The 144,179-nt window shown below is 48.7% G+C and overlaps 1 protein-coding gene across 1 annotated transcript; it reads right to left on the reverse strand.

The window, feature by feature from the left end:
* Window positions 1-112,719: 112,719 nt before the first annotated feature.
* MEX3B (mex-3 RNA binding family member B) lies at window positions 112,720-115,829 on the reverse strand. Its single transcript, XM_046009022.1, has 2 exons — window positions 115,160-115,829; window positions 112,720-114,329 (listed from the first exon to the last, which is right to left on the reverse strand). The coding sequence occupies exons 1-2, from the start codon at window positions 115,431-115,433 to the stop codon at window positions 112,876-112,878; spliced, it is 1,728 nt and encodes a 575-aa protein (XP_045864978.1). The 5' UTR covers window positions 115,434-115,829; the 3' UTR covers window positions 112,720-112,875.
* Window positions 115,830-144,179: the final 28,350 nt, after the last annotated feature.

The following is a 144,179-nucleotide window of genomic DNA, read 5'->3' on the forward strand; positions in this document are numbered from 1 at the left end:
CATTTCCTATTGCTGAAGATACTCCAGGTCCTGTACATTTGGAATATTCCCATCTGGGGCTGTTACGAATAATCCCGTAACAAACATTCAAACCCACAAGCTTTTTAAAATTTTCAGAGAGGGGTTCCATCCCACTTGTCTTCCCAGTTCATTTGTCACTTAAAAATCGCTTTAGAGACCTTTACGTATCAGCACGCACAGGTTGCTGGGAAGAAAAATCAGTGCACTGTAAACTGGTAAATGCAATGAAGAGGTGGGGTTCGTGTTGGGTGAGAAGCCAACTCTTACTTTTAACGAGAGAGATTTATAAAAGAAACAGCTGGGGCAGCTGGGTGGCTCAGTTGGTTAAGCATCTGCTTTCAGTTCAGATCATGATCCCAGAGTCCCGGTTTCGAGCCCCACATCTGGGTCCTGGCTCACTGGGGAGCCTGCTTCTCCCTCGCCTGCTCCTCCTGCTTGTGCTCTTTGTCTCTCCCTGTCAAATACATAAATAAAGTCTTAAAAAAAAACAAAGAAAAAGAGAAAGAGAGGAAGGGAGGAAGGAGAGAGAGAGAGAAAGAAAAGGAAAGGAAAGGGAAGGAAAGGAAAGGAAAGGAAAAGAAAGAAAAAAGAAAACCCACTGAGAAGGAATGATTTTGCCAGCAACCAGGAAAAGTACATACGGGTAAGGCTAAATGCTATCATCACGTACTTTTGCAAATACGGCAGCTTCTCTTGATATCCCTGGCCTCATTTCTTAACCAAAGAATAAACAAACAAAACAAAAAATAAAATAAAACAAAGCAAACATGAAACAAAACAAACAAAAAGCCACGAACCATCGGTGATTGTCAGATGACGTGCAATTGACAGGAGCACCCACAAGCCTCTGGCCACCCAGTCCAACAAGCCCGTGGCACAGCCATTAGAGCAGGCAGCCGTCCCTGTCCCTGCCTGCCAGGCACCCACCCCCATCACCCTCTGCCATCCTCTGCTCTCGCCACCCCCATCTCTCCCAGCCGGGTCCTCCATCCGTTCCCCCGCATCTCACGTGCCCAGAGCTCGGGTACGGCCCGTTTCTTTCATGGACGGGACCGCAGAGGTACCCCAGTGTGCTGCTCCTTCGCCATGGTGCAGCCTGGGACGCTGAGCGAGGTGTCAGGTTGAGGAGGGGGGATAAGAAGTGGGAGGGGATCCCCACATCCCCCCGTGTTATCTGTTAGGAAGGTAACTGACAGGGCAGCCTGCCCACCCTCGGGCAAACCTCATGCAAGACAGCGCCGGCGCCTCTTCCTGCAACTTTGGCACCCATCGCTTTGTTTTCCCAAGTTGGAATCGGTTGCTGTATTTGTAGGAATTCATTACTGAACTATTCCACCTGGCGACCCAATCAGACCGGCGGCAGAGGAAGGCTGATTATACAAAAACCCATCTGTCCTCATTAATCTGGGTAATGATGTGCAGAGCCCCAGCCCGTTACCCTGGAAGGCAGCGTGAGGGTCCCTGTGCAGGTGACGGCAGCGGGTGATGTGACTGCACAGTGCCGCCCTCTTTGATCCGCAGGAGCCAGCAGAGACGATGACAGCCCGGGGTCCAAACGCAGCCAAGCAGACAAATCATTAGCTGGTGTCACAGCGGACGAGACAAGTTCCCGTCGGAATTCAAGTTCGCCCCCATCTCCAAACACACGGGGACTGAAGCGCTCTTTCCCCCTCCACCATTACCACCTACCACCCTCTCCTAGACTTGAAAAAAAAATCAGGTAGCTTTTTTAAAAAGGCTGTTTCAGAACATCACGGGTGTTTGGAAATAAAAAGTGCGGATGCAGACCTTGTCATCCCTCACTGACCGGCCCCTATCCAGAATCTAAATCCCGAAAGTGTCCCCTGGGCCGACACGGCTCAGGTCTAGCGGGCACGCACACCCGCCGTGTGCTCGCTCGTCCTCCCAACGCCCAAGATGTTCCCAGCACAGCTCTCCGGCACCACCTGATCTGAGACCCCGTCCACCACCAGCCCAGACCTGGTACGGAGAGGGGCAAACCCAGATGGTTTCGACGGGGGCAGCCGTTCATCTGGAATAAGGATTCATGCTAACGTCTGAGGGTCCGGATGCCCGATGCATTCTCCACTTGGAGGTCCCATGGGTCACTGACTCCATTTGTCTAGAACTGAACTCATTCCTTCCCTCCCATCATCCGAATGAAGTTCTCCTCCCTTTACATTCTGGCACCGCTCTCCGCTCAGCTCATTTTCTCAGAAGTGGGGAATCCCACTCCCTTTCTCCCTTTCCTGTAAAAGAAGCCATTGGAGGAGCTCCCAAGCTGTGACAGTCATCTGGCAACTTCCTCCCCTGTATCAATCCCTACCAAGTCCCGCCCTTCATCTATCAAATTAGGCCACACACTTTTTTTCTCTTGCACACACGATTAATTACTGCTCTCTCCAGCCTCCAGTACAATAAACCAAAACAAATAAAATAAGAAATAAGATATTAAAATACATTAATATTGGAAAGGAAGAGAAAGAAGTCGTGGTTCCCATATGACGGGATTGCTTTCACTAAACCAAAGCCAGCCTGAGCCATTACACTAGTAAGAGGGCTCAGTAATACACCAGACACAGGACAAAGAAACAAAAAAATTCCCTATCTGTCCCACAAACAGGCAATAATCAAGTAGAAGACTGAACAAAGACCATGCCTCCCCAAAAGCAGCAAAAATATAAATATTTAGCAATTAACATCAAACAAGAAAAACACAAGACTCAGATGAGAACAGCAACACTTTGAAGAAACAAAGAATGCTACATTGTTCTTAGGTAGGAGGAAGTGGTGTAAACATGATCATTTATTCCCTAAATGAATCCACGAGTTCTATTTAATCCCAATAAAAATCACCACCAAAATTTATTACAGAATTGGGTTATTTGACAATTGTGCAAAAGGCCGTATAAATCTAAAATTCATAGTGAAGAACAAATATGTATGAATAATGAAGAAAGTCCTGAAAAGAAGAACAATTTGGCAGCTGTAATTCTATTAGAATTTGAAACACTTTGTAAAGTTAGAGTAATGTGTGTCATTTGGTGTCAGCAGCAAAAGACAAAGAGATTAGCGGAATGAAATGATGACTCCAGGGACGCAACAATATAGGAACTAAGTTTATGACATGTACTGGAGAATGAAGAGGTTAGAGATGGTAGATGAAATCATCGATGCCATATGGAAAAGCATACGGATTCAACCTTACCTCATACTACACATAAGACTAAAGATAGAGCAAAAATCAAGGCTCTAAAAGAAAAGATACAAGAATATTTGTGTACTCTTAGGATGGGGAAAGCCTTCTTCAGAAGACAAAGAACTCCATAAGCCATAACATGTAAGACGAATTTAGCCACTGTAAAAATTAAAACTTCATATAAAAATACAGCTAGCAAAGTTACAAGATAATTTACATACCGAAAGAAGAAAGGTTGCAACAGCAGAATGTAGGGGGCATGGTATGAGCTGAACTGAGGCAGACCATGGAGGTCCTCAAAGGCCATGTTGTGGAATTTTCACCAAGGAGCATTGGAGGACCAATTCAACTGGACACAAAGGGTTTCATGCCAGATGGTGACAGCTTGGGATTTGCATTCAGAAAGATCATTCTGCTGCAGGATGGAGAGGGGTTGGGAGTTCAGCTGCAGTGGATGTGGGCAGATCAATTACCCGGCAGTCCCGGCGCGAGGTGATGACCAGGGTTGGCATGGAAGTGGACAGGAGGCGATCCGCTGGAGAAGCATTCAAGAGCCAGGGGACTGCCTCATGGAAATGGACTGCCATGGGCTCGGAGGCGATGAGACAAGAGTGTCAGGAATTACGGGTAGGTGTTGAGCTTGTGTAACTGAATGGTGGTGGGTCCTACAGGGAGACAGGAGACAAGAAGATGCCTGGAAGGAAAGCCAGAGGTTCAGTTTTGGATGAGTTAGATGAGGATAGGTTTGAGACCTCAGTGCCGAGCATCTGTATCCCACAGGTTCCGGTTCCCAGGGCAACAGTATGGAGATGAGAAGATGCGGATTCCGGGGGCGGGTGGGGGCGGGGGGGGGCGGTGGATGCTAACACCAGGAGTGGGGCACTCTTGTTCCCCCACATGGAGATACTTGGTATCATTCTGACTGAATCCCTGGAGAGAGTCTCAGGACCTAGGGGAGTCTGGGGTCAGGACAGGCTACCCAGACCCCAGGTGATGTCAGCATGGAAACCATGACAGTGGGATTCCTGGTAAACGATTCATTCTTCCTCCTGCTCACAACTCCCAGATTTTGTCTAATACACTTGTATTATTTCATCAGGATAGGTTAATTTTTTTAAGAATATGCCTTTCAGAGAAAGAAAAATGGGAAAGTGACGATGGTAGATGATTATTTTTCTTTTTGATTCTCTTTAACGCTTACAATTTTTTTTAATTTAATTTAATTTTTTCAGTGCCCCAAGATTCCTTGTTTCTGCACCACCCCCAGTGCTCCATGCAGTCCGTGCCCTCCTTAGTACCACCACCAGGCTCCCCCGGCCCTCCTTCCCCAACCCCTCCAAACCCCTCAGTGTGTTTCTCAGAGCCCATGGTCAATGTTTTGAAGAATGGTAACCTTTAAGAGGAAACGGAGTGGAGGCCACCAGAGCCTTGGGGCATGGGGCCTGGGTGATTCTGCAGGGACAGGAGAGGGGGAGGGAGAAAGAGCCCTAGCAGGGACAGGACCGAAAAAACCCACTAACACACACTTTTAAAACTAGTGACAAACTATAGGGGGTTTCTCACCTCAAAGTAAGTGAGAATGCCATTTCCTAACAAAAATATCTTCCAAAAAAAAAATTGTCATGTTGCTCCTGTTCTGGTTACCAGAATCACCAGTGCAGTTTCCAGCTTGGAGCCTTTCATGGTTAAACTTAACAAAGTCATTGAGATTAAGTAAAATTCTTCCTTTCCACTGCCAACTTTTTTTTTTTTTATCAGTACCTAGTAATATAAATGCTCAAAAAATACTTGTTACTGGCTGACTAACTCTGATTTTGTAGGCGCTGGAGGATTGGAACAGAAATGCTCCAATACTTCCTCGAGTGTACCCAGGGTGACTGGGCTGGTGAAGGCCACTCCAGGTCAGTTCTGCCGAGGGCCAGATTCCCTCCAGGTAGAGATTTGTGCCTTTTGAGCCTTTCCAACCCTTCCTTGTGCCTCTGAAATCCCTCTGGCTGGTGCTCTGAGCTTCACTGCCGGGTGTGAGCGAGCAGATTCTCTGACATCTGCTTCCTGAGTGTGAGTCTGGTGCCTCATTTCCATCTCCAGCAGTCTAAAATTAGATGACATCACTGGGAAGGAATTCATCCCAAGAAAAACCAGCCAGCCAGCAACACGGACTCAACTCCAGCTACCATTCTTGGAGACAGCATCCGACCTGGATGGAAGGAGGGGAGGGGCGGGACTCGCCCTGGGAGCTGGAGAACGTAGGTGGTTGAGGGTACCACCTTACTTGGGAAGAAGGCAGCTCGGGACCTTTGTCATGAGGAAGTTCCCTTCCACCTCCGCAGAGCCCGAGTCCTGTTCAAATTTGGGTGTAGAGACCCTAATGTTCACAACAGAGCAAAATACAAAATCTGAAACTGTGTTCGTACCTTCTCTCTAATTAGAAATTGCAAGAAAGCAGCCCATTATGACACCATCAGAAACATCCTTTCTCTGACCCACATAAACAATACGTACAGATATGTGTCTATATATTCATGTGCAGGTCTAGCCATGGATATAAACATATATCAACAGACTAAAGAAACCGGTCTCATTCGCTTTTTTCTCTCTAATCAAGATGCATTTTTGGAGCCTGCATTCAATTCCAATTAAGGGATGCTTTTAGACCTTTTATAGAGGAACAACTATATTTAACACCACCATTCCCTCTAAATAGTAATTGGATTTTACAAGGTATGAAGCTTTTAAAGGTACCTTGAGTCTCAAAACCTTTCTCTCTGCCATTTCTGAGCCAAGTTGGCTGGGCTCGAAGTACAAATTCCCCAGCAAGAGCTTCCCAGGAACCAAAGAACCTGCATTCCACCTCAGAAGGTAGAAAGCAGAACCATGCACAGAGGCTTCTGACTCATTTTCACCTCCAAGGGAGAAAGCAATGCCTCTTGAAAAAAAAAAGTAATTTGAGGTAATTGGCTCACTGACTTTTTTAAGAATTCAGAATTAGGTTTTAAACATGATGACTGTAAAAAAGAGGGAGGAAAAATATGCATTCAGAAACATGTTTTATATATATATATATTCTGTTGGAAAAAAACATCAGCTAGAAAAAAAGGACTTTTGCAGTATCCATTGGGATTAAGCCTGTTTTTTCATCTCAGTCTGCTTTTAGGGAAACAAATCAAAATTTCCCAATGCCACAAAACAATGATGCAAACCTCAAATAAGTCAGAATGAAACACTCATGTGTCAACAGGATGTCTTGAAAGAAATAATAATAACCCTCCAGACGTCGTCTTCTCTGGGAATGAAAGAGCCTGCCTGTATCACAGCCTAGAAACCGGCTGGCACCCTTGTCCTTTTCCTCCACGTGCTATTCAAAACTGATGGACAAAAATGCATCAAAACTGGTTTCCTGCAGCCTCAGAAGATAGCAGGGGAAGAAGCAGCAGGAATCTGTCTCTCCACCTAGACAACTGCACAGGCAGATTCTGTCTGCACTATTTTGGAACTCTGGAATTTAATGATGTCTTGCAACTTCCAGAGGAAGGTTTAGACAGTAATATGTGGTTAATTTCTGCCAATTTCAGCTCTCCGTTCACGAGCAGTTACTCGGGCCCACTGCAGCCCCATGGTGAGCAGCTATGCACCTGTTCCTGGAGCAGTTGGCACAAAGTGTGTGTGTGAGCCAGAGTGGACAATAATGACCTTGTCCTCTAAAAATCAGGTATCTGTGTTCTGATCACTGATTGCTACTTCTGATCATGGAGGTGCAGACACAGAAGCAGATTGCCATTTTTATACTCCCCCTACCCAAACCAATCATTGTGGCAAGCTCCCCCCCACCACCCCCAGCCCCGCAGCTGAAGTCACTTCCAGGGGATTTAAAAGGCTGGCATACTTTTTCCACATTCAGTTTTCTTTTTTCCCCCTTTAGGGAAAGCAACTGCATATATAGAGGAAACACACTGTGCATGACCAGGGAGAGGTTTAGGCTAGAAAAGACCCAAGAAGGTCTTGGGTTTATACATCGGGCTGATCCTTAGCACAAAGCTCACAACAATAAAAAAAATAAACTTAAATTAAAAAGACCAAAAAACTCCAGCAAATTCTGGGGAAGAGAAGGTAATTAATTGACTTCCAGACTTAACACATTATTAGATTCAAATGTCCAGTTTTCTACAAAAAAATCAAAAGGCATGCCCCCCCCAAAAGAGGAAATTATGGTCCATTCTAAGGAAAAAAATAAACCATCAGAAACTGTTTCACAGAGAGGTGTGTGGTGGCTCAGTTGGTTAAGCATCAGACTCTTGGTTTCAGCTCAGGTCATGATCTCGGGGTCATGAGATCAAGGCCTGCTTGAGGCTCTGCACTCAGTGCAAAGCCTCCTTGAGATTCTCTCTCCTTTTCCCACCCCACCACTTATGCATGTGTGCACATGCTCTCTCTCTCTCTCTCTCTCTCTCGAATAAATAAAACCTAAGGAAAAAAAAAAAGGAAACCGTTTCAGAGAAAGACCAGATGACTCACAAAACAGACAAAGATTTTAAACAACTGTCTTAGAGAATTACAGGAAAATGTAAAGAAAATGATGTGTGAACAAAATGCAAATATTAATAGAAATAGAAAATCTACAAAGAAATGAAAAGAAATTCTAGAAAGTCTAGAGCTGAAAAGTACAATAGCTGAAATGAAAGACTCACTAGAGGGACTCAAAAGAATCAGTGAACTTAAAACAGAACAATTGAAATTATTGAGTCTGAGGAACAGAAAGAGAAAGGATTGGCAAAAAGTAAACAGAACCCAAGGGACCTGTGGGACACAATCAAGTCGACCAACATATTCATTGCAGGAGTCCCAGAAGAAGATTAGAGAGAAAAGGGTAGAAATATCATTTAAAATAATGACTAACTATGACTTTAACACCATTAACTTCCCAAGTTTCATTAAAAACATGAATACAAAATCAAGAACTCAGTAAACTCCAAGTAGGCTGAATCAAAGAGACCCACATTGAGACATATTATAATCAACATATCAAAAGATAAAAACAAATGAAAATCTTGAAAGCACCAAGACAGAAGCAACTCATCACATACAAAGGATACTGAACAAGATTATGAGCAGATTTCTCATCAGAAATTTTGGAGGTAGAAGGCAGTGGGCCAATGTTTTCCAAGTGTTAAAAGGGAAAAAAAAAACCAAAAATGGAACCTGTCAAACAGGAATCTTATCTGGCAGAACTTTCCTTCAAAAGTGAGGGAGAAATTAAGACATTCATACCTAACTCCCAAACACAGAAAGAGTTTGGTACCACTAGGTCTGTCCTGCAAGAAATACTAAAGGTAATTCAGCCGGTTGAAATCAAAGGACATTAGGCAGTAACTCAAAGTCAGATGAAGAAATAAAGATTTTAACAGAGGTAACTACATGGGAAATGACAAAAACTAGTATTGTTGTAACAATGAATTGTAACTTCAGTTTTTGTTTTCTACATGATTTAAAACATTAACATATTAAACATATTATTAGTTTGTGTTTTGGAGCACAAAATATAGAGATGTAACTTTATGACAACAATAATTCAAAGGGGTTGGAACGGATCTTAGAGGAACAGAGCTTTTGTATGTTATTGAAGTTAAGCTGGTATAAATTCAAATTATAGTGCTATAACTTTAGGATATTAACTATACTCTCCACTGTAACCACAAAGAACATAGTTATAGAACATATACAAAAGGAAATGATAAGATAATTAAAATGTTTTCTCTATAAAAAATCAACTATGCGCAAAAGAAGACAAAGATGCAGGGGAAAAAGGATAAAAAAGTGATAAGACATACCAGAACACAAATAGAAAAATGACAAAAGTCTCTCCTTATTAGTAATTACTTTAAATGTAAATGGGTAAAACTCTTTAATCAAAAGGCAGAGATTGGCAGAATGAATGAAAAACAGCAAGATCCAATATATGCTATCTATAAGAGACTCATTTTAGGTCTAAAGACACAAACAGGTTGAAACTGGAAGGATGGAAAAAGCTATTTCATGCAGGTCATAACCTAAAGAGAGCAGAGATAGCTGGTCTCATGACACATAATAGACTTTAAGTCAAAAAAGCTGACAAAAACAATGAAAGACATTATATATCCATAGAAGTTTCAATACAGTGAACTAATGAAACAGTTATTTACACACCTAATACACACCTATTACACACCTAATAACAGACCATCAAAATATTTAAAGAAAAAACTGACAGAATCAAAGGGAGAAACAGACAATTTTACAGTGACAGTTGGAGACTTCAACACCCCACTCACACTAATGGACAGAACCACCAGACAGAAGTAAGGACACAGAGGACTTACACAATGCAGTAAACCACCTATCTAACAGACATGTACACTCCATCCAAGAGCAACACATACACTCTTTTCAGGTGCACATGGGACATTCTCTAGGATAGATCATATGTTAAGCCACCAAATAAGTTTCAATAGGGTTAAAGAGGGAGACATTAGACAAAGTATTTTTTCCAACCACAATAAGATGAACTTAAAAATCAATAACAGAAAGGAAACTGGAAAATTAAGAAATTCATGCAAATTAAACAACACATTCTTTTTTCTTTTTTAAGATTTTATTTATTTATTTGACAGAGAGACAGATCACAAATAGGCAGAGAGGCAGGCAGAGAGAGAGAGAGGGAAGCAGGCTCCCTGCTGAGCAGAGAGCCCAATGCGGGGCTCAATCCCAGGACCCTGGGATCATGACCTGAGCCGAAGGCAGAGGCTTTAACCCACTGAGCCACCCAGGCATCCCTAAACAACACATTCTTAAACAACAAATGGATCAAAGAAGAAATCACAAGGGAGGATAGGAACCTCACAGGGTTAGAAATAGAATTACCATATGGTGCAGAAATTCCACTTCTGGATGGACACCCAAAAGAACTGAAAGCAGGGTCTCAAAGAGTTGTTTGCACACCCATGTTCCTAGCAGCACTTTTCACAAGAGCCAAAAGATGGCAGCCACTCAAGTATTCACCAACAGATGAGTGATAAACAAAACATGATGCATACATGCAATGGAGTATTTTCAACCTTAAGCAGGAAGGGAATGCAGGCACATACGACAACGTGGATGAACCTTGAGGACATTGTGCTAAGTGAAGTAAGTCAGTCACACAAAAAACAAATACTGTGTGACCCCATTTACCAGAAATACATAGAGTCATCGAATGCACACAGACAGAAAGTAGGATGGTGATTCCCTGGGGGTGGGGAGCGGGGAGTTACTGTTTAATGGGTGTAGCGTTTCAGTTGGTTGCATGGTAATCTGAATGCACTTAATTCCACTGAATTGCACGTTTAAAAACAGGTAACATGGTAAAATTCTTGTTACATGTACTTTACCACAATAAAAAAAAAAATGGTGTCAGTCAAACTCATGGAGCTTATGAACCTAAAGCCATATTCTCCCACAATGTCATTTTCTCCTTATCTATGTTTAGTCTTCTGCTGGATTTCACTACGTAAAGGTATTACACCTGAAAGACATTTCCCCCCATTTTACCAAGGTCCGTTCTCTGTGGAATGTGTTGTTCAGGAACTGAGAGAACTGGATCTTGGAGCTGGGTTGCCTTGGTTTGAATCCCAGCTCTACAACTCACTAGCTGGGTGATGTTAAGTAACTTATTTGTCCTCTCTGTGCCAACAGTCTTCCCATTTGTAAAACAGAGATGATAACGGTCCTTGTCTAAGAGAATAGTTGTGGGATTACACGTTCAACTGTATGTACAGAGCTGACCAGAATTCCCAGCCCACGTTAGGTGTTTCATTACTCTTGTGACCATCATTCCACTAAATGAGCATTTTCTAGGAAATCAATCAGACTCCATGGATTCTATATTCCCTTGTTTTCCACTGTATTCACCTTTGTCTCGTAGTCTTTTAAGTGGCCTCCCTTCTCCAGTCTTGGATCCTTCCAACCCATTTTCCACCCCCAAGCTAAGAAAATCTTTCTGAAAGACCCACCTGACCATGCCTCTCCCTTGCCTAAAGATCTAGCCCCTGCCAGCTCCCTGAACACGCTGGCTGTTTTGCAAGTCTTCCCGATTGCACTGGACTGCTTGTGGTTCCCTGAGTTTGCTTCTGTTATTTCATCCTGTGGTGTTTTGTCCACATACCTCCCCCTCCTGGAAAGTCCTTTCACGCTTGGTCCACCTGGCACACCCGCTCATCTTTTCAAGCACAGCTTCACAGTCACTTCGCCATGAAGTGTTTCCCGCCACCTTGGCACTGGATCACAGCAGCCGTACCACTGTGAGTGCACTGACTGTGTCCATCTGGCCGGAGCTGGTGCTCATTCACTTCGTGTTCCCAGCACCCAGCATGATCCTGGCTCAGAATAGACAAATATAGAATGAATGGACCTACTGTGCACCAGCAGGCAAGGAGACGTAAATCACGGTATGTCTGTTCTCAAGGAACCTGGAGTTATTAAGGTCAGAGGGAACACCACCAATAGTTTGGGATGGACTCCAGCCAACATGCAGCTGAATGTCTCCTAAGGGGTGCAGACACAGCCTCACCCTCCCAGTGAGGTCATCCTTGGGGAGATTTTAGAAACATTAGAAGAACTGCCAGTATCTACCGGGCACCCCTATTGCCTGTCAAGGACCATGATAATTGTGTTAAAGGTGTTATGTCATTTAAGCCTCATTAATTGATTAAAGCATCAGTTTAAGCAGGTAGAAATCAGATGCGTACATTGCACATAACTGAGCTTACACCAGAAAGTTTCCTGTTACTCCACTCATTTTCTGCTCATGTACGTATGTGTCAATTTGTATTTATTGACTCTGTCACAGAAGGAATGCAGAGGGAAGGGGGGAGAGTTAAAAGAGTCTTTGATCCCTCAACAAGACAATGGCTTCAAACACCAAGCTTTAAATAAATAAAATATGAGGGTGGGGCATCCTGGGTGCCTCTGCCTTCGGCTCAGGTCATGATCTCAGGGTCCTGGGATCGAGCCCCGCATCAGGCTCTCTGCTCAGCGGGGAGCCTGCTTCCCCCTCTCTCTCTGCCTGCCTCTCTGCCTACTTGTGATCTCCGTCTGTCAAATACATAAATAAAATCTTAAAAAAAAAAGAAACTCAATTCCAAACACATATTCACCTATCTGAGGCAAGAGCAGCCAACTTACATACCACAGCGTTTTACCATAAACCACAGAATGCAGATACGAAGTCGGACAAGTCTCTGCGACAAGGAAAGAGATGAATTCCAATCCAGCCCTTCTCATCCATGGAATGTGGGAAGGAGAGAGATGGGTCAAGAGGGGAGTCATGGATGCTGGCGAACTCGCCAACTTCCAGGATGAAACACGGAGGTAGAGGGCCAAAGTCTTCAGATGGGTTTGAAAGAATTCAAGAATACTGTACCTAGAGGTCCATTTCCCTAAACATAGCTTGAGGAAAGTTGCAGCATTTAGCCAGACAACACACCTTAAACGGCATAGACTGGGAAGACAGCTCTAAGCAGGGCAGCCGACAAGCCCTCTAATTTCTCAACCATGAAGGGGATCTGAAAGTTCCATGTGCCTCAGAGATGTTCCCAGAGGGATCTAGGACAGAAAGACTGCAGAAGATGAGCCTTGGGGTCAAAGAAAAATGGCCCAGACTATAGTCTTCAGCACTGGGTACTCATGCAAGTTTTCAGAGTTCCACAGGACCGACCCAGCACATCTGAGTGGACACCACACAGTGATCCAGATAGAGGACAAGGCCCGCCAACCACCAGAGAAATCAGTCAGGACACAAGGGTCAGCAAAATGTCCTGCCCTCACATAGACATAAAATGAGCCCTCACGTCCCCAGGGCCATCAGAGTTGCAACATCCTCACTGGAGGGCGGGACAAATCTTTTGGGGGATGAGTAATGGGAGAGAGAAAATTCTGAATGACTGCACACTTTTGAAACGGGATTAATCCATTCATTCTACAAATACTAAGTTCCTACCCCATCTAAATCAGTGCCATAGACACTGGAAATACAGGAGAGAAAAACCACATAAGCAAAATTCTTGCACTCACAGATCTTACATCCTGTTAGATAAGACATACACATCATGGGGCGCCTGAGTGGCTCGATCAGTTCAGCACGCAACTCTTGATTTCAGTTCAGGTCATGATCTCAGGGTGGTGAGAAGGAGTCCCACTTCGGGCTCCATGGAACCTGCTTAAAATTCTCTCTCTCCTCTCCTTTGGACCCTCCCCTCCCAACTCATTCTTTCTCTTTCTCTCAATCTCTCTCTCTCAAAACAAAAATACAAATTAACAGGAGGATATGTCCTGTAACAGAGGGGCACGCTGAACTCCAGTTGCTAAGGAGGAGCATGGGGAGGTATGGGGTTGCGGTTTCGTGTAGGGTGATCAAGAAAGACCTCAGTGGGAAGGTGGAAAATGAGGAGAGAGCTGATATTGTAAGAAGTGAGCCACAGAATGCCTGAGAGAAGAAGGCTCCGGATAGAGGGGAGAGCGGGTGCAAAGATCTTGCAGTAGGAATATGTTATGGGTGTTTGAAAAAAATCGAGGAGGCCAGTGGTGTCTAGAACAAACAGGGCACGAAAGACAGTGGTCAGAAAAGAGCAAGGGGTCAACTAATAGAGGCCTTATGAGCTTTAATAAGAACTTTGGCTTTGATTCTGAGAGAAAAGGGAAGCAGATGACAGGTTTCAAGCGGAGGAATGACATGATCTGACTTGTATCGTGAATGGATCACCTCTTGGCTAAAGAACAAAGAGGTTATAACTTCCTAACCAACGGAAGGGAAGGAATGGGGGGAAATCACAGTTAAAGAAAGACACACGGTAAATATATAATAAAGTGATTGTTATGATTAAACGCACACTTCAGTAATCACAAACAGTTTAAGTGGACTAAACTCAGGAAGGAAGGATAAAAAAAATTTCAGCCGCACACTGTTTAAAAGACATATGTCTTGAATATGAGGACACAGAAAATTTGAAAATTAAAAGATGAAAAAAAGGCAAAAAAGGAAAATGTTAACCAAAAAGACTGATGAAACTGACTTCAAAACAAAAGGGCACAAAGATTAAGAAAAGCGTAGATGATTGAAGGTTCTGTTGACCAGTGAGACACTCAAACTCTGGCGCCCTCGGGGTTTCGCAGATGCACGGAAGCCCCTAGAGGAGCGAGCGTCCATGCGAAGTCTCAGGGAGGCCCACCAGTGACACTGCAAGGGAGATGACCCATGCAGTCCAAGACAACCAGCAACATAAGGAAAGGGACAAAGTCTGTTGATTAAAAACATCCAACTATCATGGCTCATCATAGGCGATGTCCCAAACTCAAGATAGAGTAAGAATGAAGGTAAAAAGATGCCACTTACAATAGCAGCTAAAAACGTAAGAGCACAGGAACAATTTCAGCAAAAGATGGGCAAGCTCTGGATGGGATCAAGTGCAAGGCTTTAGTGGAAGGGCTTTTTTCCCCCCCTAAACCTTAATGATTACAGAAATACACCATATTCTTGAATAGGAAGACAGTATTTGAATTTTTTTAAAGATTTTATTTATTTATTTGACAGAGAGAGAGATCACAAGTAGGCAGAGAGGCAGGCAGAGAGAGAGAGAGGAGGAAGCAGGCTCCCCGCTGAGCAGAGAGCCTGATGCAGGGCTCGATCCCAGGACCCTGGGACCATGACTTGAGCTGAAGACAGAGGCTTAACCCAATGAGCCACCCAGGCGCCCGGAAGACAGTATTTTAAACACCAGTTCTCCCCCAAATTATCTATAAAGTCAATGTTATCCACAAGATCTTTCAAGAAGTCGACAGCTGATTCTAAAACTTACATGGAAAAGCTAAAGATAAAAGAAGAGGCAAAACCCAACAGAAGAAGAAGCTGAAGCCAAGAGGCTTGTGTCAAGATGTGTTATTGACCTGAGTAACCAAAACAGTAGGGAACCAGAGTCTTCAAGTGAATGAATAGAAGATCCCTGAGAGTCTAGAGACAGCCACATCCATGTGAAACCTCCTATGAGACCAAGTTGGCATCGCTTTTCAAAGAACAGCGCAGAGACAAGTGGTATCCGTTATGGGGAAAAAATCACATTGGATATTCACACCATGTCATTCATAAAAATCAACTCCAAGTGGACCAAAAAAAAAAAAAAAATCTAGGTGATAATGAAAGGAAGATTATAAAACGTTCAGAAGACAGCATATATGAATATTTCTGTGGCTTGAGGACAAATAAGGGTTTCTTAAAACATAAACCTCACAAATAGATGCATAAAATATTTAAAATTCAGCTCCATTAAAATTAAGGACTTCTGAGTGCCTGGGTGGCTCAGTGGGTTAAGCCTCTGCCTTCGGCTCAGGTCATGATCTCAGGGTCCTGGGATCGAGCCCCGCATCAGGCTCTCTTCTCAGCGGGGAGCCTGCTTCCTCCTCTCCCTGCCTGCCTCTCTGCCTACTTGTGATCTCTCTCTCTGTCAAATAAATAAATAAATCTTTAAAAAAAAATTTTAGGACTTCTATTTTTTATGTGACTGAAATTTTCTAAAACAAAACATTTTTAATGTAAGAACTTCTACGAATCAAAAAACACAATACAGACAGCCCCCAAATGCCACCAATTAAATGAAATATTTAATTTAGTTAAATTATAAAGGATTACTATACAAAATACACAAAGAGCTTTCCTGAACCAATTAATAAAAACACAAACAATTGAAGAGATAACGCGTAAAAAGAGCGATGTCAAGGAAAACGCTAGCGGACCGCGAGCATATGTTCCATTCCATCAGTTTCATTAGGCATTTGGGAAATGATTATTAAAACCACAATGAGAAAACTCTTCATGGCCATCCAGCTGGCGAAAATGGAGAAGTTGAACCACATCGACTGTTGGCGGGATACGACATAACTGACCCACTCTATATCCACTCTTGGTAGAAGAGAAAATTACGGCAAGCACTTTGGTGAACAGTTTGGCATCCTCTAGTGAAGCTGAACATGTACGTATACTATGACCCACACTTTCACCTGCCAGGACCATGTCCTGAGCAATCCTTACATTTGTGCATCAGATCATTCTCAACAGCAACTGTTTACAGCAGGGGGTCGGCAAACTTTTTCTGTAAAGGGCCAAATGGCAAGTGTTTTATTCTTTGCAGTGTATCCAGCCACCATTCGACCCTGCTGGAGTAGCAGGAAAGCAGTCATTGGACAACATTTAAACAAATGAACATGGCTACATTCCAATCAAATGTTTCTGATGGATACTGGTTTTTTTTTTAAGATTTTGTTTATTTATTTGAGAGAGAGTGCATGAGAGAGAGCACAAGTGGGGTGAAGGGCAGAGGGAGAAGCAGACTCCCTGCTGAGCAGGGAGCCCCATGTGGGACTCCATCCTGGGACTCTCGGATCGTGACCTGAGCTGAAGGCAGATGCTTAACTGACTGAGCCACCCAGGCGCCCGACACTATATTTTTAATTTCATATAATCATGTGCCATGAAATATTATACTTCTTTTGATTTTTCTTGCTATTTAAAAATAATAAACCCTTTTTATGTTGAAGACCCTACAGAATCAGGTGGATTTGACCCACAGGATAAATTTTTCCCTGCTTTTGGTTTATAATGTAAAAAAAAGAAAGAAAGAAAGAAAAAGAGACAATCCAGTTGTCCATCAGCAGACAAATAGCAGGATACATTACAACATATACACAACAGACGGGAAATGCGTCTGTGAAAGGACGGAGAGGGGAACTGGGAGAAGTCGGGAAGAGCCATCAGACTACAGCGAGGGAGTGGGTGGGAAGGTTGGATGGAGGCATCCCAGACTGCCATGCAGTCGTGAAGAAGAGCTTCAGGGAGTCCTTGAGCCAGAGTTGACCCACAAAGGACCTGTCTCCCAGAACAGGTCTACCTTGGTACCCTTACCTGAGGTCTATCCTTAGTATGGGCAGTGAGTCATTGCTGGTGAGCAGCACGGGAAGTGATCTTGGCACGGACACTCTTGAGTTTCAGACCCCACCAGAGAAACCTTTGATCAGTTATGTTCCCTGTGGAAAAACACCCAAGGCCCACTGTCGTGGCCGCTATTATCACACAAAACGCATATCCCACTTACGTGAAGGTCTAAAACAGCTGAAACTAACACTTGGACTTATCGCTTTACATGTAGGGGTTGAAACATGAAGATAGACCAAAGAATGATGAACGTAAACTCAGGATGGTGACTGACCCCCACTCCAGGCAAGGGTATGGAATGTAAGTTGGGAATTACTCAGCATTGGACTGGATGGGGGGGGGGGGCGTGCATGGGGATACATTTTATTATTAGTCACTACCTGCACATAGATGTTTTATTTATTCTTTTGTATATATGACATGTTGCCCAATAATTTTTATCGGAAAATATAGTTCATGTATCAAGAGATTTTTTATTTATTTATTTGACAGAGAGAGATCACAAGTAGGCAGAGAGTCAGGCAGAGAGAGAGAGAGGGAAGCAGGCTCCCCGCTGAGCAGAGAGCCCGATGCGGGACTCGATCCCAGGACCCTGAGATCATGACCTGAGCCGAAGGCAGTGGCTTAACCCACTGAGCCACCCAGGCACCCTAGTTCATGTATCAAAATGGTGCGTGTAAATATTCAACCACGCTCTCCACTTGGCCGCTGTCAGCTTTAGAGATCGTGAATGTGAATCCACCTAGCTCAGTAACTCGGAGCTCTGTCCCTCCCTGTCCTCCTGGAAGTCTTCAGTGCCAGTCTGTATCTGGCCAAGTTCTTCTAGAAGACGGTTCCTCTGTTTCTACCAAAGTCAGCCAAAGGAATCCCATCACACTGTTCAAAGGGGTCTGGAAGAACAGTCTGCCCTACTTTGTCCTTCCTCTCGTGCCTGTCCATTCCTTTCTGGCCCCTTCCTGATCAGTACTCACAGGCGAGAGGGAACCCGTCAGCCATAGTCGAGCCTCTACTGGTCAAATGCTCCGTGTCACTAAGATTCAGAAGTGTATCCCGTGTTCACACCACACACCAGCATGGTTCACTGTAGTCATCCCCGAGTGGCTCTGCGTTGGAGTCACAGTTAAGACTCTTGGCTTGAAAGAGGAATTGAGAGAGAAACTTGATCATGTCGAGGAGGAATTTTCCATTCCTATTTCATTATTGTTCTTCAGTAACTAAATTTAAATTTTAACAAACGCCATTCTGGCGACTACTGAGACTTTTCTTTGGACCTATGGATATATATTATCATAAAATTTTTCTAACACCAAATCATTATTGCATTCCAAGAATATTGTTAATCGGGTCTTGAATTCATCTTAACAGAATGCTGGTCTCAGTTTGCTAGTGTTGCATTCAGGACTTCTTGCCTATTTTCGTAACTCAAATTGAACTATAATTTTTTGTGTGTAGAGGGAGTGGGTCATGTCCATTCTGTTACCAGAGTTATTAACAAATGAGTAAGGGAAATTTCTGTGTATTTCCTTTCTCTGTTTCTTATACATGCGAACAAGTCTAACCAATAAAACCATCTACCAAAGTGCCCACGTCTTTTTTAAGTGTAAATTTTGGCATCTCTAGAAATCAGTCCTCAGTTATTATATCTTTCAAAGTTTCCTACTTATAAATTTTTATGGCTATATTTTCCTTAAAATTAGTCTGTATTTTAAGATGTTCACATTTATTTCCTTCATTACACAGAGGAAAAAACTCCATTCTTATATTTCTCCCTTCATCAAACAAAAAATTAAAGAGAAACTAGATCTCCCCCTGCCCTCCGTGTTATTTCTTATGCTACAATCACTAAAGAGTGGAAGGAGCCGAGATGCCCTTCCACAGACGAATGGATAAAGAAGATGTGGTTCATATACATAATGGAATATTATTCCTTCATCAGAAAGGATGAATACCCAACTTTGTATCAGCATGGACGGGACTGGAGGAGATTATGCTGAGTGAAATAAGTCAGGCAGAGAAAGTCAATTATCATACGGTTTCACTTACTTGTGGAGCATAAGGAATAACACGCAGGACATTAGAAGAGGAGAAGGGATTTGGGGGAAATTGGAGGGGAAGATGAACCATGAGAGACTGTGGACTCTGAGAAACAAACTGAGGGTTTTGGAGGGGAGGTTGGTGGGGGGTTGGGTGAGCCTGGGGGTGGGTATTAAGAAGGGCACGGACTGCATGGAGCACTGGGTGTGGTGCATAAACAATGAATCTTGGAAAACTGAAAAAAAATTAAAAATAAAAATAAAATAATAAAATAAAATAAAATAAAGAATTCTGTCTTGGCAAAAGAGAGAGAGAGAGAGAGAAATTAGATCAATTTCTTTATAACTTCCATTGTTGATTGCCTTTTAATTGTTAATTTGGGGCTAATATATTTCTTTCTTCCTGCTTCCACGAGATTTAATCTGCCTTTCCTCTCCTGACCTGGATTCCATCTCTGACAGACTCCCTCAGCCTCAAACCCAGCAGTTACTCTGGTTTTGAGCCATTGTTCCCCCCCGCCCCGAGGACTCTCCCGGTGCCTCTACGACAGAGACGAGGGATTCTCGTTTTCACTGTTTTCTAGGATGTTTGAAATCACAAATTTAGGTTCAGTACTTTTTAGGGGCTTTCAATTATTTCCCACGTGATTGAAGTTTGTGATCACAGAAAATGGACTCTATAATTTCTCTCCTTTGAAATGCATTAGGACTTTCCTTGTGATCTAATTGTGTTTTATAGTTGTTCAATGCACTCTTACCAGAGGGCACTCAACTATGAGTAAGGTACAAATTTCAATTTGGTGTGCTTGATTAAACTTAGTTATCCAGATTGTCTGTATGCTCACCTAGCTCGAGCTGCTCGATCTTAGAGAGGTATAAGGAGCTGGGCTAACATCTTTCTCCTTTGCTGGTCTCGCAGGTTTTCTTCTTGGGTACCTTATACATAAATATCTTGTTGTGTATGTCAGTGACATGCTACTCATCACAGATACATTCTGACCGGTACGTCCACAGGGTGCCCTGCGCTTTTTGTCAAAATAAAATCATGTCCATCAATTTCAATGCTTTTATACTTCTAATTCTTAATTACATAGTACTAATATAGTACTAATAGAGGAGGCTTTTATTCAAGATTTTTGCTTTATGGCTTGTTTACCCGCACATATTAGCTCAAGATTTGTCTTGTCATCTTCCCGTTTTTCTTTTTTTTTCTTTTTTCCTTTCTTTTGATCATCTTTTACGAATGACGTTTAATAAGATTTTGTTGGCTATCTTTTTATCGCAGACGAAAATTAATTTTCTGTTTGACTATTTTAATGTTCTTATGTGTGCGGTCATGAATAATATGTTTAGTCTTTTTTTTTTTTAAGATTTTATTTATTTATTTGACAGGCAGAGATCACAAGCAGGCAGAGAGGCAGGCAGAGAGAGAGGAGAAAGCAGGCTCCCTGCTGAGCAGAGAGCCTGATGCGGGGCTCGATCCCAGGACCCTGGGATCAGACCTGAGCCGAAGGCAGAGGCTTTAACCCACTGAGCCACCCACGTGCCCCAATATGTTTAGTCTTAATTATGTTTATCTTGTTTCAGGCTTTGGGGGTTTGAGAGAATTTTTTATTGTTTTTTTTTAATTATGCTTTCTTATACTTTCACACTAGGTTTCAATTATTTTTGTCTTCTGCGGTGATATTAAAATTAGTCCTTTTTAAAACGTAAACTAGTGATTACCCTGAAGTCTTATAAGTCGCCCTTGAAAATACATTTCTCTCACGATCAAAATCAAAAAATACAATCTCTTTGTGCCGCTCTTGTGTGCAGTGGCACACCCAGGGCCCGCTTCTGTGTCCCGCTGCCTGGCTCTTCCGGTTTGTTCCTCCTACTTGGGACTTTCAGAAACATGTCATAATTAAATCCTAACTTTGACATCACATTCGCTCTGTTGTCCTGCACTTGGCTTACAGAGTATACATAAGACAAAAACAATTCCATTCTTCTCCTTTAGTGCTCCAAGTTGGTCCTTCCGTACTGGAACGACCCCACTTTTACTCATTTTGATTCATTTCTTGCCTTAACTGCTTGGTGGAGTCATAGTCCTCAAAAAGAATGTGTAGGTATTTTATCTTATGGCGCCTTCATCTCCCTCCCCAGTCCCCAAAAAAGAGTAAAGATAAGGTCTCACAGATGCCCTTCCCCTGTGAAAACTTTTGCTGATACAACGTAGGGAGGCTACAAGGTTTTTCTTTCAAAACACTGATTCGGAAGACTACGGCAACCCTGAACACAAACAGAGTCAACTTCTACCCATGTTCCGTTCCCTCCCTAGACGACTGTAGGGATGTATAAAGGTGCTCCACACGTGGCGGGCCGGTCTGTCCTTTAATCATACCCCATGTGGGCTTCTTGGGGTTCGGATGTTCCCTCCCGGGGAACGGGCTTTTCCGCGGGGACCCCGTTACCCACCTGTGCCCCGCAACCCCCATTGTGCTCCAGCCCTCCTCCTCCCTCTCTTTCCTTCTTTGTTCCTCTTTTCCGAACTCGGAGCGCCTTTCTCCATCCCACCCAGCATCGCTTGCCAAATGGTCCTCGCCGTGGAAAACAATTGCAAATAAAATTTCAGATGTCCAACTTATAAAGAATGATTTTAAAGAAAAAAAAAAGAATCAAAATTAGCTGCTCTGGTTGGTGGGAGCCTAGAGGCCCTGAGCCCCGCGCCTTATAACCGGGTGCCCCCCCCAACCTTGCCAGCAGCTGGGCCACTCCCCGGTGGCGGCCGCACGCGAGGTTTGAAAAACACCGAGCTGCATTTCTCAGGAAATTTTCTGCAGTGTTAGCTTCCTTCTCTACTCCTTCCACTGCTGGTTTTGATTCAGCGATTTCATTTTTAATGCAAAATACTATACTTTATTAGGTTCATTCTAAATGTCCCAAAGCTGTGTACCCAACTCTTCCGTACACCTGTAACCTCACAAAGCCTACACTCCACGTTTAATTGGCAACTCGGGCCAAAAATTCTAAAAGAAGTCAGATCTATTAACATTTGGAGCAGTTTTAATAGCACATTTGGCATTCATTGACGGCAGGTCTCTTTGAAAAGCCGAAAGGGTAAAGAAGGAACTTAATTTATCATTTTCTTTTCACTAACAAAGGCTAACTGTACATTTAAAAACAAATTTTGAACTCCTGAAAACATCTGTCTCAGGGCAGGAGCAGTGCAGGACAGGGATTCAGCCCTGGGAACCACATAAATGGAAAAGGGATGCAGGATTCTGTGCATTTTTTGTGGGGTTTTGCCTCCAGATCTGTTATCAACCATTTTAAAAAGTAATTAAATTCTAGTTTTCTTAAAAGCTTTCCTTATCACAATAATCTCCCTTTGCTTGAAAGCCTGTTGTGCTCTCATCGGTGACTTCCTGAAGTTTACTGAGCTCAAGTTAGATGTTTTCTTAAAAATTTTCTGCTCATTCCCATAATCTTTTTTTTTTTTTTTCCAAAGTACACTGTTCCTCAGACTCTTGAGTCCTGGGTCCTCTCTCTCCTTCGTTCAATCCTTTGATCAGGGGAGATCTAAGTCTCGATATTTGTTCATAAAAAGTGCGTATGATTTTGCCTTGGTCCCCACGCCCACCTATCTCCCTCCCTGCCCATCTCTGCCCATTCCCAGCCAACTCTCCCATGACCTGCAATTACTGGACTTCAGGAAGGATCTTCCCTGTCAGCTTCCCACTGTCAAACGGCGTCTACTTATTTCCTCATCCAAGAGCCTGGATGAGGAACGGAGCCTTCTGTTTGCACTAATCCCACAGTGGTCCCAGTTGCCGAATTCCTATTTCCCCATCAGCACACTGGGATCGTAGTCCAGGAGTGGTCTGCGGAGAGAGGAAGAGGCTATCATGGACAAAGAATTTCCTCTGACCTCTTTTCCCCTATATGGGCTGACTCTGTTCCTTGGAGCTTCCTCTCAGTTCTGTGAAGTAGACATTTCTCTTGGCTTCTAGCAAGCCATTAAATAGTATTTCTGGTTTCCAGCTTTGGAGAAAATCTGAATCCCCTTCTATATTTTCACAATTATGTCAGAGGGGAGGTGGGGGGGGGTAATGGAGAGCGTCTGGTTTCCTGCCGTCACAGCCCACAAACGGGCAGTGTGTGCTCCAGTACAGGAGGCCGGTGGTGCGGCCCGCAGTCTTCCCCGACAGCCCGCGGAACGGCGGCTGGTGCCCGCGCTGTGGTTTGGCCCGCTAGCGTGAGGGAGGCCAAAGTGCACTCGCACGTGTGTTCGTGCGCGTGTGTGTGTCCGTGTCAGGAGGGCAGGTGCGTGCGTGTGTAGCCATGACGCGGGGTGCTCGACTGAGCAAGGGATGGACACACAGAAAGTCAACACAGAAACAGAAAAATGGGTCAGAATTTAAAATCGGGGAGTTTGTACACTAATTTCTGGAGTGTTCCTCATGGCAACCATCAAAGATCATTTATTTTCTCTTCCCTCTGGACTCTGCTCTCCTGGGTGCACGGCCTTGCCAGGGGCTTTCTGATGGTTAGTTACTTGGTGTCCACTCCCATCTGAACGGTACCCCATTTTAGCCAAACTCTTGACATCTTTACAAAGCCATTGTACTTTGGGGGACGCTGACCCCACACTCGGCGCTCTGGGGGGTCCTGATTGATCTAACCAGTCAGAGCCATACCGCCTGCCACAGGCCTAGTTTAGATAAGCAGCCGAAGCCAACCAGCCTCCAGCTTTCCCTAGCCCCGGCAACTGGTCTACACTCTGCAGACAACGCAGTGAGACGAGAGGAGGTTTGCTGAGAAACTCTAGGAAAGAGAGGCTTTCTCCTACGGTCACCAATATCAAGCCTGGAACAGTGACCACAACTTTGCCAGCATGAAGAAGTCTCCCCAAACTAAACGCGACCCTGCATAAAAGATGCGCAGAGACAAGAAACTGGCCGAGTCCTTGAGAAACTGTAGTGACTGAAGGAATCCCATCATCTGATCACTCTGCCTTGGAAATCTTCCCTTCCGGAATCATAAGCCATGGTTTGTTGTGGCTCAAGCCAGTTAGAGTTGGTTTTTCCATTATCTCCAAACAAAGGATCCCAAACGAACTCATGGGCCAGGGGTCATGCTCTCCTCCTTATCCTGATGTCACCTGTTCTGTTCTCTGTTTCCCAAATGGTGAGCCTTACAGGAGATGCCAGGGGTGGAAGTCAGCACCAGGTTATCGGTCATCTGTGCTGGGCTGAACCGTGCCGCCTGCCCCACTCGGAGGACAGCCTCATGACCAAGGAAATCATGGCGTTGATTATTTTATGGCACAAATTTCATCATCAGTTGAGACCAGAGTCACTCTGAGAGCAAGAGCACCTGCTTTATTTCTGAGAGTCCCACCAGAGGGCCATTGGTGGGAAACTGGGTTGTCTCATAGAAAATGAGTTAGGTGATCTTGTAAGTGAAAACTTCCTGATTGGACACTGCATTACAAATGTTCTTTGAAAGATGGCACAGGAAACATGGCTTCTGGAAAATCACAGAACCCTGCCTAACTATAAAATATCCCCTCTTTCAACGCTCACAGTTCCCTAGTGACGTTCATTGCATTAATTGTCCACACAGTGTAGGCTTCCTTGCACATGAGAAGAACAGAACAAGACATGGCCAACTCCATCCGGAATAACACAGTCAAGGGGCCGCAAAGGACGGCGGCAGAAGACACATGGTCAGGAGACTTGGTTCAAGCCATGGTCTGGCTTGACTGTTTTCTAGCTGGCGCGATTGTGAATAGTAACAGTTCCTACTTTTCCTCCATGCCGGCGTTTCCAAAGAACCATACGGAATATGAGAGGAAGTTTCGATGGCAGCATGAGTTAGACTCAGTTCTAGGCTCTGGGGACAGACCGTGTGAGGAAAGCCCTGATGGGAACACTCAGTCAGAAGAAATGACCGTGCAGAAAATTCCTGGTGATATGGAAATTTCCATGAACAGCATTTTGTTTTTCCATACATCTTGCCCAGCTAGGCTCCTACTAAGATAAAAAATGGGAAACACATTTAAGGAGATTAATATCTTAAACATGCGGAACGGTGGAAGTTGAGTGTTTTGTGACAGATGCTATCACAGTTACCTGGGAAAACACAATATTAGGTCCTCACCTCAAATCATTCTTCAAAATAAATTACAGATTGATGTTACATTATGTAAAATACCTTATAATAAATTAAATGAACAAATAGGAAAAAATATAGACATATATTTTTCCATTCCTATAATGGATAAATGCTACTTTAAACATAAGAGAAAATAAAGATTTGCTAAGAGAAAAAGAGAAGATTAATAAGCACCAGTATGTTTAAAAAGAACTCTTACATTTCATCTATGATATATTTTAACTTTTAAATAGCTCTAAGCTTGGGATTGATGACATCATGAAACCATTTTCAGACATGTAGGAGTTTCGAAGTAACTCTCAACCCCTTACACAGCCCAGATTTGGTTATAATGATCGTACCATCATTGCCTCAACAGAGTCTGTTCATTATTTGCACTATGTGCCCAAGTAGTGTAACAGGAAGCAGAAAAAAGCTACCAGATTTTCAAAGCACAGTAAGGCTGGCATGACTAGTCGACCCAGCAGGACAATAGCAAGGTGTTGAACACTGGAGACTTCCTACAGACTTTAAGGCGCCTGGTTGGCTCTGTTGGGTAACCCTCAAGTCTTGATTTCAGCTCAGGTCATGATCTCAGCATTGTGAGATCAAACCCTGCCTTTGAGCTCTACACTCAGCATGGAGTATGCTTAAGTTTCTCTCCCCTCTCCCTCTGCCCCCACACAGTCCATCTGTGTGTCTCTTTCTCCCTAAAAATAAATAAATAAAAATAATTAACAACAAAACTAAAGTTCTTCCTTTAAAGAAAACTTCTCTCTCTCCCTGTTCTCTGCCCTCCTGCTCTTGCCTCTCTAAAATAATAATAACAAGGATAAAAATAATAAATAAAAAGAATCTGCTTAACTTTAGTGATGTGATTCCATGAAAGAAAACATGAAGTCTTGAGTTAAGTCAGACAGAAAAGTGACAACATAAAAACCTGCAGATTCAGCAGAGGGTGGGTAACGACTTGGAAGAAAACCATAAAGATAGTTGTGGTGTATGTTTTTCTTTTTTTTTTTTTAGCTGTAACATCACCAACTGGCTTTGACCATACAGAGGATAATACCATGTGGGAAATCATAGATATCAATGAAAATCTCTAGAGTCTTTGAAAAAATACAACTTTCAAAATGGACACTAAGAAGAAACAGAAAATTAGGATATTCCGACGTCTATGGAAGAAATTGAATCCCTAATTTTAAACCCTCCCACAAAGAAAGCTCCAAGCTCAGCTTCGATAGTAAATTCTTTCAAATATTTTTGAAAGAACCTCTATTTTACACCTGCTTTTCCAGAGAATAAGAAAAAGCAGGAATACTTTCCATCTCTTCTATTCTCTATCCAGGATCTCTTTGGTTCCAAACCCTTAATACACACACACACACACACACACACACACACACACACACACAGAAAAGTCTCATCCAATATCCCTCATGAACATACATCAAAAGTTAAAATAAAAAAATCAAAACCAAAATATTAGCAAATCAAATCCAGTGATAAATTGGAAAGAAAATTGATAAGGATCAACAAAGTTGGATTTATTTCAAGAATGCTACTTGGTTTAACATTTAAAACTCAATCACCATTTTATGGAACCAGAAAAGACCTTGAATAGCCAAAGGAATATTGAAAAAGAAAGCCAAAGTTGGTGGCATCACAATTCCGGACTTCAAGCTCTATTACAAAGCTGTCATCATCAAGACAGTATGGTACTGGCACAAAAACAGACACATAGATCAATGAAACAGAATAGAGAGCCCAGAAATATCCCCTCAACTAATCAGTTGATTAGGGTCGACTAATCTTCGACAAAGCAGGAAAGGATATCCACTGGAAAAAAGTCTTTTCAACAAATGGTGTTGGGAAAATTGGACAGCCACATGCAGAAAAATGAAATTGAACCATTTCCTTATACCACACATGAAAATATACTCAAAATGGATGAAAGACCTCAACATGAGACAGGAATCCATCAAAATCCTTGAGGAGAACAAAGGTAGCAACCTCTTCGACCTCAGCCGCAGCAATTACTTCCTAGGAACATCGCCAAAGGCAAGGGAAGCAAGGGCAAAAATGAACTATTGGGATTTCATCAAGATCAAAAGCTTGGGGTGCCTGGGTGGCTCAGCGGGTTAAAGCCTCTGCCTTCTGCTCAGGTCATGATCCCAGGGTCCTGGGATCAAGCCCCGCATCGGGCTCTCTGCTTGGCAGGGAGCCTGCTTCCTCCTCTCTCTCTCTGCCTGCCTCTCTGCCTACTTGTAATCTCTATCTGTCAAAAAAAATAAATCTTTAAAAAAAAAAAAAGATCAAAAGCTTTTGCACAGCAAAGGAAACAGTTAACAAAACCAAAAGATGACTGACAGAATGGGAGAAGATATTTGCAAATGACCTATCAGATAAAGGGCTAGTATCCAAAATCTATAAAGAGCTTAGTAAACTCAACACCCAAAGAACAAATAATCCAATCAAGAAATGGGTGGAGGACAGGAACAGACATTTCTGCAAAGAAGACATCCAGATGGCCAACAGACACATGAAAAAGTGCTCCACATCACTCGGCATCAGAGAAGTACAAATCAAAACCACAATGAGATACCACCTCACACTAGTCAGAATGGCTAAAATTAACAAGTCAGGAAATCACAAATGCTGGCAAGGATGCAGAGAAAGGGGAACCCTCCTACACTGTTGGTGGGAATGGAAGCTGGTGCAACCACTCTGGAAAACAGCATGAGGTTCCTCAAAAAGTTGAAAATAGAGCTACCCTATGACCCAGCAATTGCACTACTGGGTATTTACCCTAAAGATACAAACGTAGTGATCCGAAGTGGCACGTGCACCCAAATGTTTATACCAGAAATGTCCACAATAGCCAAACTATGGAAAGAACCTGGATGTCCATCAACAGATGAATGGATAAAGAAGAAGTGGTATATATATACAATGGAATACTATGCAGCCATCAAAAGAAATGAAATCTTGCGATTTGCATCGACGTGGATGGAACGAGAGGGTATTATGCTTAGCGAAATAAGTCAATCAGAGAAAGACAATTATCTGATCTCCCTGATAGGAGGGAGTGGAGATGTAACGTGGGAGGGTTGGGGGGTAGGAAAAGAATAAATGAAACAAGATGGGATCGGGAGGGAGACAAACCATAAGAGACTCTCAATCTCACAAAACAAACTGAGGGTTGCTGGGGAGAGGGGGGTTGGGAGAGGGTGGAGGGGTTATGGACATTGGGGAGTGTATGTGCTATGGTGAGTGCTGTGAAATGTGTAAACCTGGCGATTCACAGACTCGTACCCCTGGGGCTAATAATACATTATATGTTTACTAAAAAAATTTTTTTAATTAAAAAAAAAAAACTCAATCACCAGATTAACATAAATATGGAGAAAACCATTTTTTTTTCAAATGAATGGGAAAAAACACATTTGGGAAATTAATCACATATTCATGATTTTTAAAAATGTATAGCAAATTGGGAATAAAAGGAAATGTTTTTAATATGACAAAAGGTACCTACAAAATAAATATACAGTAAACATAACTAATGGTGAAATATGGAAATACACATACCTAAGTTTGGGAATGAGATAGATGCCACTATCACCAATTTTATTCAACATTACACTGGAAATCCTAGTTAATACAAATAAAGAGAGCAAGAAAAAATAAATAGAAGTTCAAAGCATCGGAGAACATTTGGAAATAATTATCATTATGCACACATGATGTAACATCCAAATAATGTACAGATAAAAAGTGAAAGACTTTTATATAGAAAACAATAAAATGTTACTGAGCAAAATTTTGGAAAGACCTAATTAGTTGGAGGAATATGCCATGTCCATCGATCTGAAGACTCAATATTATAAGGATGTCAGTTCACCCAAACTTATCTATAGAGTCAATGGCCAATGTAGTCTTAGTCAACTTCTTGCAGATCTTGTAGAAATTTATGAACTGATTCTAGAATCTGCATGGACCTGCAGAAGGGTCACCAACATCAAAGAGAGACCGAGAGCAATTTTAAATGACTTGCATTTCCAGATAGGATGACTTATTGTAAAGCTCCAGTAATTAAGGCTGAGTCATGCAGAACTAAACAAAAGAACTAATGGAATTTGATTGGGAGTCTAAAAATACATATATATGTTCACATAAATTATGACAAAAAGACAATCTTGGAGCACATTGGGGAAAGGGTAATTTTTTCAATAAACAGTGTTAGCTCAAAACACTATCCAGAAAAATAAAGAATATCTGAATTCCTAACTCTTACCATAAAGAATAATCAATTCCACAGGGATCAGGAACCCAAATGTAATGGTAAAACAGTTAAGCTTCTGGACAGTAACATAGAAGAACACAAGGTCCACAGACAATCCCCCCATCCCCTGCCAAAAAAAAAAAAACCCTACAGAAACATAAAGAAAAAGAATGATAACTGGACTTCATTAAATTGAGAATCCTTATTTATCAAAAGACACTGTTGAAGGGTGAGAAGCAAGCCAATTATTGGGAGAAGAAGGATTTTAACCAGTATATATAAAGAACACATATATATCGATTTTGAAAGAGAGAGACAACAGTCCACCCCAGACAACAGTCTTGAACAGGATCACAAGAGTGCCTACTACATGACTCCATTTACAACAAGGTCAAAAAGAGGCAAAACCAAAATGTACAATGAGAGAAGTCAGAATGTGTTTGCCCTGAGGGGTATAATATCTTGATGGAGGCACAAGGAAGGCATCCAGGCTGATGCTAATGTTCTGTTTCTTGATCTGGGTGCTGGTTACACAAGGGCTTGCCCAAATTGGTCCAGGAAATGGAAGAAGGATTTCAACCCCATGTATATTCGACTTCAATGTCCCGTCAATTTACCATTTAATACAGGTGTCTATGTGGTGGTGATAAGGAGGTCTACTTCAAAATGGATATGAGTAGGAAAACGTTCAAATGATCTCTCCTTCACTTTTTAATTTATTTTTTATTATGTTCAGTTAGCCAACATATAGTACATCATTAGTTTTTGATGTAACGTTCAAGGATTCATTAGTTGCCTGTAACACCCAGTAGTTCTTGAATCATTCATTTGGTGACCAAAACCACAGAACCATGATTAGTAAACCACTGCCACCTAGTGGCACCTTGCCCTAATTGCAGGATCAGATAGTTTGGGACCTGAGTCTACCTCCAACTGCGCCAATTCAAAACAGCAAGATGACAGCAAAAAGTTGTTTGGGCTCCCTGCACACACCCAGGATTTCTTCCTCAAACAATTATTTATGGAAACCAATCACTGTCTTCCTATCACTTCATTCTAGTAATATAAATATTCCATCTTTATCCTATACTGACAAAAATAAGAATATCACCTACCAACTGTTGGACAGTCACTACAGGCCAGACATTTTTGCATCAGTCTCTTTGCACGGATACATGTCATTAACTTGTCATAGCCATTCAATGAGGAGTCTACTAGTATTATACCCATTTTAGAAATGGGTAAACTGAGACATGCTGAGATTTCCCAGGGGTCAACAGAAATAATCAAGTTGGGGTTTTAATACAAGTCTGCAGGATTCCAGATGTCCTGCTCTCCTATTTTCCAAGCATGCAAATTGGCCATTTTCTCCTCGCAGTAGGGAATCCAGAAATGAGTATTGCTGAGCTCAAGGACCGTGAGCAAATCACTTTATTTCTCAGGGACTCTGTTTTTTAATCTGCAAATGAAAAGTCTTGCCCGGGTGATCTCTGAGGCTTCTTCCCACCCCATCACCTAACAGCTCCTGAACACAGAAGAAAGGCCTTAGTCTAAGTCACTTGCAATATGTTTTTGCAGTTTGGTACAACTATTTTTAGACTATCACAGAATAAGAGCTCATTTCATGGAGTCAGTCACAAATTTCTCACAATCTTTGGGGGAAATCCAGGCTTGAGGGATTCTAGTGCTTAATGAGATGATGTAATGCAGGAAAATATATAGCTGGAAGAAAATTTTATTAGTGTGAGTAAATGTACATTTTCAAGTGAATTACAAGACCTTAAGAAGTAAGTGCATATGTCCCACGGGGAAAATCCCCTCAGACTGTGAAACAGAGCATGCAGTGTCCAGTTTCAGGCGTTCTGAGAACTTCTGCAGATGTGAGCAAGAAGGAAAATTGTGCAGCACCTTTAACCCTGGAAAGAAAAACAAATGACCTCAGAAAAATATCTTCAATTAAGCAAACTGAGGACACCCCGTGACAGGTGCAATTGTCAGATAAAGGGGCTTTCTAGGCAACATGAGTTAATATATTCGTTGGGCAGAAATGCATTTGTAAATCTGCTGATAGGAAATACCTACAGGGTTAGCAACATTTAAGACACGAACCCAGTCTGGCATTCAAATGGTGAGACATGGAGCCTCCACTTCAACATGCCTATTTTTTTCAAAAAAAAAAAAAAGGCACTTTGGTTCATGCAAATACGAGAAGTAACATTCCCGGTCACATACATTTCTTGAAGGGTTTCTAAACTGTCACATGCCAATAACACGTTCGACACACCCGTCCTTGCAGGTTTCAATCCCAGGACGCCAGTTTCAGAATTTACAACTGTGACAGACTGTTCGTGAATGGGAAATGTCGTCCTTTCCGTTATGATTTCCAGTGCTAATCTTAAATGAATAAAAATAATAGAGGTAAGGCATTGCACGATAAGAAATGTGCCCCAGGGAGAGGAGTCAAGATGGCGGAGAAGTAGCAGCCTGAGACTACATCAGGTAGCAGGAGATCAGCTCGATAGCTTATCTAAACATTGCAAACACCTACAAATCCAACGGGAGAGCGAAGAGAAGAAGCACAGCAACTCTAGAAACAGAAAGTCAACCACTTTCTGAAAGAACCTGTTTTTATCCCCTTTCTCCCCCCCACAATTTGGGGTCTCTTCTGATTTGGTTACAGCGCATTTTTCCAGGGTCTTTGCCACCCTTTTAGTAGTTTATTTGCTCCTTCCTATCCTCTTATCTGGACAAAATGACAAGGCGGAAAAAATCACCACAAACAAAAGAACAAGAGACAGTACCGAAGGCTAGGGACCTAATCAACACAGACATGGGTAATATGTCAGATCAAGAGTTCAGAATGACGATTCTGAACATTCTAGCCGGGCTTGAAAAAGGCATGGAAGATATTAGAGAAACCCTCTCTGGAGATATTAAAGCCCTTTCTGGAGAAATTAAAGAACTAAAATCTAACCAAGTTGAAATCAAAAAAGCTATTAATGAGGTGCAATCAAAAATGGAGGCTCTCACTGCTAGGATAAATGAGGCAGAAGAAAGAATTAGTGATATAGAAGACCAAATGACAGAGAATAAGGAAGCCGAGCAAAAGAGGGACAAACAGCTACTGGACCATGAGGGGAGAGAATTCGAGAGATAAGTGACACCATAAGACGAAACAACATTAGAATAATTGGGATTCCAGAAGAAGAAGAAACAGAGAGGGGAGCAGAAGGTCTATTGGAGAGAATCATTGGAGAGAATTTCCCTAATATGGCAAAGGGAACAAGCATTAAAATCCAGGAGATGCAGAGAACCCCCCTCAAAGTCAACAAGAATAGGTCCACACCCCGTCACCTAATAGTAAAATTTACAAGTCTTAGTGACAAAGAGAAAATCCTGAAAGCAGCCCGAGAAAAGAAGTCTGTAACATACAATGGTAAAAATATTAGATTGGCGGCAGACTTATCCACAGAGACCTGGCAGGCCAGAAAGAGCTGGCATGATATGTTCAGAGCACTAAACGAGAAAAACATGCAGCCAAGAATACTCTATCCAGCTAGGCTATCATTGAAAATAGAAGGAGAGATCAAAAGCTTCCAGGACAAACAAAAACTGAAAGAATTTGCAAACACCAAACCAGCTCTACAGGAAATATTGAAAGGGGTCCTCTAAGCAAAGAGAGAGCCTAAAAGTAGTAGATCAGAAAGGTACAGAGACAATATACAGTAACAGTCACCTTACAGGCTAATAATGGCACTAAATTCATATCTCTCAATAGTTACCCTGAATGTTAATGGGCTAAGTGCCCCAATCAAAAGACACAGGGTATCAGAATGGATAAAAAAACAAAACCCATCAGTATGTTGCCTACAAGAAACTCATTTTAGACGCGAAGACACCTCCAGATTTAAAGTGAGGGGGTGGAAAACAATTTACCATGCTAATGGGCATCAGAAGAAAGCTGGGGTGGCAATCCTTATATCAGATCAATTAGATTTTAAGCCAAAGACTATAATAAGAGATGAGGAAGGACACTATATCCTACTCAAAGGGTCTGTCCAACAAGAAGATCTAACAATTTTAAATATCTATGCCCCTAACGTGGGAGCAGCCAACTATATAAACCAATTAATAACAAAATTAAAGAAACACATCAATAATAATACAATAATAGTAGGGGACTTGAACACTCCCCTCACTGAAATGGACAGATCATCCAAGCAAAAGATCAACAAGGAAATAAAGGCCTTAAATGGCACACTGGACCAGATGGACATAACAGATATATTCAGAACATTTCATCCCAAAGCAACAGAATACACATTCTTCTCTAGTGCACATGGAACCTTCTCCAGAATAGATCACATCCTGGGTCACAAATCAGGTCTCAACCGGTATCAAAAGATTAGGATTATTCCCTGCATATTTTCAGACCACAATGCTCTGAAGCTAGAACTCAATCACAAGAGGAAAGCTAGAATGAACCCAAATACATGGAGACTAAACAGCATCCTTCTAAAGAATGAATGGGTTAACCAGGAAATTAAAGAAGAATTGAAAAAATTCATGGAAACAAATGATAATGAAAACACAACAGTTCAAAATCTGTGGGACACAGCAAAGGCAGTCCTGAGAGGAAAATATATAGCGGTACAAGCCTTTCTCAAGAAACAAGAAAGGTCTCAAGTACACAACCTAACCCTACGCGTAAAGGAGCTGGAGAAAGAACAAGAAAGAAACCCTAAACCCAGCAGGAGAAGAGAAATCATAAAGATCAGAGCAGAAATCAACGAAATAGAAACCAAAAAAACAATAGAAAAAATCAATGGAACTAGGAGCTGGTTCTTTGAAAGAATCAATAAGATTGATAAACCCCTGGCCAGACTCATCAAAAAGAAAAGAGAAAGGACCCAAATCAATAAAATCATGAATGAAAGAGGAGAGATCACAACTAACACCAAAGAAATACAGACAATTATAAGAACATACTATGAGCAACTCTACGCCAACAAATTGGACAATCTGGAAGAAATGGATGCATTACTAGAGACATATAAACTACCACAACTGAACCAGGAAGAAATTGAAAACCTGAACAGGCCCATAACCAGTAAGGAGATTGAAACAGTCATCAAAAATCTCCAAACAAACAAAAGCCTAGGGCCAGACGGCTTCCCAGGGGAATTCTACCCAACATTTAAAGAAGAACTCATTCCTATTCTCCTGAAACTGTTCCAAAAAATAGAAATGGAAGGAAAACTTCCAAACTCATTTTATGAGGCCAGCATCACCTTGATCCCAAAACCAGACAAGGATCCCACCAAAAAAGAGAACTACAGACCAATATCCTTGATGAACACAGATGCAAAAATTCTCGCCAAAATACTAGCCAATAGGATTCAACAGTACATTAAAAGGATTATTCACCACGATCAAGTGGGATTTATTCCAGGGCTGCAGGGTTGGTTCAACATCCGCAAATCAATCAATGTGATAGAACACATTAATAAAAGAAAGAACAAGAACCATATGATACTCTCAATAGATGCTGAAAAAGCATTTGACAAAGTACAGCATCCCTTCCTGATCAAAACTCTTCAAAGTGTAGGGATAGAGGGCACATACCTCAATATTATCAAAGCCATCTATGAAAAACCCACCGCAAATATCATTCTCAATGGAGAAAAACTGAAAGCTTTTCCGTTAAGGTCAGGAACACGGCAGGGATGTCCATTATCACCACTGCTATTCAACATAGTACTAGAAGTCCTAGCGTCAGCAATCAGACAACAAAAAGAAATTAAAGGCATCCAAATTGGTAAAGAAGAAGTCAAACTATCACTCTTCGCAGATGATATGATACTATATGTGGAAAACCCAAAAGACTCCACTCCAAAACTGCTAGAACTTGTACAGGAATTCAGTAAAGTGTCAGGATATAAAATCAATGCACAGAAATCAGTTGCATTTCTGTACACCAACAACAAGACTGAAGAAAGAGAAATTAAGGAGTCAATCCCATTCACAATTGTACCCAAAACTATAAGATACCTAGGAATAAACCTAACCAAAGAGACTAAGAATCTATACACAGAAAATTATAAAGTACTCATGAAAGAAATTGAGGAAGACACCAAAAAATGGAAAAATGTTCCATGCTCCTGGATTGGAAGAATAAATATTGTGAAAATGTCTATGCTACCTAAAGCAATCTACACATTTAATGCAATCCCTATCAAAATACTATCCATTTTTTTCAAAGAAATGGAACAAATAATCCTCAAATTTATATGGAACCAGAAAAGACCTCGAATAGCCAAAGGAATATTGAAGAACAAAGCCAAAGTTGGTGGCATCACAATTCCGGACTTCAAGCTCTATTACAAAGCTGTCATCATCAAGACAGCATGGTACTGGCACAAAAACAGACACATAGATCAGTGGAACAGAATAGAGAGCCCAGAAATAGACCCTCAACTCTATGGTCAACTAATCTTCGACAAAGCAGGAAAGAATGTCCAATGGAAAAAAGACAGCTTCTTCAATAAATGGTGCTGGGAAAATTGGACAGCCACATGCAGAAAAATGAAATTGGACCACTTCCTTACACCACACACGAAAATAGACTCCAAATGGATGAAGGACGTCAATGTGAGAAAGGAATCCATCAAAATCCTTGAGGAGAATGCAGGCAGCAACCTCTTTGACCTCAGCCGTAGCAACATCTTCCTAGGAACAACGGCAAAGGCAAGGGAAGCAAGGGCAAAAATGAACTATTGGGATTTCATCAAGATCAAAAGCTTTTGCACAGCAAAGGAAACAGTTAACAAAACCAAAAGACAACTGACAGAATGGGAGAAGATATTTGCAAACGACATATCAGATAAAGGGCTAGTATCCAAAATCTATAAGGAACTTAGCAAACTCAACATCCAAAGAACAAACAATCCAATCAAGAAATGGGCAGAGGACATGAACAGACATTTCTGCAAAGAAGACATCCAGATGGCCAACAGACACATGAAAAAGTGCTCCACGTCACTTGGCATCAGGGAAATACAAATAAAAACCACAATGAGATATCACCTCACACCAGTCAGAATGGCTAAAATTAACAAGTCAGGAAATGACAGATGCTGGAGAGGATGTGGAGAAAGGGGAACCCTCCTCCACTGTTGGTGGGAATGCAAGCTGGTGCAACCACTCTGGAAAACAGCATGGAGGTTCCTCAAAATGTTGAAAATAGAACTACCCTATGACCCAGCAATTGCACTCCTGGGTATTTACCCTAAAGATACAAACATAGTGATCCGAAGGGGCACGTGTACCCGAATGTTTATAGCAGCAATGTCTACAATAGCCAGACTATGGAAAGAACCTAGATGTCCATCAACAGATGAATGGATAAAGAAGATGTGGTATATATACACAATGGAATACTATGCAGCCATCAAAAGAAATGAAATCTTGCCATTTGCGACGACATGGATGGAACTAGAGCGTATCATGCTTAGTGAAATAAGTCAATCGGAGAAAGACAACTATCATATGATCTCCCTGATATGAGGACATGGAGAAGCAACATGGGGGGGGTAGGGGGATAGGAGAAGAGTAAATGAAACAAGATGGGATTGGGAGGGAGACAAACCATAAATGACTCTTAATCTCACAAAACAAACTGGGGGTTGCTGGGGGGAGGTGGGATTGGGAGAGGGGGAGCGGGCTATGGACATTGGGGAGGGGAGGCGAACCATAAGAGACTATGGACTCTGGAAAACAACCTGAGGGTTTTGAAGGGTCAGAGGTGGGAGGTTGGGGGAACAGGTGGTGGGTAATGGGGAGGGCACGTTTTGCATGGAGCACTGGGTGTTGTGCAAAAAGAATGAATACTGTTACGCTGAAAAAATAAATAAAATGGGGGAAAAAAAAAGTCAAAAAAAAAAAAAAAAAGAAATGTGCCCCAGGGAGATGCTCTTTTGCCTTGTCTTACCTGCTCTGTCTCTGCACTGGTGCCTCTGCTCTCTTTCAGTCATTAAACAAAATTTGCCAGTGCGCCAGCTAAGAAGTGCAGAGACCAGACATCTTAGGGAATACCACTCACTGACGCTTTCCAAACCGACAGAGCATCGCGAGAAATCAATGACCACAGCCTTAATGGGACTAAAGCCACTAACTCATCCCCCACCTCGTTGCTGGTGTGCAAAGGGCCATATGGACACACTCAGAGAGGAAGGGACGGGAGTGCAGTGAGAAGGCAAAATTGTGCGTACATCCAGCAGACCCAAGCATTGATGCCTCCGAGTGTGGCCTGAAGGCTCCTCCTTAGAACGCCCCTCTGCCCGTTTTAATCTTGCTATTTACCTCCTCAAGCTGTCCTCCTAAGCTAGGTTCCAGTTTTGCTTTCCTCGGGAAGTCATTTTCACTCTGGCAGCCCACAGGCATCTCTGCCTTCTCTGACTATCTGCACAATTTGTAATGGGAAGCACACGGTTTGTCCCTCAAACACAAAATGTCCCGATCTTCTCTCTTTCAAGGAAATCTGATGATTTTGCATGACATTGCTCCCATGCACAAGAAATATTTTTTCCATTCCTGATGTGCCTTTCCCTAGACGCCGTGCATGGATCTTGACTTCCAAGCCGCTGAACAAGGTTCAGGGTGGTGGGGACGGAGGGAAACTGTGCTGAGTTTGAATCCAAGTTCCCTCACTAGCAAGTCATTAATTTTTCTGAGAAGCCACTTCCTCATCTGAAAAAACCAGTGGGATGAGGATATCTCTATGGCAAACCCAGTGTGACGACTGAAAACAAGCCACGTGAATGCCCTGAGTATGGCCTGTCGCAAACTTAAGGCCCTCCTGCTTGATTCCCTCCTCTACTAGGACCTAAGGAGGGAGGGGCAGCAGGGTGGGGGAGTAGGATGAAGGCAAAACAGCCCCCTCCCTCCAAGGCTGAATGCTATCAAATTCTAAAACAAATAGCTTGGTATTTAAATAACTCATTGGAAGATGACTTTGAAAAAGTCACGCTTTCTGTGTGACATCTTTGTTTTACAGGGTCAACCCTCAGTCCATAAAATCCTGTAATCCGGGAGAGAGCAGATGGTGTTCTACGCAGGCAATAGACAGGTCCACGACCCCACAGAGTCAAGGACTTACCGGAACAGTGCGATTCTCCTATAAGCCAAGATCCTGGTCAACCACACTGCGTCTCTGCAATTATTTCTAAAATGCCTGCCGATCGTGCTGGTGCTTCAGCCTTCCGCGTGTCCCTGCTGGCCTTTCCCTGCCATGCTGGGTCTCCTCTTACAGCAGGCATGGGCACTCAGACAAGACGGTGCCTGGAATTCTCAGGGTCCTGAATCAGAGAACGAACTCACCACGGCGCCTTCCACTGACCCTGTTTGGGCCCTACCTGGGACAGATCTAAACTTGCGTAGGGAACAGAAGACTAGTAAAACAGGGTTGGTAGAGGTAGTGTTCCTTCTCACAACAGAGTTGGGCACAGACCTCACCTTCTCCTTCTCCAGGTGGGCTTCCTTCTGGGCCCCTCCAGCCACCATCTCAATCCCTCTCTTCCTTTGCCGTCAGATTCCCTGACAAGGTCGTCTAGGCAAGATGTCCCCATGCTCTCCTCTCCCGCTCTCTCCTGCTCCTCCTACACTCCATTCTGAAAACCCTCTCTTCCGGTCACCGACAACCTCTGACTTGTCCACATTGACTGCACTTTGAGTCTCCGGCCTCTTGGGTTGGTCTCTTTCTTCCTCCCTGCCTCCCTTCTTGGGCTCCTTCGCTTGGCTTCCTTTCCTCTGATCCATCCCTTAAATTTTGTTCTTCCCCGAGGTTACATCCTCAGCTCTCTTCCATTCCCATCCCATTGTCTTGGGTTGACACAGTCTCGTTCTTAACCGTAAGGATGACCTTCAACGGACCATCCTATTTCCAACCCAGATCTTTCCTGTGAATTCCAGATCTCTAACTAAAACAGATTTTTCCCAATGTCCAAACACACTTGGAATTCAACATGTCCAAACCGAACTCAGCATCTGCCCCATCCCCCTAAAGCTTGTTCCCCCATTTTTTCTGAGGCACCATTCTTCCGCCCCCCCCACCCCAGTTCGGTTGGCCCCCAGGTCCTACCATCTCTGGATTATATATGCACCACCTTAGCTCAGGCCCTTGTCCCTGTCCCCTGGAGCACCACAGAAAACAGCCTCTAAATAATGGGGCTCGTCTCCCATCTCCCCTTCCCACCTCTTCTCAGTCCAATCTCAAATCTCCTCAAGCACGCACTCTAAAATATAACAGAATTGTGATCGCATTACTCACCCAACCCCGCTTAAACTCTCAAAGAGCTACCAATTGTCCTCAGCATAAAGTCTAGGAGAAAACGTCTGTCCTGATCTGGCCCATGCCAGCTCCCCCCGCCTCCTCCCCCTTCCTACGTTCTCGCTGCTGTCCGGGCCTCACCTGCTCTGCACCGCTGCCCCCCAGGGCTGCACTCCCACCTCTGTGATGGGCCCGAGATGCTTCCCTTGACCAGGTGTTTTTCCCTATGTTTGCCTAGAATGTTCCTACTTGCCCTTCGGACCTGAATCTAGAGACCGTATCAGTGTCCTAGGGCTGCCAGGACAGAGTGCCACGAACCGGTGGCTGAAACATGCGAGATCATCGGTCTCTCATTTCTCGAGGCTGGAAGTCCAAAGTCAAGGGGTCGGCAGGAACAGAATGGGGGTGGGGCGGGGGAGGTCTGCTTCCTCTGTCCCTGCCTGTGGCGGCCTCAGCTTTTTCCTGGCTTGGAGACAGCACCCTGTGTCTCCATGAGCTCTTCCCCTCTGCGTGTGTCTCTCTGCGTCCCCTGTGATAAGGGCACGGTCATACTGGTGACCTTGACTTGTCATTTCATCTGACAACCTGCAAAGACTCTCTTCCCATAGCAGGTCATATTCACCGGCTCTGTGGGTTAGGACTGCAACGTGTTCTGGGGAGACATGATTCAACCCACAATAGCCATTGTTATGTCCAATACCCTTTCTTCATTCTGCTTTGAACTCTACCCCATAAGCATTTCCCCCACGAAGATTTCAGTGCTTCTTCACCCAATAATTGACAGGCCAAAACTGAGATGACGACCAGGGTCCCATGAGGGGATCCAGCCCCACTGGCCACCAGCCTTTGCAGGGAAACAGAACTATTCATTTCGGGGCTTTCTGGGCCAAGGGCCAAGGGCCAGAAGGGACAGCCAAGGGCCACCAGATATAAGGAGTCTGCTGGAGCCCTTCCACACCCCACATGTCCCACGATGATGAGAAACTCCCACCGCGGGGTAAGAGTGAGGCAGAAAGGCACCAGGCTCCGGTCCCCAGCCGGGCAACACATGGAAGGTGGCTTTGGTGCCGAACAGCGAAGGGAGGGAAGCAGTCAACTGACATGGGCCGCCACACAGGATCATAGCCCAGATCTGCATCAGCAAAGCCAGCTGGAAGGCCCATGCGTCCAAGGAGCACAGGGACATGGTGCCAAGGGCGAAATGACTGGTGGATGAAAGACAGCATCTCTAGAATGAAACGCGATTCAAATCAAAACCATGAAATATTGATACAAACATGATGACTTTTTTTTTTTTTCCAAGAAAGCAAGTGAATGGAAAACTCTTTAGGGTTTTGGCTCAACACCTTTAAAATGGATATTCTAACATATCACGTTTGTTATTAAAATCATATATAATGAGAATTCCTCATTCCTCTGACCTCTGATTAAATTTCTTCACTTCCAAAAAAAAATTCTTCACTTCCTTTTGCTCTTTTTTTTTTTTTTTAAACAAAACTACTTGGGCTTTTTGGGGACAGGAGGTGCCAGGGCATTGTCGGAGATAATTTTGTTGCTTGGCATCTGGCGGAGGCGAAAACTCGAGGAAGCACCGACTTTTCACAACACGACGGTCGGAACAATTCTCAGGAGTCAGTCTGACCGCGGAGGAGCCAGGGGCTGCATCCGTGGCCTCGGAAGGTTTCAAACCCCTTCCACAGCTGGACGTGACCGTACAGAGTCACCCTCTCTTGCAAGAAGGCGGGTGTTCGGCGAGACAGCAGGATGGCGGTCAGATCCAATGAGGCATGTCCGAACTTGGAGAGGCCTTAGAGATCCGGGTTCTGCGGGGGCTTGAGCAGCCCCTTCTCTTTGTAGGGTGCATGGAGTCGCCCCTGAGCTGTTTCCCACACAACGGGAGCCCCCGGTGGGCGGAGCCAAGGGGGACACCCCCCCCTCCGCCGCCCGCGACAGCTCAGGAAGTGGGTCCCATGCACGGCAAGGTGGAGGCCGGTCTTGAGCTCTGGGGTCCCCATAGGGGCCCTGCCCCTCCGGAGCGCACCCAGGCCGAGTATTTGGCAGAGCACTGGCTGAGAGAGAGGGAACACCCCTACTTCCTCAGAATCTCGGCCCGCACCGATGCAGAAGTAGCGACTCAGCAACTAAATGGCTACACTTACAAAATATGTATATACGGCCAGTGAGGACTTTTAAGGGAAAGAACGCTGGACCTATTGCAGGCGAAAAGCTCGAAGCCTGAGTCTAGAGCTCAGGTACGAGGATGCGGCATTCAGAAGCAGGGCGCGTGGCCCGTGGGAAGGGGTGGCAGGTGGGAGTGAACCAGAACCAGGACACTCCAGAGAGAGGAGAAAATAGAGGGGCCGGGAGGCCTTGGCCCCTGCCCGCCATTCCCTCCAGAAGTTCCACGAGTCAGAACCCCCCGTGGAGGGGTGAGCTGCGGGGAAGACAGGCGCGGCTGGCCTCGCTCTGAAGGCGCCGTGCAGGTGAGCACAGGGAGGCACAGATAAGCTCATCCTCCCTCCACGAGGCTCGCTCCCTCCAGCGTGTCCCCAAGGGCCACTGCTCTGGGCCTCCACATCCTCGTTTACACAAGCAACAGGCTAGATGACCTCTCTGTGTGGTCCCTTCCCGCAGGCCATTCATGGGTTGCAGGTGCCAAAATGGGCCTCATTGGGCTACAGTCAACCCGTTGGCAGAGCTGCGTCCCTTCTGGAAGCTCTAGGGGAGGATCCTTTTCCTTCCCTTCTCCAGCTTCTGGAAGGTCTCCCTACAGTCCTTCCTCTTCCTCTTCCTTCCAGCAACGCCAGGCTGGGTCCTTCTCACACAGCCATCCCTCAGGTTCTCTCCCTGCCTTTCCTTCCCCATTTCTGTGGACTCTCGTGATCACTATGGGCCCACGCCGATAATCCACGATAGTCTCCGTCACAAGGTCATCTGACTCCTTTAAGGTCACCTTACTTCTAACCTTAATTCCCCTTTGCCACTTAGCCCACTACAGACTCTGGGGATTAGAACACAGGCATCTTTGGAGGGCGAGGGGGGACCATTATCCTGCCTGTCACCCAGTAACAGAATTCTGTTTCTACGGTAATCACCTTTCCTGCGTATCACCTCCCCTTAGCCTACCTAGGGCCATCAGAATGGACCAGACTTTATGATCTTTTGCCTACGTAGTCCTTTCCCAACCCACACGCCCTTGGCTTACCCGTGCTCCCGACGAATTTTCAAAGTGTAAATAAGGGAATGAAGTAGCTAACAGTCAAACGACAGTTCTCTTCTGGGCTTTCCATCTTCTGTCTTTGGGTTCTAAAATGATTTCTGGTTCAGAGAATGCTGGGCATGGGAAGTGAGGTTTCTTGGGGTCGTGGGGACCTGACTTTTGGTGTCAGAGCCGCTGCCTGCTGACCGGCCCCGAGCCTGTTTCTCTCTGAAACAAGGACGATCGGGTCTGTCTCGGAGCTGTTTTGGGGACTGAGATGAGGCCCAGGACCTGCCATGGGGCCTCGGATTGCTGCTGATGGGAACTGGCTGCAGCCGCTGCCTTCGCAGAGCCCGCCAGTCACCGGCCCCCTCTCTCACTTGATGTGAACACCCCGGGCCTCCCTCTCCCGGGCCTCTCCCCGGGTCTGACTTGCCCCTGGCTCACCCAGCATCATCACCCAGTGTCTCAGACTCACCACACGCCGAGCAGAACCCTCCTCTGTCCCCAACTCGGATTTTCTTGAGGTTCTTTGTTTCCATGCATGATTCACACCCAACTTCCAGTCACCCAGGCCAGTAACTTGGGAGACTTCTTTGACTCACTTTTCCCTCTAAAGGAACAGTCCCTGCCTCAGTGATACCTCTTCCCTACACCCCACACAGGTGGGGTGCCCATGGGCCACCCACCTCCAGCTTCTCTGCCCCGGTTACTATGCTAGAGCGAGCCTCACTCCCCTCCCCTGTTCCCAACGCCTCCAGAGTGACATCCAGACTTCCTTGCCTCATCTTCAAATACTTCGGAAGCTCACAGTAGCTTTCCTGTGCTCCCTTCTTTCCTACCTCTTCTGACCACATCCTGAACTCTGGCCGAATTACCGAAGGTCCACTGTCTGCCTCAGCGTGCCCACATGGCTGCCTAGCTCCATCTCTTGCATATGCTCTTCCTTCCACAAGATCATCCTGGGTCTTGAGAAGACATCCCCAGAGGATGCCCCCTGCCGGGCCCTTGTGCCCTCCAGGTGAGTCCCACCTGTAAGAAGCTTTCCTTTCTCGCCAGACAACAGACTGCTCCTTTCAGTCACTGGTGTCCATAGATCAGCAATATAAAGCTGGATGACTACAGTCCATTACTTGAATGTAGTCCTCAAAGCTTTATTTGAAATACAAATACAGAAACTGTAAAATGGCTTCAGTTACATATTTATAAAGAACAGGTGCTCGCTTGTGCCTGGCACCCCAGCCCGTGGTACCCGGCTCTTCTCCAGAGAGTTAGTTTATTCTGTAAAACGGTGGAGGCGGGGGGGTGGGGCACCCAGTGGTTCACTCAGGGACAGCTGCTCCTCTAACACCCAGCAAGATCCCTGTCTCAATGAGAAAGAGCCTGTTTCCTGGGGGGTCCCCTGGGCTGGGGAAACACCACCTCTTTCTTCCTCACCAGGATCTGGGAAGAAGGGCGGTGGCGGTAAGCATCTCCCCGATCCACAATCCCACACTGTGTGTCTGTGTTTCCTCTGGGTACCTGACGGTTTAGAGGAAGAAGAACCAACGTCTAGCTCCCCTGTCAATCTAGAAAGCGAGTCCTTAACGAGGAGGCGAGTCCTTCCCTTTCTCCCACCCCATGTGCTCACAGCTCCATCTCCATCACGCACCAGTAAGGGTGCCTGGTTTTAGCTGGCTCTTAGCCAGCTCCCCTGCTGCCCCTTCCAGTCCGGCATCCGCGGGGCCGTGCCAGCACTGAAATTCTGGGTCCCACCCCGGACACACCCCATCATACCCTCCAGGGGCAGGGCCAGGCATCTGTGCTTCGTATATTTTGGGGCTACCTGATTTCTAGGTTGGCATGAGGACGGTGGTCCCACAAGCATGTCTTGAATTACAATATGAACTCCCAGACTGAGCCATATCTAGCCCCTCCCCCTCGGGCATGCTCCGCACCCCCCCCAACTGACAGTCACGTACCCGGAACCCTCTCTGGGCTTGCCACAGACTCACCTCTTCCCTGGGGCTGCCCCACCAGACATTTGGGGCCTCCCCTGGAGAGTATAGTGCACAATCAGCTCAGTCCTCCTGAAGCTTGAGGAATTCCAGAATCCTCTTCATGTGGCGGGAACGGCATCATTATCATGTCCTACAGAGCTCCCTGAATCAGCAGACGAAACGAACTCTGCTCTACCTTGAGACCTAAGCTGAAGTTGACAAAGAGACCTTAGTCGTTGAAGCCAAATTCAATAAACTAAGTTCACAAATCAAAACAAAGCCTTCAGAGCCTTTCAGTATTTTTCTCAAGTTATTTCTTTACTCTCGTATTTCAGACTCTAGCTGCTGACACCCCTCCTTCGTGGCAGATCAAGCTATTCATTTTTTTAAACTCTACCTGCCTCTATTAAATGCCAGGAATGACGGCTCTAAACCAATAAATGCCTCTTACCCTGTCATTCATTTCTATAAGGAAATCAGCTATAAATTGGTTTGCTTCACGCCCCATACCTGGTTCCATTCAGCTGCCTCTGTTCTACCTGATGTGAGAACTTTGCAAAAAAATTAAGAGTCCGCCATCCTTTGCCACTTGGCTTCAGAATTATCGGCAGCGTGTGGAGGAGTCCCCAGTTTTCTCCAGGTGCTCTTTTTAAACACGTTCTTTTCTCATCAACTGTGATCGTAGTTCGTCTTGGGAACAAAACGTCCCCCAAAAGGAGCCTATGCCCAGTGGAGTATTATGAGCCACGGAAAAGCCCTCCTTCCTGGGTGGGCATTTGATGCCCTGGGTCACACCCATCTCCGGGGGACGGATGTGATGGTGAGAATGAGTCATAGTGGGCGGGGGGGGGGGGGGCTGCCATCCATCCTTTGCACTGGGGAAGAGGACAGCAAATATTTCAGGATTCTGGCGTTAGCATTAGCGGGACATTCCTGGGGCCCCCAGGGGAAGCCTTTTCACTTTGCAGCTCAGGGTGGAGAGTGGCCACTTGGTGCCGTTAAAGCAGGGACGCGCTGCCCAGAAGAGCCGTAGACACCAGAGCAATGTGACCAAGAGGGCAGGACTAAAATTCTTCGCACTCCTGGGACGCGCTGAGCCCATCCTGCTTAACCCTCCAACATCAAGAGAAGGGCAGGAGGCTTGATGTCGCCAGGGAGGGGTGCACATCTCAAACGTGTGCTTTATCGGAAAAGTTAGTATCGCCCAGAGCTGCGTGAAACGAAGACCCCCACACTCCCAAAGGCCCGCGAGCTCCGGCTTCACGTCCTGCCACGTGGGTGAGGCCAGGCATGTGCTGCTGCCCGCAGGGAGATGATGAAGACGAAGGGGCAGGGGGTGCGGGGTGCGAGCCACGTGACAGCGAAGCAGGGCTGGAGGTTAGGGATGCACACCGGCCGCCTAGCACTGCGTGGAAAAGGGCCCTGAAACTCCGTGACGGCGAACAACAACCTTTATCGTGTGGCACGTTCTGTGGGCCAGGAGTCTGGTCCTGGGCTCAGGGCTTTTCTCAGGGCTGCAAGAAGACAGCAGCGGGGATTTCGTTAGCTGAGGGTTTGGCTGGGTTCCCACGCTCACTCCGGAGCTCTCCACGGGGCACCTTGGCTCCATGCCACGTGGGCCTCTCCCAGGGTGCCCTGAGCGTCTGGGGGACAGGACAGCTGACTCCAGGCAGGAGAGATCCCAAAGAGAAAGCAAGAAGGAAGTCCTAATGCCTTTTATGCCCTGGTCTCAGGAACGGAGGCCATCAGCTCCTCCTTGTGCCCTTCACGAGGAGTCAGCAAGGGCAGCGCACACTCGGAGGGAGGGGAATTAGGAACCCGCCTCCCGAAGGAAGGAGGATGAAACAGCGCGTCTGTATCTTCAAGCCATGGCTGAATGGGCCGGGGCTCAGGAACCGAGTGACAGCAGAGAAATGTGAAATTTTTCTGTTTGTGGTGCGCGGTACTTGGCCATAAAAACATGTCGTTCACATTCCAACGTCCTTTCTTGCAAACATTTTGCCATGTCGGAGCCCCCCCTCCTTTAGATGCATTTACAATCCTTTGCAATTCCTGCAATGTGTGCTTCTGCCTTCGTGCGGGCTTGCAAATCACCTTACATCTGCGCACTCAAAGCCAAGGAGCAAGTGTACCAACTTATTGGGAACAGGTCTTACAGGTCATGAGCATTCGCGAGAGGTGGGGGGCACGGAGGGCAGGCCCAATGTCAGGTTCCCTGGCCTCAGACTGACCCTAAGGCTGCACGGACTGTAGCAATGGTTTACCTTTCGGTCCTGTGTATTAAATTCATATAATTTTGTAGCAAGAGATAGCTTTATCCCTGCAAAGGCTCCCTAACTCCATCACAGATAAAAATAAGCAAAGCTGCTTTTAGAAGCTTTGTATACTTTTTCCCCTTCTGACAGGCTTCAAGTGGCAGCATATGATTTGGTCCCTGAGACGTACAAAGTGTTTTAATTAAAGGTTGTCTAAAAATACAGAACGTTTCCACAGCCACATCTGCCATTAACTCTTCTGACATTCTGGCGGCATGAAGTCCCGGCAAATTCTTTACATATTAAACAGAATGCAGGCGTGCCCGCGCTCTGCGGGCTGTTTGCACCGACAGACCAAACCGTGGGTTTGCCGTTGGCGACCGCGAGAGCGCCGGGACCCGCTGCAATTCGTTCTTGCCACTGGAGACGCGGGCTCGGAGACGGGGTGGCGTTTTGCTCAATGACTTGACTTCATTCAGGGGAAGCAATGGCGTAGGTGTCCACGAGGCGAGTCTGGGGAAAGGGCTTTTTATCCCCGTCGGTCTCCCACTATTCCTGGGACCTGGAGCAAGCCAACCCGCCCCCGTGGGCCCCAGGTTGTTAGATCAGTAATAGTAACAGTGGAGACACAGCAAAACCATGTGCCCCGAGGAGTGTGCGAAGTGCTTTCCGCGGACGACATGCCCAACCCCCGCCTGCTCCCGTGAGAGAGTCCTGTGATCACCGTGCTCATTTACGCCTGACCTGAAGATGGGCAGAGCTGTCCTCTGACAGGCGATGGAGGGTCCTGGGAAAGAGCGTCTGTGTGGAAAGAGAGGTCCAGAAGCTGGCTCTGATCACCAGCGGAGTGATCTCAGGCTGACTGCTTAGCCTCTCTGTGCTTCAGTGTTTCCGTCCTGGAAAATGTGGGCCAGAGCAGTACCTGCTTGTTACTATGAACTGAATACGGTGGTAGCTTGGTACGTAGTAAGTGCGGTCCAGTTACCCGGTGCGGTCCAGTTACCTGGTCTGGTTTGAACCAGGCCTTCCCTGGAAAGAAGAGGGAGCCTAGGGGAGTTAGATCCCCGATGAGTCATCGGGGGTGGGGGTCGGAAATGCGCTTTCATGAATGGCCTCTGTCCAGAGGCGTCTCTAGAACCTCCCACCGGAGGCAGAAACGGGCAAAGAGCCTCAGGGCTGTCCCAGCAAGCCCGGCCTGAGGAGCACAGAGCACTGCCTCCTAGACCGGTGTGCAGCTGGAGACACTTCAGGGAATGGTAGAAGCCGCCGTGCGCACTGTCACGAAGCCCACGTTCACTGTAGGGCCGAAGTCACCGCCGTTCATGCAGAATTCCAAGCTGCTGGTACCAGTTAGGCCCAGTCATGAGATGCCCTTCCTCTTTCTCTGCAATTCCTACAGCAACCTCGTAAATAATCTATCAAGCCCCACGAGCCAAAATCCAGCTTTTGCTACTGACCCACATGAGGGAGCGTCAGAGCATGAATAAAATCTTTGTTCTTTTGTTCCTTCTTCTCCCCAGATAGTCTTCCCTCCAAATGAGAGGCTGCCATATTCATCCCCGGGACCGTTGAGGGTAGCGTAGGAGTTCTACTCTTTGACACAAGCGACTGAAGGTCTCCACACACAGGAATTCACCTTACAGATCTTTGCAGAAATAACCAAAGGTGAAGCTTTCACGTATCAGAACACAGGCCGGGACGTGAGAAGTGTTGTTGTTGAGCGGAGAGCAGTTCAAGTGGACGATGATAAGATAAGGCGCCTCTGGCAGCTGGGGGTCATGGGAGAGAGCATATCTGCACGGGACAGGGTAGGCTCAGGGAATATGAAGGGAGGGGAACAAGAGATGCGACGTCAAGGAGAACTGGGGGCTAAGCCCTGGCTCACGGGAGTGGTTGCAGGGTTTGTGGGGGATACTCAGAGAGGCAGCCGCAGAGAGAGGGTTTTTAAGAAGTGTCGCTGGGCATTATCCATGCCCCCCTCCCGCCTCCCATCCCGCCCTCCGAGATTTTTCAAGAGACTGATTCAAAACTGGCAGTGATTTTCAATGTTATTATTCTGAGGGACTCTTAATTCTCTTAATCCATGCTATACAAAGATGGGGCCGGGGGAGCCCTGGTTACTCTGAGGTTATACGTACGACACGCACCAGCTTCAGGAGAACCTCGGCGCCAGGATTCTGTACTCCCGAGAACACAAGTTCCAGGCAAATGTCGGTTAACCAGCAGTGTTTGCACCACGTGCCCCTAAGAAAAATGTTCCTTCTCAACTCTGGGGTGCCCCCGACCAACATTAGGAACGACCTGGAAGGCAGACTGCACTGGGCCAGGGTGTGCACGAGTGTCCTGCATGTGTCAGGAAGCAGCGGGCTTCTGGCAAACCCACATGGGCCAGACCCACTAGGTTCTCTTTGGCTACTGTTATTATAGATCTCCTCTACTCTGAGGCCGGGAAGAGACGACTACTCATCAGACAATAAGACAAGGTCACTTATAAGTCACAAGAACATGCTGTGATTTTGTCCCTGGGAATGGCTGCCCCAGGGACCACGCATTTCTTCCATCGCTCAGGGACGGATCGAATGAGGCGGCTCTCCTCTCCTTCACAGCATTTCCTGTGCTCCCCTCCACTCTCGAACCCCCGACACTGGTGTGGGGGCCCATCATTCCAACAATGACGTCCACAAACCCCGCTGATACTGGGTCCTCCTCTAAAAGACTCCACAGCAGCCTTCAGGATGGGTGACACTCGTCACCTGCACCCCGTGGCTCCCGCGAGGCCACTCTCCCTTCAGTGCCTGTCCTGGCGCCCTCGCCGTGCCTCCTGTCCCACTGGACAGGCCTCCCTGCCTCTGTGTTTTATTTTCCCTCCGGGACTCAAGGCTGGGCTCTCCACCTTGAGCCTGTGTCCCTCCCTGAGCGGTGACGTCAGTGCCCAAGGCTCCGACACCATCCAGCGTCAGAGCTCCCCTCGGAGCTCAGAAGAGCCTGTCTGGTGGTGAAGTTTAAATCTCCACTCGCGTATCTCAGAGATTGTTCCTGCTCAGTATGTCCCACACCAGACACGTTATCTCCCCCTTCAAACGTTCATCCTTCCAGTAAGTAGAAAACAACAGAATGAGAGCAAACACGCCCTCTTTCCCACACCCTCGGCACCGCGCAACACATATTATCAATGACGTGATAACGTCCTTCAGTCTCCTGATCTCGGTACCTCCTTAGCCGTGCGTTACAAATTAAGAACCTAAGGAACTGAGAAGTCGACTACCCGCTGTGAGTAAGCGCTGGAGTTGCTGTCCACCTCCTTGTCACACCAGAAACCGGGGAAACATCACCCCCCCACCAAGAACCCCCTGGCCAACTCGTCACCCAGTTCTGCGCATCTTTGCTTGTAAACAGATGTTATTTTCCCCAGACTCTATCCCTATTGGCCACCTCGCTTTTCCTCTCTGACTTGCCTGTGATGGCCTGTTCCCCCTCCCCCCCACCTCCTGCTCATGTCCAGCACATCCCCACAGGGCAGCCAGAAGGACACTCAAAATCCCATCGCCTAAGCCTTTGCTTTCTTCCCACTGCTTTTAGAATCAAGACCGAATTCCTAATGAGTCCTGGCAACACTCCTCCAGGTCTGTGGCGGGCTCCCACCCGCCAGTCCTCCCTTTCTCTCCCGAGGGCTGCAGTCACCCTGTTCTCTCAGGTCCTCGCTTCCTGCGTCCTCCTCTTTTACCGGGGGTGCAGAGAAGAGCCTAGAACGTTCTTTACCCTCCTCACCCTACCTAGCTAACACTGACCCTTTCTACAGATCTCAGACCAAATTCCCTGTTTCAGAGAAAACTCCCTGCCCCGGAGCCATGTTTTTTTCTTCACAGCACAAATCTCACTTGGGTATCTGACTCACAGTTTGACAGAGATCTGTATCCCTCCTTAGTGAGCAAGTTCCTTGAAGACAACAATCACGTCTCTTCTATTCACCACTGCATCTTCCTTTGACCTGGTGAAAGCCTGGCGTTCATGGATGTGTGTGGGGTGGACAGATGGATGGAGAGGTGGGTGGATGGATGACTGGATGGATGGATGGATGGACGGATGGATGGTTGGATGGTTGGTTGGATGGTTGGTTGGATGGATGGATGGATGGTGGATGGTGGATGGATGGATGGTGGATGGTGGATGGATGACTGGTTGGATGAATGGATGGTTGGATGGTTGGTTGGATGGATGGATGGTTGGATGGTTGAATGGATAGATGGATGGACGATGGACACATGGATGGATGGAGAGATGGATGACTGAATGAAAAGGGACAATAAAAAGCCCAACTTACCTGCACCTGTTTTTCTGTTTGCCACATTTATCTAAAGGATGATCTTTTTTTTTCTAAAGGATGATCTTTTTTTTTTCTTTGCACACCCAGCCATGTCTTCAGCATGCTGTGTGGGTGTTAAGTACCCAGAAGTCAAGTGATTCCCATAAACCTAAAAGGAGGCCAGCTGCCAGACTCATGAGAGCAATGAATAAAACCAGAGAGGAAAGCAGAGTTCTAATCGCAGCAGGAGACAGTGCAGAGGGCGTGAACCCGACGTCTGGAGACGTGCTTCTAGGCACGGCACTGTCACACATTGGCCGTGTGACCCTGGAGAAATCTCTTTGCTTTCTTAGTTTCTCCAAATGCTATTTAAAAGAAAAAAATCATCAGAGATATGATGCTGTCTTTATCTCTCCGGATCCTTACCGGCTTATTAATGACTCTCCGTTTATTTCAATTAGAGTATTTGAATTCTTCACATAGAGGAGGATTTCACATAGGATATAAAAGGGAGGTTTAAAATTAGAAAATCCATATAAGAACTAAGTATGGCTTTTAGATTTCATTTGGCACTGTTTTCAGACCAGGTACTAGTGTCTTGCTGCATTTTAAAATAGCGATTTAAACATTCTGCTTCTTCTATTCACCGGGGTCATTTATTTGCCGCTCTGTAGGACTTTAAGCGAACATTGAAGAAGTCATGTTTATTTCATTAGTAGAATTATTAATTTCTCCTTCTTGTGAATGCTGCCGAGGAAAGTCATTTTATGCACTGTGGTTCGGGGCTGCAGCTTATCATCTATGTGCCAATCATCAGAGCACGTTTTCTTTGGGAAAAAAGTAAACGATCAGCACAACAAATTGAGCTTCATCTACTTTTTGTAATCGCTGAATTCTATTTGTGCACTAGCTCTGAAAGGGGGGGAAAGCCAGCTTCAGATCTGTTAAGTCTCATTAAGGTAAGTACAGTGGATTTGATGGAGCGAGACCCAGACCCCCAGGACACGTCCGTACATTTTCTGCCGAAGTGTAAATACACACGTCCACTCCGCCGTTAATAGCAGCAATGGAAGGGCACTAAAAGGCTTGGCCGACATGAATAAAGATGAAGTCATAAATACTTAATGACCAAATGTCCCAGTTAAGAGAGGCAGACCTGGACTGCGGGGGTCCAAGTGCATGTGAATTTCCAGTCAGTGAGGAGAGAACCTGTGAGTTTCACAGCAATGCCGAGCTTCAAATGTGTGAGTTCCCTAAACTCATTCTGCACCAAGACTTTGAGGTTTATTTTAGATTTGGTATTTTAAATGTAGGAGGGAAGCGATGCTTATGAATGGTAGATACAGTGTTCCTTTGTCAGGGGGTGGGTGAGTATGGTTGACGAGGAGCCAAGTTGGAGATTTAAATAAACACAATCCTCTTTTATATAAGGGTTAACTCAAGAAGTACAGTTTCCAAACCTATGTAAAGGTTTCTATCCAGAAGGTCAATAAGGGATTTTATCTAAGGGGGAGAAAACGAGATGCAGGGGGTAACCACATTTTGGTTAGGGCTACGGCAAGCTTGCAGGTTGGGGAAGAGTTTTATAAGCATCAGCTGGAAGGTCTTGGGTGAGTCGCTTCCCCTCTACGGACTCGGTTTTCCTAGCTGTATGTTTTACGTTAAGACAGAAGTCCTCCAAAGTCCCTTTAGCTGGGACATCCTAGGATGCTGTAGGACCATCCTCATAATTTTAGAGAAGCATGATTTGAATTTTTTCGGTGCCTTAATTTTCATAAATGAAAATTTGCCTTTTGATTTGTACATGGGCACCTTGTAAGCTGGATGGCTGCGTGTCATTCCAAACCACTCGATCCACTTTGTGGCGTCCAATCATGAAATCAGACATTTACTGAGTGCCATATTTAGCAAGTGTCAGGAGCTCAAAACAAAGCCTTGGGATGGATGTTCTCATTTGAACTTGGTCCCAGGGAGGCCCTCTCTGTCCAGCGGGTTAGCCCCCAATACCAGTCTCTAGTTCAGTTTTCCACCCACATCAGTGTTTGTTTCCAGTATTAATCTAGATACCTACAATCATTTTATATGTGTCTATACCCTTTTTATCATACCAGCCAGGACAATTGTTCAACAAATTTAGGAGGGAATGTTGGGATGGTCAGTTGCACTTTGCGGAGTACGCGGCACCCTTGAAAGGCGCTCGAGCGGCCTATGAGTATGTCTGAGAGACAGGTCGCTCTTGAGCCAGCCAAACCTGAGGTTTAACAGGATGTCCTAGTGCCTGCCACTTGGGAAAAGAACGCTGGTTTCAAGTATCGGTTCCAGAATTCAGGAACCGATTTACGGGGTAGCTCTTTCTCAACGAGTAGTTCAGTGTAGCCTGGTACGGACAAGGTACAGCAGAGATTTACTTGTTTTAAAATGACGGGTGACTCTCCCACGTGACACCGGAGGGGTCAAGTAATACACGTGTGATTTATTTGACTCCGTGTGTATTCCCTATTTGTATAATTATAAAGCAACGTGAGTATGGGCGTTATGTACTAAGCAGAGGATTAGCAATGCACTAAATATGATCCCTACCTTTCAGCATTTAAGTTAAAAGCAGAGGGAAGAGAGTGACATAAATAAGTACTCAGTTTCATTTAGAGCGATGATAGCTTTGCCCCTTCAAGCTCTTTGAAATCACCCAAAACAGCAAAGAAAATGCAAACATAAAGGCCAAGTCCAGAGTCACAGGAAGAAACCAATGTGCACGCCTCAGACAAAAGCCACTGAAACATAATCTTCCTAAACAAATGGCGCAAGTAGATGCTCTTGTCTGAAAGGATGAGTCAAGTGCAGAAGCCAGCGCGGGGCATCCTTCTGGATTTAGGACAAAAGAGAAGCTCAAGAGACAAGAATACATCGGTAATCACACAGACCACACACACACACACACACACACACACACACACACAGACACACGTGGGCACGCACACGCACGGATACACACTCGCAACTTATTTGCAGGAAGCAGTTTCGAGGGAAAAACCATCTGCATTGGAAGCAGCCTACTTCTGCCAAGCTCTGGTGACCAGGTGAAAGTCTGAATCCTAAATGAACTCATTCACATGGACAAACCTGAGAGATGAGGAATTGGGAGAGTCCCTGCTGGCCCGAAACCGTCCTGGGTCCTCCCGCACTGAAATGTTCTTAAAATAGGTGGTCCAGGAAAAAGAACTCATCACATTCAAAAGTGAGTAAGAATGTTCTAAAAAATTTGTACAGAGAAGCCACAAAAAGTGAGTTTAAAAAAAAAAACTGGGGAGATAAATGACCAAAAAAAAAAAAAAAATGCTCACTTGAAAAACTGTTGCCATAAACAGGTGGTCATTGTGACCCAGAATACTGCCATGGATTTCAAAGAATCAAAACTCTCCAACAAGAGCACAAAGCGGGAACAAAGAACTAGAAGAGCCATGAGAAAATCATTCGAAGAAATACCGTAGCAGGTGGAAGTCAAGAAGGAAGCAAAACGGAACAGGGAACCTTGACCGGAACGAAGATGACAGTGGAAGCAGCAGAAGGAAGAAAAGAAACTGCTGGAAACGCAGTGATACAAGTAAAGTACAACAGTGAGGAAAACATTCATTTATTCTGAGAAACGAAAACCAAAATTTTAAACAATATTTTTACTGTAACTAAAAAAGCAGACGAATCACATGCTGTATAGTTAAATTGTCACGGAAGCAGAGAACTTAAATGAAGGACTACATTAAAAGTGTATTTAAAAATATAAACAGAAAAAGCCTTGAATCTACCACGACTGGGAGGGGGTGTTATTTCCTCACTCAGAGAAGGGGGTGAGTCAAGGGATATGAGACGAACATCATTACATATTCTAGTAAAATTACTTCATTCTATAGACAAATCATGATATTGCCAGCCTGATAAAAAGATCAAGTCACCTATTAGGGAGAGAGGAAAAAAATCAGGTGGCCTCAGATTTCCCCATAGCATTACTCGACCTAAGAGGAACCCTCATGAAATAATACCCACAAAGTTCTCAAAGAATGCAATGTGGGGCAAGGAAGTGAAACCAGCCAAGCTATCATTCACCTATAAAAGCTACAGATGAATTTGTTTCCTATGAGACCTTCTGGGAAAACTACGAGAAGAGCCAAGCGACAAACAGAGAAACTACATTGAAATAACAGGTATTGGATATTTAATCCATCTAACTATTTGACTACGACTAAAGAAAACACTCTATAAGCAAAGGTAAATGGCTTACACCCTGACAATATAAAAGATAACAAAGCAATGAGCTTTGGAGAAGGAAAAAGGAAAGAAAGTTATAGAAGATACTAATTTCTTCATCAGTTACAAGCTGAAAATCAAATAGTGCTAACAGAGTTATGAGTATAAAAGTCAACACTATGGAAAATAATGTAATCCAATAAAACTAAATGAGGAAGATGATGGAAAAGACAAGAGATACACTGATTTCAATATTGCTCATAAAAACTGAAAATTAAAGGTTATCACTGGAAAGTAACAACTTGTGTTCTAGTAACAACTAAAGAACACAAGTATAAAACTTCCAAATTATGAGGAAAAAATACAAATATAGAACAAAAACAATAACTACAAATAATTTACTCATAGAGCTTATACAGGAAAAGATTTTTTTCAAAAAGCATTAAAAACAGAAATTAATATATAATATTATGACAGAACAAGTCAAAGTCTGCCTACCTGTCATATTAATAATGATGTGGTGAAATACACTTATTCAAACAAAACAACCCAAACAACCATTTGTGTAATGGTTAAAAAGAACAAAGCACTCTCACAATTCCAGCAGCTCTTTTTGCAAAAATTGACAGACTGGCCCAAAAATTGGCATGGGACTGCAAGGGACCCAGAATAGCCAAACCAATCTTGGAAAAAAAAAAAAAAAGTTAAAGGACTCACAGTTCCTGATTTCAACACTTTTATAACCAACAGAGCATAACGATAGAAATAAAGATCAATGAGATAAAACTGACACTCCAGAAATAGCCTGCCATTGATCAGTTTTGTGGTCAACTGATTTTTGGAAGGGGTGCCAAGATACTTCAATGGGGAAAGAAGAATCTTTTCAACAAATGGTGCTGGGAGCAACTGTATATCCACATGCAAATAAAAGAAGTTGGACCCCTACCTCACACCATATACAAAAATTAACTGCAAATGAGTCACACCTAAATGTAAGAGTTAAAACAATAAACTCCTTGAGAAAAAACATAGCAGTAAATCTTTGTGACCTTGGATTAAGCAATGGTTTCTTAGATAGGACACCAAAAGCACAAGAAACAAAAGAAAAATAAATAAATTTGACTTCATCAAAGTGAGAAGACATTGTGCTTTACAGGACAACATCAAGAAAGTGAAAAGGTAGTCCATAGAATGGGAGAAAGTATTTCCAAATGTTTGTAAACATCTGTTAAGGGGCTTGTATCAAGAATTTATAAGGAACTCGTACAAGTGAATGATAAAAAGACAACCCATATCTTTAAATGGGCAAATGATTTGAGATTTGAATACATAGTTCTTTGATGAATATCTACAAATGGCCCATAAGCACATGAAAAGATGCTCTGCATCATTAGTCATTGGAGAAATGCAAATCAAAGCCACAAGGAGAAACCACCCCATGCCCCCTGGGAGGGCTTTAATCAAAAAGATTGACAATAACAACTGTTGGCAAGGATGCTGGAAATTGGAACCCTCCAAGCATTGCTGGTGGGAATGCAAAATGGTGCAGCCACTTTGAAAAAGAGTTTGGCAGTTCCTCAAAAAGTTAAATATAGAGTTATCATTTGACCTAGCAGCTCTACTCCTAGGTATAGATCCCCGAGAAGCAAAACCTTATGTCCTACCAAAACTTGTACAGAAATGTTAATAGTGGCATTAATCCTAAGAGTCGACAGGTGGAAATCACTCAAATTCCCATCACCTGATGAACTGATAAACACGTCATGCCGTTCCTTATGGTGGGCTGTTACCCAAACATACAAACAAATGAAGAACCTACAGGCACACCTTGAAAACATTACAGATTGAAGGGAACTCAATGCAGAAAGCCAGATATTGTGAGATTCCATTTCTAGGAAATACCCAGAATAGGCAAATCCAGACAGACAGAAAGAGTATTCGTCATCGCTGGGGCCTGGGAGGAGGAAAGACTAGGGAGTGAGTGCTGAAAGGAATGCGGGTTCTTTTCAGGGTGGTGGAAATGTTCTGGAAGTACAGTGTGTCGATGGTTGCCCAACTTGGTGGCTATACATCAAACCACTGGGTTGAACATGTGAAAAGAGGGAGCTTTACGGTGTATGAGTTATTTCTCAACAAAGCTGCTATGAGAAAAAAAAGAAGCCATTTCTACATAATTTTCAGAATGCATCGATAAAAAAGGAAAGAAGCAATGCAAAGCAGCGTCTGTGCCATGCGTGTCAAGTAGATGGAAAAACAGATAGATCCTGATAGAAGTGGGAAGCCATCCAGCTTTTCAGTCTCTGCTCTTTTGTGCTTTTCTTGTTTGTACTATGTGCGGATATCATATCTGTTAAAATAATAAGAACTCAGTAACTCACTCTAAGGAAGAATGTAATTACCAGCCTACAAGAGAAATCGACAAAACGTTGTCCATGAAAAGATGGACGGGGGGATTCCAGGTGGAAAGGTAACTCAATATAAGCCGGCAAAGATTTGCTGACTTCTTTTGGTGAGAGTCAAGGACATTTTCAAAGGACAGCAAGAACCAGAAGAGCAAAGGGGTAAAGATTCGCAGGCTGTGTTTGTGTCAGGTCGGACTGTGGGACTTCATAGACGAGGCAGGTCTTTGGAAATGGAAGCGTGTCAACCTTCACTACTAAAAATGGCAATGACATTTAACAATGGCTCTATTACTCACTTAAGAAAGAAAGGAAAAGAGTAGGAAAACCATATACCAAGCATTGTCTTTCATGCGTAAGCATACTATATTGAACATCAAAAGTAATGATTATCCTCGTTCAATATTTTCTATCACATGTTACATTTTAGACAAAAGCTGTAAATATGAAACCAGAGGCCTCTGATTCTCTCCCAATTCCTCCCTCCCTCTTCATCCAGCCTTCTTGCCCTCCATACTTTTGATCTACCAGAAGGAAGAAAGGGAAGGAAGAAGGGAGGGAAGGGAGGAAAGAAGGAAGAAACTTCCAAAGCCCGTGAATGTGGGAAGACCTCAGAGCTCAGCACCACTCCCGTGCATCAGAAAGTAACTACTGGTCAAGGCCTTAGCAGAGTTCTGGGGCACCAAGTGCTGAGAGACAACAGCAAATGCGTCCAGAGCTGCTGTCTCCCTCCATCAGCAGGTGAAGACGACCTAACCATTGTAGAAAGTGTTAGCGGCCCTCCTACCATCATTTTCATTATGCAGGCTACCACACTTGGGAGCATAAGATTTTCTGCCGAGGGCTCCAACGGGGCCTTAGAGATGCATTGTTGCACTCCCAAATCCAAGACTGTACAACTTACACCTCTTAAAACGCAGATGTCCTTTGACCCATTATTCCCATTCTGGATATTTGTCTTAGAAAAATGTCAGTGTCTGTGCAAAATAATTCACATGTGAAGATGCCAAGTGCACCATCATTTGCACAAAAACAGAAAAAACTAATTGCCTCTTACTATTGAGGTGATTAGCCAAGTTGTGATGCATCCATATTGTGAGACACAGCATGGCATTTCAAAAGAGTGACCTGGGCCTGCAGACACTCATGTGGACAGTTTCCCAAGACGTATCGACAACGGGAAAAAAATCAAGCTGCACAAACAGGTATAGAGTGAGATGTTTATTCAAAACACTACCCCTATTCATATTGGACTATTAATAGCCCAGAAAAGGAAAGAAAGGATTCATACCCCATTGATAATGGCTGCTGAGGGTAAAGAGATAGGGAAAATAATCGAAATTGAAGTATTTGATTTTTTTCTTTAGTGTTTGATTTTTTTTTTATAACCAACATGGCTTTCTGTATTACTTGTATCATAAAAAAATACAGTAACCCACTGACTTCACAAAATTTTTTTAAAAAGACAAAACACATAAAGAAGAAAATTAAATTGACTTTAATCCTTTGCTCAGAAATATCTACAGTTAGTATTTGAATATGGTTTCATCCAGCATTCCGCGACCTTTTTATTACAGAGTGTTCAAGGGATGTAAAACTTCAGAATCCCCAGCACAGAGCAACGCTGACAATGGAGAGCAAGGGTTGTGGCCTCGAGTTACATTTCTATTAAAAATCAACCCACACTGCATGTGCACAGCCACTACAATGAAGTTTTAAAAACTGGTATCAAAGAAAATAAGAGAAATGAAATGCCCTGAAGACCTAAAACAGTCTGTTCCGCGGGCTTTTGACTGCGGCAGCCTCTACATTATCCATTTTAAAATATCCTGCAATTGTGTTAGGTCGCTTTTATAATTCCAATAGATCTTGATCATCTTCTGAGTTCTTTGAGGAGCAAAGTGTTTTAAAAATGAATTTCACACCTGTTTATAATAGTTCCCATCTGCACTAGAACCTCTGTAAAGAAACATATACCATCCCTCAACACCCCAAACCAAGGTCTAACAAACATGCCCATGCAGGAATACGAGAGGGGTCCCTAAAAATCACCAGGCAGAGGGAGGGGAGCTGAGAAAAATACCACCATACCCCAGCTGTATCTACTCAGGGGTTCCCGCCTAGGAAACACAGATGGGATGACTTACTTCTCCCATCCTCTGCTTCAAAGAGACAGGGTCTGTATCAAACTCACAATCAGGCAGCACTACGGAGCATTTTCGTGGTGGCTACCGGAGTGTGAGCATCACCAACCCCAAGCTGGTGTGAAGGAGTCCCCAAAAGTACCACTTTCTGGGGAAAGATAGAGAAATCCCAGAAGTACAGGCTGGGTATTGTGTTTCTTAACTCCTCTACTAGTTCCACATATCAGAGAGTAGATATCATTGTGTTTCAACAGAGGAGAGTTGAAACAGACAAATAAATGGGAAGGAGGTGAAATAAAGAAAAATAAAAAACATAGAAGAAGAGTTAAAATTGTCATTGGAGAGCGTAAATGCCAAAATTGATGGTGCAGAAAATTGAATCAGTATAGTGGGGAAAAAAAAAAAACTAGAGAATTATTCTCAGACTTAAAAGAAAGGGATGAATAGACTAAAATAATAAAAGATAAAATGACGTATAGAAGATCAAGGAACAATGTTCTGACTTAATGTGATTGAGATCCCCGAATAATATACCACACCAAATAAGAAAATAATTGCCTAAAATACAGTAAAAGAAAGTTTCTCTTAGGTCAGTCAATCTCAAAATGTGGACTGCAAACTTTGGGGGTCCCAGGACATTTCCAGAGAATCCGAAAACTTGGGACAATTTGCATAACAATACAATGACATTATTTGTTCCCTTTCAGGGAGTTGCAATTTGCACCAACGGCACAGAAGGCTCAGTAGGTAAAACTCCAGTGCCCAAGCTTGAGAAAGCACCAGGGCAGTGGTACCAAACTGTATTACCAGCCATCATATTCTCTCCCACCATGCATCTGTTTTTTTTAAATGCCAGTTTCATTTAAGAATGTCTTTGCTGTAACAGTACAAGTAGCAATGTTATCAAATCCTGGCCCTTTTATATTCTGAGGGTTACACTATGGTACTGAGCCACCAAGACATCCCAGGGTTGCTCACCCCCCAGTATTCACATTCTTGTGTAGTCCCCCCCATCGAATAGGGTCAACCTTGTAACCAACAGGATATTGCAGAAATAATAGTATGTAACTTCCAAGGCTAAGTCATGAAGATATCATGCCTCCCTTCTTGCTGTCCTAGATCCCTCCCTCCAGGGAGGCAGCTACCATGTTGTGAAGACACACAAGAAGCCCTCTGGAGAGGTCCTCATGGGGAGGTTACTGCCAGGAACCAGGAACAGGCCGGCCAGGCGTGTGAGAGCGCCATCTTGGAAGCGGATTTTCCTGCCCCAGTCCAGCCTTCAGATGACACGGCCCAGCCAACATCTTGACTGCAGCTTCATGAGAGCCCAGGAGCCAGAATCACCGAGGGAGGCTTGTCCTAGATTCCTGACCCACAGCAACTGTGTGAGATACTAAACGTTTATGTTTGTGCTCAGCCACTAAGTTTGGGAATAAGCTGTTACACCCTCACTGATAGGCGGGAAGCCCTGCCTCACCCGGAGAGACACGATGATTGCTCCGAGAGAACTGCTGGCACTTCATTTTGTAGAATAGCGTTTTACTGAGGAAGTCACTGCTAGCTGAGAGTTACTCAGAAGCAGGCCCGTGGCAGACTTTCTCTCAAAAACGAGCAAAGTGAGCCTGTCATTTCAAGAACAACTGACAGCCTTTGTTGCCAGGGATAAAATGTGGACTTTTAGAAGGTAATTCAAATTTTGAGAGATTTCTATCTGCTGCTGAGACTCTGACAGTCCTCTGACCCATTAAGTCTTTTCTGACGAGATGGAAGCTAAGTAATTAATATGATTTTTAATATGGTATAAGGAAATGTGTCAGCATTTGAAAGATCTATAATATTCAGCAAATTAACGTTTTCCAAATGGCCAATGAATGATATCACAAAAGATGCATTTGAAATGCAAGACAGACCAGTGGGTTTTAATGTAACCAGGGCTGAAGGGCTCACTGATAATATTTTCAGAGCCCATGTTGGAGCTCACCTTTAAGGAACTACCTCTTGCCAAGTTTTGCTATAGTATCAAAGAAAAATATCCATAACTAACCAAAAATCTCTAAAAATACTCCTCTCCTCACCAACTACATAACCACATGTTGCCGGATTTTCTTCATCTGCTTCAATAGAAATAACATAATGCAGAAAAGTGGGTGAAGAAACAAATCTGAGAATTTACCTGATTTTTTGGTTATTCCCACTGAAAGAGATTTGCAAAACTATAAGGCAATGCCTCTCTTCACATTGAGGTTTTTGTTTGTTGTTGTTCTGAAAAATTCAGATAGTCTTCATAAAAAATGTGCTGTTTATGCTAAGATTGAATGAGTTTATTATTATATTTTGGATTAATATTTTTTTAATTTTTAATTCTCAGTTTTTAATTTGTAATATGGCCAATAATTGGTAAATATGTACCACGTGGACAAAAGTGGGCAGGAGAAGTTCCTCAAAAATTGCTAAATCTGAGACCAAAAATTAGAGAACCGCCTTACACGTAGAAGAAGACGCGTGTGCCTGGCTGAAGGGGTCACCTTTCTGTGTATGACTCAGAGTCAGTTGGATTGTGCTGTGGGAACAAAAGCCTCCAAGATCATAGTGGCTTACAGCAAGATTCTTGCCCACGCTGGAGGTTCCCAATAACACAACAGCTAAATAGGAAACTTCTAATCATCACGGCCAAGGGAAAGGGGGTCTGGCAAAGTGTGACTGGGTCTCACCACTCCCGCCTGGAAGGAGCACGTTGTCTTGAGTGAGGCAAGTCACAGGGACACACCTGGCCTGAAGAAAGGCAGACACTTCCTCCTGCCTGGGCACCAAGTGCAAGAGTTGTGAGAGAACGTCTGACCCCACATCTCAGACGAAAGTCAAGTTAAGGACTTCACACCCCACCTATATGGCTTTAACATCAGGAACAAAGAAAATGAGGCCAGTGCACATGCAGAGAGAGAAAAGGTTCCCTGAAAAAGGAAGCAGCCAGTCTGGCTTCAGTCTCTCCTGCAACGCTGAACGCCAAAAGTCAATGGATTAAAAACCACAGAGATGTAAGCAGTAAGTGATGTGACCCAAGAATTATCTTGGTCAGATTTCAAGGCCACGGAAAACCCTCCGAGATGTTTAAGGGCAACGAAATCCACCACCCTTGCCCGCAGTCTCAAAGGCATTTTCCAACTGACCGAGAAAGGAACAACAGGAAAGGCGGAGAAACGGTTGTGAACCCTAGAACCACCTAAACGGAGACAAGACCAAACGCTTCTCATCAATCTGGCCGTAAAATGGAAGGCAAACCAAAACTGCTAGAACTTGTTCAGGAATTCAGTAAAGTGTCAGGATATAAAATCAATGCACAGAAATCAGTTGCATTTCTGTACACCAACAACAAGACTGAAGAAAGAGAAATTAAGGAGTCAATCCCATTTACAATTGTACCCAAAATATAAGATACCTAGGAATAAACCTAACCAAAGAGACTAAGAATCTATACACAGAAAATTATAAAGTACTCATGAAAGAAATTGAGGAAGACACAAAGAAATGGAAAAATGTTCCATGCTCCTGGATTGGAAGAATAAATATTGTGAAAATGTCTATGCTACCTAAAGCAATCTACACATTTAATGCAATCCCTATCAAAATACCATCCATTTTTTTCAAAGAAATGGAACAAATAATCCTCAAATTTATATGGAACCAGAAAAGACCTCAAATAGCCAAAGGAATATTGAAGAACAAAGCCAAAGTTGGTGGCATCACAATTCCGGACTTCAAGCTCTATTACAAAGCTGTCATCATCAAGACAGCATGGTACTGGCACAAAAACAGACACATAGATCAGTGGAACAGAATAGAGAGCCCAGAAATAGACCCTCAACTCTATGGTCAACTAATCTTCAACAAAGCAGGAAAGAATGTCCAATGGAAAAAAGACAGCCTCTTCAATAAATGGTGCTGGGAAAATTGGACAGCCACATGCAGAAAAATGAAATTGGACCACTTCCTTACACCACACACAAAAATAGACTCCAAATGGATGAAGGACCTCAATGTGAGAAAGGAATCCATCAAAATCCTTGAGGAGAATGCAGGCAGCAACCTCTTCGACCTCAGCCGTAGCAACATCTTCCTAGGAACAACGGCAAAGGTAAGGGAAGCAAGGGCAAAAATGAACTGTTGGGATTTCATCAAGATCAAAAGCTTTTGCACAGCAAAGGAAACAATTAACAAAACCAAAAGACAACTGACAGAATGGGAGAAGATATTTGCAAACGACATATCAGATAAAGGGCTAGTATCCAAAATCTATAAGGAACTTAGCAAACTCAACACCCAAAGAACAAACAATCCAATCAAGAAATGGGCAGAGGACATGAACAGACATTTCTGCAAAGAAGACATCCAGATGGCCAACAGACACATGAAAAAGTGCTCCACGTCACTCGGCATCAGGGAAATACAAATCAAAACCACAATGAGATATCACCTCACACCAGTCAGAATGGCTAAAATGAACAAGTCAGGAAATGACAGATGCTGGAGAGGATGTGGAGAAAGGGGAACCCTCCTCCACTGTTGGTGGGAATGCAAGCTGGTGCAACCACTCTGGAAAACAGCATGGAGGTTCCTCAAAATGTTGAAAATAGAACTACCCTATGACCCAGCAATTGCACTACTGGGTATTTACCCTAAAGATACAAACATAGTGATCCGAAGGGGCACGTGTACCCGAATGTTTATAGCAGCAATGTCTACAATAGCCAGACTATGGAAAGAACCTAGATGTCCATCAACAGATGAATGGATAAAGAAGATGTGGTATATATACACAATGGAATACTATGCAGCCATCAAAAGAAATGAAATCTTGCCATTTGCGACGATGTGGATGGAACTAGAGCGTATCATGCTTAGTGAAATAAGTCAATCGGAGAAAGACAACTATCATATGATCTCCCTGATATGAGGACATGGAGAAGCAACATGGGGGGGTAGGAGATAGGAGAAGAATAAATGAAACAAGATGGGATTGGGAGGGAGACAAACCATAAATGACTCTTAATCTCACAAAACAAACTGGGGGTTGCTGCGGGGAGGTGGGATTGGGGGAGGGGGAGCAGGCTATGGACATTGGGGAGGGGAAGCGAACCATAAGAGACTATGGACTCTGAAAAACAACCTGAGGGTTTTGAAGGGTCAGGGGTGGGAGGTTGGGGCAACCTGAGGGTTTTGAAGGGTCAGGGGTGGGAGGTTGGGGGAACAGGTGGTGGGTAATGGAGAGGGCACGTTTTGCATGGAGCACTGGGTGTTGTGCAAAAAGAATGAATACTGTTACGCTGAAAAAATAAATAAAATGAGAAAAAAAAATAAAAAAAATGGAAGGCAAATAACAAAAATTATTCTTGCAGAAGACAGAGGATATAGGAAGTAAAACTTGAATAATATCAATCAGATAATATCAATCAAATCCAATTTCAGATCATAGAAACAAAGATTAACAAGGGGAGGATATAATGAAGGAGAGTTAAAGTTTTTAAATTTCTATTTCCGAAACCAGATACTACTTCCTTCTTGAGTCTGGTATGGGTGAAATAGAGGTTGAAAGTTTTTAAAAATTTAATCTTAATTAGTCACAAAAACCAAAATTACGGTTATAAATTAAGATATTGATAGATCTATACCTATACATTTTTCAAATGATATAGAAGATGAACATAAAAGCTTTAAAACAGAAAGTAAAGGGGGAGAGGGCCAGATATTATCAATTATGATGATGTTTGAAACTAAGCCAAAGTCTTCTAAAATGGGAGTGAGTCTCTAACGGAAAATCACAGCTGCTGGTTTGGTTTTTTTTTCCCATTTTATTTATTTTTTTCAGCATAACAGTATTCATTGTTTTTGCACAACACCCAGTGGAATACTATGCAGCCATCAAAAGAAATGAAATCTTGCCATTTGTGACGACGTGGATGGAACTAGAGGGTATCATGCTTAGTGAAATAAGTCAATCGGAGAAAGACAACTATCATATGATCTCCCTGATATGAGGACGTGGAGATGCAACATGGGGGGTTAGGGGGATAGGAGAAGAATAAATGAAACAAGATGGGATTGGGAGGGAGACAAACCATAAATGACTCTTAATCTCACAAAACAGCTGCTGTTTTTAAAGGCATTCCTGAACCATGGTAGGAAAAAGTAAGAGCAAAATGAGAAGCAAAGTACATCAAGCAAAGATAGTCAAGGTATCAACTTATTTTACACCAAATAAAGTTCAAGAAAATAAAAGACACAATAGACTCCAGAGATGGTTATTGTATCCTGATAAAAATCACAATTTACAGTGAGAAAGTAGCCACCATGAGTTTTTACGTATTGACTAACCTTGTATCCACGCACCTGTAGGAAGTATGAATTAGAGGAGAAAGGAATAGAAACAGAAGGGACGGAAAATCTGGCCTCAGGCTGTGCTGAATCAGGAAGGCACACACTTAAGGACATAGAAATAGGAGGATAATTTTTAAATTAATATGTAAAAGAACAAGGGAATTTGATGCTTGGACTACATCTTATCTAAAATTCATGAAACATAAAATTGATCATATCATTGGCAAGAAAAAAAGTTCAGTCAATTTCAAACAGCAGAAGTTATATGGGCCATATTTGCATATAAAGCTTCTGTGAGATTAAAAATTAATCTTTAAAAGGTCAGAAATTTGACTGAGTGCCATGTAAAAAAGAACATTCAGGTCTTATTAAAATAAGCAATCAAAAATGGCCTCTATTTTAGAAAATCAATTACTACAATTCATAATATCAATGGTTCATAAAGAAAAACGAATCTCTTATTTTTTTGAATACACACTGAGATGAAATTTGATAAAAACAAAATTATAGTTCTGACATAAAAAATAGACATATTCTTAGAAAGTAAGAAAAGGAACATTGTTTATTAACATTATTTTTTAAATGCCGACTTTAACAAAAGAAAAATACCACAACTGTGGCAAAACTCTAGAAAAGTGAGGACCACGACAAGCACATGCATGTCCCCTCCACGGGATAACCTATTCAACTAGCCCAAAAAGTGTATAAAAAAGTAAATATAACTGTTATAGCATCCAGCGGTTCCCCCTGTAGATCTATGCCCAAAGGAAGGCAAGAGAGACAAACTCATCCTGTCCCCAGTTTCTCACTAAGGCCAAAAGTTGGAAACACCTGAGAATTTATAGAGCAGCCGCAGAAGGGAACAGAATCCCAGCCGTGCTGCAACTTGGGTCAAGCTTGAAGATGCAGAATAAAGTGCACCAGACCCTGAAGGTCAAAAATTGTGTGACCTCACCTCACAGGTGACCAGCGGTGGGCAGGAAGGAGAAGTGGGGACTTACTCTTCAGCACGGCTGTCTGGGATAAGGAGAAAGTTCTGGAAATGTACAGTGGTGGTCTCAAGACACAGGGAATATACTCAGTGTCACTGAGTTCTACACCTAAATGGGGTTCAGATGGCAAACGTCAGGTTATGTATACTACACCATGAGAGCAGATGCGAAGAGAATTAAATATAGAAGAAGAAAAATAATAATTACTGCCTACAGCTTAAGCTGCTATAATAGTCTACCTGGAAAATAAAGGAGAGTAACCTGAAAAATCACTAGAACGTACTAGAGTTTAATGAAGAGACTAATTACAAAATAAATAAACAAAATTTAATAGTTTCCCATATACCAAGACTTACAAATTTACATATAACCTATAATTTATAATACTTATAAAATATATTAAAAGTAAAGATTCGGTTTTAAGAAAAAGTTTAAAAATATAAAATATTCAGGAAAAAAACCCTAAAACATCTTGTGGGAAGAAAGCTACCAGCTCTATTGAAGGACTGAGAAAGAACATCTGAAATATGGACAGACATATCATGTCCCCAAAGGGGAGGGCCTGATACTGTGAACATGTTGATCATCACCAAATTAATCAAGAAGGACAACCAGGGCCCCCTGCGTGGCTCAGTCGGCTAAGCCTCTGCCTTCGGCTCAGGTCATGATCCCAGAGTCCCGGGATCGAGCCCCGCATGGGGCTCCCTGCTCAGCGGGGAGCCTGCTTCTCCCTCTGCCTCTGCTCCTGCTCTCACTCTCTCTTAAATAAATAAATCTTTAGGGAAAAAAAGAAGAAGAAGAAGTACAACTAAATCTCTCTCAGAACTTTTAACAAAAAAATCCCCAAACGCATCTGGAAGAATAAGTGTATTAAAGTCACTAGAGGGGAAAAGGTACAACAGTGGAAAACATGTTACTAGTCCTAAGACGGGCCCATGGGCCGACTCGCTGCAGGTGCACGTCGCAGAGAGCACCGGCACATGCTATGTGCCCTGTGCTAGGACACAGTGATGAACGAGACAGACAAGGTCCCTGTGCTCACGGCCAGTGGGAGGAGGCCATTTAGTACATCCGGCCAGAAAACACTTCGCTCTTTTCCCTGCCCCTGTCCTCGGCGCCCTGGCCGTTGGCTCTGCAGCTCCGGGTGCGGAAAGACAAACTGACAAGAGAAAAACAGCCCGTTAGCATGGGCACCGGGCAGACTCTACGCGGGTGAACTCGGTGCGGAGTAACTTGGGGGAGTGGTTCCAAGTGGAGGTTTATGTGGCGTTTTAACAAAGAACAGTGAACCGGCAGAGAAGGGGCCAGACAAAGGAAAGGGGTCTGGGCGTTTCGAGGCGGCGCACTGTGGGAAGGTAAACACGTGGGGAGACTACCGAAGGCGAGCACTGCTTCGGTGAGGCTCGTCCTGTGGACCCTTCCCCATGTCTGGATCACGTCTGGAGTCCTGGGGAGCCCTGCCCTTCCCGGGACAGGAAAGGGAGAGACATCTTCGCAAATTCGTGCCCCGCTGTGAGGCAAGGAGGGAGACAAAGCTTTTCTTGTGTCTGCTGCTTCTCAGTTGCCTTTGGCTCCAAATAAACTTCATGATCAAGTGGATACTTGGGGTGGGGCGTTTCGACACCCAGGGGAGGAGAGACAGTTGCATTGAGCCCCGAGGAGGAGAGAAGCAGGATAAGATGCTTGGAGCTGACCCAACAGGGATCCTCCTCTCCAGAAAAGACCATCAAGGACCCAGAAGGTTGATCATGTGACAGGCGAGATTTAGAGTGGGGAATCGGCTGTGAGGAGAGTCCGCTGAGGGCATCCCCCAAACGGAGCAGCGCGCACAAAGGTCCTGAAACAGGAGCGTTGAGGGGCGCTGGCGTGGTAGCCGGCCAGAGGAGGGGAGGTGGAGAGCTGCCCACGGCTGTTCGGTCAGCAGGAGATTTTAGCAAGAGATTTTATTTGGGTAAGGAGGGCATTTTCTCGCGGTGAAGTACTTTGGTAAGGGTTATATTTTATTTGGATGGACAGGACAGATCTGAAAGTCGCGTCTGCACGATCCGAAGGGCATACTGGCAAAGCATCAGGCCAGCTGCCGCGTGAAGAGTGACCGTAGGGGCACGGGGACTAGTTGGGGCACTGCGGTGACGCAGGAAGAAACCAGTGATGACACAGGCAGCCCCGTGACAGAGAGGTGGGAAAGTAACCTGCGGTACGGGACGGGACAAAGTTCTCCGGACCAGACCTGAGCATACGTAGAAACTGACTACATGATAAATGCTGGTGTTTCAAATCAGTGAAGGCAGAATAAATCCATTTCCATAGGGTAAGCTCTTCTTTCGGGTAAAAATTCAGTCGCGACCGTATCTCAAGTCTTACACCAAAATAAACTCAATGTAATGGAAAATGTCAGTGGGAGACGTGGCTTCGCCATGGTTTTCGGGAGGGGGACAAATGCATTACCCAAACTTTCAGCCCTTTAGAACAACATGCGAGAGTTTGACTTTGTGAAATCACAGAAGGAAAGGGACCGACAAGAGAATGAAACTGCCGCCTTGTCGTGCTTCCCCAGGCTCCTCTGGGCCATGTCTCGGAGTCTCCTTGCTTTCGATGACTTAGCACTGAGGGATGATAGTCAGCGGCTGGGGAGAATGTCCCTCGATTTTGATCTGTCTCTTACTCTCATGACTAGAAGGGGCTTCTTGCTCGGGGAGGAAGAGCGCCGAGGCGAGGTACCACTTGTCCTGAATCAAGTTACGGCATCCTGGCAGCTTCTCATGCAAACCGGGATCGCCTGGTGGAGGTGGTGTTTGTATGGGTTCCCCACTGCGAAGTCATTCCTTCTCCCTGTCTCCCTGCGGTCCTCCTGGGGAGGGAGTGACTCCGTGTGGCCGTGTGTGAGGAGCGGCGAGCTGGGCTCCACCTTCACGATCGCCCTGCTCCCGCTCCGCGTGGGAGAGCTGTCTGCTCTCCCCCGTGCATTTATTTATTCAGTCATTATTTATATCACTACAGACTGGCAGGTACTTATTTTACACTCGGGCTTCTAATCTAAATACTACTTTATTTATTTAGTTGCTCAGATCATTCCCACTTTGGCCACTGAGAGTGCTACCATTGGCCCTGGGACCTTTGACGCTTCCCATCTCTTTCTTCTCCGAGCACTTCCGAACTCTCGGGCACTGCGAGGTGTTTCCAGACTCATCTTCTTTCTTATTTCCCGCACCAGACATAAAATCAGTCACATCCCCAAGGATCCTTGGTTCCTGGAGTTGGAGAACTGAATTTGAAATCAAGATCCAGAAACCAGGTGTTAATTACTTCTTTTACAAATCTGATAGGATTCAGAGCTGTCAAGGACGTGTTAAGAAAAAAAAACAACCTGGCTCTTTCATCCATTATTGATGAAGGAGCGAATGATACAATTTTTCTGGGAAAGTAAATTTCCAACGTGTATACAGCCTGAAGAGGTTTTACACAAATTTGGTTATTGTTTTCTCACATTTGACGCTCTACCTTAAGTGCAAAGATGTTCTGCCATATTATGTATAATAGCACAATATTAGAAAAGCCAAACCACATGAAATGATGAAATGAAAGAATGAGAATAAATTATTCATACATGATGACTAGGGAAATAAGCAGATACGTCCACAGGTGGTGTGGAGGGATGCTTTCACTTGAACGAGGACTAGTCACCGTGTGTGTGTGTTTGTGTGTGTGTTGAAATATATAATTTGTTTGTAAGGAAACATCTTTCAAAATGGAAGGAAAATTTCTAAAATATTAATAGTGATGGCCTCTGAATGACAGGGTTAGGTCACTTTTATTCTGTCTCTTCATATTTTTTTCTGTTTTTCTGATATTCTTTTAAAAGCTGGTACTTATTTTAAAAAAACTAAACATACAGTGTTTTTATATCTTTCGATAGCTATGTGATGTGGACGTCTAAGTGATTCGTGTTGGCCTTTGGATTTCGTGGACGACTGGTTTTTCCCTTCACTGAGTGACGCCGTGATTTTTTGGCAGTAGGTTCCTCACCAGCAAGAGGAGAGGAGGGCCTTACCCAGGACGCAAACCTACCGTCCCCATATCACACAGCAGACTGGTAGCAAAACTTGAACTTCACGGAGCAACGGACTCAGGTGTGAGACGGGACCTGAGGCCGGGCGCCAGAAGCCTCTGGACTGATGGGCCCTGTCACCGTCCCCTTGGCCATGCTAACCCCTTGGCCATGCTTAACCTGCACTTAAGGTAGAGCGTCAAATGTGAGAAAGCAATAACCAAGAGGCACACCTTCCTGCGACCTCGGGAGGCCTGAGGAAAGGAGCCGACAAGCCTCCACGCGTCCCGGGGAGCCGGGCGTGTTGAGATTACAAAGTCAAGCAAACTTGGCTTTCCGACGTTGGCAAGGCGGGTAATTAACGCACGCGGGGTTTTGAGTTCTGGATTTGTTTTTCGCCTCTCCGGATCTGGGTTTGTTTTGGTGGAGAAGTAAGTAATAATTCTGGGTCGTCTTCCCCAGCTACAGCGCCGGGTCACGTGACTCGAAGTTTTACCAGAAGCCGCGCTCTTATTCTGTAAAGTTGCCAAGGCAGCACCAGCTGCTTAGGGTGTCACGTGACCGAGGGGACACAGACTGATTTTAGAAGCCTAGAATTACCACTCAATCTGCTCACCAAAATCCCAAAACAGCCAAGATGGCCCCAAGCCCAGGGAAAAGCTACATAAATGCTGCTCTGTAAAAATGACGCTGGCGGTGAGGTCTGTATTGTCCTCTGAAGTCTCCAAGTCACACAGTGAACACACACCCAAGCCCGTCGTCCGCCGGTCATGCAGGACAGACCTGCTGGCCTGTTACCCATCAGTCTCCCCAACACCGCAGGGGTGCCCAGAATTTTTGAGTCTTTGTTAAATGGCCTTGAAAATTAAGATCTATTTTTATTTAAGTTAAATTGGATCTCAGATAGTTCTCATCCAGGATATGCTGAAGATGAAGAATAAAAATGATACTTTTCGGTGGGGTTGGGAGAGGGGGAGGGGGTTATGGACATTGGGGAGGGTATGTGCTATGGTGAGTGCTGTGAAGTGTGTAAACCTGGCGATTCACAGACCTGTACCCCTGGGGATAAAAATACATTATATGTTTATAAAAAATAAGAAATAAAAAGTAGCAGTGAAAAAAAATGATACTTTTCAACTAGAATATATAATTACACCGGAATGGGGAACACACACACACACACAGAGTAACCGTTTCAATATTTTTATGGTAAGAAACAACAGTCCATGGACCATGGTAGGAGTCTAAATTTGAGAGGTTCCCAGAGAGAATTAATGACATTAATGACAGAGACCTATAACCTAATTCTAAACTGACCCCTTGCCAGGCACTTCTAGCAGGGAAATTGTTCTCCACCGCTCGTCATCCCCGCTTAGAGAACAGGTAGATTAGAACAGAGAGAGAGCAAAGACGGGCCTCGGTGCAAAATACAATACTTGACCATATCACGTTACCCAAGCTTTACACTTTTTTGTTCTCAAAACACTCACTTTTAAATTAGGTGATCACACTGAAGAGGATGCTTCTGCTGACAAAACAGCTGAGATTATCGCTGAGGGAAGATATATCCAGAGGTTCCGTATTTCTTGTGAACAGAAAGACTTCTCGGCTCTTTATATTTAATTTGGCGAAGACGGATAACGGAGCACGCGCTATCTGCAGGGGTGTGCGAGGCTCTATGGGGACGCCAAGATGAACACAGTGTCCTTCCCTCCAAGGACATGAGATAAAGGGACAAGTAACCAGACCCAGAGGAAAAGAAGTAAGACTGAAAGCAACAGGACATTGGAGTGCAGGAAAGGCGAGGGTCTCCCTGGCTGGAAGGACCAGGGGGCTTCGTGGATAAAGTCGTGTTTGGAGCCGAGCCGGCAGGGTGGGGAAGAATTCCAGCTGGTGGGGACCGGCGTGCTGAGGCAGAGCCCCGGGGGGCGAAGGTGGAGGGAATCAGTCAGGGGCTCGGGTGGGAAGCAGGCAGGAAACATGTATTCAGGAAGTCGTCAGAAGAGAGTCTCAGGGTACAACAGAGGGGGACCAGGTCCTGGAAGAATGGGAAGGTCCTTCGGAAGTTCTGGACGTTCTTCTGAGAACAAACACAGCGCCGAGGGCGCGGGGCCGCGAGAGTAACACGTGGGCTAGTGTGAGTCTGGAGAACGTCCACCGAATGAAGGCCTGCCCAGGGGGTGCGAGTCGTGTCTGGGGGCTCGTCAAGCCACGGAGGCGGGAGGCACTGGAACGGGGACTGGGTGAGAACAGGAGGAGGGACAGGCCTTAACATGCACATGGGGGGGTGCCCGGCAGGATCTGTGCCCAGCTGGGTGCGCGTGCATGGAGGGTGTGCTCGGGACACCACCAGCGAGTGCTCCCACAAGACAAGCCGCTCTCTGCCCTCCCTTCCAGCTGGAGCCTGGCTTTGTCTCTGGGCTTCTTCCTCTTCCCGACCTTCCACGGAGGGTTGTGTGTGCGTGTGTGCCCGTGCGCCCAGTGCGCACGTCCCCGTGTCTGTCTGATCAGAACCAGCCGGCAAGAAAGAGGAAAAGGAGACGTGAGAGGGCCAGGGCATCGTCAGAGAGCCTAGAAAAGAACTGGGAAATAAACGTGAATACAAAAGCGGGCGTCCCAGCTGGGACCCCTTCTGATGCATGACAGAGTGAAGACCAGATTCCCTTTAAATGACTTTTCCCTGATGATGTGGAATCCTGGAGGCCAGACTCCGGGACTGAAACGGCAATCGTGGCTCCAAGAGGGTTGCGCGTGCCACGGGCCGTGGTGGGTTTAGTTGGTTCGGAGGACGGCAAGGAAGGGAGAGGTTTTCGGTTTAATGCATTCCTTTTCATGTTAAAGGGGAAGGCCCAAGTCGCAACATGCAGGAGGCGTCGTCATCGTGAAGGAACTGCCCTGTGATCCCCGACTACCGTGGACAGGGACCCGGTCGCTCCCCGCTGACCACCGGTGGCTTCCACAAACAGTGAGTGAGCGGAACTTCGATCCTTGCCGTAACTGCCAGTTAGCTCTTGGAGCGTTTTGCTCCGCTGCAAACCGTGCACGGACGTTGTGACGTCCCACTGTGCAGACACATGGAGCGCTCCGTTAGTCATCTTATCCAACTCAATTGGATTTTCGGGGCCTGGTTTTACCGAGCTTCTCTGAGTGATCATCTAGACTGTACGAATGTGAAGTTTCGTAGGGATGTCTTGTTTTAAAGGTAATCCCATTTCACTTGAGAGAATTTCTAAAAAATATGGAAAGGTAGGAAAAAGCCATCTTTTGCCCCCGCCCCCCGCCCCGTAACAATGGTTAAAATGTTGATACAGTTGCTTTAATGTTTTCCGCCTAGATTTCCTGGACATTTTATATAGCCTAAATTATAGTTATGTGTAAATTTGTATCACTTAATATGAGGATTTCCAGGTCATTATAGAATTTCCATAATGATTATTTTCACAGGTAAATAACATTCCATTGGATCGGCACACTGTAATTATTTAATTTTTCCCCAGTCACTCAAACTTCAGGGACCTGATCCCCGTGCTCACAGAGGAGCATCTCGTTGCATATTTTTTTCCTGCTTAGGTTTGTTCCCTTGAAATATGTTCTCAGAAGCAGAATTGCTCATTTAAGTGTAACTGTATTTTAATCAGAATATCCTCTCCTGATATATAAATGCCACGTCTCCCGTTTCTCACGGGAGAGGAGCAGGAACAGCCGTGGCATTTCACGTGGCAAGCTTCAGCATTAATTACATCTTTCTTTTTCTGTTCTTCTCACTGCCAGGCACGCAGGGTCGAAGAGCAGGAAGGGCGAACTTGGGCTCGTGGCAGATGGACTGGCCTGCTGGGGAGCTGACTGATTAGACACTAGAGGGAAGCGTGGAGGGGCCGCTTCCTTGTCCCCCCATCCTCGGGCCCTGACTTTGGGTCTCTGGTCCCTCCACCCAGTTGTGACGGACACTTGCTAACACCTGTCTGAAACTTGGCGACGGCCTCCTGTCTAGCACTCTGGGTCCCGCCCCTCAGAGCCCCAGAATCCTGGAGAAAAGCACTAGACTCCACTCTGATGACCTCTAGGTCATACACCACCACTAGGACTCTCCCTCCCCGCCCCCCGCCACCAACAAAACGCACTCTACGGTCCACTTAAACAAAGTGGGTTTCTTGGCTGGAGGTTTTCCCAGCATCTCGGGGGTGCTCTCTTACTACGTGAATTCCCAAACGGGAGATAAAGTACATAGCATTGTCCAAACTTAGTTGCCTACAAATGCCTTTTTCCAAGGACTTCTTAAAGGTCTACTGATGGATAGAAAAAATGTCAGGAAACCATACTATGAAATGGTGCCTCACATTACTGCTTCCTCCCTCCGTGTACCCGACCTCCTCCACCCAGACAGTCCTCCGACATGTGGGACGTCACCCTCCAGCAAAGCACAGTGTGGGGACTTCTGCAAATAAGTGAACAGGTGGTCCCTGCCCCCCCACATTTTATATCTTTGGTTTAACTACAAATGAGCCAATCGCTTGTCTTCAAACCACTTTCCTAACAGTGTCTTTGTTCAATAATGTGTGCTCTAGAAAACGTGTGTGTACTTAGGAAGATTACGTGGCATACGAACCACGAACAGCATATCTTTACGGCGAAGCTGTCCGAACTCCACTGGAGATCATCAACCATTCATGACGGGGCAGGGGAGGGGAGGGGAGGCTGCAGAGTAAAGAAAGGAAACCACATGTTAAACTGTCCCGGAAGGAAAACTCCAGAATGCTCTGGGTTTAGGCTAAAATATAGATTTCAGGGATTGGGATGAAAATGAGAAGCCGAGGACGCACAGCAGTGTTAACAGCTTACTTGCTGGGCTGGTATTCAGAAGCTAGGCTGCACACCCCCTTAGCAGGCAGGAAACGAGTTTCTCCTTTGGGAAAGCAGGTCATAACTGGCCAAGGTGGATCAAAGGAAAGTGTTTGCTGAGCGCCTCTCTTAGATTTTCTGCTTAATGGAAGAACATATTATATTCAAGTATTTCCGAGATATCACAAATGCCATCTCGCTTAAGATGTGAAGTTTCCTGGTTACGCACCGTAGAAATGAGCTTCTGACTCAGATCATCCCCAGCGATGACCAATATGTTTAGGGTAAAGATTTGTTTGCAGAAAGAGCCATAATTTTAAGCCTAAATTATGGACCAGAAGTCACCATTCCAATTTGCCTATTTGTGCCAGAAACTCTACATGAAAGGTGAGGCTGCGGACTGGGAGTTAGAATTTGGACCTTATGCTGGCACGACACCACCACAAGGCAGCCACAGACAGTGGCCTCAGACATCAGCTTTCCAGGGTCTGGAGCCAAGACTGTGTGCACACCCAGTACCAAGGGGAGAGCAGCCTCCTCCCCAAACTGGAACTCTCCAGATACAAAACACATTGGCTTCCAGGAACTAACTGATAGAATGCTTCAGCATTCAGTGAAACAAAACAACCATAGCTTGAAAAGTTGGGTAGCCAGAGCTCCAGACTATAGATCATAACATAGTCCAATGAGTAAACCCAGAACTCCAGCTCTTGGACTCTGGAGAATGGCTAGAAGGTCACTGCTGACAAGAACAGAAACGGAAGGAGCGTGAAAGACCTGCAGAACAGAGCCCAAGAGGACTTGCATCCAGGGAGGCCGGCCCAGGAATCCAGGCCTTCCTAGGAGACAGTCCGCTTCTCTCCCTCCTTTCCGAGCCCTCTTACCCACCAATCCTCTGGCCAATGACCTCACCCCGCGGCTCCGTCCTTAACATTAGTACATTGTGAGCACAACCACGGCTGGCTTTTGACCACCATGGATTCTAGCCAGGGGCTTCCTGAAGACATCAGGGCTTGTCAGAGACAAGCTTTCCCACTCTCTGACCATAAATTGATGGTTTCACTCCTCTCACTGAGCTGCCCAGGCTCAGAACCTAGGAGCCAATTCCAGAATTTCCATGTCCCTCCTCCCCCAATATAATTACTCATCAAACTTGGAAACCGTCTGTGCCGCCCTCCGTTCCCCCAACACACACCACATATTGTGCTCCGAGCTTTCTTGAAAATGTCTCTCATCACCCTAGACCCTGAGATTCATGAGGTTTAGGGCTACCTCTGTTTCCTAGTTCTGACTCTGTCCCCTGCTATCATGCCTATCAGCAGAATGGTTTTCTTCAACCACAGCCAGGTCTGGGAGGCCCCAGAGCAAGAACTCCAAGGGTTCCGGCAAGCTCAACTCCAGGCTTGACCGTGAACTTCATGTCCAGGTAGAATGTTTCCCTGGGCCCAAAGGGCACCCTTCCTCATCTCCAGACCCCTTCGGTGACCTTTATGTCTATACCTATCGCTCCCCACCATGAGACTTTGATCCCAAGTTGGGGCTGACCAACTGGATGGGAACCATCATAGCATGGGGATAAATTTGAGTCCATAAAACAGTCAACCCCCTGAAATGTCCTGCTGATCCCTAAGGGGAATCATGAAAAACGAAGAAAACAGTTTATGTAATTCATTCACATTGCTGCCCCAAATTATAAGCTTTTTGTTGTTGTTGTTTTTGGCGGGGGGGAGTTGTGGGTTTTTTTTTTATTTTGTTTTTGTTTTTTTTTGCTGTAGATCCGTGGTTCTCAGTCTTTAACATCAGAATCGTCTGAAGGGCTTGTTAGAACAAGGACTGAGCCCCACCTCCAGAGTCTCTGGTCTTCTAGGTCTGAGGGGAGATCCAAGAATTTGCATTCCTAACAAGTCTCCCGGTGACAGCGCTGTCACTGATGCGTGGTCCGTGTTTTGAGACCCACTACCGTAGAGCATTTCATCATGTGACCTCCTGCCCTTTACTTACACTCTTCACGGCCGGTGGACATCTGGGTTATTTTCATTTGGGGGCTACTACAAATAATGGTTCTGTGAGTATCTTTGTCCACCCTATTGGCTCACATATGTTGCGCGTTTCCGTTGGGTCCCTACGAATTGTTGGGTCGCACGGCATGTGTGTGTTCAGCATTAGAAGTTTTCCAAAGTAGTTGTAACTTACACTCTCAGGAGCAATAAATATTTAAGAGTTCTTGCAATGTACAGCTTCCCCACCAACACGTAGGCTTGTGAATCTTTTAAGTCTCTGCCAATCTGTTGACCGTGTATGGGGTTTTCACTTTCCTTTCCCTGATGACTAATGAGGCCTTCTAATATGTTTATTGGGCATTAGGCTTTCTTTTCATATGAAGTGCCCCATCAAGATTTCTGCCCGTCTTTCGAATTGCTTTGAATGAGTTCTTTATGCATTTTAGGTACTAGGTCTTCGTCAGTTACATGTGTCGCAGACGGTTTCTTCCACTGCGTAGCTCGTCTTTAATCTTGGTGGCGCCGTCTTGTGAACAGCACTTCTTGATTTTCATGGAGTCTGTTTCACGGAGTCTCTCAAACTATCTGCAGTGAAAGACCCTTTCCCCCGCTAAATCAACAGGGGACTGATACTTGTAGAAATTACAACATGATGGAATATAAACATATGATTTTTTAAGAGCACTCAAAAAACTTGAAGCGTTTTATGATCAAGAAATGTGCTCAGGAGACCCTCACCTCATCGCTGAGCCTCACCCAATCTTCTGAGGATATTGTACCCAAGAATGAAGCAAGACTCAGGAATCAGAGTTTTACTTGTCCATCGACCCTCAGACAGAAGAACATTCAAGTGCCAAGCTTTTTAGTATTCAGAGAAGGTCATGATAGACAGCTTAGCCCACCGACTCCCAAGTATCCCCACACACATTCTTTTTTTTTTTTTTTAAGATTTCATTTATTTATTTGAGAGAGAGAGAGAGGGCCAGAGAGCACACAAATAGGGGGAGCAGCAAAGGGAGGAACGGGCTCCCTGCTCACGACCTGAGCCAAAGGCAGACGCTTAAGGACTGAACCATCCAGGCACCACCCCACCTCCCCTGCACCCACTCTTGACCTCGCTGCGTTTCTGTCCTCATAATGAGCCTCCAGTCTCCTTGAAGCACGGGGATGGTCAAAGTCCTGATGTGTTTAAGTCATCTATACACATGATATATAGTGATGAAAAAAATCATTATGGTTTTAAAATCATATCCCCCCCAAAATTAATTAAAAATAAATTTAAAAATTAAAACAAAATAATTATGGTTTTAAAATCAAGGCCCCCAAAATTCAAAAAAATTTAAAAATTTAAAGAAATAAAATAAAATGAAATCCCATCCAAGTGTCCCCAGAATTTTTTTTAAATCAGAGTCCAAACGTCATATAACCCATAACCCACCAAACTAGCCGGGTGGCATGCTCATGAGATAGTATGATTGTAGCAAAATATTTAAAAACTTTCCTGGAGGATAAAATGATAGATATAATGGTGCAGTGAAAACAAGATTACACTGTTAAGTACTAAAAAAAGGAATGTTTGAGCAATATTATGTAAAAATAAATTAAAAAGTGAAGACTGATTTGATTGATATGATCCTTATTTTCTCCTCTGTTGAGAAGACTTAGAAAATACTTGTGTGGTTCCCGGCTGTCACTGTTTCTGTGCCTATCCACCCCGGGCTGTGAGCCCTTAAGGGCATGAGCTGGATCTCCTCGTTCACCTTTGCAATGGGTTTTTTTGTAGATAATATTTAACAGGTTAAGAAAGTCTCCTTTCATACCTCCTTTGTTAAAGTTGACCGTAAATGAACGATTGTGTACGTGTCTTTCCTGCGTCTGTTGAAACGGTCACGTGGTGTTCTGCCTGAATCCGTGACTGTGGTCGCTAGCACCCACGGACTTTCTCTTCTTACGCGCTGGGGGTGCAACCTGGACGTCATGATGTAGCATCACTTCTACACAACCCTGGATTCAGCTTGCTCAATTTTTTGTTCTTCAGTTCACAGGCAAAACTGGCCAGAAAAGAAGTGTTCTTGTCTCCTACTGTCCTTGTCTGGTTTTGATATCGGTGCTATACTTGCTTCATCAAACAAGTGGGAGGAAATCCCTTTTTTTTTCCTCTCTCTACTCTATGGAATATTTTGTGTGAGTCTAAAACTGTATATCCCTGAATTGTTTGTTAGCACCTGCCTCAGAAGACTCTAGACTCAAGGGCGCCTGGGTGGCTCAGTCAGTTAGGCGTCTGTCTTCTGCTCGGGTCATGACCGAGTGCAGAGTCGGGCTCCCTGCTCAGCGGGGAGCTGCTTCTCCCTCTCCTTCTGCCCCTCCACCTCACTTATGCTCTCTCTCACTTTCTCAAATAAATTTTTTAAAAAAACTGTTTTTAAAAAAAAAAGGCTCTAGACTATTTCTTTTGGGGAAACCTTTAACTACAAATTACTCTCTTTAACGGTTACGGAATAATCTGTGCCTTCTGTTTTTCTTGAGTCAACTTAGATAAGTTATATTTTTCTAGGAATTTTTCCACGGATACCTAAGCTCTAAAAAAACGGGGCACAAAGTTATTTTAATAGTGTCTCATTACATGTTAGTTAATCTGTGCGGCGGGTACAGCTCTGCTGCCTCTCTCCCTCTGCTGGCTTTATCTGAGCTTCTTCTTTTCTCCATGAACACTGCCAAGGCACTATTATTATTCATATGATTAATCTTTTCAAACAACAAACTCTACCTTTGTTTATTCTCTTTACTGTCTCCCTCCCTCTTCTAGTTACATAATTTTATCTCACCTTTCATATTTTCTTTCAGGGGTATTATTTTGTTTTTTGTTTGTTTTTTTTTTTTAACTTACCTAGAATCACTCAAGCCATTCCTTACGCCTTTCTTCTGATCGTGGGTAAGTTTAAGGCTTTACGTTTCCCTCTAGCAAATTGAGCTGCAGGTCAAGTTCACATATTCTGCCTTTTTGTTCTTGGCCAAACCCAGACACATTCGATTTTCTATTATGACTTCCTCTTTGACCTCTGAATTCTTTAGAAGTGTTTTGAATTTCCAAATGGATGAGATTTTTTAGTTCTCTTTCAATACTGATTTTTGAATTTAATTTTTGTTAGGGTCAAAGAATGTGCCCTCGTGGCGCCCATCCTTAAAAATGGGCTTGATGTTAGACGCAACTTATGAACCATCGAACACTACATCAATAACTAATGATGTACGAAATGTTGGCTAACCGATCACAATGATAAAAAATAAATTTTAAAAAACGGACTGGCTTTTGTGACCTGGTATCCCATTGTCCAATCAATACGTAACCACCAGCCGCAATGGCTATTTCAGTATAAACCTGTTAAGATTGACTAAAATTTAAAATCCGGTTTCTTTATTGCACTGGCGGTATTTCCGTTGGTCAGTGGCTACCACACCAGACTGCAGACACGGAACACTCCCGTCACAGCCCGAAGTTGTGATGGACGGCTCTGGTGTGGTATGGGTGTGTTCTCCTCCACGCGCCGCGACTGTCTGAGCAGAGTGTGTTGGTGCAGCTGTGGGATACAGGGGCTTAGACGCACAAGTTCCACCCGTCATGTGGTTCAGCCCCTCCTGAGGTTTAAATTTGTTGTACCTACTGCTGGAGAAGTGTCCTCAAATCGCCCAGATGGCGGGGGTTTCCTTCCTGCTCGGAGAAGTTCTGCCAAGTTTTGCCTCGCAAATCTTGAGGCTGTATCACCATGGGCGCGCGGGATAAGAATTGTGACATCTTCCTTGTGACTGGAACGACGTCATCGTCAGGGGTTGATCTGTGTCTCTAGTGACGTTTTTTACCCGAGTATCTATTTTGTCTGATGTGGTTACACCGGGATACGGTATGTCCCTTTATATGGTTCACGCTTACCTGGAACGTCTTTTTCTTTCCTTTGCTTTTCAGCTGTGTCTTTGACTGTCACTGTGTCTCTTACACACCTAATGGCTGATCTGTTCTTTAAAACCCGGGTGACAATATTTGTAACTGGACGGTTTACGTCATTCACAAATATCGAAATTTGTGACAGACTGATTCCTACCATTTTATTCTGTGTGTTTTATGTTTTTCTTCCTCTTTCACTTTCTTTTATTTATTATAATTATTCCTTTCTTGCTGTGTTGTAGAAGGGTCAAGTTGTTTTTTTCTTTTTTTTCTTTATTCCGTTGAAAGTTTTGCCCTCAACACCTACCTCGTGGTTGTTTCTCTAGAACTTGTGACATCCACATGTAACTTAGTAAAATCCTATGTTGAGCAATATCCCACCTCTTGAAGAGATGGAGGTGCATTTTAACTCTGATTAATCCCATCCTGACCAATGGGGTTTACCTCCAGTATTTTGGGCTTCATCTTGCCTTTACTTAAATCAAGTGTTGCTTTACTTAAATGGTTAATGATTGCTTTGCCCTGATCACTCTTAATTCCTGCATTTTCTTGCCTTCAGGCTTCCAAGGAGTTCTACTTTCTTGCTAATTTAGCATTTGAAGGGTTTGTATGTACTTGTGTGAGCTGATGAGTCACTCATTGAGTGAAGACCCTTTTTATTAAAGCTTAGAGGCTCGGGATTTGGGGAGCCTTCCTTGTAGCTTGAAAGAGACATTTCAACCCAAGAGAATATTTACAGAGACTGTGGATATGGCCAGGTCAAGCAGTTTTGGAGACACACCTGGAAAATTCATCACAAACCCACGCAAAGCCCTCCACGAGTGAGTAAGCTTAGTCACCTGCATTACTTCCGGACGAAAGCATAATGATGATCTGCCGTATTCAGACGAAGAAAACGTGTCTCAGATTACAGATGATCCCAGTCCCCAAAGCCGAGAGAAAGATCGGGAACAAAATCCAGATCTTCTGGCTGTGAGCCCCTCCGACCGTCCACCCGCTTTCCACTCACTGGTTCGTCACTGGTCGTGAAGGACAGGGCTGGAGAGCTTCTGGGAGTCGTGTCTGTTTGAAGTTGACAGCAAAGAGGGGCGATCTCTGCCATGGGGAGTGAAGGATGCATGAGTGCAAACTGGACAGAGAATAACAGGCTGACATTTGTTTTGTTTTATTGGAAACACTGTGATGATTTTCTTAATGCCCGGTCGTAAGTGCTTGCTCTCCCGTGCCGGCTGCCCCGACCTCCAGATGTCTAGAAGGACAGACGCTCCACCATGTCAAACACTTGGCCCTCTAAGATGACAACGTATGGTTCCTGAAACACTCAGTTACCAAAAATAATTGCACTGCCCTTAAGAAATCCTCAGTGAGGCAGCAAGCATATGGGCAAGGCAGTACCGTAGACGTCGAACAGCAGGAATAAGGACAACAGATGTGTTGTCCGAGACGTTTCTGGAACAGCCATTCCGGTTTCCTGCTCCTTGTTTCAAGATTAAATGGCGGAGCACGGTAAGGAATGGTCCGGCCTTACAGGACAAAGTAGACTTTCTATGATCCGGCCCAGTGCCCTGGCCAGAGTCCCCAAGACAACCCTTGTCCATCCTTGGAATTCCAGGCTCTCCTGTATACTTCAGTCGTCATGGACCCTTCAGAAGCCTTCACTTTCCCTCCTGCTCTCTCCTGCCACGTCAAGAGTCTTTAACTCTCATAAAAACAAACAAACAAACAAAACACACCAAAAACAGAAATGGCATCAGACTGACAAATGTTTAAATCTAGAACTCCTTTCTGTCCCTTCATCCATGTGGCTGTGTGACTCTCCTGCGTCACCTTACATCTCATCCAGAAGAAGGAAGTCACTGACCCTGGTACGCCCAGAACCTCTGGCTTTATGCTACAGCAGTGACATGAGCTGCTTCCTTCTTCCCTGTAAGCCCGCTTAGTCCCCAAAACCACACATTCCAGAGACCTAAGGAGCCTCCCATCCCTTGTCTCTTCTGGTTTCATGGCTTTCCTGCTTTGACCACTCCTGGGACCTCATCTTCTAGGTTCCGATCTCAGAGGCAGTCAGGCAGCCATCAGGGAGCCGCTGAAGAGAGTTCAACTGCGCACCATTTCTGGGCCTACCACGTGCTTCCCAGCAAAGACTCCCCCATCCAGTGAGGTGTCCTCTCCTGGAGCCCGCACTGCATGGTGGTTCCCAGCTCTAGAAAGACTGAGACAAGCAAGGGGAGATAGCCTGATCCAGCATCTCCACAAGCAAGTCACAGGTGTGCTTTCCTCTGCTTGGACCCGTCATACTCTTCTTCCTTTTTTTAATCGGCAGCACAGTGGATGCGGTCTTGGTCTCCAGCCTCTGGGTTCTTCTGCATTAGAGGCTATGGACAGCCATGAATACAGGTGGAAACAATTGGTGTTCACTGTCTCGTTTTCTCCGTGTGGCGCTCATGCAGCATTCCCATGAAAAAGGTGTTTGAAAAAATCCTGTAAAACCGTAAGTGGTCTCTGAAACACAAGATTATATTTGACAGGCTTGGCAAGCATCTCCTCACAATGAGGTCTTCCAGAATGGACCTCTGAGTCTCACCAACTCTTCTCTCTTCTTTTACTCACTTAGAGCCAGAGGCGGCCTGAAGCTGCAGAGTAATGAGTCCGGAGCCCCCGCTGGGATGGAGGCATAGTTGAAAGAAAGACAAAGCAGGCAAGAAAGCACTAGGCACAAAGAATTTGCTCATAGATTGGGGGGGGCGGTTCTTGATCACCCTACATGTTGCTCGTCAACCTTAGCCCTGTCCGCACTCTCTCTGAGAACCTCACCTCCAATTGCATTAAGAGAACTGCCTCCTTCCATCCAACCACCAACCACATTATTTATACACCCATCACTCACCTTTATTGCATTTCATTTTTCCTGTTCATGACGATTCCCCACACTGGTGCCTTTGACATCACCCCCTCCACCTCCTTAGAAACATTCTTCATCAGTCTTGACCTCCCTGCCCTATATCTGAAATCTCTCTCTCTCTCTTCCGGAACTTTCCCTTTGATAAATAAACATGTTTCTCTCCCCCATTCTTTTTCAAAATTCCTACCTTAACCATGTGTGGTAGACAGAAAAATGTCCCTTCTGGCCTGAACGCGGCCACATTCTAGTCCCAGGAGCCCATGAACATGTTACCTTACATGGCAAAAAGAGACTTGGCAGACTGATGAAGTAAAGCATCTTCAGATAGCGAGCTCATCCTGGATTATCTGGGTGGACCCAAAGTGATCATAAGGGTCAGAGCAAGAGAAGGCGATATGACAACAGAAACACAGGTCAGAGGGAGGCATTGGTGGAAGGGGAGCTTGGGCCCAGGAATACAAACAATCTCTACATGGTTAGCAGCAAGGAGAAGATTCTCTAGAATCTTCAAAAGGAGTGAAGTCCTGCCAACAGCCTGGTTTTAGCCCATCACAACTGTTTTCCAACTTCCAGCCTTTACAACAGTGAGTTAATTTTTTGGTGGTTCTCAGCCACCATGTTTCTGCAATTTGTTCCAGCAGCAATAGGAAGCTTATACACCCTGCATTTTTCTTTCCCTAATCTTCAAGACTTTCTTCTCTCTCATCCAAACTGGCTACCCTTCTTTTCACGTTAGCCCCTCAAATCACTATAATCTCTTCTCAGAGAGAAACATCTGAGGTATTTTCCTACCAATTCCCATTCTGGAACATTCTCATATCTACAACATAGTCTCTTTGTCTCCTTCCCAGAGCACTGGCTATAACTCAAGAAGATAATCTGTAAGATCTTCTGTAAGACAAAACTTGTTGCCTCAGACCCTGGTTGCCTTGAACATTGTTTGATCATGAATAAGGGACTCTCCACGACTTTCATGGGTCTCCTCTTCTGTGCAGTTGAAAATATTTTTTCTCTGTGTGAATTTCTTAGAAGAAAGGGTAACATGGCAACACCTAGTTAAGCAGACTTTTACCCATTGCTTGTATCCCTTCAAATTCCCCGGTGCTCCCTGTCAGCTCTGGCCCCTCACCCTGGCACCACACCACACCTTCCTCCCACACAAGAATGCTTTTCTGGAGCCCTCCTCCAGCTAGCCTCCCATTGCCCACTGGAATCCTGCCCCTCTCCCAGCTCACAGCATGGGTCCCCTCAACCTCCTGAGGATTCCAACCCACAGGTAAGGTCGTGGCTCCCCCGCCCTTCTTCACACCCGTCCTGGTCTCTAAGGTCAGCTGTGCTGTCTTGTCCCTGTGCACCTTCTCCTGCGCCCTACACTGTTGGCGCCATCTTCATGGGTGAGGAAGATGGTACACTGAAATGTCTCTAACGTCACTGAACGGAGACTTTTACCAAGGAGGTCCAGATCCACTCTCTACTGTCTGCTCCACGGACGGAAGGATCTGGGTGAGCTCTCCATAGGCACGTCCCTCTGTTGAGGAGTTCTGCCTGCCTTATGTCTCTGCTTTGGCAAGGTTGTGCCGTTTGGCCTGCTTTCTTCTTGCACGCATCTCTTGCGGCATCTGGTTTCCTCGGCTTGGCTGACATGTGACGCTGCCCCACCTCAGACGTTTTTCTGTTTGAGCTCCCAAGTTCTGAGACAGCGTCTTGACTTCTGCTCCTCTTGGAAGGAGACTCAGCTGCCGAAACGGTCCTTCACCCCCATGCCAGCATCCTCTAGGACAGTCTTCGTGTGAGAAACACGCAGCAGTCGGCCACCCAGCCAAAGCCCCGGGTCTCACCTGGGTCCTTCCTTACAGACAAGCCCACATATCTCAGCCACTGCCTCCTCCTCCAAAGGCCTGATGAGATTGACAAAGAGCCCTAACCAACCAGGAAGAGCGAGCTTGAGAGGATAGAGCATCTGACTGCCAAAATGCACTTGTATGTTCTCAGTGGAATGTGGGAAGATAAACGTAAGAAACCCTCCGAGATGGGCGCATCGGAGCCAGAAGTTCAAAGCGCTGACATAAAGCCTCGGAAAGACGCACTAGCTCAGGCGTATCCTCTGCAGGAGGGACAGATTTCCGCGGCTAAAGAGAACGCCGGCCTTCTCATTAAAAGACCCCTCAAAGCGGTGGAAGCTGGAGAGAGGATTCAAACTCAGACACATCCCCTAAAACTCCTCGGTGCTGGAGAAGGAAAAGCAGGCCGTTTAAAAAGAAGTAAAAATTAAACAGGATCCTCTTCAGCGATCCTGGGAGACCTATGACAGCAGAACAGCCTGTTCTCTGGCTGGAATAGCGCCTTCAGAAGTTCAAGGAACTGACTGGTTGGAAGAAACAGGGTCCGGGAGACAAGAGCTGCAGCCCAGCAGAGCAGGGCAGGGCTATTCCTTGTGACGGCACAGGACCTGGGCAGAGGCCGACAGGCTGGCTGAAACTCAGCGACATGATCAAGGCACGGGTCTCACATCCGGTCCCAGATTAGCTACTGCTCACACAGGACGGAGAGGCACCCAAGACAGTGGTGGTAGAGAAACACCATCCCCGCTCCTGCGGCCCAAGGTCAAGCCCAAAGGAAACGAGCCAGGGTTGGCCCCAGCCTCTCCTCCAGATACACAATGTAGCCACCCCTGGCTTCATCGCGGGGCTGCAGGTTCTTGGCATTGCGCTGAAGGCCACATGGGACTCTGTTGCTCAGTGGCTGTGAGTCCAGTAGGAAAAAGGGGTTTGAGGAATGACGCTCCCGTTCCGTCCCATGGCCCATCCTTCTGCTTTCCGAACCAGCTTGCTTCCTTGCCTCCCTCAGCACCCTTGACCCTCTGAAGGGCAGCCACAGGCGAGAGGTCAGTGCTCCCACTTTGGTCTGGGCGCCTGTGGACTGGGCGGGGCTGGGCAGAAGCTGCCCCAGTGTGTGGCCTGTGGGTGGCCTCCTGTGTAAGGCAGAAGCTCCCCTATTTGATATCCCTTCCTGATTTCCAATCAAACCGGAATGGAGGTGTGGCCAAGTACAGACAGTAATTTAATACGTGTATACGATTAAACTGCCATCTTACCCCGAGGTAGAAGGAGCTGAGACACGGAACAGAGAAAGAAGGAAAATTGGAAGTTAGTCGCCACTTTACAGCAGAATAAGGAACTGAGAACGCCTTGCATTCTTTACCATCAGTCCCTCCTGAATTACAAAATAAACAGGATAAAATTTTGTATTTTCTCGATGCGGACTGAAATGTGGCATTGAGAGGCTCTGGTAAGTAAATTTAATTGGAGCCAGATTTATAACACAGACTGTGGGCTTTTGGGGGTGAGGCCTGGGCACCATCCGCCTTCCTCTTCAGGAAATGCTGGCTATTGAACTTGACGCTGTGATCTAGGACGTGTAACAGAATTCAGAAAGAATCGTCTCCCAGAAGGACCAAAATGGGATCTTACTTCTATTGATGATTGTAAGATTTTTGTAAGTAAATCATGGCTGGGTGTATGTCTTCATAAGGAACAGCCCTCTGCAGCAGGACTGGTATCTAAACACTAGGGATGGCATTTTTGTTAGGGCTCATACAGAATGATCGATCTCCTCCTTGATCTCGCGCAAGGCCAGCACTCTGGATTTGCAAAAGGCCCAAACGCTTCTAAATGCATCCCCCTGCCGGCTTGCAGGCAGACCTCCTCCCTCCAGGCAGACAGACGGCACTGTGTGGGAGAAGCCAGAGGCTGGCCCCATCGTCAAAAACCAGCATTTTCAGAGCAGGGGGGGGGGGGGGTCTTCCTGGGACGGCAGCAGGGAGCTGAGAAATAAAGACAAGTCCAGGGTGACCGTGTCAATGCCAAGGCAGGGTAGAAGCAAAGGAGAAGGTAGTGGGATTGAGGGGGCAGCTTGGGGAGGGAGAAAGGGAAGTAAGAGCGAAGGGGAAAGCAGCCATGTGGAGAGAAGCGTTGGAGGAGCTAAGCCGGCCAGGGTGATGGAGCGCAAGTTCCCCTCCACGCCCGTGTCGGAGCACAGGCTACAAGGCAGGAACAGGTGCTTGGGTTGCTGAATGGACGCTCAGCTCCCCGCTTCTGGATCCACGTACTCCTTGACACGAAGAGCATCACATCCATTTCCACCCACTCAGCCGTGTCTGCACAGAGTAAGACCGATCATTCCAGAATGAGCATTTTAGCTGAGCAGCTACTATGGGCCACGCCTTGGGCCTGTGTTCTTATTTCATTGAATCCTCATTAGCCGTGTGTGGGAGGACGGATTATTTACCCTCTTGTGATGGATGGGAACAAGAAACCCGAGGCCAATGACATCGTTTTCTTCATGACCCAATATACAGTCGCATTGGTGCTTCTGGAAGGTCCTTGTCCTTAACAAGAATAAAACCAAAGACTCGCACCGTGCTCCAAAACCGCAGGCCGCCTAACAAACCTTATCTCATTTGTTTTATAAACACTTACCTAGCGAAACAGGCCGGCCATTTATTCGTGTCCCAATCGGAGAAATGAAGAAACTGGATGGAAAATTAACTGAAAGTCACAGAGCCCAGGAAGAGCGCCCGAGCTGTGGCCAGCCCTCCCGAGGCCCTGACCGACGAGTCTCCAAGCTTCTTCAGGCTGCGGGGAAGAGCTGGGATCTGCTCGCCCGTGGAAGAGACGGCGACTCCCCAAGGAGCAGACGAGCCACAGCGAATGGGGGCAAACATGCGTTTTCCCTTTCATATTGGATTAGGTCACGTCGCCCTGACGGATGGAACAGATAAACTCCCACATCTCAGCAGAGTAACAAACAGAAGATTATTGCTCGTATATAAAAAATAATTTATATATAATTTTTATATTTGTTTAACATACATTTACAAGAGACATATATGTGTGTAAAGAAGATGTGGAGCGTAGATCGTATGGGTTTTGACAGAGGCCAGCTCTCGGCGGGGAGAAAAGGACGCTCTGGCTAAGGGCTGCTCAGACAGTCTCGGTTTCCAAGGCAGCCTCTGCCCATCGCAGAAACGCCAGCTCCCACCCCTGTACTTCTGGGCCTTGGAAGTACATCTCCTGCTTGATCTTCAGGAACACCCAGGCATCTCCCTGTCCTTCCTCCTCTTCTCCCATGCAAGCCGTCTCTGGCGTGCCAGAGTTCAAAGTCGCCAGCAGACAGCTGACCGACCGCATGGGGGTTTCCTCATGCTCGCTCCTCCCAACCTCCTTTGAAGCCAGTGCTTTCCAAGATGGTCAGTCTCCCCAAGCCACTTCCATTCCATTCTCAAAGCCAGGGTCCCTGACAAGGAAAGTTCCAGAGCCCCCTGGGGCAGCTGGCAACAATGGCCAGAGTGTTCTTTACCTACCTGCTAGGCAGGCGCCACCCCAGGGGGATTCATGTCCCTACTCTTTCCTCTAGGTTCCAGATGGTTCCCTTGCCCCAGCACGCAGCCAACCTCCCTCTCCCCTGTTCTTCAGGCACAGCGAGTTTCTTTCTAAACACCACATCTCAGCTCTCATCCCAAATGAAAAGGACAGCCACAGATAGGATCCACACCATATCCGAAGCCAGCCAAACCCAGAAAATGTGCCCAGTCATCAATAGCCTTTCCTTCCCCAGAAGCGCCATGGGCTTCCCTGTGGGGTGGACCATGGATGACCCCATCAGAGCAGAGTCCTGGGACTGATAAGGTCATCTGAGGAGGCTTCTCCTTTGTCGCTGTCTCCTGGCTTTTGCAGTGACAAGCTGAGCCCAGTCATGTTACTCTGGTACTGGTCTGTAAACTCCTCCTGCTCCGGGGCTCGCCTTTGCCTCAGTGCCTACAGGGTGATCAGAATTGCAGCTGAAAGCCAAGGACCACGGCCATCAGCCTCCCTCCCAGTCCCTGGTTCCCCGTGTCTGGCACCTGTGGCCTTGGGAAGCCAGAGAGAGAGCCCGGATGGAGCCCAGCACGAACCCCATGTGCAAAGAGGCATTCACCCTCGAGCTAATTACCTAATTCATCTGATCAGTCTACAAACATACGCTGATGTCTTCTCTCTGCCAGTTCCCTCGCTGGGCGATGGGGACGGCATGACTCCAGGTCTCTCCTCCCAGACCTCATCCCAGGGGATTTTCCTACCAGGAGTGTCTCGGTCCATCCCCGCGCCATCTCTTCGAGCCCAGAGTCTGGAGGGCCCTTCACAGTGCACTGGGCACCAGTCAGAGACTGAAATGCGGATGGATCTTCCCCACAGAGGTATGGGCGAAGGAGATACAAAACAATCCCCTTCACGCCAGATGGCCTTGGACTGTGTAAATTCAAATTTCCTCACGAATCACGGGCTCTCCTCAATCCTTTTGCATGGATCTCAGAATCCTGGTCTGCGCCCCGCTTGGGGCTTGCTAGGCGGGAAGGGGAGCACGGTGGCCCTGAGACGAAGGCGGAAAAACACGTATGTTCCGCCCAGAAAAATGTCTCCGTGGCCGGGTGACAATTCTTGGTCTTCGTAGTGCAGGGAACTGGGTCAAAGGTCAGTCACACACACACACACACACGCACACACACGCGCGCGCGCACACACACACACACACACACACCCCCGATGGGCCTGGAGCCTCTCCCACTCGCCGTGACCCACAGAAATCTCTCTTCCCCATAACGGTGAGGTTCACGCCATTTGCTGAGTCCTATTTTCCAGATAAGGCTGTGTCCCACCTCTCCTCTCCTGGGCGCGGGTGTCCCTCTAAGGTCAGCTATTCTGAGCCTCCTGCCAGGCACCTGCTCCCGGGGCCAGTCCCACTGGGCCATCGGGAGTGGGGGAGGGGCCAGATTCGAAGGTCTCCGATGAGAAGCCTCGAGAACGGCCCACTTCCCTGGTTTCCCTTCCGGAGGCGAGGAGCCTGCCCCTCGGTCTCAGTCCCGGGCCGGAGCCCCCCTGCCTTCCTCGCGCGCCCCCTGCTCTCCTGCATCCTGTCCAGCTGTTTCCCAGCCTGTGCAGCTGCTGTCTCCTCACCCCACTGCTCTCGCAGGACTGGACATGTTTCTCTCTTTGCCTTCTCTTCCCTCGTGGCAGCGGGCCAAGCAACAGAAGCCACCGAGAGTAACCAGCCCCGTCCAGCCGGGGCCACTGCCCAGCGCCTGTCCTCCTCGGCTACCAGGGACAAGCTCTGTCGGGTCAGATCCGGTCTCATCTTCAAGGGTCCCGCTGGACCTGCCCTGGGGGGGCAGGGGGTGTCTCATGCTAATCTTGCCTACTGGAGAGCAAATTCTGCTCCGTCCTGCAGAAGCTCAAGGGCTTGGATGGCGGCAGGGGGTCTGCAGGAGGGGAGACATGCTCTCCGCTTCCCAGTCAAGTGCCTCCCCCTTTCAGGTTCTCCGCCAGCTTCTCCAGTGTCCCACAGGTCCAGCTGCCCACCGGCGCACACTGGACCCGGGGGCATTCTTCGTCGGAAGGATCCAGCCAAGAATATCTTTCCTCTTCTACTAATATAAACCATGAGGTCTCTGGACCCCTGCCTTATCCATAACTTAAGAAATTCTTAGCAGGGAGCCATTTTTACTACACACACGTATACACACGCCATCCCTGCTGCCACCAAGAAACATTTGACAATGTCTGGAAACATTCTGGGTCATCACACGGCAGTGGAGAGAGGCTCCTGGCATCTGGTGGGTGGAGGCCAAGCTCACCCCGAAGCCCCCCACAGGGCACAGGACCAGGATGGCCCCCTGGACAAAGAGAGCCTGTCCCAAGATGTCAACAGCAGCCGGTCTGAGAATCCTGGCCCTAAGGGTTTGGTATTAAGGGATCCTTAAGGTTCTCTCCAGCCTAGCAGCCTCTGAAATACTGTCAACTTCTTCCCGTTCCTGTCCTAGAAATTTACCCTTCCCGATTTCCAGTTCTGAGTCCCAAGTGCTGATAGTGAGTATCCAGTCACGCGTGTAGTTTCAAATAGACTAATAATATATAATGCCTAATGAAAACACTTGTACTGACCTAAAGAAGAGGTAACTCTTTTGTGTATACTGTGGCATATTTTGTCTATTTTACATATGTAGAATACTTGCCTGCTGATCTTATTTTATTTTATTTTATTTTTTAGTCTCTTCAATTTCATTAGAGGACATGTTGGGGGCATTTTTTTCCCCAAACATTTCTTTGTTCAAGATTGGGTGACGACGTCCTGGGAGACTTTGAAAACAGTCTCCACCAGACTTCACCATGCGGTTTTATCTCAATGGAGGCACATGTGATTTTTTCCCCTCAGTATGATGTAGTTTAAGCAGAGGAAATACTGACCTCGTGAAAGGTAAGGCATTTTACATCAGCAAATGTATTTAAGGAACGAAAATGAATCTCATCTTTCGGTGAAGGCTTCTACAAGATTTCCCGATGGAGAGGTGTTCTCCTCGACCCTGACGACGCCCCAGTGCCTTATCTACAGACTGGAAAGTAAGGAAATCGCCTTTCTCTACACATTTGCCTCTCTAGTCGAAATTCTTGAATTCAGATTAACCTCTAGAGTGAAGTCAAATCGTTGACACCTATTGTGTCCGAAAACTTCGAAGTCGGAAGGCAGTTCCTCAGCCAAACGCCAGGTGCAGAGAACTCAAAGGGAAGAGGTCAGGAAAGTGTGCGTGTGTGGCCACGGTGGCCTCGTCCAGGAGTGTGGCTATGTCGGGAGGGTGGGCGGCGGCCGGAAGTGGGGGTCTCCATGGGGTGGTGGGGAGAGGAAGAGGGAAGGAAGGAAGCCGGAAGGGAAAGACAATAGTGAAACAGGAGCGCTGGGGTAAGTCTTAGGCCAGAAAGACAGATGAGGGGATGGAGAAAGGGAAGAGGGACAGCCCAGCCCAGTGGGGATAAGGGGTCAAGAAAATGCCTGTGGAGTACTGTGCTGCCCGAGAAATTCCACATTCTGGACTCCTGCGGAGCAAAATTTTAAATAGGAAAAGTATGAATTTCTTCCTTGAAAGTTTCTTGACCCCTGAGTGTGGGATAGATGGGAAAGCCGGAAAGGCAGAGAGACAGGGGGCCAGGCGGGAGGGCTGCCCCAGGGCGTTCCTGGGCTCCGTGCACTCCCTTCTCCTGTAACAAACTGCCACAGAAGAACTTAGAAATGACACAGTTTTATTATCTTAGAGTTCTGGAGGTCAGATGTCCAAAATAGGTCTCACTGGACTAAAATCAAGGTGTCAGCTTGGCTGTGTTCCTTCTGTAGGCTGTAGAAAAGAATCTGTTTCCTTGCCCTTTTTTTAGCTCTTAGTGACCACCCACATTCCTCGGCTGAAGACGCATTCCTCCACCTTCGGAGCCAGAGACCACATCCCTCCAGCCCCTTCCATCCTCGGTCCTCCTTCGCTAACTCTCCGGCATCCTTATTTCCCCCATAAAGACCTTTGTGATTACATTGGCTCCATCCAGAAAATCTAGGATGATCTCCCCTTTTCAAGGTCCTTAACTTTGTCACACCTGCGAAGTCCCTTCTGCCGCCTGAGGATCACATAGTCGGAGTCTCTGGGGATTAAGATGTAACCTTCGCCAAGGAGCCACATTTCTGCCCATCAGCTCCCAACATTGAGTCCTTAGTCTGTGGGGCAGGTACAAGTCACAGCAAAGAGGACCAGGTGGAACCTTCTGAACTGCTCTCCTAGTAGCCCATCAGAAACAATATAGTACCCAGGCGAATGGTGACATCTTGGCGAATGGTGACATCTTCAATGATCTCGGAGATGGAGGGTTGGAGACCTTACCGTATCTCAGTTAATTTACCAGGATGGGCTCTCCGAAAACCAGATGGGTCCTAGGGAGTAACTAGAGACGCCCGCAAGCTCAATTAGGGAGTAACCTCGGTTGTATCTGCCCCACAGACTGTGTCGTTATTGCCGGGGCGGATCAATAAAACTTCGGGGACAAGGTCTGCTATCACTGATTTGGCAAATCCATTATTTTCTGTTCCAGCCAGAAAAGAAGATCTGAAACAGCGTGCATTCCAAGGATCGGACAACAGAACCAATTTGCAGTTTTGCCTCGGGGCGATGTTAACTCCCCTGCTCTCTATCATAAGGGAGGCTGGAGTGATCTGAAGCCCCTGGAAACACCATGGGGTTTCGCCATTGGGAAGACGCTCGCAGTCCAAAGGTGGGAAACAAACCCCACAAAGACTCGGGTCCCTGTTCCTTTGATGCATGTTTAGGAATCAAGATGTCAGGGCAATACTGGGATTTTTTACCCCAGAGTAAAAGACAGATTGCTACACCTTGCATTGCCTACCCTAAAGAAGAAGGCTGGTGGCCTTTCGGGGCTCCGCGTCTAGAAATACTGCTCTGGCCCATGTGCTGGTGGACACAGAAGGCAGGTTCAAGTGCAAGCCGCGGCAGAAAAGAGCTCTGTGCAGTCTTCGGCCTGGGCCAGACCATCTGGCAGACCGTGTGATGTCGGAGGTGCCCGGCCTAGGAGAAGATGCAGTGTGCTGCTCACTGCAAAGACCCATGGGAAAATCGAAAGCAGATCCCCGGGGTACTGAATCGAGGCCCCATCATCTACAGGGGAGACCTCCGTGACTTTGAAGAAATAGCTCATGATGTGTGATTAGGGCCTGGTAGAGACAGAGCGCTTGGTCGTGGAGCAGCAGATGAACATGTGTCCACGGACGTCCACTCTGGGCTGCGCCCTCCAAGTTCTAGAGCCAGGTGGGCTCAGTCGTCCGTCACTAGCTGAAAACGATGAGTCCAAGACTGGGTCTCACGGGGCCAAAAGGTGCACGAAAAGGCCACGAATGGGTAGCCCAGATGCCTCAGCCACGCACCACAATTTTCTCAGCTCACATGGGACCAACTGAAGGAGGAGAAAAGGTCTAAGGTCGGTTTACTGCTGGGTCAGCTTGGGATGTGGGTACAGGCTGCGTGCTAACTGCATTCAGGGCGGTCCCGAAGGACAAATGAGGGGGGAAATCCTCCCCGTGGAGGAGCTGCGGAGCTGGTGACTGACCGCGTGTGAAGGAGAAGTTGTCAAGAGGAAGACACCCGAATTCCCAATCAAGGGCCAGCGGTTGGTCTAGCTGGTACGGGGCCCCACGGAAGAGACTGGCAGGTTGAGGACAAGGGAGTCTGTGGGAGAGGCGCGCAGACGAACGTGGGGGACGGGCACAGAATGTGGTGAGATTTTCTCACCCGCCAGCGGCCACCGTGGAAGAGACGGCAGACTGCCAGGAAGACAGAATGACTCAGCCAGTGGATTTTCACCAGCCTTTGTCATTGGGCACCCCAGAACAGGCACCGTGGGCGCAGGAATGGAGCGGCGGAGGCCACGCGTGGGCCCGACGGCGTGGGCTCCCCCTGACCATGGCCGTCTGGGCAGGGCCACGTCTGGATGCTCAGTCTGCATCCACAGAGCTCAGGGCTGAGCATTCCTTGAGGAGGCCAACAGGCACGGAGTGGGGAGTTGACTCTTGAACCCTTCCATCCTCCAAGGGAAGGCTGCTCGTCCTCTCTCTAGGCTTCGGGTCCCGTTTCCTGCCACAAGCCCAGCCTCACTCAGCTCAGACAGCTCTAACAAACTACCTAAGGACATCAGCCTTACCCTGGCTTTAGCAAGTCCCTGGCCCATCCGGTCTCAGCTCTTACGGTAGCTGTCAAGAGGAAGCTGTGCACAGCTGAAAACACTCGGTGCCCCAGCCCCAGGAACAGTCCTGCCAGGGAGAGGTAGTCCCTGGATGAAAAGGCAGCATGCACAGGGAGAGAGCCTCTTTATGGTCCCCTTTGCCCTTTTGTTGCGCCTTCCCCCTTCTCTTCATGCAAGGACTGCAGAAAAGAGGGCTGGGGAGGCAGCAGCCACCACAGCCTCCCGAGGCACCATGGACAGAGCAGTGGTCCCTGGTTATGTCTCTGAGCCAGCAGACCTGCCCTGAGCTGCTCTGGGGCTGTCTATATGTAAGACCACTAGAGGAAGTCTTATAGGCTGAATCCTGTCCCCGAAAAAATGTCACATCTCAGAAGGTGACCTGATCAGAAGACAGGGGTCTTTGTAGAGGTAATCAAGTGGGTAGGCCCCTGTCCAATATGACTGGGTGTCCTCCTAAAAGGGGGTGATTCGAACACAGAGACACACAGAGAGGGAAGACAATGGGAAGAGACACGGGAGAAGACAGTCAGTCACACACCAAGGACAGACGCCTGGAAAGGGTTTTTTCCCTCTCAGCCCTCAGAAGGAACCAGGCCTGCCGACACTTTGATTTCTGCCCTCTTCCCTCCAGAACCTGGGGCTGTGGATTTCTGTTGTGTAAGCCACTCAGTGAGGGGTGCTTTGTCAATCCTAGCAAAGAGATACTAGAGGGTTTTCTGTTATTAAAAATGGACGTATATTCCCCTATAATGCAGCCAGGCAGCCTCTGGCTCTTCTCCTCCCCAGCACTCACCCCACACGTGACCTCAGCCACCAGCAGCTGTCGTCCAACATTCGGGAAAATCTCCCCACTCGCGACGACTGACTGGTCGGTCCGCTCTAGGGACAGCCACCAAATTCTACTTAAATGTCAGGAGCCTGCAGGAACCACCAGGGAGAATCTTGGCGTCTTAGCAAGAGGCTGAGCTTTACTTTAGTTCCTTCCTCTCACATGGCGGCATCTGGCTCCTAACAGCTCAGCTTGCGTAAGGACTGCCCATGGCCATGAACTTCTCAGAACCCGATTCCATAAGCACCACACGGGGAGGTGCTTTTGCGTTCCCTCTATCCTGGGCATCAAACCCTGCAAGACGTCCCTATTTTGAGAAGCTCCTAAGCTTGACTGATTGCCTCTGGAGGTGGGTTTGGATGATACTCTAACCATTAAGGAAGCATTAATTGGGTTGCCCTGGAAGGGACTCCATTCTGGTTTCCAAATTTAATACATGGCCAAGTTCCACCAAGAGCCTGCAAGGCCTGGCTCGCTCGGTCTCCTAGAGCGAGCTGCTTGGCCGCCCCGACCTTTCTAAGCAGAGGGCGAGAGATTTAGGCAGTAAATTCAAAATCCCACCCCCTCCACCGCTTGCTCAGTCCCAAACTTCTCATACATGCTTGAATGACACTTAAGGTGGTTCTTCTCCCTCCAAGGGGAATCGAGGTTGGAGGGTTTCATTCACTTGGATCTCGTCTTCGGAGTGGGGTTGCCGGGATCTGACTGGCGCGCACTCCTTGATGCGTACAAATGAAGGCTGAGCTCGTGAAATTAAACTTTTATGACAATAACACACTGATGTACACATGCTCATACAAGAGAAGATCTAAAATACTGCTACTAATAATACATGAATCTTAAAAGCTTCCTGGTAACAACTGCGGGTCTTTGACATTTAATTAACACGAAGCCAGAACCAGCGTCAGATAAGCTGTTTAGCAAATCCTAACAGTAATAAAATAGTAACTCACTTATTTATTCCTCAATGTCATTTAGATGGTTAGCAGTTCTCTTTTTGGTCTCAGATATCACATTCAGTGAGTCTGGGGGCCAGATATGCTCCCACTGGATGTGCCCGCTTACACGTGACGTTGTGAGCGGTTCGTCCCTAAAGCACCTGGAACAGAGTCGAAATCAAGCGTCTCCATCAGGCAGCAGTTTTAGGGTACGGATCAAGTGTTTTCACCTCATTTCAACGTGCTGTACTTCAGCGTTCTCCCCGTTAGCCCATGCGTCCGAGGTTTGGCCCTTCCTCGCAATTCTTACCTGTGGATTATCTGCATCTCGTACATTTCCGCGCATAATCTTCCTTCCCATCTTTGGGTTCTCTCCGAAAGTGTTCAGTTGTTTTTCTCTGGCTCCCACAGCTTAGCCCTACTTCAGAGAACCTCCGGGCTGATTTTTAGGAGCTATACTTCTACACTTCTTAAAAATCTCCAGCCTTTGACTATGTAAATAAAAACAAGGTTTTTGTTTTAAAAACCGTCCTGATTCTCTGTAGTAAAGCTTAAAGTAGGCTGATGAATGAACCTTTCACCTGAAATGCTGTCGAATCTCTAAACTTAGCTTCAGACAAAGAATCAATGAACGGTCAGCAATGTACATCCTTCCTATAAAGAGAATATAGGTCCCTGTCTCCTACTGGTATCAGTATGTGTATAAATCAACAATGGAGGTTTTCAGATAATCTAACTGTATTTTTGTTGCTCAGAACAGTTTTGTAAAAAGCACACTCAAGATGGCTGGGAAACTTTTTTAAGCTACACACACACACGACTTGGAGTGAAACAAGCAAGCACATGGGGCCTCTTTGGAGATCTGGGGTTTGCTCCCAAAGACAGAGTTTGCGTAAAGATAGAAATGGACCTTGTAAATACCTATACCCAAGATGAACCCAACGCAAATTGTTTCGAGTCTACACAAACCACGTCTCCCTGGTGCAGAGCAGTTCTTTCCTTAGTTGAAGTCACGCATGGTGGAGAAGTCCGGCCCGGCGCTCTCCTGGGCTCTCTGGTGAGCCTGTGGGTAGAGGTGGGGAGGGTCTGATTTCTCAGAAACGTCAGTGTAGGACTCGGCACATACATGCACAAAAGCATTTTTTTTTCCCAGACAGGCTACTTTCCTGTCCTCCCTGGTGGGAAGGAATTCTGTGATAAACAAAAATGTATGTAAAAAGAGGGACATGACTTAGGACGGCAGAGTTCATAAAGACAGGAGCACTGCGGTCACCAGAAGCGGGCAAGGGACGTAATAAGGAGTTTCCGTCTGGGCCGATGAAACGTCCGGGGGATGGAAGGCCGTGACCACGGCACGACAGTGTGAATGTGCTTAATGCCACTGAACTGCATTCAAAAATGATTAAAATGGTAAGTTTGGGGGCTATGTATATTTTACCATGATTTTTTGGTCAAACATATAAATAGAGGGACACATTAGTAAAATCGCACCGAGACATTGTGCCATGCAAAGGTGTCAGTATTAGAAAGATCTGGTCGTCTCGTGGGTGCTCCTCTCCGTGGGCTCAGACAGGCTTGCACGGGGAGGAGGCGGGAGGACTGCTAGGACTTGGAGCTTGTGCACAGCCAAGGACACACCAACAGAGGTACAGGGCAGCCTGCAGGACGGGAGAAGATATGCACGCGTGACAGAGCCGATGAAAGGCCAGTATCCAAAACACACACAGAACTTACAAAACTTAACACCCAAAAAGCAAGGAATCCAATTAATAAATGGGCAGAAGACACAAACGAACGCTTCTCCAAAGAACACGTCCAGATGGCCAACAGACACATGAAAAGATCCTCAACCTCACTCATCCTCAAGGAAATGCAAATCAAAACCACAGGGAGACCCCACCTCGCACCGGTCAGAAGGGCTAAAATCAACAACGCAAGAAACAACGGTGTTGGCGAGGATGCAGAGAAAGGGGGACCCTCTCACAATATGGGTGGGAGTGCAAGCTGGTGTGGCCCCTGTGGAAAAGAGTATGGAGGGTCCTCGAGAAGTTAAAAATAGAGCTACCCTGTGATCCCAGTAATCGCGTGACTAGGTATTCACCCCAAAATACCAAAACACTATTCAAAGGGACACGTGCACCCCGATGTTTACAGCAGCGTTATTTATAGCCAAGATACGGAAGCAGCCCAAGTGTCCACCAAGTGACGACTGGATGGAGATGACGCGGTCTGTGTGCACAACGCAACACTACGCAGGCGTAGAAAACAACGCGGCTCTGCCATTGCCCCACCACGGATGGAGCCAGAGAGTAGAAGTCAGTCTGAGAAAGACAAATGCCATTTGATCCCACTATATGTGGAATTTAAGAAACAAACAAGCAATGGAAAACAGAGACAAACCCAGAGACAGACTCAACTCTAGAGAACACTCTGCTGGCGACCGGGGAGGTGAGGGAGGGACGGGGACACACGTGATGGGGATGAGGGGGCACTTGTCCACTTGTCGTGATGAGCCCTGCGTGGTGTCTGGATGTGCTGAATCACTACACCGCACACCCATACGACACCAGGTGACCTAGGCTGGAATTAAAATAGATAAGCAAAAGTTAATCGTTTGAGAAGAGAAAAAGAACTGCTAGGAGAAAGAGCTGGAAAATCGCTACAGAAAGAGCTCGGCATCCGTCCTCTAGGACGGAGATGGGACTCTCACGAGAGGACAGCACTACCGGGAATGCCAAGAGGACCGCAGCGGAGAAGGAAGAGGGAGGAGGCTAAGCCCGTGGAGGGAGACCTGCGCGGCCGTCGGACACGGCCTCTGCACAGAGTGAAACGTCAGGAAGTGGCGTGCGGCCCTGGCACCCCCGCGTCCCTGCGGCCCCCGCGCACCGGTCCAGATGGGCAGCCACCTCCACGGGGAGAGAATGCACAGTGTCTGTGTATGCAGTGGGACAGTATTTAGCCTTATAAAGGAAGGACATCCTGTCATCTGCCAACAAGACAGACAGGACCAGGGAACATCATGCTAAGTGACGTAAGCCAGACCCAGAAGGACACACATGGCATGATCTCACGCAGAGGGACAATCCGAAATAGTCAAAGTCATAGAAGCAGAGAGCAGAACAGTGATTAGAAAGGGGAGGGGGAGAGAGAGAAACGGGGGAGGAGATGGTCAAAGGGTACGAAAGTTCAGTTACGTAAGACAGACAAGTTCTGGAAGTACCCCGTACAGCAGAGTGCCGTTAGCTAACAGTACTGCCTCGTATGCTCCCAATCTTGTATGAGGCTAGAATTTGTACTGTGTTCTTACTACTGCTGCTGCTGCTAATAGTAACAGCGGAGGCAGGAGGAATCTATGGGAGGTGATGGAGAGGTTTATGGTCTTAATGGTGGTGATGGTTTTACAGGTAGACACTTATCCCCAAACTCACTGAATGAAATGCATAAATGTATATGTAAAAATGTATACAAATGCATATGTACTGTGTTTTATATCAATCATACCTCAGTGAAGTGGTTTCCTTCTCTTTTTTTAACAGAGAAGGAGACAGTGAGTGCAGATGGGGGAGGGGGGTGGTGGAGGAGAGAGAGAGAGAGAGGGTCCCAAGCAGGCTCCACATTGATTGCGGAGCCTGATGCAGGGATTGAGCTCAGGACCCAGAGATCATGACCTGAGCCAAAATCAAGAGTCAGACGCTTCACCGCCTGAACCACCCAGGTGCTCCAGTGAAGTGGTTTCCAATAGCCTCTCTGCACTTCCCATTCATTTATGGTTCTTAATCCCTGCCGGACTCCTCCCCAGCAAGGCCTGAGCTGTTTGGAAAAACACCGTGGGCCACACCACGCCCTACCACCACCATCTCCAGGCCTTCCAGAAAGCGAATGAATGGAAAGAGTGTCCCCCGCTGAGTCCCTGGAGCTAATGGCCAGCGGGCCTGAAGCACAGTGTTTCCTGGAAATCCAAAGCCCTCGAGCTAGGCAGCATAGAAGTGAGGAGATTCGGGGCGTTGTGGTCAGGATCTTCACATTTCTGATGGGTTTGCAGGCAGGCAAAAGAGAAATCTGACTCAGTCCCTAAAGCGAAAGCTGCTAGGTGAAGGTTGGGCTATTGTGTCCGGGCAAAGACCCACTTTCCCACAGGTGGACCTGCCCAGAGGCACAAGAGGGGTCCCTTCTGTGGCCCCAAAACTCTTTAAGGAAATGGTGTTGGAGGACGCAAGTCCAGCCCTGGGGGAGGTACGTCTCCAGGAGACTATATTTAACTTCCTTCTTGCACCAGATCTGCTCCGCCCAGAAGCCCCTCATCTCCTTCCCCTTCTTCCCAGTCCAGCTGCCGGGAACCCTCACCGCCTCCACTGGGTCCCTGATCTCTCTCTGCCGTCCTGCCTACGACCAGCACTTTCATCCTCCTAAAATGTCATGTTCCTGAGGGAGCGCTCCATGCAAAGACCCATCCCCAACCATACCCCGTGTAAATGCTTGTCTGTCCCTTTCAAGCCCTCCGGAAGCTCTCCCCACCACCAGGAGCGCATAAACCCTCTTCCAGGGGACTGTCCTTGCTCTGCCTCACCAGACTTCCACCTGGATCTTTGTTTGTTTGTTTTAAATATAAAACATTTCCTAGGCAGAGGGGAAGGTCCAGGCAAAGGGTCAAATATGTAGAAACGCAAGACGTGCCCAGGAAACAGTCAGCAAAAGCATTTGTTCTAAAACCCCATGACACTCCATTCGGGCGCCCCGGAACATCTGCATTCCTCTCCGTTGACCGACCGTGAGCCAGCCACGGAGACTTCAAGTCCCCCCATCACCCCGTCCCTCCCCACTCCCCGGGGTCCCCTCTGCCACCACACTGTCAACTCCAGGGGACGGAACCATAGGAAATGGCCATTGTGGGGGCTCCAGAAGTCCAACATCAGCAATCTCACATGACTCCGTCGAGCGCGTTAGCGAGGCCCCGTCCAACTCCCTCCTCTCCTCTGGTTACCCAGATGCTCTTCGCAGCTCTCCCGCTGAGCCATCTGCCTCCTCCAGGATCAGGGCCATGGCTCCTCACCAGCCCCCCGGCCTACCCTGGCTCGGCCCCCAGCCATCCGGCTCATGGTTACCAGAAAGCAACATGAAAACTGTCCCTTGAAAGCCTGCAAGACACACCCCCAAATCTCAGCCAGGCCTTCTGGGCCCTCTACAGTCTGCATGTGACCTGCTTTTGCAAACGTACCTTCTACTGTTCAGCTGGGCTGGAGGCCTCCCTGGAGGGGGCCCTGGGCCTCGCCTAGCCCAGCGGTTCCCAAATCTGGCTTCCCCTCTGAATCCCAGGAGCCGTTACTTCGACGGTCTGTCAATCAATCACCCCAGCTTTACGGTCATTCCCATACAGGCTTACAACGCCTAGTACTTCAAAATGTTTCTAAATTTACAGACTATTCCTCTGAGTCATTTTAGGTTCACAGCAAAGTTTAGCAAGAAAGTACAGGGAGTCGGGGGCACCTGGTTGGCTCAGTCAGTAGAGCACACAATTCTCGATCTCAGGGTTGTGAGTTTGAGCCCCACACTGGGCATAGAGATGACTTAAAAAATAATGTCTGTAGGGGCGCCTGTGGGGCTCCATCGGTTAAGCCTCTGCCTTCGGCTCAGGTCATGATCCGGGGTCGTGGGCTCGAGCCCCGCATCGGGCTCTCTACTCGGCAGCAAGTCTGTTTCTCCCTTTCCCTGCACCCCTCTGCCTGCTTGCGTGCTCTGTCTCTCAAATAAATAAAATCTTTGAAAAATAATAAAAAATAAAGTCTTTAAGGAAGAAAATATCTAGGGAGTTCGCACATACCCCCTCCGTCACGCGCACACACAGCTTCCGCACCGTCCATAGCCCATGTAGGCATGTGCATTTCTAACAGTCCGTGAACCAACACTGACACCTCATTGACGAGAGAAAAACAGTTTTGCGTGGGTAACACGTACTGTTTAAAAAGATGCCAGTGTTGCGAGAAGATATACAACAAAACATGAGCCTCTCCCCAGCCTCCCGCGTCAGAGGAATACCCCTTCTGCGCACAACCACACTTGCACGGAGGTCTCCACGGACAAGTTAATACCACGGAAGCGTACTATAGATAGGATAATTCATCTTAATTTTTTTTCTCTTAATAATACATATCGGAGATTGTTTAATATCGGTACAAATTAAAAGGTTTCCTTCTTTTCCATGGCAACTTGCAGGGTGATCCGAGGTTTATACTGACATCTCGAGCTAACCCCCCGACTGGGGGGCGTAGGGACTTTGTTCAAGCGCAGACTCCCAGGCCCCTCCCAAAGGTATTGATTTTCAAGGGTTGGATCCGGGAATTTTTCTTTTACATCACTTTTCCAGGTTCCTCTCACGCAGGCACCTCAAGGTGTGAGGCAGTTTGCCAAGCAGGAAGTGCGGATGAATGAGCCCATCCGGAGGTCCCCCGCAGAGGTGTGGCTGTGACCAGTAACCCCCAGTATCAGAGTCCTGCTTGTAGGGAGCTCCCCAGCGATCATTTCCTTGCAGGGCCGCGCGCGCTGCTATCCAAGTGCCTCTGGAGTTACAAAGGAATGTTACGGCAATGCCATCAGGGTTTTAATGAGAAACAGGTTTTTGACGGAGCTCTAACTCCCTGGGTGGGAGGGTGAGGTGTTCTCGGCTAGTGGCGTATTAAACGTACTCCTAACACACAGGAGCCACTTCGGATATTCCGTAAAGGCAGTTTTCCACCGATCTGCGCCGCGCACGGTGAGGAAGATCTTGGTTTCCAGAAATCTCCAGTCTCCACCTCACCACTGACCCCCCGGTCGGGCAAGGCATTTAAGTGCTGTTTCCTGGGCTGTAAAGGGAGGACATAATGATATCCGCATTGTCTGCCTCTTTGAGGACTGCCGCGAGGCCATTTAAATAGAAGCGTTTGAAAAGTTGAATGTCTCCCATACAAAATAAAATAATGGCATCGCTTTTAGAGATACAGTGTCCATCCAAAGGTTCCCAGGTGGAGGATTTGGTCCAGGCAAGGTGGACTGACTCCACTCATGCATCCCGCTTTGAATTTTTCAAATTATCTTTGGCCCATGAAAATAATGGAATTATATGGTAGGGAAAAAACCTAAAGGTCATGAGGATATAAAGTGAAAAAAATCAATTTAAGAAACATATGGATTAATAGATAGTGATAGATAGCCCTTTCATTCGCCACACATTATCCTAAATGCTCCTCAGAGCGACGGTGTTAGGAGTAACAACATTACTATTACAACCCCCACTTCATAGATGATAAAACTGAGGCCTAGAGAAGCTGAGTAACTTTCCCACGTCACACAGACTGGCAGGGCCAGCGCTCTGTCATGACCCCCAAACATCCATCTTACCCTCTGAGGATGATCCCTGTTCAACACTTAATTGCATATCTGTACAGTCTATTTCAGTTCTATTTCGGTCTAACAACTTGCCCTAAAACTTGGACACTTCCTACAAAATGCGTTTGCTGTCTCACAGTTTCTGTGGTTTAGGAGTCAGGGTTTGGTGTCCCTGGGACTCTCCGACGGGGTCTCCGCTCAGGTGTGGTTGGCATGTTGTGGCCTGAGTGTGGTCTCGTCTCCAGAAGCAGCCTGGGGAGTCTCTGCTTCCAAGCTCATTCTCACGGCTGTAGGCTGGTCCCAGTTCCGGACAGGCTCCTGGGCCGAGAACCTCAGTTCCTCAAGGCCAGAGGCTCCCCCTGGGTTTCTCACCCCCTGGAGCTCTCTCTCTCTCTGAGGGCTGCCTCAGGACATGGCTCTACCTGGAGTGACCCGCCCGAGAGACTGAAACCAACAGAGAAGCCACAGTCTTTTTGTAACCTAACTTCAGAAGTCACATCCCATCCCTTGGGCCATGTTCTGGTCATTAGAGGCAGGTTGTGAAGTCCAACCATCACTCAAGGCGGGGGGGCTCCCCAGGGGTGACCGTCAGGAGGTGGGGATCACCGAGGGCCGGCTTGAAGGCTGCCTATAATGATGGCCTCAGAAGCTTTTCTATACACAAAAAACTTTGCTTTTTCCAAAAGCCTACCTTTTGCATTTTGCCTCTACAGATATCAAGGTGGTCTTTCTGTTTTTTTAGAGCACATAGAGTTCCACGATGCACAGGTCATAGAAAGAGTAAACAAATCCCCTGTTCATGGGCATGTAGGTTATTTCAAGTAATACAGCCCCTTCTCACTCATTTTTCCAAGTGTGCTCTGGGTACGCTTGTGGGCTTTCAGTTGGGTGTTGGGGGCTCAGAGATGGAAGGACGAGACCCCGGCCCCCGAGGCATATTCAGCCTAGTGGGGCAGAAAGACAAGTCAACACACGATTGTGCTGCTACGGAAGGAGGCACAAGGTGCCCTAAAGCCCAAAAGAGGAGCTCAGCATCTCTGATCCTTCCAGAAGGGAAGGGGCCATCTGTCCTCCCCGGGAGAAGCAGAGTCACGGAGCTGCTGTTTGTCCCACCCACACCTCCTGTGACGACACACGCTCGGATGGGACGGACAGTCCCGACTGACAAGGGGAGCAGCACCTCACCTCTCATACAGCTCAGGCCATGCCAACATCCTACAAGGCCCTGCAAATGCCCTCTAAAAGGAAGCCAATGCGAGAACACAAAGACCTTCACATTCTGGAAACCAAACAGCTGATTATAGTTTACTTTACAGTCAGGGTTTGGCATCTTTTCGCCACTGTCTCCATTAGTTCAGGTGACATTTTTAAGGAGGTTTTTTTTGTTGGTTTTCTTTTTTTTTGAGAGTATCCTTGCTCATTTTATCCTCATGAAATGTATATTTTTTGGCGTACCTGGGAAGACTATGTTCCAGAATTAGCTTAATGTTCACTGTCCAACTGGTCACAAAACAGCCCAGGGATCACAAGCCTTTGGGAGACATGTCACAGAAAGGTCCTTGTGTGCACGTGACCCGCTGTTGGTGTCCTTGGTCCCCCCCTCCCCCCACCCCCCCTGCAGCCTGGACGGGTGGCCTGGAGTCAGGAGAGCAGCGAGGCCCTCGTTGCATCTTTCAAATCGATCACGCTTATCAACAAGCAAGAAAACCATCTTGACGGTTGTGGGATGAACCAGTGCTCACTTTTTCTGAAAATACCTCCTATAAAATCCATTTTTCTGAAGCGGTCAGGATGGGAGCTTTGGATTCAGATGGGCCCAGGGCGGAATCCCAGCCCAGTGTTTACTGACCGTGGGGCCTTAGGTGGGTCATTTAACTTCTCAATGACTCAGTCTCCTTGTCTTTGAAATGGGTTTCCTCAGACCCACCCCTGTTGCGCTGGATGGGCGCAGTGATGGCTGAGATCACACAAGAGATGCCTAACTCCCCCGCCCCACTTTCCCTTTCCCGGGGAAGTAGGAGGGTCTTACCCTCCTAGGGGTGGGGACAAGGTCAGGTTTTGACTGGTTGGGGGTGGGGAGGGAGGAAGGTCAACAGTGGGCAACACTCAGCATTAGAAGGACCCCTGTCCTTAAGCCCACGGGGGAATGACCTTCTGAAGGCGAGACGGATCGAAGCCCACACAAATTTCACCTCTTCCCAAGCTCCCCTGTCCCCATGAAGCCTAAGGACCGCTCCTACCAGCACCGCACCAGCCTGCGGGCTCAGCACCCCCTTGAGAGGGGACAATTTGTCCACACTCCCTGGAAAGATAAGGCTTAAGAGATAAAGGCTCTGGCTGGCCTCATCTCTGAAAGTCACTGACGGTAAGGAAGCTTTTTCCCAAGAGCCAACAGGGACCGGATGAGGGGGACCCAGGAAATCGGGAAAGGGGAGGAGCAGCTGGTACCGGATCCGTTCCCAGAATGCGCCGCAAAGTGACTTCAGCCTGACAAGGCAGCAAGGACACAGGCTGGAGCGAGAAAACCCAGGTTTCCTGCTCCGGGGACTGCATTCTGAGTATTTGCATTTCACTGCAAACAGGCCCAGGAAAATGTCAGCGGTGCCTCCGGCGTGGCTTGAGGTAAGGAGCACGGGAGACACCGGGAGAGAAAGTGCTGGGGACTTATGGTTACTAGTCGGGTGCACCCTGCCCGTCTTCCGTGACTAGAGGAGTCCTTCATTCATTCATTCCCCCCAGCCCCCGGGGCACAGGCATCAGCCATGGCCTCCCCCCATATTTCTGACATCCTGGAGCTACCCTGGGGAGCGGATCATCCCAGAACACGGCCGAGGGTCAGTCTTCATGCATTTAAACATCACCAATTTCAAGGCAGCGAATAAACAGCAGGGAAGGTAACATTTACTTTGTCGACATCGGCGGTTTCTCAAACCCTGGACGGCATAATTCCTAGCTGTGCCTTGTAGGGCTTTTAAGGACATCCCTGGTCACCACCCCCTAGACACCAGGAGCACTAACCCCAGTTGTCATACTGGAAAGTGTCCCCAGAGACTGCCTAAATTGGGGGGGTGCAAAATCACCCCCCAGTTGAGTACCACCAGTGTACATCACGAAATGAGGGCGGGGATTGGTGGAGGGAGGGAGAGATGCCGGTTGGCCGGCATTTTGTTGCTGCAGAAAGATTGGGGGGCGGGTATAAGAGCAGAAAGGGAAGGGCCTGCCCGTTTGGGAGCAAGAATGTGGCATCTCTCACCTGCCCAGCTGGAGGGCTTCAGCTCCACGGCCAGGGGCCACCCCGGTGCTCATCATTTTGGGGGACCTAGGGAATGGGACAGAAGGCGGGTCTTGGATCCGAAGCTAATGCCATCCAATACCACTAGCATTTTCCACATCCTGTGTGGGTGACAAGGGCCTGCCCTGCGGGGAAAGCCAACAATTTAAAAGAGAGAAAGCTCTTTCTCCTAAGAAACCAACGTTTATTAATAATACATCCCCGAACTTCATGTCAACAAAGGGAACCTCTCACCGCAGAGAAATATAGGCTATCCAAGGAGATGTCAGCGGCCTCCAGTTCTGATCTTTTTTTTTTTTTTTTTTTTTTTTTTTTTTTGCCTTTTTCCCAAAGCAGTATATGGACCACAAAATCTCTCTCTGGGTAAGAGCCCATGAGCAACTCAAGTCAAAGCTTTTCTTCTCTGCTTGCCTTCTCTGTCGTCATTCTGCTAAGGCAGAAAAGCGAAATTACATTGCTAAAGTAGTAAGTGTAAAAAGAATCTTGGTTCTGTTCTAGGCATTTCCGAACAGCTCACAGGAAAGGTGGGATTGGACTAGGATGTCGCTGCTCGCCAGGCCTCGGCCAACCTCCAGTCCTTGAGGGAGAAGAAAGGGGGTAAACACCGTCTGGGAACGTTCCAGAGTTGGAGATGATGCCAGAAATTTCCCAAGCCGGGCCACTCCTTTTTCCCTTCCCACCCCGAATTCCAGCCTCCTGCCTTTACAGGGCAGCATTTCAACCAAAGCAGGGGCTACGACGTGACTGAGCTTCTGGACGAACAAAAATTAATATGGAGGGGAAAGAGATGCCACCTACCAATGTAGGTCGTGGCCCACTGTCTGGCCTCACCTGCTAAATGGTACCCATCGGCACAGATGAAAACAAAAGCCTGCCACATTCCAGGGCAGACGCAGCTCTCCAGGGGCAGCTCAGCTGGCAGAGTGAGCTGGAAATTCAGTGGCATGCTCTGGTCATTTCTAAACACTCTCTAGAAGACAAGAGTTCAGGTCAAGTGAAAGCTGGTCGCGCTGTCGCTTGACAAAACCCAACAGCCAGGGAGCAGGTGTAGCCTGCCAGAAAGCAAACAAAAACTTGTCTCAAACAACAACAAACGGTTAACACCCTCAGCCTGTCAACACCAATTAGCCTGCCCTCCCAGCGGAAGCCTCTTAAGACGGGTCCTGCAATCCAGCTAGGCCCTCTGCAAGCAGAGACGGTCACTGCGTGGCTTCCCGGAAGGAAGTGACCCTCAGCGGAAACTGAGGCCAGCAGGCACAGCCCTGAGGCCCCCTCTACCCACGTGGGGTGGGGTCCTAACGTTGCTGGACCCCGGGCACTTTTGCTTTCATGAGCTTCTTCCTGCATAATAATATCGATATTTGAATTGATTTTTGATATCACTTTAAATACTCTAATAATTATTTTATTCTCTTAGTGTTTCAGGCAGATTTTAATGAATAGGTTCTTGTGGACCTGAAAATTAAAACATTTCCTTTGAATAATTTCATTTCCTTTGGGCTTTCTTTCTTGTAATTTTAAAAGAAATCAAACATTTTCCTGGGCCACCCCATCAACCCCCGGAAGGTACCATGGGCCCCAGGCACCGTGCCCACTGTGTCTCAGGGAGAAGCAAGCCCTGGTTCAGAAGGAAACTGCAATTTTTAAAAAATACCGTTGCCCGTGGCCTATAGATCCCGCTCAACACAACTCCGGCCTATCCGGAAAGCCCATTCCATTGGTAAGATACTAACATCATATGCCCGGAACATATACATTTTCACTCGTCACTTAAGACTGATTTACACAGGTGGACTCCAAGAGGCTTAAAACAAAACCAACTCAGCACACAAGATAGGTTTTCTTCAATATTTTATTTATATAGAAATACTTAAAAAATGAAGTAGCACCATTCCTTAAGTTTTACCTTTATTATGTAGAACTTTAAATGTCAGAAAAATAAAACTCTTGATACAATTTCAAATCTTGTCTCAGCAAATATAATATTAGTATTTGACCATGAGGTTAAAGGCCCTTTATCATAAAATAAAATATACTTTGTTTTTTAAACTTTGCTCAGTAAAGTACATTTAAGCTCAAGTAACATCACCTACATATACATAAACAAGTGGTAAACAAATGTATTAAAATAGAAATACTAAAACTATAGTGGCCCAACAGAATTTTTGTAGCTTGCACTGAATTCTATTTATACAAATGTTAGAAAGCATCAACAGTTCCTTTTGACATGTTTATACATTTCCGTGTTTTTTTGTAATAATATAGAATAAAATATGCTTTATATCACTGAATAGAAAATATGCTGGGTGAAGCATTTCTAGATTTGTCTGAACCTAGAAAATCTCCATCCCAACAGAATACTGTTCAAAACATTACACATTTTATGATTTTGTAATTCCGTCGCGATTGTGTGGTTATTAAAATAATACAGTGTTCTTTGCCATAAGGCCATACTAAAATAAAAAGATTTAACCCAGCTACAAAAAAGTTCACTGAACTTAAATTAAAATACTTGTAAACATCTTTGCAATATGAAATATAATTTTTCAAGTCAAAAAAGAATAAAATACTTCAATCTGTATTAATGCAATTTCTCTTTAAAACTTTTAAACGTTTTTAATATATAAGAGATATGTTACAGTTTGTTTAACTTTTATAAAGCTGCAGTATCCTGGTTTCACAGGAACTCCTGGCCCTTCCACAACATTCAAAAAGGATCCACTGTGTTCTAGAATAAGCATCGTAGGAACCCAGCCACAAAGGGGAACACACGAAAACAGTCCACACATCCCATAAGCACTATTATTATCCTCTTCGTCATAATAGTTATTGTTCATTTTTTTTCTCCTACTTTAAGAAAATGGAAAACTTGTGGGGTTTTCTTCTTTTGGAAGCTTCCTATGAAGTACAGTGTACAAACTATCATTACTAGAGTGTCGCCGTTCCTATTATTTATAGAGCATGCATTTCAGGTGGTTCGGGGGCTTCCCGGGCTATAGTACTCTTGATGCAGATATCCTGGCAAGTTCCTTTGTTTAAAAATTAAAAATTTTAAAAAACGAGCGGATACTACAGCTTCCCAAGCTCCTCTCGGATCTCAGAGTGTGAGCGGGGGTGGGGGAGGAGGGGGGTGGGGCACTGAGGCGGCGGGGCAGGCGCGGCCGGGTGGTGGCAGCCGCGGCGAGTTGGGGGTCTGAGGCTGGAGAGGAGGGCCCCCCCTGGCCCCCGCGGGGTGCGCGCAGGCGCGCCGCCTTCAGGAAAAGATGCGGATGGCCTGGGTGACCGCGGTGTGGCAGACCGGGCACTCGGGCTCGCTCTTCTCGCAGATGCGGTTGGCGCACTCCATGCAGAAGAGGTTGTGGCCGCAGGGCACGAGCGCGGCGATCACTTCGCTCTCGAAGCACACGGAGCAGTCGCGGCTGCCCTTTCGCCGCAACCCCGACGACGAGGAGGAGGAGCTGGACGAGGAGCTGGACGACGACGAGGAGCCGGAGGTGTCCGACGGCGGCAGGCCGGGCAGCTGCGCCCCCAGCCCGTTGGCATAGGCGGCGTAGGTCAGGCCCCCTCCGCCCGGGTCGCTGCGCACCCGGCGCGCCAGGTGGTGCTCGCCCGCCCCCGGCGCCATGTGCAAGGGCGGGGACAGGCGCGGGCAGCTGGCGCCCGGGTGCAGCCGGCGGTGCACCAGCAGCCCCAGGTTGGCATTGGCGGGCGCGCTGGCGCCGCCCCCGGGAAAAACCACGGAGGACGACGAAGCGGAGGAAGACGCGGAGGACGAGCAGGAGGACGACACCGGCGCCGCGGGGCCGCCTCCGGGGGAGCGCTCGAACTGAGCCCAGAGCAGTGGCGCCCCAGGCGGGGGAGCGGGAGCCGGGTCGAAGGTGGGCTGCAGCTCGGGACAGCCGTCGGGGGAAGGCACGGAAGCTTCCCCCGCCGCGTAGGTGTATCCGTTGCCGTTGTTGTTGTTGTTCCCGTTGTGGGCAAAGCTGAGCGCGGGGCTGGGGGGACTGTAGTCCGCCAAGCGCGGGGTGGCGGCTGTGCTGCCGCCGCCGGTCCCCCCGCCGAAGTAAGAGTCTGTGGACGCGCTGCCGAGCGAGCTGGAGCTGTCGTTGCGGTAGCTAGAGAATGGCTTGCGGCCGGGGGTGGGCGTGATGCTGGGGGTGGGCTTGCTCCAGAGGCTGCCTGGGCCGGACCCGCCGGACCCGTGGTGCAGATCGAAGCCCACGTCCGTGCCATTGGCGTGGAAGTCGTTCTCATCTGTGAGCTCGATGATGCCGCCGGTGCGCAGGGCGATGTGCGCCTCGATCTCCTCGCGAGCTCGGTCCACGTTCTCAGGCATGCCAGTCACCTCGAACACCGGCTCCTTGTCGCGACTGGGCGTCACGATGTACGTGTGTGTCTGTTGTTGGATGCGCTTGATCGTGGCGCCCTTGGGCCCCACCACGAGCCCCACCACGCGATAGGGCACCCGCACCTGGATGGTGGTCTGTCCAGGCAGGTTGGGCGGCCCGGGCACTGCGCCGTTGAGCGCCGTGTTCTTATTCCGCGAGGCGCGGATCATGGAGAAGTGCTCCGCGGCAGAGATGATCTCCCTCCGAGCCATGGCCACATCCTCCTTCCTGCCCGTCACAACAAAGACAGGCTCCTCCCCGCGAACCGGGGTCTTGATGTAAGTATTGGTCTTCGCCCGCAGCGCTTTGATTTTACAACCTGGGAGCCAGGGTGCAGGGGAGGGAGTGGGAGAGAGAGACAGACACGCCCATTATCCCGGGGTAACCGTGGAGACCTGGGACCGCCGGCGTCCAGGGTTGCGGGGCTGCAGGACACGATTCGGGTGGAAAGGGGGCGGCTCCCTCACTGACCCTGGGCCACGCCACGGGCTGGAAAGCGGGTTCCATCCGCAAGGCGCTCGAGGAACAGCCCATTGGCTGCCCAGCCCTCCCCCAGTGACTGCAGTCGTCCCGAGCAAACCCGAGAATCCCAGGAAAAAGTCAGCTGGGGAGATGCCGCTAGGATCCAGCGGGGCGCGCCGTCCGCCCTGAAGGCGCAGCGAAAGGGTTCAAGGAAGAGGGTCTGGGCCGTGACCACCCCCCCAGAACTGGGGTACTGATGAGAAGGGGGGGCAGTCCCGGGACCCATTGTTCCTCCTCTGGGCTCCATTCCGCTTTGCAGAAATCCAGAATCCTCCTCCCATCCGATGCTCACTCCTCCTCCTCCCCCTCCCAAAGGACCGATCAAAGGCCCCCTCCCCCAAGCATCTTATATTTAAATTCTATTTCCTGGGGTGGGCTGGGTGGGGGGCGCTAGGGGAGAAGGCAGTGATTTTAGCAGGATAAAGTGCATCCCGCCGCGGCAGCGGCGCGGCTCCGGGAGACAGCCTGCCTGCACTTTCTTTGTCTGGGGCGCCGGCCCATCGCGCGGCTCTTCCTCTCTCCTCCAGGCTCGCGGGCGCCGCGGATCCCGAACCCTCTCGCGCCCTCCCCGCGGGGCGGTGGCCCGAGACCCTCTCCCCTCCAGCTCCCCATCTCCACCGGACCCACCTTGCCGCCCCACGATCTCGGCGACATGCTCGGAACTGGGCACCGGCACGCACTCGGTCATGTTCACGCTCTTCTTGCGCGGCTCGCTGTCGTACAGAGAGGCGCCCTCGTCACTGTCCAGCCCCAGAAGGGAGAGCTGATCGAGCGCGAGCTGCAGGGCTCTTTGGTCATCCAGGGTCTCTCCGCCGCCGCCACCGCCGCCGCCGCCGCCGCCGCCTCCCCCTCCGCCGCCGCTGCCGTTGCGCTCCAGGTCTGCAAACAGGGAGCTGGGCATCGCTCGGCCGTGCGCGCCGCGCCCCCGCCGGCCCTCGGCTCGGCGGCAAGAAGCTGCGGCCACAAAGGCAGCCGGGAAGCGAGTGGTCAGGGGCGGGGAGGCCGGCCGGCTGCAGAGGGCTCCGTTGCTCCTTTCTCGGCGCCGGGAGGAGTGGGTCGCTCGGTGCGATCGGCGCCGGGCAGTGGCCGCAGGAGCCCCCGCCTGGGTCCCCACCCCAGATCTGCCGCCGGGTGGGGTGGGGGCAAAGCTCGAGCGGCAGCCGCGCGTGCCCCCCGAGTGCCCGGCTGGCTGGCCACAATGCCGAGCGAGAAGCGAGCAGGCGAGCGACAGCAGCGTTTCTTTAAGGAGCCCCTCCCCGGTTCCTCCACTCCCTCCCTCCCGCCCGCCCGCCCTCACTCAGCGCTTTTTCCTCCTCTCCTCCCCGCCTCTTGACTGAGCCTCTGCAGCCAGACGGCTCCGGAGGGGGACGAGGGAGGCGCAACGTCACCGGCGGGAGCTGACACTACAATGCTACTGACACTATCGCTGGGGGAGGCGATTGGCGCGCGCCGGGCCGGGGGCGGGCGGAGGCCGCGGTCAGGGCGAGCCGAGAGCGAGCGCCCCCCACCCCCGCGCTCGCCGCAGCCCGCCCCGTCCTCCTCCCGGCCGCGCCCCTCCCCCGCCGCCGCTAACGCCTCTCTTTGTTGTCTAATGCGGGACAGGCAGACTCGGGACACTCGCGCGTACCTATCCGCCGAGGACAGCCTGTCCCCAGCTCTCCTCCCTCGCCTGATGGAGAAAAGAAAACGCGTCCAACTCGGATGCCCGCGGCCGGGCTCTAAGAGAGCGGTCCTGAGAAAGTCCCGTTAGCGTCCCCAAATAAACCACCCCTAGAGCCCACGGTGCCACTGGGAGAAGGGTCTATTGTCTGCCGCAAAGGGCGGCCCGAGCTCTCGGGCCCGGAAAGCGGGACTCGAGGTCCCTGTGCGCACGGGCCAAGTGGCTCCTGGCGCGGGTTGCCCACCTACGCGGGAGCGCAGGAGACACAAAGGCAGAGGCCCGCCCGCATCGCTTCTCGCGCGCGCGCGCGCGTCCGCAGCTTTGTGCCCTTTGGGCAGCACTTCGTCCAACTGGCCCTAAACCTGCAGCCGGGCCAGCCAGACACCCGCCGCAGAGCGGGCCCGGCCCGCCCTGCGGCCCGCGACCTCCGGAATGTGCGGCGCGGGGGTCCTGCACCAGCCCCGCGCGCGGGACGAGCCCCCGCGGGCGCTGACACGTGCACGAGCCCCGCGCCGCCACGGCGGGGACGCCAGCCATGGAGCGGGCGTGCGCGCGCCGCCGTCCCATCCCTCCCCGCCCCGCGGTCGGGCATGCGCGGTGCGCGCCGGGAGCGGGCGGGCCCTTTAAGGCGGGCGCGGCGGAGCGCGCGCCGGCCCCTCCCGCGGCCCCGCCCCGACGGGAGGTGTGCGCCCGCCGGCCCGCCGCTCTTTGTGCGCTGCTCGGGGTGGGGTTGGCTGCGGAGGGAGGGCGCGCCCGAACCGGCCGGCGGGGACGGCGAGCTGCGCCCCCTCCCGGATCTCCCGGAGCCGCCTCGCAGCGCGCGAGAAGAAAGGAGGCTTTGAGGGCCGGGCCGGGGCACGCCGCCTGCTCGCCGGCCGCCGCCCCATGCCCCAGCGCTCGGGCCCGCCGCGCCGCCACCCCGGGCCGGTGCCCACTCGGGTCCCGCGCGCGCTCTCCTTTGTTGCCGGCGCTCCCAGGCTCGCCGCGTCCCCGCGCCCGGCCGGCAGGGTCGCTCCGCAAGCGGCCGGGACTGCGGTTTGCCGCGAACGCCCGCGTCCGCGCGGCGGGACGCCCGCCCGGGACAATGAGGCCATGTGGCCGCCGCCGCTACCGGGCTCACTCGGGGGACCTGACGGTGCCGCGGGGCGAGCTCGGGGCGCGCAGGCAGAGGCTCCCCGGTGCTTGCTCCCTGGGTGACCCCGCGAAGAGAGCGAGCGCCCGGGCCTCGGTGTGCCCTGCGTCAGATGGCCCGGGGCGGGGGGGTGGGTCGTACCTGCCTGGCCACCTCGTGGGTTCGGAGGGCTGTGACAGTAGATGCGAGGGCGCTGGGCGATCAGGCGGTTAGGTGATGCCTTCCCGCAGGCGACAGGAAGGTGTTCCTTCTCGCTCACCTGGAGCTGTCTTGGGGAAGAGGTGCTGATTATTTCCTTGGGGAAATGAGGCTTAGAAGCCGCTTGCAGTGGTGATTTCCTCAGGATGTTTCTGTCAGCGCCCCTGAGCCTGGGTGTGTGTTTCTTCAAAGGCAGTGATGGATGGGTCGGGGGAGGGTGCACAGTCCTCCCAGAGCCACCACCTAGAACTCCGGTGGAGGATTCTTTGACCTGGTTTATGGACTCAAGTACCAGCAATCTGTGACCGAGGAGGGGGTGCCTTGAGGATGGAGGAGAGGGTCCTGGCTGGTCCAGGCGCCTCACTCGGGGCCTGTAAACACCAGAGCAGACAGAAAAAGCACTCCAGAGACCTCGCCATTTATATCTTGCCCACACAACAGGCTAGTAGGAATGTATTAGGCTCCCCATTGGGCCAGTTGAGGTTTCTTTTTTCAGATAACACGATGGATTGGAAGTAAAGTTGCTGCCAGAGTCCACTGCTGGTGAGGCCTGCACATAGGAAAATGCAGGTACATTTACCTGCACATAGGTAAAAGCCTCCCCCCTGGGGCTTGCTTGTGTGGGAAACAGGCCTGCACACAGCGTCCCCCTCCTGTCTGCGGTGCTGGGATTTCAGATGGGTTAAATCAGAAATTTGTTTAGAGGGCTGCATGCTTCAGAGTCCCTGGGGTCCTTGGGTCAGTCCCAGGAAGGTGAACGTGACCCTTTGCCTAGGGGACAGATGTCTGTCTCCCCTACCGGATCCTGAAGGCAAAAGCTGTCTGTAATTACACGTGTCCGGTGAAAGCACACATCATAGATCACAAGAGGATGAGCCTGGGAATTCATGAAAAGCTGCTAACGCCCAGGTGCCCATGGCATTCCTTGTAGCCTGGGTCACGCTCCGTAGACCAGAATGCTCTGGGAAGACCGATGCAAAGATGGGATCATTTTCTGAAGATACCCACAAGATACAAGTCTCTGCAGAGAGCCTGGGAGGGGGATGGTCATGGTAGCAGACCATTCTAGTCTGATGTTTGACAGCTCGGATTCCCAGTGGAGCCCTGCTTCGGTGTCCCGTCCTATGCAAAGAGGCTAGTATCCAGCTTCCCCCCTGCCTCAGGCGGCTGTTTTAGCAGACGGATAATGACCGTGAAAGCTCCCTCGTTGTAAATTACAAAGTACTGAGCAAACGTGGGAGATTGGTGCTTCACTTGCCGCCCTTTACCTTCCCGACCTGTATCCAGGACTGACCGGTCAGGGTATTTTCTGACACTCGAATGCTATTATGAAGTAGCAATCTGGAAAAATTAATTCTCAATGAATGGATTTAATAAGCCAACATGTGACAAAACTGGCCAAGTCCAGTTCTGTTTTTAAATAGATAATACAACCCAACTCCGTAGTTTCTGGCTAGACTTTCCCAGGCTCCTTTAGGACCCCAGCGCTTAACTACTTTTCCTGATACAGGACATGTTCCCTAAGGACTTCCCCAATGTGGTCATACTATTTTTTTTACTAGCAAAAGAGAGGGGCTTGAAGAGTGTGATCTGGTAACATAATAGAGAATTTCAGTTGTTATAAAATAAGACAAAGTAGTCACTTACAACAACCAAGACGGACAGTGAGCCCACCTCGTACGTGTTTCCAGAGGACTCGAACTGTTTGGCACACATCTGGCTTGCTTCGGCCACTGGAGAGCTGGCAAAGGCAGCTACCGTCCTCATGGGAAAACAAGCGCACGTCTGGTCAACTCCACATTATTGAGCATCTACTTATTTTATTATACACAGCCCGGAAAGCGCTGATGATACAGAAATGAACATGGCAGGTGGGTGGGGAGGGGTCCTTTCCCCTGGAACCCCATTCACGTCCAAAGTCAGTTACGCAGCAGGGCAGTAGTGAGTCTGCCTGGAGTCCTAGGAAGGCTTCCCAGAGGCGGGGACGTTTGTGTTGTGCCTTCAGAAACGAGGTGGGAGAATGGAGACCAGGATCTCCTGTGGCGCGTGGTATCTGGAAGGAACTCAGTCGGTGTTCATCAAATGAACGAGTGAGGTAGCCTGGAGAGGCTCCAGGTGTAATTTTCTTAAGTATGGATGTGAGTAAGCGTCTCTGGGAAGCAGCTCCAATGACCCGACCACAGCTGCTGGACTCTGAGGAATCCCAGGCCGTATTTATGGAGGCCTCGCTGTGCGCCAGGCAGCTTACCGAATGCTTGCGGCCACCATCTTGTGTGAGCCTCCAAACCCCGAAGTCGGGTCTTCTTGTGGCCCCATTTACCAATGAAGGGAAGTCAAGTCACTTGCCCAAGGGAGGACGGACTGTCTGGAGGCAGGTAAATACAGCTCACGCTTCTGGGCCTTTCCGCAGCTTTGGGGGGAGGTCAGAGCAATCTAGGTACGAGACTGCATGTTTTAATAACATTTTCAAGAGTCACGTTTTTATTCTTTTCCTTAAGGACAGCAACACTGATGTGACAGGCCCGATACATCCTAGTCGCTGTTGCGCTCAAGGTGGCACAGCTGAAAAAGGATACCCAAGCCCGTGACCGTAAGCACCCCCGGCTCCTCCCCACCCTGGGCGCTGGCATTCCCGGCTGGAAGCTGGCAGCGTTTCCGGCCCCGGCCGCCCCCACCCGGACAGGGCTGTAATGATCACATGTGTGAGAGCCCCGCGAAGCATCTTGATTTTTTTTTTTTTTAAAGATTTTATTTATTCATTTGACAGACAGAGATCACAAGTAGGCAGAGAAGCAGGCAGAGAGAGAGGAAGGGAAGCAGGCTCCCCGCTGAGCAGAGAGCCCGATGCGGGGCTCGATCCCAGGACCCTGGGATCATGACCTGAGCCGAAGGCAGTGGCTTAACCCACTGAGCCACCCAGGCGCCCCTGAAGCATCTTGATTTTTGATGTCCTGTTCAGTCTTTGTATTGTTAACATACACGTCACATGGAACACACGAAACACACACGTTTTTAAGAATATTTTCATATAGGAAATGCTCTCCTGAGGCTGGATGAACAAAAAAGCAGCTAAGAGTGTGTTACTAAACACTCAGGAAGCGTTAGGAGAAGCAAATGAATTCGGCTGGAAAGCAATACATCAAAATCTTCCCGATGGTTACTTAAGTCGTGGGCCCACATTTTATTTTCAGGGTTCCCCGTGTTTCAAGTTCTGAGCATACATCTTTATTCAATTAGTTTTTAAAAGTAATACGTGCTTAGCTTAAAAGTTAAATAGTGCTAAAAGGGCTTAATAAAAGCACCTGCTGGAAGTAGAAGGAGGAGAAAAAACCTAACGCGAATCCTAGCACACATGTATATTTATTAAAGCCTTTGGAATTATGAGAGTAGAGAGGAAGTTTCATAAATTTTGTAAAATAGGCCTTTAAGTCGCTTGACTTCTAAAATTCAAACACCATTTGGTTAACAATCAGTAGTAGCCAGTCTGCGGTATCAGAGAGGAAGAAGAAAAGGCGATTTAGCAATCTCTCAGACGCACAGGAATTCAAGGAGCCTGGAAGCTCCCTGATCTTCAGGAAGGAGGCAACTTTTTTCTTCCTACGCAGACATAAAAAACATCAGTGGAATCGGGGCATTTTCTGCAGGTGAATCCCCCAGTCTGTCCAGACTGTCAGTGGATCCCCATCTATGAACTGACAAAAGCCTCAGGGGGGCTAGCACCTCGGGGTCCAGGTCGTCAGCGCAGGTGTTGTCCCAAACCTCCAGCTGTCAGGGAGCATGCTGAGGGCCGGGGCCAGGAAGTGGCGAGCGGATGGCAAATACTCCTTGAGGGTGGGTCGGCGCTTGGGACCCAGAGTCCCAGCTTCCAGAGTGAAGTGCTATAAGGGCATGGGCACTGCCCCTAACGAGCCACTGTGTCACGCATCAGCCTGGGGGGGGGGTCACATGACAACCGTCCCCCAAGTCTAGGTAGTGGGGAATAAGGAAAGGGCAGTCACGCAAGGGGGGTCTAAAGGAAGGCGGTCTCACTCCCCAGGCTCCCGGCCTCCTCTCCCTGAACTAAACGGTGCCTCGTGCACTTACAAAGGGATAGAAATTGAGCAGAAAAAGTATTCAAAGCTCTAATCTCTTTGACACCTTGTATGACCGCACCTTCTCTGTTCCCATAACTTTCTCTAAAAAGTAAAAAATACCTTCATAACCTACAGAATTTGTGTATTTTAAGCGTCAGCCCTGAAAGTCAAGATGCTGATTAATGAACTACAGCCGGGGTGTTGTCACGACTAACTCCGAACTACCCACCTGAGTAACTTCAGGATAAAAATGATTTCTTCCCTACGCGTTTCAGTTCAAAAAATAAAAATCATGTCAACCCAGCTTCTAACATGGTCGCTAATAACAGGATCGTTTTTGTTGTGCTAATAAAACAGATCTACAATTTTATTACAATTCTGCCGCCATCACCGTATAGCGTGTGTGTGCACCTGTACAGAGAAGACGCACGGCCTCTGACAAGCCAAGAAATCCGAGCGCAAGGATGCCTTTGAGGAAGCGCGATCACCACGCTGAGGAACTCAAGCAGAGGCCGGGACGGGAATTCCGTATCTCAGAAAAGAGGAAGATGTGGCCTCCAGCAGGAAAACTGGAAGGCGCGCTCTGAAGTGGAAGGCGGGAGAGGAGAAAACCAGCACGTGCAGGAAACAGATGCCGCAGGTGGGGAGGACGACGGTGAGGTGGCGGCAGACCCGCCCTGGGCACAGGTGGGCTCTCAGGGAGGATGGCACCTTGCAGAGGTCCCGCCGTGGGCTCGGCCCCATCTGAGAGCTTCCGGCCCTGCGTCGTATTTTGGAGGCCTTGAGCGTATGTGTGTCTTTGCTCTTGGTCCTCAGCTTCATCTGTAAGAGGTGCATCTGACGTCCTGAGTGACACGCGGTGCGTAGGGTCACCTGCGCCGCCCGCAGAACTGGCAGGAGGGTCTCCGGAAAAGAAGACAACGGGGCAGCCCTTGCCCTCGGCGGTGGTCAGCCGTGCCGGACAGCTGGGAGACATGAAAACCACGTACCCTGGCGTCAGAGGGGAGCCAGACCACAGGAACGATCCTACAGGTTTAGAAACAGACCCAAATGCAGGAGTCTTGACTCTGTGGCAAAAGTAGAAATGCCAGTGAAAGGCGCCAGACATCACCCCCGGGAGAAGCTGAGAGGACTGGCAGTTTGGAAACACTGTATTAAGTTGGACCTTTTCCTGCCTCATAGCATAGACTCCAGTAAGTTCCAGGGGGGTTATGGAGTTCAGCTTGAAAAACGAAATCATAAAAGAACTAAACGGAAACAGGTGGCTGTTTTTGTAATTTCAAGGAGGAGAAGGGCTTTCTGAGCATGACCCTCACGGTGGGAATCATTTAGGGAAAGAGTCATAAAACAGAGAAACCACACTGCGGGACACAATCCTACACAAGAGGCCTCACCAGATGCGAGGCAGCAGCGGTGACCTTGGGGGGGTTCCTAGATAAGCCCCCGATATGTTTACTGTAAATAAAATACACTTCAATTGTATTATAAAATCGTATTCGTGTATCAAACCTTGGAATTCATGGACATGGATGCAAGGAAGAAGCCAGGGTGGGCGTGTAGTGTTTTAAAAGTCAGAATGAACAGCGTGAGATGAAGACCATTACAGCTGGTTCCCAGCTGCGGTGAAACGCACGAAGCAGGTGTGTCAGGGAGGGATGACTGGAGACGGGAACTACGGACGAGATGTGCTAATGAAGGCTAATTCTTTAAAGATTAATTTGTAATTAGAACTTTATACTATCTAATCAAAACACGAGTTACGACGGGGAGCGGGGCTGCAGAATCTTTCACAAGTTCATCTGGAAGATCACAGAAAGCGGGGGGGCTCCGTGCAGTGGAGGGGAGGCTGAGAAGAGACGCAAGATGCCAGAAGTCTACTCGGACACCCACCCCCGGGCGGGTGAGCAGCACTCCCGTCCTGCCGGCACTGGGCTGGGGGATGGGAAGGCCACGGTGACCCAGGGCGGGACGCGGGCAGTGCCGGGCACCTCCTGCCCTCTGGAAGGGAAGACAGCATTAACAAGCTGACGGGCATTTGTGTAAAATGACAACCGTCACAAAGCGCTGCGGAGGACAGGGCCACCACGGTGCATGGAGTGTGTGACGGGGAAAATCTGGCAGTTCCTATTACGTAGCAGACTTGATCTCTGGCCTAAGAACACATGATTGATCAGGAAGTGTGTTCATGCATGAGGTGAAAAAAGGAGAGAAGAACTTGTCAGCCCGTAACAGTGTCCGAGCACGTACGATACACGGGGATTGGGCGCTGCAGCATCTCCGCCCAACGAAAGGGGCGCCAGCCTTACTTCTGTTTTCGCCCAGAGGAAGCCGAGCCTGAGCTAGGACGTGGCAGGCAGACCCAGGCTGTCCAAGCCGGAGTTCTCCCTCACTCTCTTTTGTTTTTTAAAATACCTTTATTGAGACATAACCAAGATACAAAGTCCCGGGCACACTGTGTACGATCTGATGGGTTTGCAGACAGGTCCGCACCTGCAAGCCCGTGAGCACAATCAAGGTGGTGGGCGTATCCATTGTCCCCAGAAGTTTCCTGGTGTCCCTTTTTTCCGTGATAAGAATGCCAACATGAGATCTAGTCTCTCACGTTTCTGAGTACACAATTCAGTGGCATTAACGACAGGTGCTTTGTGGTACGGCGGACATCGGGAACTTACTCATCGTGTGTAAGTGACGCTTGAGGCCAAATGAACACCCCCCCCCCCCCATGTCTCGTCCTCCCCGACCCGGTAAGCAGCACTCCTCTCGCTGCTTCAGGGTCTGACCAGGCGGCGCAGCTCCGGTGAGTGGAGTCACGGGGTGCCGTGCTGCACGGACTTCCCTCCGCACGGTGTCCTCCGCCTTGTCACAAATGGCCGGATGCCCTCCCTTCCGGAAGCCCGGCTCCCTGGTTTACGTGCACACCACCTTTCCTCTCTCCGGTCATCTGTCTGTGCACGTTTGGTTGTTTCTGCCTCTCAGCAATGGCGAACGACGCTCGGCGAACATGGGGGTACAGCCTCGTCTCCAAGATCGGGACTGTGGGTTCCACCCAGAAAGGGGACGGCTGGACCGCATGGCGGCTTGGCGGGCAAGCCTCCAGACCGCTTCCCAGAGCGGCCGTACCGTTCATGTATCCGCCAACAGCGCACGAGGGTTCCGATCTCTCCACAGACCCGCTAATACCTTCCTCTGCTTTGTCTTGTTGCCTTTCCGGTCGCCGTCCTGACGGCGCGAGGGGAGACCTCCCCGCGGTTTGGATTTGCACGTCCCGAACGAGGAGAGCTGGCGGCCATCTTTTCATGTGCCCCTTGGCCTTATGGGTGTCTTCTGTGGACAAATGTCTCTTCAAGTCACGTCCGTTCTCTAACCTGGTCTGGGCAATGAAATCACGGCGAGAACACCAAAGGCAGAGTTGCCGAAAGCAGGAGCAAACAAGTGGGACTCATCAGACCCGAGGCCTTCCACACGGCAAAGGAGGCCTTGCACAGAACGAAAAGGCCTCCTACCGAGGGGAGACGCTGCACATTGGCCACGTGTCTGACCAGAGACTGCTGTCCAAAACAGTAAGAAGTTGTGTGACTTCTTAATATTTTGGACAGGAATCTCATACAACTCAATCCAAAACAAATAAACAAACCAACAAAACCACACATAGTAACTCCATTAATAAATGGGCAAAGAACTTAAAAAACATCTCTCCCTCTTGCCCATCATGCTACGGTGGCAGCAGGATTTTAGACTCAGACGCGCACAAACATTTGCTCATATACCGTGTGTCTAATATTTCAGCGTTATAAATCAAGGTACCAAGTGTTGCAGAAAATATGTTCTGTCCTCCTAACTAGACACATCGACCCTCACAAGGAGCTAGAAAGCCAGGTTAGAACTCAGAACCCTCCAACCGCCATGGGCTTGGGCCCTGGACCTTGGGCACACAGCGAGCGCTGGCCTCGGGCAGGGTCCATGCCTCCCACCACCCCACGCTTCTGCCCTGCACTCGGGGCTCCATCCCACACCGCCACGGGGTCTCGAGCACACGTGTGTAGATGCCCAGCCCCATGCCACCCTGCCCTGTGAACAGTCACTCCCTTAGACATACCTTAGGCCTATAGGTGTACACTGTCAGTGGGGGCCTAAGGGACTGTTAGGGGAGTGGCCCACCCAGACCCTGGGAATGGGCCGGTCCCACTGTGACCTCACGTTCTGGGGCAAGGCACAGCCAGGGGGCAGCCAGAGTGGGACCCTCAAGAGCATGGGGCCCAGGGCAGGAGCCTCTCTCGTGGGACACACAACATGAGTTTAAAAACTAGACATGTGAAACTACGTGGCTCTCCCGGCAGCCTCTCTCCTCTTCCTTGCTCCCTGCTGCCTGCCTTCCTCTCTTGCTTCCCTCCTTTCCTTCCTGCTCTACGCGAGCATTCAGAGAACGCCCGGGTACCAGGCACCGCCTGGGCCGGCGGGTTCGAGGGTCATCGGGACAGATGCTCTCAGGCAGCACATGGGTAATGAGGAGACTAGCATGGACCCCACGCAAGTGCATGTCGAACTGCGGCAGGACAAGGTCACTGACAGATAAGCATGTGCTGATTTGTTGGCGGCCTTTGATTTAAGGCTTCCTGCTGAGACAGGGAGGAATGTAAATCTGTTTTTCCCTTAAAGCCAGGGGCTTACATAGTTTCACAAACCTTTGGAATGGATGCATTTCAGACAGCAACCCAGAACTGGGTATGCTCCCCACACGCATACAAGCTCATTAAATCAACTCTACGGCTTCATGGCGGGGGTAGAACTTCACCCCAAATGTCATAGGCATGCATTCCTGCAGGGTTACAAAGCCAACTGCCCAATTATAGACGGTGGGGGTTTTCTTCGGGGCCCCCAGGCCAAATTCTTACAGAAATGCAGAAGGTCGGGTAGAAGAGGGTCTTGGAGCTCTTGGAAACCCATTTTCCCTCCTGGTGTCCCTGTACCACATACTAGAAGGGCTAAGATGGGACAAATGACGCCTGTCCTCCCAATTACTGACTCTAGATGATTCTAGAAAGGGAACCCTCACGGCGAGGTTGACGGGCGGTGGTCACCTGAAAACCAGACAGAAGCTTGGTCGATGGAAAGCAGGAGGGACGGCTCTAGCTTCTCCTTTCATGCGACCGTGAATAGTCTCCATGTGGACTTAGGCACAGAAGACGGAGAAGCATGTCACTTTTAAACAGCTCCTGTACCGAGGGGCGGAACCCTGGAAGGGAGGTCCACTGTGCCGCTGCACCGCTGGCCGGGTTTCTGACTGCCTGTTGGTCTGTCTTCCACCCGTGGTGTTCTGGTTCCTGGCAAGGAATCAATAACTCCCCATGAAGTTTGCCTTGGGAAAGGAACCACTGTATCTCTACCGTACTGAAGGGTCGGTTAGACAAATACTCCCCAAGAAGCAAAGGCAGCTTATCCCCACCTCGCCGTCTCCCTCACCCCAGACTGAACATTGCAGCTTTTTAAAATGTTCATCTCCTACAGAGGAAAAACTTATTTTTGACATTGATTTTACACACACACACACACACACACACACACACACACACACACACACACATTTCCCTGCATTTACTTATCCTTTCTTGGGTCTGGGGCAGGTGCGCCAAGCTGTAGGGCATCTTTGGGAACTGACAAATGCTGAGATGGGCTTCTTGCCCCCCACAAGAGTGTCTTCTGCGGCCCGACATCTCTCCGGGTGCATGAGAGACCAAGCTGGATCCTGAATGAGCTGATCCCTCCCAAGTGGCCCCCAAGGATAGTTGTGCCCTGCCCTGGGATTCCCAGCTGGGATGCATTTCCTCTAAGTTACTTACAAACTTGAAGGCATCTATAAGTTTGTGGAGGTTGTTCTGCCCGGGGCTTGGCAGAATTTGGGAAAACGTCCAATCCCAGAATCAGAGCGCAGAAAGGAACGCGGACACGGCCGAGGAAGGGAGACTGTCTTGTCTGCAGACCATCTCCGACTCTGTGAGCCCGAGCAGGGAGTGAGTGCCGGGGAGGGACCGGCTCAGTCCGGGCTAAGACAGAGTGGGACAGGAACCCAACTCCGAGTGAAGCTCTGGAGTGTTCTAGGACTTCACCCCAAACCACGGGCATCACCACCGGCAGCACCAGCATCACCGGCATCCCCGCCACCACCTGTCCTCGTCCTCCCTCTCCACCTCCCCCCAGCACTGCCGTCTCCCTTCGCTTTCATGACGAAGCTCTTGTCCAGCTCGTGGGCTTCGCTGCCACATGAGCTGCGGACAACTTCCTGCCGTGCCTCGTGTACCTGCTCTGGGACGCTGGGGTACACGGGCCCCCTTCATGGCCTCACACACAGGCACCACTCGGTCGGGGCTGGCTGCCTCCCTCCCCGCTCCCACCCCGTGCCCCAGCAGCGCGGCTCTCCGCAGCTCTGTCTCCGGCACCATCTTTCACAACGTTCTCCGCACACAACCCTTCTCGTCCTGTTAGGTTCCCACAGATGCCAAGCCCCGGGGAAGCCCCCAAACCCCGCTTCTCAGCCTCCGGCCAGGAGTGAGGATCCCCCAAGCACACCCCTCTCCTTCAGCCCACGGCTGGCGTTCTTGGTGGCTCTCTTCGCCTCCCTGCTGAGCTGCGCGTTTGGGAAATCCCAGTGGCACTGTTTCCTCTGTTAGGTCAGACAGGACGTCCCCTCTGTGTCTCAGTGTCTACCTCCGAAGAATGGGGATACACCCACTTAACGCAGTACGTGCATGGAGTCAGCACAGGGATTATATAAAACGCTACACTCGGGGACGCCTGGGTGGCTCAGTCAGTTAAGTGTCTGCCTTCGGCTCAGATCATGATCTCGGGGTCCTGGGATCAAGTTCTGCGTGGGGCTCCCTGCTCAGTGGGGAGTCTGCTTCCCCCTCCGCCTCTCCTCCTGCTTGTGCTGTCTCTCTCTCAGATAAACTGAATTAAAGTGCGACCGCATACATGCGGTGCAGTCCCTCGAACCAAGGCTGCGGTGTCAAGGGCAGGTGCTCAGAGCGTCCGTGGGGCGCTGGAAGGCAGTCGAGGCAGCGCAGGGCTGAGGTGAGAGGGTCTGCGGTGGCGAGTGCCCGGCGTCGCAGCCGTGAATGGAGCCAGCAGATGCGAGGGCCACAGAGAGCCGTGACTGTCCCCACTGATGGCGGGCGAGCTCGCACCACACAGGGACTACTGTGCACGCAGCCCTGCGACCCAGAGGGGGGGCGCAGCATCTGCGGCCGGAGCCCCCCCGCCATCTGTGCGGACGCCCCAGCGCGTGCCGGGGGCCTGCTCGAGGCACAGGCGCCGCTCTGTGCAGCCTCGGCCACATCTGCAGGGGCCCAGTCGCCTCTCCCAGCACCAGGCCAGCTCAGCTCGAGACAGATGCAAGACACACACAGAGGGAAGGACAAGCGGCCTGGCCAGTCAGTCCCGAGGAGCTCCCGTCCTCACAGGGGCCGCTCACAGCCTCCCCCTCCGTCTCACCCCGCCTGCTCTGGGGGCTTCATCTGCTCCAAGCTCTGCGGTCGTCTTTTTTGTTAGCTTTTCCTGATCTCAGCCTTGTCGGAAGAGGAGGAAGAACACGCGTCTGTTCTCACCCAGATTCCTCTACTGTTTACGTGTTTGCTTGGCCACAATCTCTCCCTCACACACACACACACACACACACACACACACACACCCTCCATCATTTTCCGAAACCGCTGGGAGTCAGCGAGCACCCCACGGCCCTCCAGCCGGGAACCCCTCACGGCGCATCTCCCAGGACTGGGATCCTGCCTCACACGCGCCCATGCGGACAATGCCTCCGTCACGCCCGCCGTCCTACTCCGAGGCCGTCCATCACGGCAGCACCTTCTCCATTCAGGAAGATGAAAGACTCAAAAAGGTGAAAATCTCAGAGAGATTGAGTAGAGTCATAGGTATTTGAAAATTCCAGCTTTTGGAGAAAATCCTGGAGCACACACGCACACGCAGCCGCCCGTGCTGCCCGCGGCCTGCCGTGGCGCGTTATGTCACCTGTCGCTGTCTCAGGGAGCCCTGCGTCTGCCGGCGGGGGGGCCACCGTCTGTTCTCAGAAGGGAGCCTCGGGAACGAGGCGCACAAGGCAAGGGGAGTGGGCTTCATCCTTCGAGCAGCTAGCCCTTGAGCCGTCCCCCGGGCTGGGCATCTCAGGCACATACCGGAAAGCTGACCTTGCTCCCCTCTGGTGTTACTTTGCAGGGAGGAGCTCAGACTTGGAGGTGGGATGAGCCTGGGCTCTATTTGCCAGACAAGAGAGGATTACTGAGCCCCAAGCCTCAGTTTCTTGAGCCGTGCAGGCACTGGCGGAAGCTGGGACCAGCTGTCCGGCACGAGCACCGTGTCCGTGCGTGGACGCACTCGGTAGGTGCCGACCTACGTGCTGTCGGGGGAAAGCAGGAGGAATCCCCAGACCGCTCTAACGGTCGGCGAGGGCCCACAAGGATCCCAGAGAAGGAGGCCGCCTTTCAGGTTCGGTCAGAGGTGTCTTCAGAGGAGGCATTTGAACCCAGAATGGGAAGGTGACTTTTCCACCGATGGGAGGGAATCTGGAGGCGGCAGGAGCAGGAGAGCGTGGGGAGGGGAGGCAGTCCGTATTCTGCGCAGAGGACACCATACACGCAAGGCATCGGGGACCAAGAGGCAACAGATCCCTTCCCGGTGCTGGCCTCGGAGCCAGGGGGCTGGGCCCGGAGGAAAGGAGGCCGGACGGTCCCCCAGATGCACCAGCACAAGTGATCTGCAGGGAGGCTTCCTCCGAGCCGCTGCCCGCTGACAGAGTCCCCACACCACATCCTCCTCTGCTCGCTGGGGCACTAGCAGGCGCAGGTGAGTGGCCGAGGCGGCGGGCACAGAGCTAGTGAGGCCGCAGCCTCCAGGCCAGCCCGGCCCTCCCTTTAAGAGCTCAAGGTAGCCAGATGCTTTTCCGACTGTAAAATTAATAATGCTCATCATCGGTGATTTTGAAAATACTTTTTAAGTCTCTTTTCGCACTTGCAATTAAAAAAACTTCCTCTCCGCGATAGCTTTTATTATCTGGCATGTCAAATTAATTAAATCACTGGTTAGCTGAGTGTTCGGTCACTGGGCGTCAGGCAGGCCCCCCTTCCCTCCCATTACCTGTAAGCGCCAGAAGCCACTGCAAGGTCGCAGCACCCCTTCTCGCCCTGGGGGGACATGTCCTGGTGTGGAATGCTGCGTGCTGGCTTCCCTAAAGGTGGTCCACTTTGAAAGCAACGGATTTTGCTGAATGCACAACCCCTAGCTTCGAAACAAGACCGCATTTGCTGTGGTTCTTAAGTGGAAGCTGGAGGCAGCCGAGTCACCAGAAACCACCTTCTCCCTCCCCCTCTGGCTCCCGGGGTGGAGGGGGCTGTGTTTGGGCCTCCGGCTCCCCAGGTGGTGTTGGTCAAGAACCTCTCTGTTAGAGGGTGTTTGTTTCCTCGCCTCACACTGGGTAGGAAGGGACTGGGGGAGCTGGTTATGCAAAGCCCCCCCCCCCCCCCCCGAGTTCCCCTGGTTAGAGCCCCGCTCGCCCACTGTGCCTTTCAGCAGCACCGTGCCCCGGAGCTGTTACAACACTGCGGGCTCGCAGAAAGTACGTGCTCACGCCTTCTCTTCCAGGAGCAGACCTGCGGAGGGAAGGGAAGCGTGCCTCTCTAACCCGGCCTGGACTGTGGCTCCGGCTCTCTAACTCAGCCCACCTAATCCGGCCCAGTTTGTGGCTCGGGCTCTCTAACCTGGCCTGTCTAACCTGGCCCAGCCCGTGGCTTGGGCAGCAACAAGGGGAACCAGCACCGAGCGGACATTTGGTTCATCCACGTTACGTGTCCTGTTTACTTGGCCTCTTTAACGAAATCACGCTTCTGTTTTTCTGGTCAGAAACATTCTCTTCCACAAACGCCGACGAAGGGGTTGTGTCTCACGGCACAAACAGCTTTCTTCTGAGAGGACTTAAGAGTGAAGTGTAGGTTTCCCCCAAGCACTGGAGATGTGGCTCAGTTTATAACAGCAGGTTTTATCGAAACTCTGGGAGCACGCAGGTTACACAAGAGAGAGGGGCAGCTGCCGCAGATGTGGCCTGAGGACCCCCAACAGTGCACATTGGTCGGGGCAGGGGTGCGGATAATGAGCCGAACACAGCCCTTCCTGGGGGCTCGGGCCAGCACTCGCTTCTCCCAACACCTTGAACGCTCGAACACGGCCAGGCCTTGCTGGTGTGCGTGCACAGCTCGCTGCCCCTTTCTCCCGAAACACCTGCCTGCTTACGTGCAGGTAGAGGGAAAGCCATCGTTCTTTTCCAGCCTGCGTGTTTTTATTCTGTGTGTTGTGTGTGGTTTGTGGAACGGCACACTATTCAGGCCAACTTGAAAACACACCCACACCCACTGCAGGAAAGCAAGTTGGAAGGACCCAGGAAGCTCTGCCAAGGGCAGGAAGTGCAGCCTTGTCTCATGGGGACCACTGGCTGCAGGGCCAGACGGTGACTCAGTCTGTCTGTCTCTCTGGGGCCGCTGGGTCCCTGGCCTTCTCTGCATTTCTGCCTCTTTCTCTCACAGACCACCTCTCTCTGCTTCTGTCCATGGAGCTTCTCAGGCCAAATCCCTGAGGGAAGCTTCAAGAGTTTCTGAGTTTATTGTAGGGACAATCTCATTGGTTCAGCGTGAGTCCCCTTAGCTACCACGGGTCCTGGGGTGGCCCCCAGCACGCATCCCCCCCACCATGTCTCTGTGTCACCACACCCCGGCTCTGTCTTCCATAAGCAGGCACACGTCCCTGGCACCTCTGACTTCTTGGTCCACACGGCAAGCATCGCCAGACAAATTGGCTGTTTTTGCCCCCCCGCACCCCCAGATCTGACTGCTCCTTCTTCCGGCATCAGAACCCCCATTTGCCTTTTGGAAATAGCCCTCACCCCACACTGTCCAGCTGGTCCAGATAAGGCTGCCACGTCCCACTCCGTCCACCTGTCTGGGCAGCACATCACGGCAGGTCAAGTTCAGGGGACCAGCATAGGAACCAGGGAGCAGGGCCAAGGACAGTCTCATCTAGAACTTTCTGCTGGACCTGTCAGGAAAGGAGTTTCCTCCTCCTGCTGAAGCTGCCAGCGTTGGCCTGGAGCCACCCGGGGCCACCTTGGTTCGCCCCCCGAATGAAGCCAGCACAGACAAAAAGCAGAGCCGAGAAACAGGAAGAAATGGTGGACAACACGGTCAGAGCAACTCAGTTGGAATGCTCCCGTAGCACGTGGACCCCAAAATCTCTTTTCGGCTTAAGCCAATTTTGGGTGGCGCTAAAATTCACTATCCCGGGAGTGACACTGGCGGGTCACAGGGGGCCCAGCAGACCCTCCCGAGGGCTGGATTCCTCGCAGGACCGCAGCGGGCCGACTCCCTTTTCTGAAAGCACTCTGTGCGGCGCCCGTCCACGACACAAGTCTGGGCTCCGAGCTGAAAGTCCTGGCACCCAGGGCTCTTTTCAAGACTCAGAATTCGGGGATTATGTAAATAGGTCAGTGGTGGGAATGGGAGTTCGGAAGGAAAACGGACAGAACGCCAAGGACCTGTGGGATTCAATGAAAGCGAAGAGCGCTTGGAGGTGCCCATGGGGTCGGGGGCTGCCCTGGGACTTAGCCTGTCCTTTCGCCACCGGGCAAGTGGGTCTCTTCTCAAGGGTGAGCGCGGCCGCCGCAGCCCCTACAGAGGACCCATGAGTCTTCTCTGTGGCCCTTGGTGGCAGGGTGGAGACCAGTTCATCCAGTCAGTTTGACCCCCGCCCCTACTGGACCAGCAGGTCCAAGGGTCTCGGCCACCCACCCCATGCCAACAAACCTCCCTTCCAAGTGCCGGGGTGAGGAAAGCATCGGCACACGTAGAGCATTCGCGGGCCCCTGCTCCTCCTCAGTCCCAGCTCTGCTACATCCTGTGATCTGACCCATCCGGCGTGCCCCTGGGAGGACGCTGGGGACATGACCCCAAGCTTCTCTGGCTCAGCAACCTCTCTTGTGAACCGCCCCCTAGCAACCTATTTAATTTGGGAAGTTGAAAAGGACCAAATTAACATCAAAGATGAACTACACAAAGATAAGCCTAAGGAAATGAGCTCCAGCCCCCCTTTGTCGGGCTGCGAGGGTCCGGACAGCGTTCGTAGCCTGGAATAACCACACAGGGTCAAGAGAGACCTAAACCATTTCTGGTGTTTGAGGACTCCAGTGTATTCTTTGATACAGAAGAACACCTGCATTAAATGTTTACATCAACCCAAATACTGCAACAGAATCATGATGGTTCCCAGTAACAACATGATCTATGACAAAAACATCATCGTAGCTGGGAGCCTGGAGGGCTCAGCTGGTGAAGCAGCTGCCTTCGGCTCAGGTCACGATCCCAGGGTCCTGGGATCGAGTCCTGCACGGGGCTCCTTGCTCAGCAGGGAGCCTGCTTCTCCCTCTGCTGCTCCCCCTGCTTGTGCGCTCTCTGTCTCTCTCTCTAATAAGTAAATAAATAAAATCTTAAAAGAAAACATCCTGTATATCAGAAGCAAGGCAGGCCGGTCCTGACGCGCATAACGGAAACGCTACGTGTACTCCCCCCATCCTTGCGCTGCATCTCCGTGACATCTCCGTAGCCTCATTTGGACAGAAACCCAAGTCTAAGGCTCCTCCTGAGTGGGAGGCAGGTCACGTCGCCCTCTATCCCAGTCCCAGGCCTTCATCCTGGTCTCAGATCCCTACTGCTCCTGGATGTGGGGATGCCGCCTTCTGGAGGCCCACGCGCTCCCCCCAGCGGACTCCATCCCCCGTGGTCCGCAGGTACCAGGAGTCCTCTCAGTTCAGGGAACTCTCTCCTGCCCCACTCTGCAGGCTGCAGTGATCACTCTGGACGTTTATTGACTGTCCCTGCCCCTACTGTTCCTGCTCTTCTGCCAAACCCACGGGATACACTCTTTGCTTCGAAACCGCAGAGGAGTGAGCACCGGCTAGCTAACACAGACATAGCGCAAAGGAGCCAAGCAGCTCCCAGGGACACCTCGCCCACGAAGGGGACAAACACGGAAGGAAATCACAGCACATAGTTCAATGGGGGACGGGGGGCTTCTCTTTAGTTTCCTGTTCACTTACTCCCACTGTTAAGACTCTAAGCTCCGAGAAAGCAGATGGTGTTCGTTTTGTTCCGTCCCCTCCTCCCCAGCACACAGTAGGTGCTCAGTATTTGCTGACGAGAGGACACCTGGCATGCTTTCCTGGCCTGATACTGCACGGGATGTCTCTGGGGCTGTCAAGCATCTCTCAGTACGACCGCATTGTCTCTGTAAACGTCGGCTTCTGTGACACCGTGGCGCACACATCTCATTTTATTTCCTCTCTCAGTGTTTTCCCAAATTTGACTGAAGATCAGAATCACCTGAGTGTCTTTCTGAAACACGGATTCCTGGGCACCGTCCCAGCCTACCTGAATCACAGGATCCCAGGGAGAGGGATGCACTCGGTGCTAGGGGGTGAGCGTCCGTTACCATCGGGGGATCGGGAAAAGTCCAAATCCTAACCAGCTTACCAGGGACTCCTCCAACTGCTTCCGGTTAGGAGGTTTCTAGCAAGTCTGCTCTTGGGGGAATGGTGTGACTTCCCTTGCATGCACCTCACAGGTGTATAATGGGGCCAAACGCAGCGCACGGCTTCCCACCTGGCCTGCCGGCTCCGGAGGGGAGGGGCACCTGCTGCCCTTGGCCTCCTCAGTGACCGCCCTAGCCACCCCTGGGACTTCACCAGTCTCATAACTGATTCTGAATCTCCTCACTCTATTTCGCGCTGGTTTGACTCCTCCTGAGGCTGAACGTTTCCTTGCGTTTGTAAACTAACCACATTTTTTCTTTGGGGAATTTTCTGACCCTGCTTTTTGCCTATTTAATTCTTGGTCCCATCGTGTTTCCTAGTTAGTTTCCACGAACTCTTTATACGTGAGATCGCAACTCTGTGTCTTTCATATTTACTGCAAACACTTTCCCCTCGATGGCGTTTGCCTTCGGCCACAGGAGCTACACGTGCACATGGACACGCACACGTTCTCGCTCTCTCTGGGGAACATTTGCACGTCTGTGGGCTGGTGTGCGGGTCCCACACGTGGTGGTGGGACTTGGCAGCAGTAATGACACGGGCCAGAGCCCGATGACCACACGGGGAGAAAGTACAGAAGAGAAGAGGTAAAACGACCCAGGGTCCTCACCATGCAGAAGTTGGGCGGCCAGGGAGGCGGGATGCCGGGAGGGGAAGGGGTAAGGAAGACGGGGTTCCAGGAAGAGTTCACGTCCTAGGCCGGGCAGCCTCGCTTTTCCTACTCGCTGTTGCGTGGTCTGCTTGGTGGGTTTCATGCTGAACTGCTTGATCCGTCTGGGATGTCTGTAGAGAAGCCGCGCAAGGCACACCCTGGCCGCCTCCAGCCTCCTCTGGAGGCTCCGCCCACCTCCTCCTCACAGACCAAGGGGTACAGGAGGGAAATAGAATGGAAGTTGTTTCCTCACATGGTTTCCAGGACAGGCCCAGATGTCTCCATCTCCCCCATCTGGATTAGAAGTTTGAGGTTTACTTGGATGCTTCAGATTAAGGATGAATTCGATGAACCTTGCCAGACCACAATAAACTATTTTGAAATCACTTTCCATTACTTGTGGTGCAAAGTTATGGCTTTGTAGTTACAGTTAAGGAAACTGAGTCAGACATCACATGAGTTGCCTGGTAATGTCATGACTAGAAAGGAGGGGAAAGGGGAGGAAACCGCACGGCCGGCCATTCTGCAGCATCCCTGGCCACCTAGAAGCCACAGGTGTAAGACTGAGGGACCCTGACACATCTCTCTTGCTCGAAGGGACATCTCTGCTTGTGCATTGTCTCAGGGAGACACAGATCGGAGAGAGAAGGTCTGACTGGTATTTGGCTCCGGTGCTCTCATGGCTTTTAGAATAAGAAAGGGACTCCTCCAGGGGCCGACCCTCTCCTGGGGCAAGAGGAGGGCTCCATTCCTTCCAGCCCGGCCAGCAGCTTGCACACCGTCATCTGCGCCCTGCCCTTGGGACTCAGCAAGGGTGGCCGACTTTAGCCAGTATCAGGGCGCAGTGCCTCCCACAAGGTAGAGCAAAGCGGGGGCAAGAAAAGGTGCTTAGACAACAATTTGATGCTTTAGAAAGACAAGGCATCACCATGGAGGAAGTCAGCCCTGCTGAACTCGTGTGTTCTGTTCTGATTTTAGCATTTGGTATGGTTTCGTATTTTCAATCACACGGCAGTGTGAGGTGGGCGGGCACGCGGTAGTGTTTCCAGCATTCAAAGCCTATAAACAGACTCTTCCCGCCTTGGTCAGGACTCGGGTCTGAAGAGGCCGCACTCTGCTCCCCTGCTGCGTGTGAAGGTAAGAATTCACCTGATATCCCAGCCCTGCTGGGGGAATCCATCCAGTGACGTCATGGGATCTGAGTAAAGCTTACCATCTGGCATGAGAAGCTGCACAAAAAGGTGACCGCTCTTGACTTCAGCGGCTACTGAACAGCTAGTCCTGTGGTCTTCCTCCACGTCTGGGCAGCCTCAGTCTCTTGTAAAGGACCAGGTGCCATTTTCGGCTTCTCAGGTCATAGAGTCTCTGTTACAACGACTCAGCTCCGCCTGGGGTAGTGCAATAGTAGCCGCGGAAAACGTATACGAATGGTTGTAGTCCCAATAAAACTTTATTTGATGATTGGCCCCCGGCAGAGCGCACACTCCCTGTCCTGCGAGGGCTGCGAGGACTCCATGAGACACGGCACAGCCGGTACCCGGCACATGATAAACACCCAGGAGACACAGTGGACATGCCATGAGAAGCCATGAGCACGGCACACAGGGTTCCGGTGTGGGCTGGCCCCGGGAGAAGGCGCAGAGCGGAAGAGGGCTCACGGACCTCTCCAAACTGGCAGAGCGGGCACGACTGTCTGAAGTGCTGTCTCGGTTCCATGGGGCGGGCAGCAGGTCCACCGATCTTAGCTGTCGTGAGCAGCATGTGCAAATGCACTGGGGCAGCGAGCCTGTTCTTACCAGCCATGACCCTGTCTCTCCCCAGACACAGGAAAGAGACAGCCTGGGAAGGAAAAGCTCTCCGTGGGACCCACCTGTGGGTGGCTGTTATTTCTGCAGATGGTCTCCCAGGCTTCCCTGGTGTCTGCAGATTTGACACAGCTGTGGGCTTCACTGAAGGTTCTACATCTGTGTGTGACCCCATGTACGCTTGTCATACTGGCCAGTGGCGGTGTGCTAACAGACTGTGTCTCTGAACAGCTTCACCATCTCTGTCTGAACACATCCTCCTTTGGAGCATCGGGTTGGGTCTTTTTTTTTGTCCAATGTCATCTATAATGCAGACCCCATAGCTCTTTTATTCTGCTGAACTCTCCCCCTTGATTTTCTCCAGAGAGATTCTAAGGAGAGGATCAAAGCAGAGCTGTCCTCCGACCGGGCCACAGGGGCTGCTCCAGCGCCTAGAAGGGCCAGGCCCAGGCCCAGGACAGGTGAGATGTGTGTCACGGACGGAGGACAGGGGAGGGTTTGTAACCTGACTCAGCACTCCCAACTCCTGCTGCACAGGGGAGGTGAGGCTCCGGTCCTGATCTTCCTGGGCGCCCCGGGGGTCATCAGGAGTCCCGGGTGGGTGGCTGTGACCACTCTTACAGTCTCCTGCTATGTCTGCTCGGCCGTGCTGCCTTTCCCAACAAGTGTACCGGTTTACAAGCAGAGCGTGTGCGGGCTTCATCGTGCTTGCTCACCGCGCTCGCCCAGGCAGCCGGCTGCGGTCGCGGGGTCTCCGGTGTTGACGTGTGGGCATGGAATGATCTGCCCACATTGTCTTGTTCTGCGCTCTCTGATCACCTGCATGAGCGACGATAAAAACCACCATGCACTGAGTCCTCGCTATACGCGGGGCCCTGAGATAAAACGCCCTGCCCGCACTTCCTCATTTATTCCTCCCTGGAGTCCTTGGACCTTTAGGGACTCTACGGGCCAGAGGAACAAAGGAACTTGTCCAGCACTGCGGGTAGTAATCGGTACGGAGGACCTGTCCACGCAGCTTCTGCTCCTGGCCCGGGTCCTCCTTCCTGCCTTTGCCGGCTCGGGTTCGACCCCCATCCCTGCCGGCCACCGCTCTACTCCGCTCTCTCCAGACACACCTGCCCCGGACACTTCCCGGAAGCGGAACCCTACACTCTGCCCCTCTGTGCCCGGCTCTTGCCAGTCGCCTCCCATTCCCCAGGCTCCTCCGTGCAGCAGACGGCAACAGCGCGTTCCCGTCCACGGCGGTCACCGGCTACATGCTCGCACCATGCCTTCTGCCATCTGGACGGCCCACACTGGTTCTCCTTTCTAAGTCACAATGCTTCAGATGAGCTTCTAAGGGAGGAAGGGCAGAGGACTGTCTGCAGGTGAGAAGCAGCCTCCGTCTGCGAGAGGGCACCAGGTCTGCCTTCTCACCTAAACCGCTGTCCTCCCTGCCGTCTGCGTTCTCGGGGACGGGAGTGCCGCCAGGCCAGCAGAGGCCCGTCTGCGGTGAAGGCACATTTCCTACCTGCCTGAGCTGCTCCGTTCGCGGGCTGGTGGGTGGCACCAAAACAGAGAAAAGTGTTTTTATGGTTTTAGGAGTTGATGAAAAGCCCCAAAGGGGGCAAAAGGGAGGCTTGGCTAGAGCCGGAGCATCTGGATTCCTACTAAAAATGAGCCCGAGGCCCAGGATCCTGGAGTAGCCACCGCACACAGTAGGGGACCCCACATCTTCGGTGAGTGTCTCCAAAAGCCCTTCGCACACCGAGCTCCGCACAGCTGTCCGGGCCGGCCTCGTGCACACCTTCCACATGCACCACACCCGCCCCCATACTCATCCTTGGGCCCCAAGAGACCACACGCTCTCTGCACAGGGGCCGGCTGTGACCTCTGCTGCCCTGCAGTCCTGCCCCGGCCAGTAGAGGTGGCTCCGAGAACGGCTCCTGAGTCACAAGTGACAGAGAGTGAATGGGAGATCCCATGGAGCGAGACCACAGCTCCGCCGTGCAGGGCCACACCGGCCAGCCCCATTGCTGCTGGCCACAGGCAGCCACTTAAGTTCACGTTCATCAACATGAAACATAATCACAGACCCAGCACCTGCGTCACGCTGCGTCACCAGAGGCACAGGGCACCCAGATACGCAGGGACAGAGAGAAGGTTCTGGACAGAGGCACAGGGCATGTCTTTGCTCCTAGATACCTTCCACTCCCTCCTCGGAGCCCTGCTAGAGAGGGAAGCGCGGAGGGGAGCCCACGGCCATGACATCAGACCGTTTCCCGCCCTTCCCAACAATCAGCCTTTCACTGCATCCCCATTATTCTGCACTTTCGATCTGGGAGCGGAAAGTCCTACGTCTCACGTGATAAATCATCCTTATTTATTTACGGCTGGGAAGGGGCCAAAAGCAGACGGTCAGCAAGCAGAAAGCAATAACCACAGACGCCGGCCTGGAGAGCCCGCGTGGGGCACGCGCATTCCCTGCCGATTCCAAAACATCCTGTCGGGCAGTGTTTGCCCAGACATACAAATAAGTGCGCTGTGTTCCTGTCCCTGGGGCTGGATCTCAAGCCCGTCTCATATGTCACCTGCGGAGGGTCCCCTCCTTCCGCAGGGAGATGTCTGATTCCAGCGCTTCAAGCCAGGGACTCTGTGCTCAGAACCCCCATTCCCTTTCTGGAAAGAGTAAGCAACGGTTACTGTGTGGGACAGGGAAACCCCTGGGGAGATACCAGATTCTTCACAAAAATCCGCGCAGCCCGTGGTCTTCCGGGTGCTCCTTCTCTGAATGGAAGAGTTCACAGAAAAAGATCTTGGAATTCCACTGAACACAGATACCTGAGGAGCCAAGAATGGCCACAGTCTTGCGCTGGACCACATGCTTTGGCGCTGGGAAGAGTGCACAGTCGGGGTCGGGGAGCATGTTCGGGGGCCTCCGCAGGCCTCCAGTCCTGGCGGGGGCAGAGATGGCGAGGAACGTTGTCTTGGCTGAGATTTCTCTGGCCAGAGGAAGGAGGGGTCAAAAGAAGCCGCTGAGCTGAGAGTGTGATGAGGTAGAGCTCACCTAATACGGATGAAATCAGGCAACAAAAAATGTCTCCGGTACTGAAAAATGTGTTTGTCCAAGTCAGTGCCCAAGAGTTTCTGATGTCCATGACCTCATTAGAAGGAAAGCAGAGTGACTGGAGTATGAAAATAAGACTGTAAACACCCAGGAAGGAGAAGGGGAGAGCAGGAGGGACTAACCGCTCTCTGCGCCCGAGCTCCTCAGCGGCACCCCGACGATGCTGGACACCGGCGCTGCCCCTCAAGGACCCGTCAGGAGGGGCTCAGAGCGTGATGCAGGCGTTATGTGCCGGGCGTGCCACGTCTGGGGGAAGAGTGCAGGCAGGATCCACGCGTCTCTACAAATCTCTAACCGGTCCCTCCTCGGAGAGAGAGCACATAAACAACCTTCCTTACGCGTTACTGTTCTGAACCGGGAGCCGAGCAGAGAAAGGAGACGTTCCCGCTCTCTTCTCACTGTCTGCGGGGCCGAGCAGGGGATGGAAGCTGCCTATTACACAGCAAGCTCAGGGGCACACCGCTTGTAAGTGGCAGCCCTGGTGACTGAAACCTGCACCTGCCGGACAGCCCAGTCCCCTGCCTCCGGGAAGTTCCCCTGATGATACCGGGAGCCCCTGACCTCTGACCTCTCTCTCAGAGGTCGCCTTTCCTCTCAGGTCCCTCCCCGTGACCTTTCTCCCCGCCGTCCACAGAACCCGCACACCCATGTGGTTCCAACGGTCGTCTCTCCCCACGGACGAGGCCCACCCGACACCCACCGACGCACCTGTCCAGCCCCACGCCGCCCCTTGATCCCACATGCCTCTGTGTGACCCGTTTCCCCTCTCGTTCTAGAGAACGACTGAACAAATCAACCAGTTACGGCCTGGACGCCTACTAGGCTCCGGGTGGGCAGGGGGTGTTCAGAAAACCACTGACATGAACCAGAAATCACCACTTGATTGTTCAACTGCAGACTCCGTGCACAATGGCTAGCACGAGGGTTGGCGGGGGGCTGCAGGGGTGAGCAGAAGTCAGCGGGATCGGCAGGTGACAGCGGGGGGGGGGCAGTGGGGGTTGGCGGGGGCTGGCAGGGTTCGGCGGGCGTGTTGATGACGGTGCTCAGGAGGAGCCCGAATGGCAGGCGACATGGGGAGGGCATTCTGGGCACAGTCACCTTGGACACAGCGGGCGTGGAACTTCAGGCATGTGGCCTAAGAGGCTCACACATGTCAACATGTGTGGGCGGCTCTGGGTGCTGATTGCAAAGGTCGCCCTGTCAGCTAACAGTGAGCACAGGGGACAGAGAGGGGATGGACAGGGGACGGCACTCAGCACACGGCACAGGCCCTCAGCCTTGTTCATGGTTACGCGTGCTTGTTCGAGCAAGAGCACGGACACTCTGGGGAGGGAACCTGGACAGGAGCTGTCGATCAGAGGGAGACAGGACGCCCGCTGACCCAGCAGTCCTACTCTAGGACTGTGCCCTGCAGAAGCCTGCCCCCATCTCACTGCTCATCTCACGGCCCAGCAGGTTGTTAAGTTGTTTTTGAAATAGTGGGACCCAGGTGACCATGCTAATGCTTTCTGATAAGAAATTACTAGACAAATTGTCCAACATCCATACAATGGCCTATGATGGAGTGGACAAAAGGAACGACTTAAACACACATGCATCAATGTGGAAAGAGAACCATGAGAGACCACAGTTTCCTTAGTCATGGACTAGGGTATATACGGGACCATCCATGCTGCCTGTGTGTGTCTGTGTGTGTCTGCCCAGGGAAGGGCCAGAAAGTACAGGCCTGGCTGTACACAAGGGTTGCCTCCCCAAGCCGCTGTCACTCACCTCCCTGCACAACAGCCCCTAGAACCCCGAGCTGTAGCTCTCGTGTTCACACCCTTTCAGAGCTCACTCTGCAGCAAGCTGGCGTGTTTAAAATGTGGCCAGGGGTGGAAGTGAGTAGGAAGGCTTCTGAGCAGCCCAAATGAAACCCCGTTCACCCACGGAAGCGGCAGCCTCTCCACCTCGCTCAGACCCGTGTACTCTCACTCAGCACGCAATTCCAGCAGGGCCAGAGGTGGGGCTTCCAAACTCACAGCAGATCAGAGGTAACAAACCAGAAGCAGATAGTGGAATGTACCAGAACCACAGAAAGTGGCACCTGACAGGGTGGAGGGTCCTACTGAGGAAGACAGTAAGCAAGGAGGGGGTGCAAACTCTGGGCCATGACACTGGGAAACAAATAGCCTTGCATCCCCCAAGGTCTGGAGGCTTACTACCAAGCCCCTACTCTACGCCAGGCTCTGAGCGAGCATAGGAGCTAGCCACTGCTTTTGGCCACTAGTTACAGGGACCCAAAAGAAAACTGGTTGAACCAAGCTGGAGAGGGTGTTTTTCTTCCACACTCCAAGAAACCCAGAGGTAGGGAGTCAAAGACTGAGATGGCTCCTGATTTCCTTAGTCACCTTCGCCATTCTCGGTGGCTTCCATGATGCAAGGTGACTTCGGCAATTCCAGCCGTCACACCTACATTCCAGTCAATGGGGAGGGAAAAGGCACACTTTGCATCTGAACCGACTTCCCTGAAACGCCGTTCCTGTAAGCTTTACTTGACTTTGCTTCCATCTCACTGACCATCCCAGTGTGCGAGAAGATGGAAGGGAAGGTTCCCACCATGGCTCCCGACAACACAGAGCTCCCGGCAGTAAGAACGAAATGAGAAGGACGTGCTGGGCAAACAAATGTCACAGCCCGCACTGGAGCCACGCAAAGATTCCGATACGACTCCGCCTTCGAGGAGCTCCGGCTTCAGGGAGAACCCTTTCCTTCCACAATGGTTAAAATAATAACTATGTCTTGAGACATAAACTTTCATCTTGATAAACAGACTCCGTAATTTAGGGCAACACCTTCCCAGAAGATTCTAGACTGCAGAGAATTTTGCTGAGATTGTTTGTTTGCTTTCATTCCATAAGAATTACCTTTCTGCCTGTGAATGCACGCGGGCCCTGCTCCCGTCCACCACCTGTATTCCTCATAGCTCTGCGGCAGGAAACCGGACTGGCTTTTGCTCATGGCAAGCGGCCACAGAGTTGCTCAGGCAGGTAGACCAGAAGGCCCTGCACTCCCGCCTATCCCCTCCCTTCTCCCTGATCCCGGGATGATCCAGACTGCGGGTACCGTGGCTACACTTCTTCGTTCCTGGCACCTCTGTCGGGAGGCGAACCTGCCGCGAGAATCGGACCAGGCGTCACCGCGGCAGTGACTCCAGGCACAGGACGGTGCACTTCCGGATTTCATTCTGAGCCAGTTCGATGTTTTCTTAGATACAGTGAGGATGCTAACCTGCGGTGCTTTCCCCCCTGGAGGGAGCCGGTGAGTTTGAAGCTGGTTTCTCTGATTGCTTCGCTGCCAGGGATGGGGATTCCCCTGACTCTGGGCGGGGCAGGAGAGCCAGGTC

This window comes from Meles meles, chromosome 6 (assembly GCF_922984935.1).
Source record: "Meles meles chromosome 6, mMelMel3.1 paternal haplotype, whole genome shotgun sequence".
Taxonomy (NCBI): domain Eukaryota; kingdom Metazoa; phylum Chordata; class Mammalia; order Carnivora; family Mustelidae; genus Meles; species Meles meles.

Bases quoted from the DNA above. Each gene is read 5' to 3' on its own strand.
- MEX3B (XM_046009022.1), bottom strand. From the start codon at position 115,433: ATGCCCAGCTCCCTGTTTGCAGACCTGGAGCGCAACGGCAGCGGCGGC. The intron at 114,330-115,159 runs GTGGGTCCGGTG...CCTGGCTCCCAG, and splicing joins CGAGATCGTGGGGCGGCAAG to GTTGTAAAATCAAAGCGCTG.